Source organism: Bidens hawaiensis, unplaced genomic scaffold (genome assembly GCF_021521415.1).
Source record: "Bidens hawaiensis isolate Kalapana, Puna unplaced genomic scaffold, B.hawaiensis_p1.1 tig00015453_1, whole genome shotgun sequence".
In the NCBI taxonomy this organism is placed as follows: Eukaryota; Viridiplantae; Streptophyta; class Magnoliopsida; order Asterales; family Asteraceae; genus Bidens; species Bidens hawaiensis.
The window spans coordinates 95,649-239,827 of NW_027492383.1; the positions used below are offsets into that span (position 1 = coordinate 95,649).

The 144,179-nt window shown below is 36.4% G+C and overlaps 7 protein-coding genes, 1 non-coding gene and 4 pseudogenes across 9 annotated transcripts; 6 read left to right on the forward strand and 6 right to left on the reverse strand.

Annotated features, from left to right (window-relative positions):
• Positions 1–18, reverse strand: part of LOC143549266 (alpha-soluble NSF attachment protein 2-like) — a 1,079-nt pseudogene extending 1,061 nt beyond the window's left edge.
• Positions 19–3,352: 3,334 nt separating this feature from the next.
• Positions 3,353–5,636, reverse strand: LOC143549257 (aspartate aminotransferase, mitochondrial-like; annotated as a pseudogene).
• A 19,985-nt stretch (positions 5,637–25,621) lies between these two features.
• LOC143549267 (putative F-box/LRR-repeat protein 9 pseudogene) lies at positions 25,622–26,583 on the forward strand (annotated as a pseudogene).
• Positions 26,584–31,785: 5,202 nt separating this feature from the next.
• Positions 31,786–36,092, reverse strand: LOC143549264 (rhamnogalacturonan I rhamnosyltransferase 1-like). The gene is made up of 8 exons (XM_077040201.1): positions 35,300–36,092; positions 34,471–34,538; positions 34,290–34,378; positions 34,033–34,195; positions 33,656–33,945; positions 33,138–33,342; positions 32,888–33,045; positions 31,786–32,089 (listed from the first exon to the last, which is right to left on the reverse strand). The coding sequence occupies exons 1-8, from the start codon at positions 35,577–35,579 to the stop codon at positions 31,837–31,839; spliced, it is 1,506 nt and encodes a 501-aa protein (XP_076896316.1). The 5' UTR covers positions 35,580–36,092; the 3' UTR covers positions 31,786–31,836.
• Positions 36,093–51,984: 15,892 nt separating this feature from the next.
• LOC143549268 (uncharacterized) lies at positions 51,985–52,665 on the reverse strand. The gene has a single exon (XM_077040203.1). It carries the CDS (start codon positions 52,663–52,665, stop codon positions 51,985–51,987), a length of 681 nt encoding a protein of 226 aa, XP_076896318.1.
• A 3,772-nt stretch (positions 52,666–56,437) lies between these two features.
• On the forward strand, positions 56,438–56,597 carry LOC143549286 (U1 spliceosomal RNA). The gene has a single exon (XR_013138114.1). It is a non-coding gene; the product is annotated as a U1 spliceosomal RNA (small nuclear RNA).
• A 3,450-nt stretch (positions 56,598–60,047) lies between these two features.
• LOC143549269 (ethylene-responsive transcription factor ERN1-like) lies at positions 60,048–61,082 on the forward strand. Its single transcript, XM_077040204.1, has one exon. It carries the CDS (start codon positions 60,048–60,050, stop codon positions 61,080–61,082), a length of 1,035 nt encoding a protein of 344 aa, XP_076896319.1.
• A 2,372-nt stretch (positions 61,083–63,454) lies between these two features.
• LOC143549270 (uncharacterized) lies at positions 63,455–63,838 on the forward strand. The gene has a single exon (XM_077040205.1). The coding sequence runs from the start codon at positions 63,455–63,457 to the stop codon at positions 63,836–63,838; it is 384 nt and encodes a 127-aa protein (XP_076896320.1).
• Positions 63,839–70,914: 7,076 nt separating this feature from the next.
• Positions 70,915–75,100, reverse strand: LOC143549271 (putative protein S-acyltransferase 22; annotated as a pseudogene). The gene is made up of 10 exons (XR_013138113.1): positions 74,895–75,100; positions 74,779–74,860; positions 74,579–74,692; positions 74,098–74,448; positions 73,470–73,538; positions 73,318–73,389; positions 73,091–73,219; positions 72,306–72,383; positions 72,050–72,232; positions 70,915–71,700 (listed from the first exon to the last, which is right to left on the reverse strand). The product of XR_013138113.1 is annotated as a putative protein S-acyltransferase 22 (transcript).
• A 16,299-nt stretch (positions 75,101–91,399) lies between these two features.
• LOC143549272 (toll/interleukin-1 receptor-like protein) lies at positions 91,400–94,489 on the forward strand. The gene is made up of 3 exons (XM_077040206.1): positions 91,400–91,457; positions 92,535–93,021; positions 93,494–94,489. The coding sequence occupies exons 1-3, from the start codon at positions 91,400–91,402 to the stop codon at positions 93,750–93,752; spliced, it is 804 nt and encodes a 267-aa protein (XP_076896321.1). The 3' UTR covers positions 93,753–94,489.
• LOC143549273 (disease resistance protein Roq1-like) lies at positions 93,849–102,964 on the forward strand. Its single transcript, XM_077040207.1, has 5 exons — positions 93,849–93,951; positions 94,020–94,424; positions 94,522–94,574; positions 95,541–95,816; positions 102,479–102,964. Exons 1-5 carry the CDS (start codon positions 93,849–93,851, stop codon positions 102,962–102,964), a joined length of 1,323 nt encoding a protein of 440 aa, XP_076896322.1.
• Positions 102,965–115,508: 12,544 nt separating this feature from the next.
• LOC143549274 (uncharacterized) lies at positions 115,509–117,183 on the reverse strand. Its single transcript, XM_077040208.1, has 3 exons — positions 116,947–117,183; positions 116,163–116,476; positions 115,509–115,650 (listed from the first exon to the last, which is right to left on the reverse strand). Exons 1-3 carry the CDS (start codon positions 117,181–117,183, stop codon positions 115,509–115,511), a joined length of 693 nt encoding a protein of 230 aa, XP_076896323.1.
• Positions 117,184–144,179: the final 26,996 nt, after the last annotated feature.

Here is a 144,179-nt window from a genome sequence, read left to right on the forward strand (position 1 = left end):
TGATTGCTGGAGGCGAGCTATGCATTCTCACAACCCTCTACCATCCGTGTGAACAATAGCAATGCCATTGCAAAGTAAGCAAATTTCACATAAACACATTCAAATGCACAATTTACATAAACAAAAGCTACAATTGGAATTCATAAGTATTAGAGTATATTATTAGAGTTTGATTATTATAACGTTGCCATAATTAGGAGATTATATCTGATTATGTTTCATCGTATTTATACTATTGTACTTCTATATATCGTTGATCAATAATACAATACACCTTACGGGGTTTTCATTATTCGATATGGTATCAAAGCTTTAAGGTTCTGGCATGTTCCATTATCTTCTCATTCTCGTCCTGCCCCTTGGATGTTTATACGCACATATACAGTTGACTAAGGAATACCCGCCACCACTTTCTGATCAATATTACGATCTGCACGCCACCTCTCCGGTCTCCCAACGCCCCGCCAACTTTGCATGCTGTTATTTCTGTTCGGCTCCGAGTTACAAAACCAAATTTTCAACATTTGTTTTATTTGATCTTTGTTCTTCGTTTCCTTTTTTATATTTATTTTTCTTTTGTATATATATATATATATTTTTCATTTCACGACATGTCTTTTACTACGTATATTATTACTTTTTTTCCTTTATAATTTTTTTTATCATTCAGGAGCCTTCTTATTTTTCTTACCCTCTGGGGAACCAATTTTTAAACAATTTATTGATCTTTAGTTTTTTATTCTTTTATATATTTAATGTATTATCCATTCACGAAAGTTCTTTTCCTTTGTAATTTTTTAGCTTTTGTGTTTTTATTATCTGTCATTATATAGTTTCGTTCAAGAAAAAAAAAATTATCTATTTATTATTATTATTATTAGGAATATTGGTTTTAAATAATCCTAACTATGCCCTATTAGTAAATATCAGTCCCAACTTTACACTTGCCTGTTGACAGTCCCAACTATTGGTGTATTTGTTTTTAACTGGTTGTGACTAACGGATGACTAACTCCGTTAGTGATTTGCTGATGTGACACGTCTAGTTGTCAAAAAATTGTTTATGTGGCAACTTAGGTGGCAACCCCAACAACATAAGCAGGAGCAGCACCCTAGATTTCAATAAATCCATCTTCTTACCTTCACCATATGCAGTTCCTCTACCTTTTTCACTTCACGGCCACCCACTTCCACCACCAGCCATCGCCACCACACTAGACTTTCCGTCACCACCGCCGCTACAACAGATCTTCCATGCCACCACCGGCTCTCCTCCCAGCTTTCTTCTTCGTCAGCACCTGCAACCTCCGTTAACCACCTCTGCCGCCCGCCACCACCAGCTGCAACCTCCGCCCCACCCTCTGCCACCACCGCCCCACCCTCTGCCACCGCCGCCGCCCCTCGCAAATTCCGTTATGCACCTCTGCAACCCCCGATTTTCTTGAATCAGTAAACCTTTGAAACTTGAATAAGTAAATCTAAGATGCATCCGATGGATATTTGAAACTTGAATTGTTGAATGGTGGGGAGAGATGGTGGTGATACAGTGGTTGCCTGGTTGGATTTATAACTCGTGTTTGAGTTATGTTTTTGAATCAAGAAACATGGAATCGTAACTCTTGACGTTTCGGTGGTGGTGGTGGTGGGTGAATAGCAGGAGAGAGAGAGAGAGAGAGAGAGAGAGAGAGAGAGAGAGAGAGAGAGAGAGAGAGAGAGAGAGAGGAGGGAGGGAGGGAGAGATAAAATTCTTATACCGAGCCACGTAAGTTGCCATATAAGCATTTTTTTGACAACTAGGCGTGCCACATCAGCAAATCACTAACGGAGTTAGACATCCGTCAGTCGCGGCCCATTAAAAATAAATACACCAATAGTTGGGACTGTCAGCAGGCAAGTGTAAAGTTGGGACTGATATTTACCAATAAAGCATAGTTGGGATTATTTAAAACCAATATTCCTTATTATTATTACTACTACTACGCCATTGTTGTGCCGTCAAGCTGTTGCTTCGGCCGACTCAGTCTTAGCTCCTACCCTCGCCGTCGAATCTCTTGTCAAAATGCCTTGTCGCTGCCTGACCACTGTCAAGCCACATCCGATCTTCTTAGATCCTACAACCGATCAAGTTACTACTCTATATGGCAGCCAATCGTATATCTTTCCAAGCTTTGTGCTACAATCAAAGCGTTCGATTTCCTACTGCTCTTACTATGAGAGAATATTATTAAATATATATTCATTAGAGTCTGATTATTGCAATGTTATCATAATTAGGAGATTGTATTTGATTATGTTTTCTTGTATTTATACTATTGTACTCCTATATATAGTTGATCAATAATACAATACACGGGGTTTTTGTTATTCTACAATAAGTCATCAAATTTAAGCGGTGCGATAATTAAAAAAGTAATTAAACTTATTAGTTACCTGCCGTAGAACCAGTTGGAACAAACGAATCATATTCAAGAACTGAATAAGTTATAAATATTTGTTTATTATTTAGTATACAAATTAATATTGATGAACCTTTAACTTAAATATTATCATAACTTTATATATAGTAAAACTAACTGAAACTAATATTACGTGCGCGTCGCGATATAGCACGTCAAATGCATACACTAACTGATAATTTTCCAAATACAAACATACATGAAAGCTATCAAAACTTTCAACCGACGTTATATTGTTGCATTTGAAATACCATAAACACCCTCCAAAAGCTCTTGGATCCCAAGCTTTGAGAATAAGCTTTCTTTTGCACCAAGGGAAGTAAGGTCAACTTGATCGAAAGAATGTAAACTCGGTTCACTTGTGTTCAAAAGTTGGCGCTAAAATGTATATCTGTTCAACTATGTTTCCAAACACGTCAACTCCCGAACCCGAAACAGTAAATTGTTCATGCTTTGCGTCATAACCAATGGGATTCAATGGCAGGATTATCACGGGAACCACTGAAGCATTGAAATCTCTAGTTTCGAACAACTCATTCGCGATAAAACTTCGACTATTTCAAGAAGTCAACCCAGTTGCACCCCCTTCACCATTTACAATTTCTTGAAATACATGTTTAGTTTGATTCACAGATTCTGTCCTCTCACTGGACCAAAATTGTGCCACTCCTTGTGGCTCCAGAGATTACTGCAAAATAGTCTGTGAAGAAAAAAAAATCTTAATAAAACCACTACACAAGTAATGATACATAGATTTCAGGTGCCAGAAGCAGTACTAAGAATTAGGTCCTTGTAGATACATTTTTTTCCTATATGTATATATATAATGTTTCTGTATTTGAATTTTTCGGGCCACCTGCAAGATCAGGCTTCCTAAGCGGCCCAATTTATGAAACTTTAAGCAGCTTTTGTAACTTCATGGATAGCTTTTGCAAAGTATTCAACATTTCCACTTGTGACACCTGCCATACTGTATAACACACATTAGCATTATTAAACTTTAATTACAAAAAGTAAGTGTGATTAATAAATATACTTGGAATTTCTTTCTGGTGTTTTGAGAATTATTATTACCTAATACGGCCATTGCAGGTCATATATAAATATGAAACTCTTTCGTCAAACGATCAACTTGTTCAGGAGTCATCCTACTATAGATAGCAAAACATGCCAATCTGTTGAAGATTATAAATCATTAAACCATGATTATAATTTAAAGTCACCAGAACTTATAATGACTACAGATGGGTAGATTAGTAAAATTACTTGATTTGTTATATGTTCCCATGAGAGAGGAGAGCCCAACTTTTCAATGTTTTCTCTAAGAGAAGTTCTCATCCGATTACGCGGTCGGCCATATCCTGAAAAGTGAAAAACAATAATTTTATTATTTCTAGAGTAACAAAATATTAAATACTTATTTGACTTTCCTCAAATATCAACTTTTAAGTCTTTTGGACTTTTGTTTGATTACTAATAGCAAAAGGATTTAAAAAATAGGGTTAGGTTCAAATAACAAGTTTGATTTTCCTAAGAATGCTAGGAAGGAGGATATTTTTGTCTTAACATTTTTATATCAAAACCCACTTAACTTAATTCCAAAAACCCACTTACATAAAACCCACTTACATCTTCACTCATCTTCTACATCCACCACCACTCTACCGCGCACCGCCACCACACCCGTCACCCACCGCCACCACCTCGCCGGAAAAGTCCTAAAACACACAATGGAAAACACTATGAAAAACAATGTAAAAAACACAATAGAAAAAAACACTATGAAAAAAAACACACGATGATAAAAACACAATTATATGACACAATGAAAAAAACACAATGGAAAAAACACAATTAAAATACTATTGTATAACACAATTTTGTAAAACACAATTTGTAAAAAACCCACTAATTTTTTTTTAATTTTTATATTACAATATGGTACTCATATTAAAGATAAAAAGACACTCGTTATTATGGTGAATTTGTTTTTCAATAAAAACGTAGTAAAAAAAAGTTAAGGACGTTTTAAAATGATTGGGGAATTTGGCATGTGCCTTGCATGTGGAAAGATAAAGACAACAAATGTATTATTCCTTTTATACCCTTCCCCTTATGTTCACACTTGATTTCCCCCTAAACTAATCTCAACCTTCCATATTCAAAATCAATGACCAAGATTACTTCTTATCTTTCCTACAAAACTATACTTCCTATTATAACCTAACTCTTAAAAGATAGTCAAGGATTATGACCCATTGAAAAAAATATAAATACATATTTGACCTTCATAAAATATCAACTATATTATTCTTCTTTTTCCTTGTTTTTTATTGCAAAAAAAATAATAAAAAAATAAAGCCTTTAATAAATTAAAAAGGTAAGAGGAAAGCGGAGAAGAGCCAAAGAGGTGAAAGAATAGGTGGGTTCGTTAATGATCAAAACTGACAGTTTTTGATAAAGATAATTGGTACCGGAACACGTATTTGGCTAAACACCCAAACACCTTTATTGAGAAACTCACTCAAAACTCAATTACAATAATGAAACCCTACACGGTTTATATAGACCAAACCTAGACACGTTCGAGTCTAATTAGGATTCCTAAACAATAGGTAATTTAATAAACAATTAATAAACCTAACAACCTAAACCGACATGTATTAGGAAGTATTATGATCCATATATATTCTATAAATGACTTGTGCCCTGCTCGTCAAGTTACTTGTCTTGCACTTCAAGGAAGATCATTCGAAATTGCCAACATTTTGAATGGGTCGAAATGGGTCAGATTGGTTGGTTTACCTAAAAAAACCTTCTGTACAAATTTTTATGAACTGCTGTCAATTATGATTACGAAAGTTATATTATTTCAACAATAATCTTTTTTTTTTTTGTTAAGTTACGAGGTTCTGTTGGTCAAAAATGGGAACTTTCAACCAGCATAACACATTTCATATTTAGTCAACTCTTTCAATTTAACCCGTACATAACCGAATTGACCCATTCATAAGCAAGCAAGCCAAATTATCCCCTCTAACTTAAAGCCTTTGACTTCCAATTAGATAAACACTGAAATGATGAATACCTTGACTTCCTTGGGCCACAATTGCTATAAATCTGGATCACCGAGAATAGTTGAAATGATAAGTGCCCCATGAACGGGTGGATTATTGTACATATAGACAAAAGGTGATAAATTTTAATTAGAACCAATTAATAAAAATGAATATCTAATCTTTTAGCAAGAAGAGAAACTACTAAAAAGATAAAATCTTGAAAAAATTAACTGCAAACTAATTTGAATAAAGGGTGTGCAAAAAAGTATTAAAAACATTAAATGTATATATCCTTACATGGAATTTGGCTGGCCATAGGTCCAAAAAGCACTATAAGACCATCCATGTAAACAACAAAGATTCTTGATCACATTGTCAACAACCAAATATGTCTTTGTTGTACTGATGTTAAACAAAATAAAAGGTGTTCTTTGTGATGTTTTTAAGGGGTTGTAAACAAGAAGCTAAACTTACCTGCATAAGTGCTTTGGGAAAGTAACTTGTGAAACAAACAGTTACAAAAATGTAGAAGCCAAACTGTTTTTTGCTGTATGTCAAGACATGATATTTCAAAGAACTCATGAAGAATAATAATCAAGATAATAATGTGAAGTAAACGATAACCAAACTCACCTCTTCATATGGAGGAGTAGCAAGTAACCATACAATCATATGGAAGAATGCGGCAATTCATCTAACAGTTGACGTGCAATGTTGTATATAAGAAAAAGGAAGCATATGGTGCAGAAAAAAAAAGAAGCACCATACGAGGCACCATAAGAACACGTGCTTTTGTACTTCCATATGCAATTCTAATGCATCCTTAAGCCCCAATGCCAGAAATAACCATCATGCATATTTCTACCATTATAACAAGAAAACACATCTGTGGCATAAACACACATAAATCGCCGACTGTGTCTTAATTCTGATAAGATCCCGCCTAAACTCATCTCCTAGCTAATCGCAGTAGTGGGCAGCTATTAACAGTTTTTTATCAGTTTTCTAGTAACCGTAGGAAGTGTTAGTATTAATATCTTGTCTTTCATTGTAATTGTTTTTACAAGTTAATATATCAAGCAAAGTACGTGTTTTGTTTTTGGAGATATTGCCTCTCTCGAATCAGGCTAAAAAACCCTAAAACTCCCTTCTTTGATTCCTGGATCCTATCAAATTCATTCAAGACTTTTCATACTAAATAACTACTGAGCCAATATATGATGGGTTAAAGGGGCTTCGGGTTAAATACGGTAATAGATTAAAAACTGAAAATTCTTCAAATAGTTAATAGTAGTCAACACAGATAGAGACACAGAGTCGAGTTGTGGCAACTTGTAAACACGGTTCACCATTTTCATACAGCTAACCGAAAAATCAACACGTAAACCTGAAACTCTAAGAATTTAAAGTAAAGTTCATTTTTTGAAAGCATTACATTCCGAGATAGCTAAAAACACAATTAAAGAAAATCAAATTCAGAACCATTCTTAGAATCTCTAGCACTGTCTAAAGGAAGGACCGACAACAAAATTCAATCATAAAACCAACTAATTACATTACAGGTTCTAAACATAAAATACTCGATTGCAAAATTATCTAATATATATAAAATAGAAGTTTGGTGACGCTACATCCCATTTGGCCAAGTGGCGGTCCGCAATTGGGCCACGTTTTTCTTTTGTTTTTTTTCTTGTTGTTGTTTAGTTATCGTAACGAACGTAATTGAAATTGATTGATTTCGTGTCGACTCACCGCCACAACACCCGAGACTAACAACACTCAGGTTTTACCGACTCACCACCGTAAGGCCCGGATTTTACCGACGTTTTTATTTAGTTCTAGTACCGTAATGAAAGTAACCTCCGACCGAATTAGCGTCGACTTACCACCGCAACGCCTGGGACCGACAATGCTTAACCCTTTTGTTTCAGTTCCCGTACTGTCAAGAGAGTAACCAAGACCCATCAAATTCGTGTCGACTCATTGCCACAACGCTCTGGACCAACAACGCTAGAGTTTTACCAACGCCCAGATTTTACCAATTTGACGTCCGGGAACGACAATGTTCAGATTGTACCGACCCTTTTGTTTTACTTTCGGCACCATAACGAACATGACCAAAACAAACCGAATTCACGTAGACTCACCGCCGCGACGCCCCGAACCGAAAACACTCGGGTTTAAGAACGCCCAGTATTTACCGACTCCCCGCCATCACGCATGGGAATGACACCATTCGGTTTTACTAACAACTAGGTTTTACTGATCGAAAAACATCGTTTTAAATTTATTTTTTATATGTTAATTTTGACGAATTTATTTTATGAGTTTTCACGCTTGGATTTTACTAATGTCGCTAATATCGTACCGAAAGGAACACAAACGAAATTGTCCAAATTTGCACCAACTCACCGCCACAAAGCCCGAGATCTACAACGTTCGGTTTTAACAACGGCCCGAGTTTAACTGATCGAATAATGTTGTTTTGATATTTTATTTTTTCCTATGTTAGTCTTTTTATATGTGAATTTGACTAATTCACTTTAGTTTTTAATGCTCGAGTTTTACCAACGTTGTTTATACCGTAACGAACTACTAACCGAATTCGTGTCGACTCGCCGTCATAACTCTCGGTTTTTACCAACAAGGGTTTTACCAACGTCCGATTTTTAATGCTCGTGTTTTAACAACCGAATAAATGTTGTTTTAAATATTTTATTTTTTTACATGTTAATTTTTTTATTTCGACAAATTTAGTTTTTAGGTTTAGTTATGGTACTAACCATCCCGTATTAATGCACCGCTGCAACACAACGGGTACATGAATAGATTCGACATGCCCGGCGCAACGCGCCGGGTAGAACACTAGTTAATCATAAATCTGGAACTGCAAAATGAAACTCACAAAGACCAGCATCTAAAGATGATAGAAGACGGTTACACTGATGGTGGTGCAATGTGAGATACCGAACGGTTGTGTTGGGCGATTATATAACCGTTCAGTTGAAGTAATATAGACGATGAAGATTGAGAATGGCGACTGGTCTCCAAGCTAATGAATTGATTGAAGATTGAGAATCAAGGCTATCCACAACGATTGTAACGGATTGAAGGGAAATGGAACCGATTGGTGGCTAGTTAAACAGATAGATAATAATAATAATAATAATAATAATAATAATAATAATAATAATAATAAATGAAGAGGTAGGTCCCAGCAGAGCCCAGTTGGACCCGCAAGACTCACCTCAAAGAGGGCCGTCTGCGCAGTTGAACCCGCAAGACTCACCTTCAACAGGGACGTCTGCGCAAAGGCTAAACTCGCAACCCCTTGAAGAGGGACGTCTGCGTAGAAACCAACTGGGCCCGCAGGACGCTCACAGACAACAGTATGACGAGCAGCACGCTCTTGTACTATATGTCACTATTAGCCGCTGCCTACTCACCAACCTGTCGGAGGACGTGCATGGCATGGCTTGCAGTTGGTGGAACAGAAATAGTACACAGCCGGCCTGGTCACTATCAGCCGCTGCCTATCCACCAACCACCAGCATGGCATGTGCGTAGCCCACAGTTGGCAGAACAGGAACACTATTCAGCCGGCTGTACCTGCTTGGAAACCTACCTTCGGCTATAAATACTCCAACACCTTGGAATGGTATCATCTTATCTCATATCTCATATCTTGATATATTACCTGATATCTGCTCTAGTCATTCTCTTAATATACACTTATATTCAAGAGCAATCTAGTCTGATTCTCACGCCGGAGGGTGGTCACAAGGAGGTACCCCCCCTTCTCAGTGACGAGCTCACGTGTCTGTTTTGCAGGTTATCAGAAGAACCATCTTCGCCGGATCTAACCCCTCGTGGGAAACATCTATTTAACCCCCAGATTATCCGTAATCTGCCCGGGGTCGATTAGTGTTTCTTCATTGGCGCCATCCGTGCATAAAAGCTAGAACTTAATCCTTTTCAGTTTTCTCAAAACTTCTGGAAAGATGGTTAAAGTTACTCCGGTCCCAAAACCAACGAGTGACCAAGAAACCCCGGTAACCACAAGCCCAGCTACTGGGGGGAATACCGGCGACTACACAGTTTTTACGAACACTACCCCGGTTACCCAAGCCGGGGCAAGTGCAGTAAATTTTACGAACACTACCCCAGTTACCCGAGCTGGGGCAAGTGCAGTAAATAATCTTTCACTGGGATTCACCGATACCCAGTTAGAGAGACAACGAACGAGGCTCCCCCGCCAAACACTTGATGAAGTTAAAGCGTGGGCGGAAGCACGTCAAAAAGAATTCCAAGCTGAGTTGGATGAACGCTTACGTTCACTCCAACAGGCTGATGAATTCGGAGACTACTTGGACGATGATTCGGAGGAATCCGATAGTGACGCAAACCCTCGTCATAGGGCGAAAGGGAAGCGTAAGGAAACGGACCCCCAACCGAGAAGGCATTTTGGAGAAACCTTCAAACCAAAAAACGCGGGTGAAAACCCACGTGACTTCTCCAAAACATTTAGACCAGCTGCAAATGCGGGAACGTCCAAATTTGCAAGGGACATTGCGGAAGCAATCGCCCCGAAAAGTGCCAAACAGATGTCCAACATCGGCACTTACGATGGTATATCTGATCCAGACGATCATTTGAACAGATTCATAGCGGGGGCAACCGTCAGTAGTTGGACGGAACCTACGTGGTGTTACATGTTCCAAATGACGCTTGTTGGGGCAGCTAGAGCGTGGTTCGATCGTCTACCGGTCCACCACATCTACGATTGGGCAGACTTCCAGCAGAAGTTCAGCCAACACTTCAGCCAACAAAGAAAGTATACCGAAGAGCAATGGACAATCCTCAACTGCATCCGAGAGGAAGATGAGTCTTTACTAGACTTCATCACGCGCTTCAATTCAAAGAAGCTAAGTCTGGGCACTATTAGCGAAGATCTTGTTCGCGCTGCTTTCATCCAGGGCGCGAAAGACCCAGAGCTCATCCGCACCTTAACGGGTAAAGATGGCATGCCGTCCACATGGGATGCCATCATGACATCAGCTAAACGCTTTGCGGAAACGGAGAAGCAACTGGGTAGAGATCTCCCCCAGAGCACAAACCTCTACACCCAGAAAACAAGAGAAGACAACGTCCTTACCGCCCGACTAAACAAAAAGCGGAAGCTAGGCATTTGGCAGTCAAGGGTAAACTTTGACACCTCATCCGGCTTGCAATATCGGTTAGGCGGAAGGGATAACGTACAGTCGAACCAGAACTCCAGATGGACGCCACTCACCAAAAGCGTCACCGAGATATTCGCCATTGAGAAGCTCCCATGGCCAAAGGCTCCAATAATCCGACATCGTCACAATGCTGATCGGAGCAAATACTGTGACTTTCACAGGACAAAAGGCCACAACACTGAAGAATGCACAGACGTGAAGGACATCGTCGAAGCATTTGTCAGAGATGGGACGCTCGCGCACCACGTGGCGTAACGAACGCTGAGCAGGCTGATGCGTGTAGAACCCCAGTTGGGGAAAACACGAATAAAACTGCAGCTTAAATGTTGGAGACTACATACTGCGTAAACAACGAGATTCCGAACCAAGTGCATATCGGCTCGAAAGGCTCGATGTCACTCCCAAGAACATGGAAGGGAGCTCAATTACACAGTCTGCATGTAGATCAATTCCAAACTTGTAAAAGAAAAGGCCCAGAGCCACTTCTAATGGAAATGATTCTCCTTGTCACATTGACGCTGATGGTTTTACATTTATACTTATAAACTTTCCACACTGATGCCGGTCTTCACCACATACATAAGTGGGGAAAGAAGTCGTTGCGCGTGGAAGGCGGCAAAACCCGCATAAACACAAAACGGCAAACCTTCACGCAGGTCAGTCATAGGTAAAGTTCGGTCATCCCACTAAATGAAAGTGCCGGTCTTAGCAGCACAAATCATGATAGAGGAAACCGAACTAACTTATTGATAACCGCGCGTCGAACGGTTAATTTATTCAAAACACTGATGCCGGTTTTCACCGCATAAATGTGTAAAGAAATCGTTGCGTGTGGACGGCGGCAAAACCCGTGTAAGAACAAAAAACAGATGAAGACAACCTTCACGCAGGTCAGTTATAGGTAAAGTTTGGTGATCCCACTAAATGAAAGTGCCGGTCCTAACCGCACAAATCAGGATAGAGGAAACCGAACTAACCTATTGACAACCGCGCGTCGAACGGTTAACTTATAAAACACTTAGAAAATTTCTAACGAAAAGATGAGGAAAACCTCCACGCAGGTGAGATATAGGTAAAGTTTAGCCATCCTACTAAGTGCAAGTGACGGTCTTACTCGCACAATCACGAAGGAGGAAGCAAAACTTCAACCTATTATCTACCACGTTCAAAGGTTAACTTATTCTAAACACTTAGAAAATTTCTAAGATGAGGAAAACCTCCACGCAGGTGAGATATAGATAAAACTTTAGCCATCCTACTAAGTGCAAGTGACGGTCTTACCCGCACAATCACGAAGGAGGAAGCAAAACTTCAACCTATTATCTACCACGTTCAAAGGTTAACTTATTCAGAACACTTGGAAAGTTGCTAAGTTAAACTACAGTATGCACAAGTGAATCATACATTGTTTATGCGGCAAAACAAGTGCCAAATTAAACTATATGCATGAGCAAGTCGTACAACGTTAATAAAGCAAGAGTAGCGGTCCTACCCGCACAAAGATTTATATTCCATAATAATTCAAGTATTACAAGAATGGCCGGGTATCTACCCGCCTACAAGAATATAAATCTATACAATGTAAACCTATCCTAACAGTGGGAAGGGATCTAAAGGTTCAAGCTTCAGGACCACTTCCTCCAAACCCACTTGTACCCGCACCATCACTTGGCTGTGGCGGTTCAAGGAAGGTCTTGAGAATGGTTAACCCATCATCAGCAGCAGCAACTTCGTTCACCTTCTCCACCACCGGATGCGGGAAAGCGGCATACTGGTTCACTGCTTGGTCATATACAGCTTCAGTATCCACATCATATAAAGAGAAGTTGGAAGGCGGGATGCCCTTCTCAACGAACCCTAGACCAAGCAGGAAGCCGGCCTTTTCCCCATCCTCATGAGAAGCGTTGAGGGCTGCGCTCATGGCATCGTCATATGATGTGTCCGTGAAGACTCGATGCACAACCTACAAGAAAAAATACAAGTATCAAAACCTTTTCTATGTACAAAGAAAAGCGTAAAGATATTATGAAATACGCATACCTGAGACAACGCTTCTCGAAGAAGCCATTCCTTGGAAACCAGAGCCTCCTGGAGGGCAGCTTGAGCTTGGTTACGGGCGCGTTCGGCTTCACTTTTGTTAAGGTTGGCGAGCAACACTTCCTTAGCAGCAGCCTCTTCAACGCCCTTTAGCTTCCGCTCAGTGTGGTCAAGCACGCCCCTCTGGTCCAAGATCTCCTGGAGCTTCTTGGCGTCTTCCATAGCCAAGGCATCATGAGCCTGCTGGAGCCTCTCTAGCTTGGCTTTAAGCTCCTCATTCTCAATGCGTAGAGGCTCAGCAACAGCTTCAGCCTTGGTGGCCCTCTCAGTTGCGTTCCGTGCAGTTTCCTTAGCCAGCCGAAGCTGTTCGTTAACAGCTTGGGCAGCCTTGGAACGGGCCTCGAGATGGGCCTGAACTTCAACTTCAAGGGCCTGGAAGGCCTTCTCCTTTTCCGCAGCCACTGCGGCAAGCCTCTTGTTCTCCTCCCGGATGGCCCGCGCCTGAGCCACTTCCAGGCTAAGCGCCGTCTTTAACTTGTCGTTTTCACGACAAAGTAACTCGACGCGCGGCTGCATCCGGGCAAGGAGAATCCGCAGTTCATTCGACAGCCTACCCTCCTGGTAGCTGGACATGGCTTCCCCCAGCGCACCGACGGGGGCGGCGTGGCGCGCCCATTCGACGCATTCTACAGGCGTCCGAAGGGTTGTTCCTCGGCGGATGTTCCATCGTGGAACATACACTTCATTGGAATCCGACACTGCAAAAGCAAAAAGCAGTTAGGAAAAGATGATAAAATATATATATATATATATATATATATATATAAATAAAGGCCAAAATAACCCTACGCACCTGTAGGGTCGACGACAGGCCTGTAGCCGCCAAACCCATCACCAGAACCTAACGGATATCCATCCAAGAGGTCAGGCAGATGGGAAGGAGGCAGAGATTGGCTTGATGCCCCAACCCCGGACATACCTGAAGGACCGGCCGTAGTCGCCGGCGCCGAAGGAGGCATAGCGGAGGCCGCCGCGGTAGAAACCAGCGGAGGTGAACTCACCGGAGGTGAACTCACAACCGCGGCCGCGGCTGCGGAAGAATCCACAGAAACACTCACCGCCGGCTCAGTGAAAGAATCATTGAATATGGCACTGACAGCCGGCGGAGATGTCGTCACAGTTGGAACAGTTGGCTCAACTGGGTGAGCAACTGAACCAACTGAAGCAGGCGCAGTCGCCTGGGTCATCGCCTCAGGTAGGTTGACCAAGCCTACCGTCATGGGTCCGGAGGTGCTCCTCCCCGCTCCACCCTGGAATGCGGTAGCATCCACGCCTGCACAAAGAAGATATAAGTATAATGGTGGAAAGCTATGCAGTAAAAGTAAAGGAATATTATACTTACGGGTTTTCTTGAGCCTAAAGGTGCGAACAGGCGGGGACGAACCCGATGGAGCCGGCCTCTTCATACCGGTCACCGTCATCGTCCTGGGCTGCTCGGAGGTGACAGTCGTCTCAGCCTCCCGAGCAGTGGTCTCAACACCACCTGGGTTCCCCGCCGCCTCCTCGCTCTCGGTCTCCGAGTTTGACCGGTTCCCCTGATCGGCGGTGGAGGCAACCTTCGCCTTGCCCTTTCCGCCAGCAGCCTTCTTCTTCCGCGTGAAGAAAAGACCGTCTGCGGATTCCTCATCAAAAGATGACAGAATTAGAGGAATTCCAGCAGAGGTTTCAGCATTGAGAGGTCGAGGGTTGAATAACTCCTTACCTGGCCGCGTGGCGCTCAGAATTGGGTGGCCTGGCGGGTAGACCTCCACAAACCGATCCCTCGTTTGTTCCAGGATGGGCAGGAGCGAGCGGGACCATCCGAGCGGGACCATCAGCCTCCCGCGGATGCAGGAGCGACTGCAAGTCATTCCCCCCTGAAATAAAAAAAGAAACAGTTAGAAGAAAAACCTATATCAACAAAGAAGGCAGAGCATACCGTAAGGGACAGAGTTCAAACCGTATTCGAGGACGATGGGAATCTGTGACGCCTCCTTCCACACCCGGCTCATCCCGAGCATCACCATCCCGGACTCCGCAAAACGGTACACCGGAGTCTGGATCCGGGAGATCTTGCCGAACCATTCCGCCTCCTGGTAGTTGAGGGCGTGAAGGGCGGGGAGTGCTCTCCCATTCTTAAACGTCATCGCTAGGGGAACGACGCGAGCAGAAATATAGAAAAATTCCCGCTTCCACGACCGAAGACTGCGCTCGGTAGCGCAGATCTTCAAACCCTTGATCCGATTGACCAAGGTGTACCACCCCTGGATGCACCTCCAGGAGTAGAAGGTCATCAACCGATCAACGTGGGGCTCCACGCCCAGAACGAGGCACACCCACTCAAAGTGGCGGATCTTGGCGATCGCCATCGGGTGTACCTCCGTCAGATGCACACCGTGCCTCTCCAAGACACGGTATACAAACTTCGTCAATGGGAACCTGAGATTCCCATAAACGAAGAATGCAGCATACACCCCAATTTTGCCCTTGGGGGCATCGTACACCGTCTGGTGTTGTTCCGGAAACTCAGGCTCGAACGGCTCGAGCATGAACTTCCGGACGATACTGATAGAGGTCGGCCGGAAGAGCACACTGGCACTCGCCAGCAGTACTCTTGTCATCCTTGTCCGACGTGGACGACGGATTCTCGGCTTACACGTCAGACTCCTCGGCAGTAGCCTGAACATCATGGGAAGAAGACATTCTGGAAGGATGAAAGGCAACGATTTCAGAGAATATTCGCCGGAAATCGCTTAGAAGGAGAAGATATAAGTGAAGGTGTGGATTACAAAGGACCCTCTCCCCCTTTATATACTCATCGCAATAAATGCGATGAATTTAATGCGGAAGAGAGAGAAATCACAGGTGCAATGAAACTATGACACGTGGCAAAGACCAAGCTGGCAACAGCTGTCGAAAGGACGTATGCCATAAATTTCGCGGCCACGCGCCCGAAAACTCGCGCCCACGCGCCTGAAAAAGCGTCTGGAATGACCATGTACTGTCACGTCGCCATAACTTCCTGCACGTCCTGACACTGTCAGAAGAAACCGTCGGACGACGTTTCAACAGTTTGGACTGTTCTTATCCTTTCACCAACTCTTCGAATTTCAAAAAGATTCAAAAGTAAGCGGGAATATACCCCTTACCTTGGCAACCAAGTAACTATAAGACAGGTGCGAGTACAGTGTTAAGGCAAAACCCTTCACATACTTAGCACCTGCAGGGAATTGAAGCCAGGAATACCTTGGAAGTAAAGTAACTATAAGACGAGTGCGGGTACAGTGTCAATGCGAAACCCTTCACATACCTAGCACTCCGCAGGGAATTGAAACCAAGAAGGATCTTCCGGGCAATGCTTGCGGAAACGGGAATAACATCCCCGCATAGCGGGAACGTCGAGAACTAGATTGTTTGAAGCTCCAAGATGGAATTGGTTGTTTAAACATAATTGATCACTATGTTCAAAACTACCAAAACCTCATGGAGAATCTACACAAGTGGGACTCAACGCTCCTGACTTGCGAGGAGGTTACAGACCTACCCGCATCACACCCAAAGATCAAGCAGAAAAGTCGGGAATTTCTGCACGTGACATTAGGACTTCCGCGGGAAGAATCCCCATGGAAAACCTTAAAACTAAACCCTTTTCAAAACCCTTTGCCTAAGTCCAAAAGTTCACCTCACTTATTAACAATTCATGAGAAGAACATTGGACTGGGGGGGACTTGAAGAGGTAGGTCCCAGCAGAGCCCAGTTGGACCCGCAAGACTCACCTCAAAGAGGGACGTCTGCGCAGTTGAACCCGCAAGACTCACCTTCAACAGGGACGTCTGTGCAAAGGCTAAATTCGCAACCCCTTGAAGAGGGACGTCTGCGTAGAAACCAACTGGGCCCGCAGGACCCACCATGCTCAGAGACGTGACGTCCTTACGTGCAGTACGCAAGCTGTTCCCGCAGGAAAAGCCTCCCAATGGTGAAGTACTCCGCCTGTTCCCGCAGCTGCGGATACAAGCCATCAGGGAAGGCTACCTGCGCAGCAAAGCTACACGCACAAGGCACTTAACTCTTAAATAATTCAGTAATGTCACCTGAAGAATGAGTGAGCAAGCCGGGAACACTCTCGCACAAAGCCGGGAGAACTCCCGCCCAAATGAGCCAGTCCGTACGATACTGGAGGATCTTTTGTACTGTACCTGACGAGGTATGGACAAAAGATCTGACCAAGGATACGACAGCTCACTGACAACGGTATGACGAGCAGCACGCTCTTGTACTATTTGTCACTATTAGCCGCTGCCTACTCACCAACCTGTCGGAGGACGTGCATGGCATGGCCTGCAGTTGGTGGAACAGGAATAGTACACAGCCGGCCTAGTCACTATCAGCCGCTGCCTATCCACCAACCACCAGCATGGCATGTGCGTAGCCCACAGTTGGCAGAACAGGAACACTATTCAGCCGGCTGTACCTGCTTGGAAACCTACCTTCGGCTATAAATACTCCAACACCTTGGAATGGTATCATCTTATCTCATATCTCATATCTTAATATATTACCTGATATCTGCTCTAGTCATTCTCTTAATATACACTTATATTCAAGAGCAATCTAGTCTGATTCTCACGCCGGAGGGTGGTCACAAGGAGGTACCCCCCCTTCTCAGTGACGAGCTCACGGTGTCTGTTTTGCAGGTTATCAGAAGAACCATCTTCGCCGGATCTAACCCCTCGTGGGAAACATCTATTTAACCCCCAGATTATCCGTAATCTGCCCGGGGTCGATTAGTGTTTCTTCAATAAACCTTTTGTATCTCTAAAGAAATGATTATATTTATATAGTAATTTCTGAAGTGGGTGAAGGCTTCATTAATTTGTACCAAGTGTTTCTAATAATTATCATAATTACTTAAATCTCACTAATCATAATAATAATTACTTAAACCTCACTAAATGGTAAATCTTTGGGCTTCCTCCAAGTTGAATAGGCAAAGGATACAAGAGTAAATACATAAAACATGACGCTTCATAAACTTGTACAATACGCTTAAATGATGATCGTCGTTTGAGTCATGCAAAAACCTAATTAACCTAAGTAGCTAGTGTAAGTCATGTATCGTAACCACCAGGAGTATGTGGTCAGTGTAATGTGCAACTAGTTTCTAGAATTATGAAGTAACTGTCAACAGTGCTAATCACACTAACAATTGATTGGGTTTTAATAACAAGCAAATAATTAATCAAAGATTCAATCAATAAACAAAGCAAATCACACCCAAGAATTCAAGTAAGTAACTAACAGCAATCTCATGCAACCTAATAGATTAATTATCTCATGTCAACTACAGACTGACTAACCGGTTAAACCTTAGGCATCCACGCTCGCTAACACACGGCACTGGTTATCAAACGGTCCCTGCCAGTGTGACTCAACTAAGGGCAAACGTATGCTTAATTGCAATTAACAGGTCAAACAATCCTATGAGCAATTATTATAGCAATCGACAAACTAATCGTTCTGATCGAAATAAACCTAAACCGACTGATTGTACGAGCATACTAAACATCAATACTCATATATTAATATCAAAACAATTACAATTAGTTGTTCTAGTACATGAGAAATAAACTGAAAGATTACAAACTATACATCCTGGGTATGACTCGAAGGATCTAGCCGTGTCTCGGCATCTCTTGGTCTTCGATTCTGATGATTTGGATCATATCTATGGCCTTGAGATGAATGGAAGTGATGGTGGGCAGCTATTCTCCTCCAAAAATGCTATGGAAACTGAATGGAATCGATTAGGTTCGTCAAAACATGTTTTAAACAAAAACCCTAACTTTCCCGTTTTTGGGAACCATCGCGCAGCGCCATGGTCTAGTAAACGCGATGGTCCAAAATAACTTCATATGTGGATTCCTCTCGTCGAGAAACCCAAAATTTATATATTATGGGTCCCGTAACTCATTTTCTAGCCCAGGATATGCTCGTTTTACTTCCTGGTCGCTTTTTGTGAACCCATCTTGTTCAGTTTTAGCATCGGTTTTAGGTTTCTCATCCAAACTCTTCCCGAATCCTTCTAACACTTCCTAAGACTTCAATTTATGCTCTGGTATTCCCGAGATATCATTCCATGCTCGTACAAGTCTCCAATTTAGCATCTTTAACGATCAATGACCTGAAATACAAAAGCACGTATGAAGTACCAAAGTTCTAACAATATACTAAACAAAACTACATAATTAACACACTAATATATATGCAAAATACCCGAACATCATTAAACAACGAAATGAGGTAATGACAAATTACTTTTTCTGTCCAATTATGAATTTACGTTTCTATCCTCGTCCTCTAATTGTGAATTTACTGTTTCGTCCATCACTCTTCCTTAATATATATATATATATATATATATATATATGGGAAGTATAGAATGAAAACCCATTTGAGTTGTGAAAACCCTATGTAACATCGTTTTTTTACACACGTAATATATGTTGTAACATTTAATACAAAATATCGAAAACTAAAAAAAAAGTTTTGCTATTTTTTAACATTTTTTTACTAATTTTTATATATGTTTTCAGAAGAGAGAAAAAGTTATATTTATATTTATATTTTTTATTCACTTTAATTGTGGACCACTAGATTTAAACTTTAATTAAAAACATGTGGTTTAGAATGGGTTTCTAGAGTTTTCACAACTCAAGTGGGTTTTTATTTTAACCTTACCATATATATATATATATATATATATATATATATATGATTGATTTCTTTTTAGAACCATTTTGAGTTTTAAGAACTTGAAATAACTCAACGTAACATTTTTTTTTGAATTTTTTTACATATATGTAAAATATGTAGGTTATACGTACGTAGAAAAATTACAGAAGTTTTTACGCACTGTGTCGACTTTTTATATATGTGTAACGAACGTTTAAATTAGTGTAATCGCTATACATCTTTATTCTCTCTCCTGCTTAATTTTTTAATCAGATTTAATTTCAACCACATAATCTAACAAATTTAATTAAATGTGTGGTTAACAATGAGGTTTTTAAAAGTTTTTAAAACTCAACAAGGTTCTCAAATTATCCCTCCTATATACACACACACACACACACACACTTGTGTGTGTGTGTGTGTTTAAGCTGGTAGTGGAGTAGTAAGGGAGAGACTTGGTATTCTATGTGGCCCAGATTCGATTCTTGCCACCAGCATTTAGTTTCAGAGGCACCAGGGTGATGATGGGAGACTAGGCGAGCAGATGACTTTCACTAGTTAGATCCTTGAACTGAACAGTTTTATTTCACCGCACTGTCGTGCCTTCGAGTGAGTGTTCAAGGCCTTAGGTGAGGGTTTTTCCCATATCAAAAGATGAGTGTATCTCGACGTGGTGAATTTAGCCAGTAGCCCATTCAGGCCTATTCAGAGAAATCGTTTGCCGTTAAAAAAATAGCAATTCGTTGAAAGAGTATTTTATAACTCTAATCATCTTCAAAAAAACACAATCCATGAAACAAAATAAATAATTCCAGTATTTGTTTAAAAAAACTAGCAATCAACAAATAAGTTTAAGAAGAAGAAGAAGAAGATAATTCCTATCATTAATGATCCTTGGCTTACTTGGCAAATTTCGGTTCGATTCCAATAATTGTATTCCATTAATAAGGGAGAACACCAAAAAATCCCAAAGTCCCTCAAGTAGCGTAGGTTGTATGCGTATTTTGGTAGCGTAGGGAGAACACCAAAGTCCCTCAAATTTTGGTTCGATTCCAATAATTGTATTCCATTAATAACGATTGTTTTGTTCATTGTAATGTGAGTTCACTTTTTTTTTATTGTGATCTCTACGTATTTTGGTATCTTTTGCTTCGTTATCAACAAGCCTGTAAGTGAGCTGAACATTCATGAACCGAAGGGAAATCCATTTATTTCAACAAACGGAGGAACATGAACAAAAATTTTGTTTTTTAATAAAACGAACGAGCATGAACACATGTTTTGTTCGCTCATTTATGATCGTTTATTTGCGTTCGTTAAAACTTTAATCAATACCTGAGTGGTTATAAGCATACAAATATATATGTAAACACACACGTGCGCGCTTTGGTCAATTATGTTTGTTTTAAGTTTGTTTTTGTTCTCTTGTGTTCTTTACGTTCGTGAACTATTTGGTTAGGTTTTAACCGAACGAACACGAGCATGCCCGCTTTCTAAATGAACGAAGGTGAATATAAAAGATTTCCGGATTATATGTGCATGATCATGTTTGTGTTTTGTTAAGTTAAATGAACGAACACGAGCATACCCACATTTGTGTCCGTTTGTTTTCTTTACATGCCTATCAATTAGGAAAGTGATTATATATTACAATATGAAATGAGTTGAATTAACATGTCTTGTTTGCTTTGTGAATGTTAAGGGACAATGATATCAAAATTGAAAGAGAAGTTCAAGTTTATTCAGAAACTGAAACAACTATGGCGAGTGAAGAAACCAACAAGGAACTGGTTGGAGCTCCCATCTGATTTAATGTTGAATATACTTCAAAGAGTCGTTTACATTAACAGATTTCCATGTCAAATTAGTGCAGGGGTATTTCGGGAGATATGTAAGCAAGCTGTGGATAGAAGCCAAGGCCAGTTGCTTGATTTAGCCATGTTGTTTTTTTGTGATCATCGGATTCTTCAGTATGTTGCTAATAGGTATCGTAAATTTGTAATTGAGCATTTTGTACATTTTATACAATTTTCATTGTCGTTTACTAAATGAGTTTGTTAATGGTTGTTACAAACTTCTTACACAAAATTAAAAATCGTGACTTTTTGTTTCAGACAGATCAAGTCGGCTTAGACGTCTAGCATTTAGATGTGCTTTTCATGTAACGTGGAGTGACGCTTTGAAGAAACTATCATCATTGGAGGAACTCGACCTTGTTGAATCAAACATTTCGCAAAAAGATATTGAAGTTGCTGGTCACTATTGCCCCTTGCTAAAAACACTCAAACTGAACCTACGAGCAGTTAGATTCCACATGGAAGATAATGCGGTAGCCTTAGCAATTGGGAAAAACCTACCTAGGTTAACTCACCTTGAACTCATTCACAGCGGCATAGAAAACAATGGGTTATTGGCAATACTGGACGGTTGTTGTCACCTTGAATCACTTGACCTGCGTGTGTCACACCCCGCCTTCGGGCCTAGACGTGTGACTCACAGTTAGTACCACTTTTGTCAATTTATCAAAGTTTGCAGCGGAAAATGTTATTTTAAAATATTTACTTTCATAACATAGGGAATTAAATATCCTTGTTTGGTTTACAAAATTACTTGTTTAAAAACAAGTTTAATATATATATGCCTCAATACAAAATTTGCTGAGCCACCAGCTGTAAACTATGCCTAGTGTTCTTCTATCTCCACTGGCATATCCATCACTATTCCTTACTCCTGGTTACCTGAAAACAGTTTGAAAATACGTCAGCTATATGCTGGTGAATACGATGACTCAATAAAACATTTTCACAATTCGTAATGACACAACACCAATAGTGTTCAACGACTCAGTGGGTCTCAATCCCATCTCATCGGAACTAAACATACGCACAAACCACATAATCGGACTTCACTCGCTCTAGAGACAGTCACTTGCCTCATGGTCAGTATGCCTGTAGTGTGCCCACTACAGTACATATATGTAAGGATCCAGACATATGTGTATTTTAGCCTGAGTGTTTAGTACTACCTTGTATCAAAACGTTTTAGAGGATTTGAACCAACCCTCATGCAAAATATTTCCATAACTCTTTTACAAATGGATAACAGTCCATAGTTTTAAAGAGTAAATATCTTTTCAAAATATATGGTACATAGACGTATTCACGCCATATAACATTCCACATTATAAAAAGGTTTGGACGTATTCACCTTTTGTTATACCAATGTATCTTTCTGACAAAGGCATGTTCTTTATCTCGGACCTATAGTACGAGAATAATATTTCATAAATAACTAGATCTACAAATCTAGCTTTAGACTTTTAGTCTATTCGCATAACCTTAACCTTGATATTCATTTCATTTTGTAAAACATTTATATGCTACGTTTCTTCATCATGAAGAAACGTATATATCAAGTTTCTTCTTTCATAAGTAACATCTTTATAAAAATAAAGAGCAACATTTCATCAATAATCTTATCTTATGAAAGCTTATATTTCACTTACTTACTTGATCAAGGTATAAACTATACCCTTGACTAGGGTCTAGGCTATATAAAATAATAATAAAATAATAACTTAAGCAAAATCCCTACCTTACGCGGGTATTTTGATTTGCCTAAGCCTTGTACAAATAACACTTCTAATTAAACCGTCAGAACCTTGTTTCGAACTCGCTTAACCACTCAACGGAGCGTCAGAACTTCAATTCATGCATGTTTTACGAGAAATCGGGACCACGGAACCTCACAATGGTCCTTTATCTTTATAAACGCCACCTTTCTCATAATTATTTTTGGTCCTTTATATTTATAAACTTGTCAAATTTGGACCTAAACTTTGTGGGTGTTACAGCGTGGTTGCATGAACCTTGATCTTAAAGGGACCTTATGGAAACGATGTTCACAACAGATTAAATATCTCAAATTTCCTCATCATTCTCTTGAAGGGCGGCATATATTGTCCTAAACAGGGATCGACGTAATTGTTGCCTGCAAGAACATTCTTTGTTTTGGCCTTTCTCGTACAAGTTAATCATCATTTGCTCTTGGAATTGAAATGCAACTGCTTTGATGGTTGTACAACTTGCTTATAAGATTGGTTATCAAAGTGATTTTTTTCATGTATAGCTTGGTCTTGCTTGTGTTTTATGTTGCCATCTATTTTGGACCAAATATTTGGTGTTACTTTGCATATTGCCGGCCTTCTTTATTTCAGATGTTGATGCTCCAAATATTAAAAGAAGTAACACTTTATATTCATCAAAGTGGATCTAAAAAGTTTGAAAAGACAAATATACTTATATACATATGGTTTTCACTTTGGGTATGTATACATCATTAGTAGGTTTCACTCATGATGAGTAATGTTGTATATAGGACTGGCAAACAGGTCGGGTTGGTTCGAGTGGGTCAGAAAGTGTTATGGTCAGAATAGGTTAGGGCCCAAAATGGTCAATTAAAAAGGGTTGTTTTCTTCAGGTGGGAAAGGGTCGGAACGGGTTGGATTAAACTTACACAAAAGTTATAAAAGACGATAATTAAAAAAAATTACACGTTTGATGCCGTGTTACGTGCGTACTGATGTTGGTTGGATTACGCACACACCGGCACTGGTTACACGTTCGATATCGCGTTATGCGTGTCACGACATTGGTTATGCGTTTGATGTCGCGTTACGCGTGCCATGGCACTAGTTAGGTGTCTAATGATGCGTTACGCACGGACTTGTTATTGGTTAAACGTCTCATGCCGCGTTACGCACGTACCGGCACCACAACATGTTTGATGTCGCATTATGCGCGTATGTGTGTCTATCAGTGCTTGGTTACACGCGTACCCGCACCATGTTGCGCGTCCCATGTTAACCCATTTGACCCGTTTAGAAAATAACATCAACCCATTCTGACCCATTTGAAAAAAAAAATACCAACTTATTATGCCCTTGTTTTGAAGTTCACTTTCATATTAAAGAATTATAATGGTAAAAAATGTATTTGAAAATCCCAAGAAAGATTCTTTTTTTCTTTTTTAACAAATTAATGGGTATATCTGATGTCCGCGGGTATGCTAATATCTGACAATGAGCTAGATATGGGACATGATATTTACAAACATGCATGATGGGAGTGATAGGGCTCGGATTACCAATACCAGGCCCATTATCATACCTATTATAATCACTTATTTCATATTAAAAAGCCTGCAAACTAATCAAAACTCAAAAGGATAAACATGCAAAAAAAATGGTAATAAGAAAGAGAGAAACCAAAATAAATCATAAATGCAAAGATCCTTCTAGTCTTAACTAAAATAAAATCGGGTAAATGAAAACAACTAATGTTTCATGAGCTTATCCAAAATCAATCTGGTAAATAAACAATATATTCTTTTCAGTTGTTGCTAAAATAATATCCTTTAATTTCTACATTCCTTAAAATAGTTTTGACCTTAACTAAAATAAAATGGGGTAAATAAATAAAAACATTATATATATATATATATATATATATATATATATATATATATTCTTTGTTTCTTTTTTCATCTCCTACAGAGTAGCAGTTTGTCACAAGCCACAACTATTGTCTTGTTCATTGTAATGTGAGTTCACTTCATCAATTTATTTTCAAAGTTGAGTAAGTCTAATGATTGTTTTATTGGCTATCTTGTTTTAACTTGTTTTGATCACTGCAAATTGAGGCTCTATTATCAGTAGGCATGTAAACGAACCGAATGTTCATGAACTGTTCGGTGGAAAGTTTGATGGGAAGTTTGTTTATTTAAATAGACGAACGAACATGAACAAAACACACGTTTTGTTTGTTCATTTATGTTCGTTAAATTTTGATAAATTCGTTGTTCTTTAAAATATATGTGTATATATGCATGCGTGTGTATTTGTTTATGCTTGTTCTATTATGATCGTTTAAGTTTGTTTTCTCTTCTTTTGTGTTCGTTTACTATAATGTTCTGTTAAAGTTAAATGAACGAACACAAACATGTCATCATTAGTGTTCGTTTAGTTCAATTAGGAAATTGATTATATACTGCTGTATGAAATGAGTTGGTTTAACATGTTTGGTTTGGTTTGCTTTGTGAATGTTAAAGTGACAATGCCATCAAAACCAAAAATGAAATTCAAGTTAGTTCAAAAACTGAAACAACTATGGCGAGCGAGGAAACCAACAAGGAACTGGTTGGAGCTCCCGTCAGATTTAATGTTGAATATACTTCAAAGAATTGATAAGATAGACATACTCCAAAATGTACAGAAAGTGTGCACCGCTTGGCGTGAAATGTGCAAGGACCCTTCCTTGTGGAGGGTCATTTACATTAAAAGATATCCACGCCAAATTAATGAAGACGAATGTCGGGATATGTGTAAGCAAGCTGTGGATAGAAGCCAAGGCCAATTGCATGATTTAACCATGTTTTTCTTTTGCAATCACTATAATCTTCACTATGTTGCTAATAGGTATGTAAACTTATAATTGGGCATGTTGTGCATTTTTTGAAATTTGTTGATAGTGATTTTGGCGGTTTAACATTCATGACTGGATTTGTTTCCGACAGATCAAGCCAGCTTAGACGTCTAGCAGTTATATGTGCTTTTCGTGTAACCTGGAGTGAAGCTTTGAAGAAATTATCATTATTGGAGGAACTCGACCTAGTTGGAACAAGCAATTCACAAAAGGATATTGAAGCTGCTGGCCGCTATTGCCCCTTGCTAAAAACACTCAAACTGAACCTACGACCATTTAAATTCCTCATGGAGGATAACGAAATAGCGTTAGCAATTGGGAAAAACCTGCCTGAGTTAACTCACCTTGAACTCATTCGTAGCGGCATAAAAAACAATGGGTTGTTGGCAATACTGGACGGTTGTTGTCACCTTGAATCACTTGACCTGCATGGGAGCATGTACCTTGAACTAAATGGGTACACAAGAAAAAGATGTTTACAACAGATTAAACATCTCAAGCTTCCTCATCATTCTCTTGAAGGGCATATGTTGTTCTAAAAGGGGACTTAATCGTTGTCTGCAAGAACATTCTTCTTTTCGGTGTTTCTCAGACAGCTGGTAATCAACGTTTGGCTCGTGATTTCTCCAAATTTATGAAAGAACTTTGGTAAATTCTAAGACGCTTGTTTTTAATCATTATTTGTTCTTGGAATTGAAGTGCAATTGCTTTGATGGTTGTTCAACTTTTTTAAAAGATATGTTATCATAATGATCTTAGTAATTGGTTTATAGAGCATCTGGATTGATTTCACATGTATAACTTGGCCTTGCTTATGTTCTATGTTGCCATCTATTTTCGACCGAATAGTAAAGAAAACGTACGCAATAAATATTACATGAATAGCAGTAGTGTTTTTACAGTATGCTATCTAGGGTCGTCTCAGCTCCCATACAAGGTTCGGCCGATGTCTAGAGCACGGACTCGATGAAGGCATGAATTTTTTTAAAACCTAATAATATGTTTTATTGGGTCATTTAGAAGGAAATTTTTAATCATATCTAGGTAGCATAGATTAAACAAGTAAACTACATTCTAGAAATACCGTTGATTTTATTGGTAGTCAAAATAATCCAAACGTTTCTTGATCTCCAAGTCAAGTTTTTTCATATTAAAAAACATGCAAATAATTCAAAACCTTTGATTTATCTAGGGGTTTACTTTCATGTTGAAAAGGTCAACAAATCCCAATATTCTTCAACACCTTCACCATCAGTCATTAGATAAAAAAGTACTAATAATATTAAAAAAACTTTCATCCCCTTCTTTCCCATCTCCATCAAATTTCTAAAAACCGAAACCCTGACACCATGTTCCTGAGTCTAAATCAACAAGCAAAGTAAGTCTCGTTTCCAAGTTTTCTTTAACGAAAAAATTGGAGAGAAAATAAGGACTATAATATTTATTTTCGTCCTTCCAATTTAAAGAGATTTGAAGAGAAAAAAGTTTTATACTTTTATCATACTCAAATCTTTGAAGATACCCAATTTACCCTCATCAAGTTATTAAAAAAACCCGTAAACTCATTGTTTTCTCTTCTTTCAGCTCGAAAGCAAAATAAGAAAGAAAAACAAGAAAAATAATATTTATATTCGTCCCTAATTTTGCCCTCAACTAGTTATTAAAATTTCTCTTCTTTCAACTCGAAAACAAGAATAAAAATAGAAAAGCAAGGAAAATAATATTTATATCCATCCCTAAATCCCAATTTACCCTCAACCAGTTATTAAAAACACACAGTAAACCCATTCCTTTATTTTTCTTTAACCCGAAAACGCATAAAATCTTTTTTCTTAACTTTTTTTCGAACCCCAACACACAAAATAATATTATATCTTTTTACCCATGGGGCTTTGTTTTCATCCATCTGAACCCATAACCCAAGAACCAGAACCAGCATCAAAGGCTGCAACTTTAGCCTCTAAACCCCAAGAAAACCAAAACCCTAAACCCATGGCTGCCATATCTTCATCCCCAGTTGATAATCCCATAAACCCAGATCAAGATTCCACTAATTCATCCTTTAAACCCCAAGAAATCCAAAACCCAGATCAAGATTCAACTGATTCATCCTCTAAACCCCAAGAAACCCAAAACCCTAATGAAATTCAAGAAACCCAAAACCCTAATGATCAAGAAGAAGAAGGTGAATGTGGGTTTTGTTTATTTATGAAAGGAGGTGAGTGTAAAGAAACATTTATTAATTGGGAAAAATGTGTGGAAGAAGGTGAGAAGAATGGTGAAGATATTGTGAGCAAATGTTATGATGCCACATCAGCTTTGAAGAAGTGTATGGAGGCTCATCCGGATTATTATGGGGTGATATTGCAGGCTGAGAAGGATGCTGAGGAAGAGGTTAATAATCAGTTGGAGAAACAGAAGGAGGGTAATGTTGCGGGTGAGGCGGGTGAGTCGGATCAGAAACCGAAACAAGAACAAGAAGAGAAACAGGAATAGGGAAGTGAAAGATTTGATTTGAAGGAGATTTTGAGGTATTTGAGATGAAAACTGAATATTAGTTACATGATATTGTTGAGTTTAGGAATAAAGGTACTGAATTTGAGTATATTTTGATCATTTAGAGCCAATGATTGATTTCTTGGCTATCTTGTTTTGACTATTTAAATTGATAATGGTATACAGGGAATGTTATAATTGTTAGATTATGATATGAAATGTGATCAATTTTATGATTTTGCTAATAATATGAATTATGATATGTTTTGGAGAGAGTTTATTACTCCGAAAGGACAAAACTTTGTGAATCTTGATTTTAACTCACAAAATCAAGATTCTTACTTGGTGCTTCGTTTGAGTTTCGATTTTGGATTTCATTTAACTAGAAGTTAAACCGAAACAAGAACGAGTAGTGAAACAGGAATAGGGTTATGAAAGACTTGATTTTGATGGAGATTTTGAGGTATTTGAGATGAAAATTGAATATTAGTTGCATGATATTGTTGAGTTTAGGAATAAAGGTACCGAATTTGAGTGTATTTGATCGATTAGAGCCAAATGATTGATTGCTTGGCTATCTTGTTTTGATTACTGCAAATTGATAATGTTATACAGGGAATGCTATAATTGTTAGATTATGATATGAATTGTGATCGGTTTTATGATTTTGATATAATGTGAATTATGATTTGTTTTGGAGAGAGTTTACTACTCCGAAAGGACAAAACTTTGTGAATCTTGATTTTTACTCACAAAATCAAGATTCTTGTGCTTCGTTTGAGTTTTGATTTTGGATATCATTGAACTAGCAGTTAAACCAAAACAAGAACAAGTGAAACAGGAATAGGGATATGAAAGATTTGATTTTGAAGGAGATTTTGAGGTATTTGAGATGAAAGCGGAAATTAGTTACATGATATTGTTCAGTTTAGGGATCAAGGTACTGAATTTTAGTATATTTTGATCGATTAGAGCCAAATGATTGATTGCTTGGCTATGTTTAACTTGATACATGTTATATCTTGAATTACTTTTTTATTATCACAAATCGATAATGTTATACGGGAAATGTTAGAATTGTTGGATTTTAATCGGGTGTGATGAATTTATGCCTTTGGTATAATATAAGTTATGATTTTTGTTCATTATTCCTTCAAAAGGACAAACTTTGTGATTGATTTTTACTCACAAAATCAAGATTCTTTCTGTTAGTCTGAGTTTAGGTGATTATATGGTTTTACATATATATGAATGTGTGTTTTGAAGGTGATTATATGGTTGATAAAAGTTAGATTAATCAATTTCTAGAGTTTTGTAACGTTTTGCTTGTTAGTATCAGTTACTTTAATTCTTCGGATCAGAAACAGGAACAAGAACAAAAACAAGAATAGGGATGAAAGTCTTGATTTTGAAGTATTTTTTGTGGTATTTTGAGAATCAATTACATGATATTGTTTCTTATAGGAATAAAGGTACCGATTTTGACTATATTTTGATCAATTAGAGCCAAATGATTGATTGCTTGGCTATCGTGTTTTAACTTGTTTTGAATACTGCACGTTTTATAATGTTATACAGGCAATGTCATAGTCGTTAGATTATGATATGAATTGTGATCAATTTTATGATTTTGATATAATATGAATCATGATTTGTTTTGGAGAGAGTTTATTACTCCGAAAGGACAAAACTTTGTGAATCTTGATTTTTACTCACAAAATCCAGATTCTTGCCCTATTGTTGCAAAATGATAATGTCATACAGGCAGTGTTAGAATTGATAGTTCATTTGAAATCTGCTTGCATTCTGCAGTTAATTGCCTTCTTTTGTGTCATTGACATGTGTTGTTTATGAATTACTATATGTTTTGGGGAGCGTCTTGGTTCGGGCGAACGCAAGGAGAAATTTAAAACAAATACCAATTGGGAGGATTTTATGGTTGATTGTTACTCTAAAGGGACAAACTTTATGAATCTTGAATTTTACTCACAAAATCAAGAATTTTACCCTGTTGTTCATTTGAGTTTTGATTTTGGATTTGATTCGTATTTTATGTTACAAATTATAATATGTTTCGGAAGAAGCCATTATATATATCTTTGTGTGTGTGTATGTATATAGTATAAGGGGCATCCAATAACCATAGTTATATTAACAATTGTTGTGTTAAGTACTTACACAAGGTGCTTCAAGTTTAGTTGTTAAGTTAATCAATTCATTTAAACCAACAAAAGGATAGAATTGTAAGATTGTTTACTTTCTTCGAATATTTATATTCTTTTTCAATTACAGCAATATGCACATTTGCGTGTGGATAAAGCATTTTAGACCAATTGTTTTTTATTCAGAAAATCTCAAAAGCATAATGAGATGCACATTTACATTATAAAATCATCATGATTCATGTTATAAATATAAATATGTTCATATGCAAATAGGTATAAATCTACAAATACAACAAATTCTAAAAAACAAACATGAATATGTGTTTATGGTTGTTTTACATCTTCATCTCAAGGGGTTGGCAATGATTAAAAGAGAATGACTTATTCAAGGAATAAGGTTTTCGTTCTGTGTAGTTGGCAATGTACAGGCAGCATTAGGTCCGATCTCTTATCGTTCATACTTCATAGTGTTCTCAGCATTGGGCTCGGTCTTCTTATAGTCGTGTCATTGTTCCTTACATTTGTACTTTAGGTTTTTTTCGGATGGCAGTTGCTCTTTGCATCGACAACGTGTCTTGTGTTCGGCAGAATGGATTCAGTCTAGTTATTAGGTAGTCAACAGACGATCGGACTGTGTATTGACCATAATCCTTCTATGATGTTTTTGTGTCTTTGTTTTGGATCATGAGGAGGAATGTGCTTTGTTTGGATGCATTGTGAATATATTATTATGTATTGACCATAACCATTTAGACCTCTTGCCGGTTCAGCACTTACCAAACAGCCCCTAAATGTTGAGCATCAAAACACAATAAGTGGAAGTTGTTAAGGGTCAAAATACATGTTTCTAGTCACTATGAAAATAGTTAATCTACCAAAACAAGAATCAACACATGAAAAATCTTAGTATAATTATCAAAGTAAATATGCATTCTTATATATTTTGTACTAGAAACAATAAGCTCATAAACAAAATAAAAGAACAAATCTTTAGCCCATGAAGACAACTTAACTTGCACGTGGTGCTTCCTTTCTGCGCACCCGTCAACTATAAACAACTCTCGCATTCTCTGATTTACATCCATTTCAAGACCATATTTGCATCTATGAGAGTTAGCTTAAATGTCATGTTTATGAAACTTGTGAGTTGTTACAATTTGACATCTCACAGAAGCATTCTTCAGGGTTGGCATAGAAGTAGTCTTCTTCTTTGGGCTTTTCTGCTATTATCATTCGATGTTTTGGTTGGCCCATTCTTTCTTCATGTGATGATTTAACAGCGTTTGAAAACTCGTCCCATGATATTGTCCCGTTTTGGTGCAGATCTATTAATTCTACGAGTTTTCTTCGGTTTAGTTGGATAGTAGTTTTGAAGCCAAGGTATCTGAACGTCAATGGTCGAAAAATTAATCCTAATATAAAGGTGTATTATCAAACGGGTTGGATAACGGGTCAAAACACTTTTTGTCCATTTTGTTTTAAAACGTAGCATAAACGTTTAATTTGTTAATTATGATGACGAAAACCGATAGATATCCGATTCTGATTAATGGCAATGGAAACTGAAATTGAATGAAGTAACAAAAACTGAAAACCATTTTTTAATCAAGAACTGACCCGTTTGAGATAAAAATACAACTAGGGGTGTCAACGAGCCAAGCCCGCGAGAGCTACTGAAGATCAGCTCACTGAAAGCTTGAATCAAGCCGAGCTTCAACAAACTCGAGCCTAAAAATAAGCTTGTTTAATAAACGATCCGGAGCCCGAGATACACTTATCGAGCTCAAGCTGGACCGCGAGTCTAAACAAGCATATTATTTGTATAAATTTTATTTAATATATATATATGTAATATAATTATGATAAAAATAATAAAATAATATATATTGTGTTATATAAAATTTATAACTAAAATATAAAAAATAATAATAAATGTATATAAACAAACTAATAAATAATAAACGAGAGCTGAGCCAGATCCCAAGCTGAGCATGAGAATAAAGCTACTCACGAGTTGAGCTCGAGCTTTAGCATATAGAGCTCAAAACGAGCCGAGCACAAGCTAAGCACGAGCAAAACCGATCATAGGCTTGAGCTCGGCTCATTTACACCTCTGAAGTCTGAACACAACCAATGTCAAACAATTCATTTACAAATAAGTCAAAGTTTCCCCTTTGCATACCTTCGGTGACCTTCCACAAGCTTCGCCATATTACCATCATAAGACGGAACAAAAATGTTACTAGCAACTGATACCATGAAATCAAGGGCCGCCATTTGAGACGAATGATTCTGGAACTGTCTCAATTCTTCCGGATCTAACAACGTTTCTTTCTTCACCTACCAAGTTACAATCGACAGTCAACAGTCAAAACTTTACGTCAAAAAGACCACTTGGGCAATCATTTACTATCTAATCAAAAGTCACTTACTATTCGAGGAAACACGGCCCTTAACGCTGCAAGTCGTTTTTCACTTCCATAAATTTCACCAGAAGCAATATATATTTGTGTGTTTTGATCAAACCCAAGTGCTTGTAGAATTAACGTTGTCTCTTCGGGTGTCAGAGGACAAAGACCTTGTGATCTCCTTTCTTCCGAGACGATATCTTTTTCTCTCCACCATGGGAACGCATACCTAAAACACCAATCGCCATCAAATTGGATGGGTTAGATAACAAGTGAAAACATGCATTTACTATTTGGTACGGGCCAACCTACTTTTTTCAAAAGTTTCAATTTTTTTATAGATTATTTGCATGTCATATAATATATATATATATATAATACTATTTATATTATTTCATTTATGATACAATCTTTTGAATAAGATGATTTAGAAAGTTCCACGAATAATAAATTCACATGTGAATAAAATGGTTTGAGTTCCATAGATAATAAACTCGCATGTGAATAAACCTTTGCTTTTTCAAAAGTTTTTTATTTTTTACCTTAACCGTTTAAGTTCCTCGGCTTCGTCAATAGTGCAACCATGTGTGCAACCCGAAAACGCCAACATATCCATCTCATATCTTAAATGCAATGCCAAAAACGGTCCTTTTTCTTGAAGAACGCGCACCAATTTATTCCCAAGAGCTTCAATAGAAGGCGTGAACTTTAACGCTTGAAAATTAACACGACACCTTAGCTTTTGAAGATGAGATGGAATCCCATTGTTTGCTAATCGTGAATCCGTCCGATTAAAGTGTATCACCTTATGCTTGTCAAAAAGTGGTAATATCTGCAATTTGGTACGAAATTATAACCATAAAATCATATTATTTGGTAAAAGCAAATTTTCAAAGATCAAATATTTTTAAATACTTGCTTGTTCAAGATAGTATTTTTCACTCGACCAACTGACAGGTGGCATCCGTAACGGTTGGAATCCATATTTTGTAGTAAATCTTTTTGGCAATCTTTTAACAATCCGGACTTCGTCTCTTAGTGAATCAATGAAGTGCCCGACGTTAAATATGTCCTCAAAATCACTGAACCAACACCAAAACTCAAAACATACTAAACTAACATGCCCATAAAGACACGATTGTGGTTAATTGTTATGATTAGAAGATGCAAAATTACCTAGGATCGGCCCAGAAAGATGTCTTATCGAGCTCGGGAACAACCAAAGTAAGATTTAAAAGACGAGCAACTGTCACCATGTCACATATCTGAAATAACAAATTTTAATATGAAAATATGAAATTAAACATAAGTGATGTAAGCATGAATTAGATATAAAAGCAAATAAAGAAGCACGAACCGCAGCTCTCATTTGATTTAAACCACCGTTACAAGAAACTTTAAGGAACCCATTACTTATGTAATTCCCTGCACAACAAAGAAGTATAACTGTTTAGTGAACCGTTCGTGAATTGTTAGGCGGGAGTTCGTTTATTTAATAAATAATAAACATGAACAAAACTTTTTATTCACTTAGTTAAAAGAACGAACATGAACACGGGTCCCGTTCGTTCATTTATGTTTGTTGACGTTCATAAACGCTTGGCTATGTTCGTTCCTTTACGTACACTTATGTCCGTCCGTTAGTTTACGCTTGTTTAAGTTTGTTCGTTTACGCTAGCTTACATATTCATTCAATCTTTTAGGCCCGTTACAACTTAGACTAGTTACACAATAATAAAATATCACCCGTTCCAATTTTGTCTAGTTTTATGAACTTTTTAGGACCAACAGATTGATATTTGCATTTACTTTTAATTGGTGCTCGCTCGGTTATTCCTGTTCATCTATGTCAAGTTACGTTCATTCATTATGTCAAGTTACGTTCATTCATTTACGTTCGTGAACCGTTCATTTATACTATATTTCTATAAACTAACGAATATGTACACACTCGTTTTCTTAATTAACTAACGCGAACAACAAACCCATTTGTATAATTGTATTGTGTTTGATGACTTTGATCGTTTGTTCGGTTAAAGTTAAACCAACAAACACGAACATGTTACAAGCCAACATGTCCATAAACAAGATTAATGTTGCTCACTAAACTAACATTCTAAAAAGGATATCCAAACTAACAAAAACCTAACAACTTGTGATTCTATTTCTAGCAATGCAATACTCACTTGGCGGCGGCATTGGCGGTGGTGGCGGTGGCGCTGGGATGGCGGTTGTGACCTCAGTGGACATAATGGTGGATACATTTACAGGGTTCAAAAACCCCGTAAAAAATTTCGGGTGCCAAAGTTCACCAACAGTCAAAAGCTGAACCAAACAAGTCCAAATCAGAATACTTGAACAAACCCTAATAAACCACACTTGTAATCTGGATCTCTGGATTACTTGACCCGGTAACTTAGCCCACCTCACTACCTGTACACTACTGTTTTCAGATCTAACATCCATTTCTGTTCTTCACACCACATCTCTTCTTTATCCTCAAAACATTACTAAAAAGCATAAAGATCCGAACTTTATAACACCAAATTGGATAATTTGATCAATGCAAACACTAATTCAAATACCCATATCAAATCTTGAGCTGGGTGTTCATAAAACTGCAAAAAGATCCAAACTTTATAACACCAAACTGGATAATTTGATCAATACAAACCCTAATTCAAATACCCAGATCAAATCTTGAGGTGGGTGTTGATAAAATTACAAAAAGATTCAATCTTTTTGAATATTTTGATGAATTAGGGTGACCCAGATGAATATTCAAGATTTGGGTATTACAATGAGATGACATTAAAAGAAAGAAACCCAGTTAAATTGAGCTAATTTGGGGAAATGGGTATGAAAGAAATATGAATTTAGAGTAAGATTTGAGGTGTTGCCGAATGGATCAAATGAATAATATTGATAAGAACCCTAGAAGGGAGTGATAAACAATGATTATTGAAAGTGTGAGAATTAGGTGGTGGGAGATCACGAGAAGATGAATATATATTGATTAATATTATATATTGTGTTATTATAATAATGGAAATGGAATTTAAACTACCAAGATTATTATTAACAAGGGTCAATTAATTTTAAAATATTGAATTTTGAATTTTTTTTCTTTTTTTTTTTCTTGTATGAAATTTATGGCAAAAGGGGGTGTGAAAGGAAGATCTAGTGTGATGAAAGTGACAAGAGGAAGAGTATTGTAAAAATTTAAAATTGCTAGATCATACAAGTCTAGAAGTGGTAGGTCTATTTTCATATATAAGGCTGAGGGGTGTGGGGCTTCAGCGGGGGCGCGAGAGCCCCTCCGCTCGCGCCCCCAGGCGCGAGCACTACACCACCGGGGCGCGAGAGGGGCGCGAGCGCGGAATTCAAAGCAGGCGCAAGGTGGGTCGCAGGAGAAAGGTGGCGTAAAGGAGCATTGGGGTGCGTGACATAGCCGTTGGAGTGTACACAAATGAGCCGTTGGGCTCTTTAATTTAATAAAAAAAAAATTATTCTTCCTATATTAATATCACCTAAAACAATTACCAAACCCAAAATCACATAAAACAATTACCACAACTTCAAAAAAAACCCAAAATCAACCCATCTTCCAAACTTTTTTTTAAAAACATGTCTGGAAATTGGTACCCAAACCTAGATTCAGGTTATAGTTACGACGATTTATGGTCGTCACCAGACCAATCGATGTTTTTTACGGGGTCGCAAGAAACATCCGGCTTTCAACAATCCAACATACAACCGTCTCCTAACTTTGTTGTTCCGGATACACAAGAATCACACGGTGATGCTACGGGAGCAAGAAGACGCGTCCACCGAAAAAAACAACTTGCAACGGACGGGCCGGGACCGGCTTCGACTCCGAGGATGAAACGGAAAACCACTCCGTGGTCATCGGATGAGAAGGAAGCCTTGTGTCGGGCTTGGATAGTCATTTCTGAGGATCGGCGTTGCGGTAATTGTTTTAACGTTTTTAATAATGATTTTAAAAAAAAAGTTAATTAAAAAAGTTAACTGGAAATCTAATTTAATTATTCATTTTGCAGCCGACTACCAAAAAAGCAAGGTTTTTTGGACAAAGGTTAGGGAGACGTTCTATACGCTCGTTGGGAGTACAGAGCGAAACGCCGATATGATTTCGGGTCGGTGGTCCGAAATCAGAAAATTTGTCGGCTTGTTTACTAATCTTTTCAACAGGAACGCCGGTCGTATGAGACCAAGTGGCAGTGATGATTTGGCGGTTTACAATTTCACTGTCGAAGAATGGATGCAGGAGTGTTTGCGGAGGTATGAGACGGTGAAGACGTGGGACGATGTAAAGTTGTGGGAGAGGTTGAAAAGGTGTTCCAAGTGGGTTGAGCTGGTGGCGCCGGACACTGATGCGGAAGTAGGGCCGAAACGGTCTAAAACTAGTTCGTCTGGAGCGTATAGCACTACTGCCGGGTCGGATTGCCGCGTTGGATTCGACCTAAACATTGCGGGGGAGGAAACGTCTTCACCGCCGAGGAGGCGGCCATTGGGACGGGACGCCAAGGGGAAAAAACCGGCTGAGAGGGGAGCCGTAAACATCGTCGATCTTGTTGAATCCCTCAATAAATTCAACAAAACCATGGAGGTGGTCTCTAATGACAAAAAGGAAAAAAGTCGAATGAGAGATTTGGACTTCCTTACAAGAGACTTCAGTAACCTAAATCCGGTCGATCAAATGCTGATGGAAAAGCAAAAGGAACGTATCCGAAAGAGGTTGATCGAAGAAGACCAAGCCGAAGAATAAGAATAATGTTTTTTTAGTACTTTAATTTTTTTTTATTTTTAGATATTAATGTGTTTTTTTTAATGTGTGTTTTTTTTAATAATTTATGAGTTTTTTTAATAATACGTTTTTTGAATATATTTATAAAAAAATATAAAAAAAAATCCGCTGGAGCCCCTCCACACCAGGGCCAGGGGCTCCAGCGGGGGCTCCATCACCCATCTTATCCAGTTTCTCTCTCTGCCACACGTCACAATATTATTGGCTGGAGCCCCCACTCGCGTCTCCGTTAGAGCCCCCCACACCCCTCAGCCTAAATACAAAAGAATGTAAGTTAATAATTTGGTTGGTGTATATTGTAATTGGTGTATATTGTAGTAACAAATTATTTAAATTGTATTGGAAATTAGGGTGTGAATTGTTGAAAATATTCAGATATTTGGTTTGTTGTGTTATTCGTTTGATTAATATACCGTGTGTGTTATGTAGATTGGTTTAACTCATTTAGTGAATGTGTCATGTTTAGATGGTACGGAAATTAAAGAGGGCAATCATTTTTAGGAATGTTTGAAGCGATAAAGTTTATATATTCGGCTCTCTAATCTATTTATGACCGTTTAACTCGTTTACAGCTTTTATCACTCTTTGTTTATAAGTTGTAAACTTTTACTTCCTTTTTACAACCTTATTACAAACTAATTTACAATCCTTAGTTTGAATCCCTCAATTTGCATGACTCGGTTTGAATCTCTTTTACATATATATGCAATTGTTCAAATTAACCAGTTCCAACTCTACAACTAAAAGTCTGGTGAAGGCCGACCTCCACAATAAGGAAGTACGTATCCCCATGACAAATGCTTGTCCTAGCCATATTATATGTATCCCTAAATAGATACATATCTCTAAGAAATCCATTGATCCTCGAGACTATCCCAAATCACTCAATGGGATACGATATCATAAGCCTTGTCAAGGTAAATGAATCTATATAATATGCAATAAAGGGGTCAAACTTGATAGCGTGACAAAATCAAAACTTTTCACTTGAAGTGTTGCAACGGAAACTTTTTACTCACAACCTACTATGTTGATAACAATGTAGGTGCCAATCTATAGGTGCAACACGAAGACATCTTTGTCAAGAACAAAGCCTAACCTATCAATCTTTCTCTTCCACATGTTAGTCTCCTTCTATCTCCTCTTCTTCTCTCCTACGCCCTCTCTCTTTCACGTCAAGAGATTCTCATCCATCTATCTTTCACGTCGCTACATGAGGCCAACGAACCCATATGATACATGCTCTAACAAAACCATGATATGATATGTTAGATATTTCTATTGAACTTTCAAGTGACTTAATGCATTTCACAACTTTACTTAAAATTAAAAGGATATACATTACAATTGTATAACATAAGTTGTTACAAGTTCCAAAAAATCACTGAATTAACTTTATTCATACTTTTTCTCCACATGATTTTCATAAATAAATAAAAACAGGTTATTTATGCATCTTTTAATACATTAAGAGAATTTTAAACATTAAAAAGATTCCCTCTAAAGACGTTAGCACGTTGCTTTAGATGGAAAAAAAATGACATAAGGAGCCTGCGATTATGATTAAACTAAATTATAAAATTAATTAAGGTCACATGTCCACATCTCAAATTTTGACTTGAAGACACTTGTTTTATTTCAAAACTATTATATTAATTTAATCACGACTCCTAAAATAGTAAAATCATAATGTGTCAGGTCTGATTTGGGGCTAAATAAATCAACATTAATAAAAAGTATATCATACATTAACTTCTAGAAGTATTTACGTATAAAATATAGATCAAAACTATTTTAGTTACAATAACAGTTAAATAGACAGAAGCTCTCAAATCATTCAATATTTCAGGCATAAACAATTTTAATAAAATAACAATAATTTGTCAAAATGGACCCTTTTTTGGACATATGGTTAAGGATATTCCATGTTTTCAACAATAGTGTGGAAATAAGTTATCATTACATCAGATTTGGTAGGTAACTTGTCACTATTTTTTTTTATATATATCATCAGCATGCTATTTTTAATATAACGTAATGCTTTTATTTTAATATAGAACTAGTAATCGTACCCGCGTGTTACTGCGAGCCAAGTAAGTGACGTGTTTAGTTTGTGTTAAGATATGTTCATATGGTCATTTGTTTTATGGAGCAGCCACATCATTGGTAAATTAAAAGTTAGCATGTCCAATATAACTATATAAGTAGTAGTCTCTGCATACATATTTATCCATGGTTAGCCTAATAGTATATTTTTCAAAAGCCTTGTGACTTCATTCTATGGTTAAAAGGCTCCTCCTTGCTGACCTTTGTTCAGTAGATGGCCTTTTTCCTTCACATTTTGGAGCCGGGGTTGCGGGGTAAATTGGGAGTGCAGCTTGTGGTATGGGTTTCTTTCGGGTTATGTTTTTCCAACTGCAGTAAAGACGGGTTATGGGTTTCTTTCGGGATTTTCATAAATATTTTAGTATATGTTAAGATTTGGGACAAAACAGATTAAATATATATTAATTGTATAACAGACGGTACTATTTTGATAGCGTAAGGTGCAGACCAAGCCATGAACAACACAGACTAATAAGTACAACTAAACACCAAAACTTAAATAAAAAATTAAAATAAAAACCTATGGTACCAACAAAAAATTATTCACATAATGCAATCCCTAACTAAAGGTAAATTCATTTGGTAGAAATGTAGACTCTAAAGTAAACAAATAATCTATTAATGCCACCGAACGTAACAAAAGATTCGAACGTAAACAAACGAAAATCAATTTACTTCAAGGAAAAGGCAACACATAATAAAACTTACCAAAGAAAACATGAGTTGATACGCAAGAAGGCGTTGAACCGCATAGAAGGTAAAATGCCATCAAACTCTTGCTGCTTGATCCAGGTTTGGCTCCTTCGACTCCTATCACTAAGAGGTACTGATGCAGATGCAACCTTACTTGTTAAAAACATTATTACATAAATATGTTCTTCATTAATTTACTTTACTTGTATCGCATAATATCATCCTACGTAAAATGAATACTTACAACCAACGATATTTTGATCGGTGATGGTAGAAAGCGGAAATGGCCCCGCTGGCATCGTGCTTTGAGATAGGCTGTTTACAAACCACAAATTCACGAAACAATGACTATAAAACTATTAAATTAGGGAAATTTAACTAATGTTAAAACATATACCTAAAATTTCATTGGTGATGATTGAAGAAACTGAATGATCCAAGAGCAAATCTCCAATACTTTGAATCCTAATTCCACCAAATATAATCCGAATCACCATCAGAATTAAACCCTTAAGAATAACGCAGCCGGAAAACAAAACATCACTTAGTGTATACAAAATCCAGGGCAAAACAAAAACGGGAAGGAAATTGAGTGAATCATAGCAGATTAAAACCATACCTCGCCAATGCAATCGGAAAACGAACCCCAATCGAACCCTAACTCCAAGTAAAATTAACAGGAAACATATTTCTGCAAGGGATTATGAAACATCAAAACTATTTAGGGTTTGAATGCGGAAAAGGGATAAATGAAAGTAAGCGAACATTAGAAATTAAACATTACATATATCGAAACAAACCTCAACTGCTAATCGGATGCATAGCAGATAACACATGTTCTAAGAGACAAAAAAACTAAAAATGCTGTTTGAGCAAGATGTAAAGATATATGTGGAGGTGGCTAACATGCAGGTGCACGTGGACAGTTCATCCCACGTAGTGGGCCACCCTATGGGGTTGTACCTTATCCTCAAGTAACAAATATAGCATTAAGAGATTGTATTTCATGCTTGAGTAATTGCACAAAAGTTGAACAATAACATATAGGAGTGAGCCCACATTTGACATTTGCTTTTTAAACATATATATAATAATGAGCTTCTCCAACATTGGGAGTGAATAACTAATATACGTCACCATCTCATGGCCAATTAGATTGTGAATTTATTTATTGACAAATCAATATTAATATGTGGTTCCAAAGAGCTTCTAATGTGGTATTAGAGCGCGTAAAAACTAGAAAGTGATGGACCCCTTAAATGGTTGAGGTTGAGAGTTCCAATCTTACGTAGACATTTTTAAATTCGTAAGTAAATATTAATGTATTTATGAGTTAACCGTTCTAAAATAAGTTTCATGTGTTGTAAATAAACTGATAGAATAGGCTCAATTGCAAACTTTTAGAGCAACAATAATTTAACCTTTTTCTCAAATAGATTATAAAATCTATTTATTCTAATAAAGGAAAATAGTCGGCAGTTAAAGATTCATTCCTAGTCTAAATTTTCCACTCAAACTATTTTTCTACTTTCAATGAAAACTATATATATATATATATATATATTAGGTTCATTTCAGAAGTATTTTTAGTGTGAGAAGTGCGATAAATTATTACAACCAATCATAATTTTTCTTTATTCATATTTTAATATAAGAGGGCATTTTAGTACAAAGTTTTTTCCATGTATGGAAGTAACAAATATTTAGGATAAGTTACATATATTTTTTTAATCTAATTACTTTTATAAATTGTTTGTTTTTTTTTATTTTTAATTTATGATGAATTCGTTCTTCATAATTTTTCTAACTTAAGCAAATCTAGGAAGATTTTTAATTTTATACAAAATTCGTAAAACCACCTACACAGTACACAATAGATTCTACACACGATAAAATTTTCACATACACAATTCGAAATACCACATACATTGTACATATATAAAACTACACAAGATAAAATTTACAAATTCAAAATTTGAAATACCGTATACACAGTACATATATGAACCTACACATAATAAAATTTAATCATACACAATTTGAAATACCGCATACACTGTACATATATGAACCTACACAAGACATAATGTTAACCTACATATATAAAACTAGTCATGTTATAACCTACCCATTTGTATTTAACTACACATATCACAATATTAACCTACACAGACAAAAGTTGTACATACAATTGATAGTATTAAATTAAATTTTTAAATATTCTCAATTAAGGAAAAAAAACCATGTTTTTTAATTTTAATTAATCTTTTTATGTGTTGTCAAATACGAGTTATGCGTAGGTAAATATGAGTTATGTGTATATTATTATGTTACTTGTGTAGATGAATTCATTACATTTACTTACATATACATTCTTGCTCATATGTATATAAAAAATAATTTAAATGAATCTTATGAAATAGTGAATGCAAAAAACTTGATCATGAAGATATTTCATTAAATTTTTTCTTAGAAGATGTGCTTATGTAAAAGTCAAATTATTTTTTTCTAAAAATTTATAACTTTCTAAGATAATTAATGTGAAGAGTAATTTATGAGTGATTAGTAAATTAATGCTTTGAAACAACTAGGAGGGAGATCAAATTACCCTTTTATCATAAATATATATGATATTATTTTTTTCTTAATTACAAGTTTGTCATTATCATTATGTACCATTGATTATGTTTAATCAATGGTTGAGATCGACTTCTCGCACTTCTCATTATGATACAACTTCTCGCAAGATCCATCCCCTATATATATATATATATCCATATGGGAGATTTAAAATAAGAACCCCTTTGAGTTTTAAGAACTCGAAAGAACTCAGTGTAACGATTTTTTTTTTGAATTTTTTTTACACATGCGTAATATATGTAAGTTACATACACGTAAAAAAATTACATAATTTTTTACGCACCGAGTCGACTTTTTACACACGTGTAACGGACGTAAAAGTTAGTGTAACCACTTACATCTTTATTCTCTCTCCTACTTTGACTTTTTTGCCAGATTTAATTTCAACCACATATTCCAATCCATTTAATTAAATGTGTGGCAAACAATTGAGTTCTTAAGTTCTTACAACTCAACATGGTTCTCAAAATATCACTCCCCTATATATATATACATATATATATAGGGAAGATTTCAAATGAGAACCCCTTTGAGTTTTAAACGTTCTTAAAACTCGAAAGAACTCAGTCTAACTCAGTGTAATTTTTTATATATACATAAAAAAATTACAGAATTTTTTACGCACCGAGTCGACTTATTACATATGTGTAACGAACGTTTAAAGTTGTGTAATCACTATATATAGTTATTCTCTCTCCTATTTTGACTTTTTGTCAGATTTAATCTCAACCACATATTTCAATCCATTTAATTAAATGTGTGGTCTATAATCAAGTTCTTAAGTTCTTACAACTCAACAAGGTTCTCAAAATATCCCTCCCCCGAACGTTTAAAGTTGTGTAATCACTGTATATAGTTATTCTCTCTCCTATTTTGACTTTTTGTCAGATTTAATCTCAACCACATATTTCAATCTATTTAATTAAATGTGTGGTCCAGAATCAAGTTCTTAAGTTCTTACAACTCAACAAAGTTCTCAAAATATCCCTCCCCTATATATATATATATATATATATAGGGGAAAGTTAACATGCAAATTAATTAACGTGCTAAACATGAGAATCAAGTAGAGTAATTATGTAATTACATCATAGAGTAATTACGTAATTACTCTACTTGATTATCACGTTTAGCACATTAATTTCATTTTTGATCCAAACTATATATATATATATATATCAATGTAATTAGGGTAGGGGTGCAAACGAGCCGAGCTACTCGGGACTGGCTCGTTAAAAAGCTCGATCGAGCAGAGCTTCATCGAGCCTGAGCTCGAGCTCGAGCCTAAAAGTAAGCTCGTTTAATAATCGAGCCCGAGCTTCACTTAGCGAGCTCAAGCCAGCTCGCGAGCCTAAATGAGCTTGTCATTTATATAATTTTTTTAATAAATATTTAATAATTATTTATTAATATATATATGTTATGAAAAAATAAATAAAAATAACTAAATAATATGTATATTTTTTATGCATAAAATTATAATAGAAAAAAATATATAAAAATAATTATAGTTATATAAAAAATAATTGATAAATAGTAAACGAGCTGAGCCCTAGCCAAGCTCGAGCTTTGAAAGTAGAGCTCGAAATGAGCCGAGCTCGAGATCGAGCTCCGTGTAAGTTAAACAAGCCGAGCTCGAGCCTTGTCGAGCTTGGGCTCAGCTTAGCTCGTTTGCACCCCTAAGTGTAATTAAAACGTATCAACTATTTGTTAATTAAACAACTAACTACCTAAGTTATATGGATTAAAAATATGCGGGTATTTGATAATATAATAAGAATATTTATATCTTAATAAAATCATATCTTTCTTTTTTTATTAAATCAATTTATATACACTTTTGAGTGTATGAGATGAATATGGAAAATTCAATGAACGGTATTTGTAGATTTAAGATGATAAAGACAAGAAAAAATTTTGAATGAATAACAATTTGTTTTCACATATTCATTCAACCTTCACGTGTCCATAGATTTTCATTAATCTCTTTCGAAACTACAATACAAAATTGTGTTTTTTTCATGCTAATTTTATATACATGATGCTTTTTTTTGTCATTCCTAATGAAACATCTTAGAATTCGCTATTATATTAAAAAATATAATTATAACTTATAAAATCATTGGGTAAATTGCGTGAATACACCACATATTCATATAAATATTACATTAGAAAATATAATTTGAACTTATAAAACCATTTAATTTGATAAATATAGTTTTAAAAAATTTAAACATTTCAACAAATGTGCAATCAAAGTTCTAATTTAATAAAATTATTTCAATAAGGTCGTAGTATAGTGGTAAGTATTCCTGTCTGTCACGCGAGTGATCTGGGTTCGATCTCTGGTAACGGCTTAATTATATTTTTTTAAACATCTCGTGCATCGTACGTAGGCATGTTCAAAACGGTTTGGGACTAGGCCGGAACCGGTTCCTAACCGGTTCCTATATTCAAAACCCCCTTTTAAACCGGTTCCAGGCTCGAACCGGTTAGGGAACCGAACCGGTTCTCCCACCCTCGGACCCCTAACCTATCTAACCGGTTCTTACCGGTTCCTAACCCGGTTCCTGTTCGATCCAACGGCTATTTTTGACCCCAACGGTCAAAAAACGGCCAAAAAAACGATTTCCAACGGCTATATTCGATCCAACGGCTAGAACCGGTTAGGAATCGGTTCCGGTTCCTACCTGCCCCCACTCAGAAATGCAAGAACCGGTCACGGATCATCGGGTTGAATCAGATAGGGTCCGGTTCCTACAAAAAACGGGTAGGAACCGGTTCGGGTCCACCGGTTCGGTTCCAGGAACCGGTTTCGTTGAACATCTCTAATCGTACGGGCTTTTAAAGCGATTATAGACTAACCATTAGTGGGCCAATTCTTAACGGACTAAACATGTCTGGACATTGGACACATCTTTTATATGTTCATGGATAATAAACTTAGGCCCAAGTTGAGCTTAATCTTATAGATTACAAATTTATTTCTACCTGTGTAGTGTGTACTAATATACTATTTTACTTTTTTGAAACTTATTTAGTCCATTTACATCTCGTCATTACAATGTATTTACAATAGACCATCAGCCACAGGCCCACAACGATCAAATTTGAACAGATACTTATGCTCCGATTCAAACACAAGAAATTTACTTTGTTCATTTTGATTAATATCGTGAACTAGTAAAGTGTCTCCCACGCATTGCGGCAGTGATGCGGCGGAAATTTGATCAGTCCAGTTCGAAAGTTATAATATTTAGTACGATACTAACACTCGCTAAAGCAATAAAAGAGACTAACTAAAAAATATGAAGTCATAGGGTATATTGGCAAAAATAGTTGGTAGCTGTAGCCTTTTAGCTATATTTAGATGTTTGGCAGGGTAGCTGAAGTTTTTAATAAAATGTATAAAATGACCAAAATGGGCATAACTAAAAAATAATAATATTAAGAGAGAACTTCAGTTTTGATCCCTGTGGTTTCTTAAAATTATCAATTTTGGTCCAATAGTTTATTTTAGGTTTTTATGGTACAATAGTTTCAATTAACCATCAGTTTTAGTCCAACCCACTAACGTCATCCACTAATCGTTAGTTAATACAACTTTGAGGGTCTTTTTTATATTTTTTATAAACTTTTAACAATAAGAATTTTTGGGTCTTTACCCAAATTAAGTTTTATACTTTTTGTTATTTCCTAATTATTATGGTTTATTATATTTGTTTATATATAAATATATACTTTTTTATTTTTTTACAATATTTTTTTTCGAAACCAGAGCTTTTATGCAACTGTGTATTTATTTGTATTTGAATACTTTTATTTTTACTTTTTATAGTTGTAATGATATCCAGGCTTTAAAAAACAGAATGTTTGTCTTTTTAAGTTTCGTTTTAATTCTACACTTCTATTAACTATAACTGATTTAGAAAACTTAGCTTTTTGGCTTTTTTTTTCGATAGTCAAAAAAGCATATGTTTATTTTACATTGGTTTTTTTACTTTTCTAATGACAGAGGGTTTTTGAAAATCTGTTTATTAATTTTAATTTTTGGCTTGTATTTTTTTTTAACAACTAAATTTTTGTACCCTATTGAGTTTGGAACAATTATTTCACATATTAATCACCTTGCCAGCCCATCAAAATGGGAATGACGTCTTGGTTTGTATTTATTAAAAATATACACTTATATAAAAGCGTCAGTTTCGAAAAAAATTATATTTATTAAAATAAAAAGTGTACAGATATTTATATATAAACAAATATAAGAAACCATAATACTAAAAAATAACAAAAAGTATAAAACTTAATTTTGGTAAAAACCCAAAAATTCTTATTATTAAAAGTTTGTAAAAAATACAAAAAAGACCCTTAAAGTTGTATTAACTAACGGTTGGTGGATGACGTTAATGAGTTGGACTAAAACTGATAGTTAATTGAAATTTTTGTACCATAAAAGTCTAAAATAAACTATTGGACAAAAACTGATAATTTTAAGAAACCACAGGTACCAAAATCGAAGTTCTCTCTAATATTAAATGTACTTATTTTGGAAGGTTATTTAAGTAATTAAAATACTAAAAGCTTGTAGTTTTTTCTAAACGCTACTAATAGGAGCTTCAAGCTTTAAGCTTTTTCTCATGACTTAAAAGCTTAAAGCTTCTTCAACCAAACAAAACTTTTAATTGAGTAGGAGCTTTTTCTTAAAAGTTTGAAGCTCTTAAAAGCTTCTAAAAACTCATTACCAAACATGCCCATACTATGTCAAAAATAATATTGAGACACCTTTGGTTTGTTGTTATCTTTGTTGCTTAAAGTAAAGAAATAATGAGTTTTTTCCCTCTTTTTTTTATTACTATTTAGAAAGTAAAATCATTAAAAAAACTAACAAAAAATAATAATAAAAAATAAACTATTATTACACACGATTTTTTTTTTTTTGAACGGCAAATTAGGATCACTCACGGACCACTGGAGTATCATCGTGTCACCAGCAGAACCACGCGATCAAATCCATCTCCACTAGGCAATAATGCCTAACCACCAATTCAGGAGGAAACTCAATAAATCTTGAGAAAACCCCCTTGTGAGATTCGAACCCAGGACCATATGGTCCCTAAGCCTTATCCCACCACCAAGATGCCACTAGGCTATAAAGCCATGGACTATTACACACGATTTTGAAAAAGCTCTTTGACACAAGCATGTTTTAATGATCAAAATTAAGTTAGAGCCCGTATTCTACACATGTGAAAATATAATAAAAATAAAAATTATTATATGTAATATTTATATTCCATTATTTCATATATTAATTTTTATTTATGACTTTGCAATAAATTTTCGATATATTATGAACTATAATTTTAAGTTGAAAACAAAACATTGGTGTTAGATTTATTTTAAAAATAAAATATTCATATCAATAGAGTTTTTTTTCAAACTGGTGTTGGTGGAAAAAGTATTTATCATTTTGGTGTTTTTTAAAAAATATTTACCAAACTAGTGTTGGTGGAAAAAAGTATTCTCCGTTTTGGTGTTTTTCATTTATTTTATTCACCTTTTACTTTTTAATCTAGTTTTTCTATTAGTTAATCTATTATTTATTTTTGTTTCATATTTCTATACATTTTTTATCCAATAAATCCAATAACTTATTTTTTATATTTTTATCAATCAACATTTTCTTATTATTTTACCAACTCCTTCTAAATATTTTCTTTTGTTTTTGTTTCTCAAATATATGCATTTTTTTGTCTCATTGTTTAATTATATTCATTTTACAAATCAACATATTTTTTACTTTCCATTTTGATTTGGTTAATCTATTATCTAATTTTATGTCATATTTCTTATATATTTTTATGTCCAATCAATCCAAAATGTTTTTTTTTATTATTTTTCTTAATAGTCAACATTTATATATTTTTGCTAATTCGTTCTAAATCTTTTTTTGTAATTAAAAAAGAAAACGTGCAATTAAATTTGACCCGCTTAAATGCTCATGTTGAAGAAAAAACACCAACAAAAGTCAGTAAAACCCATACGTTGGTAAAACACATGCGTTGCAGCGATTATTCGATGAGAATTCGGTAATTATCGGCTATGTTCGTTACACTGCTGGAACTAAACCTAAAAATAAATTCGTAGAACTATCATATTTAATATAAAAAAGATCGCTAAAGCCTGGGCGTTGATAACAACCAAGAGTCGTGGCAGCTATTCAACGCGAATTTGGTTAGTATGAGCCAGGTTTGTTAAGGTATCGGATCTAAACCAAAAATAAAAACTTGTAAAACGAGCACATTTAAAACAAAATAAAAAAACAATTTAAATCGGTAAAATTGGGGCATTGGTAAAACGCAGACATTGTGATATTTAACCCAAACTCGATCAATAAAATTCGTAAAATGAATATATTTAAACAGAAAAATAAAAAAAATCTTTGAAGACAAAAAAAAAATCAAATGAGAAAATAAACAAAAAAAAGAATTAGAATGAGTTACTAAAAAAGATAAGAAAATGTTGATTGACAAAAATATATATAGATTTATTAGATTAAAAATTAAAAGAAATATGATAAAAAATAAAAAATAGATTAAAAAATAGAAATATTGAATTTAAAAGTAAAATATGATACAAAATAAGTGGAAAACACCAAAATGGTCAATACTTTTTTTCCACCAACACTAGTTTGGTAAATATTTTTTAAAGAACACTAAAGTGGTAAATACTTTTTCCACCAACACTAGTTTGGGAAGAAATTCCATATCAATATTGTTATATTAAATATTGTGTGTATAAAGATGATATTTATAACAAAATGCTGTCACAGATTTAAAACTAAATTTACAAATACTAAGGTTTGGTTGTAAAAGAAAATAAATAAAAATATATTATATTTTAAAATGAAATGATAAACAATCTTAAATGGTTGTGTACTTGTGTTAAAGAGATATGAAAAGATAATGTGATATTGTGAATTATGAAAATGTTAATATAATTTTGGTTTTATACTTGAAGAGAAATTACATTTATATATGTTAAGTCAAAAATTCTAACAAATTACCACTTTAGTAGGGTTGGTAACCACATTTGGTTTGAAACATAGAGGTTTTGGGTTCGAAACCCGTATCAAACAATAATTTATTTTTTAAAATTTTATAAAGTCTTACTGGTTATGGGCTAATGTGGAGTGCTTAGTTAAATGACATGTGGATAACTTGTTTTTTTTTAATAGTATAGCTAGATTAGATTAGATGCGTGCCAATATATCGGTGTCCAACGCGAAACAATTTGGCAATGGGAATGCAGTCCGTCTCAACCTTAACCCTTTATGGCCAGTTTCATGACCCATCCCAACCGGCATGTTTTGATGGTTCAATCTTGAATCTTTGGTTTTGAAAAGGCATCAGGCCAAGGCATTTAGGTCCCAAAAGCCAAGTCGCAAGGCACACATATGCATGCGAGACAGTCGCTCTCGCAGCCAAAGAAGTTTTTATTCACAAATCTCTTAACATGCTTTACATATAACCTTTTTGGTTGTTTTTACATATCAATCTCCAACATACCCTAATTTTGACCAAATTTGATCCAGAAGTACATGAAAGGCTGCTTCAAGCCCCTGAAGCGTTTTCCTGAGCGCTGCGCCTTTATAACCAAGTCGTTATCTTTCTCAAATGGTAATAGTCGTTATCTAATGTGCAATTTTTTGTTTCCACTTTCAAGAATAAACTTCTGAGGTGTTGAATCTGATTGTAATACTCATCTTCAAGAATCAAAATTATGCCGTTACAGTTACAATTACAAACTTGTAATAAAAAGCATGGTTGCAAAAATCCCGCCTAGGCGCTGAGTACTCAACAAGCAAACCCCGAGTACTCGCAACTCTCCAATCAACTGGGTTGGTGGCGCCTAGCGACTTCTGCAACCATGATGAAAAAGGTGTTTAAATGTGCGTTCTAAGAGCATCCAAATTCAAGACTAGACATCATGTTGTAATACTCAATTTCTAATCTTATACTAAAGGGATGATTAATGTGATCACTGGCTTTATTGGTCTTCCATTTTCTATTATCATAATCAAGCAAACACAAATGTAAAGAATCAATAATTTCTACTACAGATATTATCATACATTACATATTATAAACATGTAACATCATGATACTCAAAAAGCACAAAAATTTACAGTAAACTTACAAAAAATCATCCCCGAAAACCGAATTCGATTCTTTTATCTTCTTTTCGCAACGATCATCGTCATCATCGCATTCCTCGACCGACACATCTCCAATCGCCTATAATTAATTATATATTTTATTTTCTTTGGTTTCATTAATTAACTCCGGAACATTGAAATCATATACAACAAATAACAAATAACATAATAATCCTGACATACAAGTCGTATTGAGTCATACACTATTACCCTTCCATATTATGAACATAACTCCGATCGTCTAGTCTACTTTTAACACATTATGAACATTGAAAATCATATATGACAAATAATATATTTTTCCTGGCATACGAGTCGTATAGAGTCATACCCTTTCATACCCGACACTGTATCAGAGTTGTCAGACATGTCGTTGACCAACCCTATACCCGTTTTAAACTAATCATCATCATCTTCAACCCCATCACCGTCACATTCCTCTTTAACAACATTACCGACCGCCTAAACATCTTTGTAACCTCACCGACACCATCATCCCCACACGCTTCCACACACACCACCACCACACCCCCAACCCGAACCACCCGCTCCATCTCCCTCACATACCGACTTGGAAACACTGCCTGATCCAACCCCGCGCTAAACCCTAAGCCAAACACCCCATCGAAATACGGCAACTTATGCGGATCGGCATGGTCCACAAGCGGCGGCGAGGCGACCACTTCGACACCGACAACTTCACTCACCCCGACGTCCTTCAACGCCATGACCGCCTGGCCGCCGCCGGCGGACATAACAACGGCGTATGTGTGATTAGAAACAAGAGCTAGGGTTTGGAGGTGGTGGAAGATGGTGGAGAATGAATGGACGGATTTGCGCCACGTGGCGGTGGACCAGAGGTGGTGGTTTTTGCGGTGGATGGTGGTGGTTGGACGGCGGCCGGCGGCGCAGGAGGATTTGGGATGGTGGTTAGGGTTAGGATTTGGTGAATTGCAGGTTTGTGGGAATTGGAATTGGAAGAGGAAGATTAATAATATTAATGTGGCAATGGTGATTGATAGGATTGAGATCTTGTGTAAGAAGATTTGAATGTGTTTCTCCATTGATGTTAGGGTTTGATGCTATCAGATGCACTGAAGAAGATGAAGTGATAATCCAAAAGAAATCAACCCCAATTGTGGAAACTTGTTTATTAGGGCGGGCGGGACAGGGGTGTAATATGAAACCGAAAAACTAAACCGCAATATTTAAGAAAATTAAATCAGAACAAAAACGGACGATTTGTTTTAAGTTTTTGTAAGAATTGAACTTACGATTTTGTTTTGAAGGTAAAAATGAAAACAAAACAAAAAAACCGAATCGAATTTCTAAATTTTTATTTTTACTTTTGTATTTTAAGTACTTTATAAGTTTAATGAATATATAACTTGAATTTTTTTACCTCAAATGTGTAATAAACACTTAGTTATTAATTTGTAAATGGTATATTCTTTAATTCAATATTTTGGGCTAACATTTTTTATTGGCCCAAAATTTTCAAACTCCAATGAGAAAAACTTAAACCGGAAAAATGAAATCAAATAGTTTCGAAACTAAAAAAATTCGGAGTTTCGATTTTTGGTTGAGTTTTAGACCAAAACCAACCCAAATCGAAGCATGCACGCCTCTAAGGCGGGCCATTGTGCTCATGCAAGGTGGCCTGATGTAAAGAACTCTATTGGTGTTAATGAGATGGACTTAATTACAACGGACATGAAACTTACGGACGACAAATTTTAAACTTTTTGACTGAATACCACACTTAAGTTTAAACTAAATCATGATATGAGTTACATGTGTAAATAATTATGTTTTTGGTTGGACAGTTTAAATCATAAGTTGTTTAATAAATAGTTTTTGTTCTATCTTACATATTTAATATGTTTTAAGAAAAGTAAAATATTAAATGTTAACCAGTCATTCTATATGTAATCTATATATGCCACAACACCCCACACGTAGATGTATGTATAGTCTTGGGCAGAGTACAAAAGTATAGATATAATATACACACATTTATATATGTTGGATATTTTAATTCGATTGTAGTAAATAACCGGTTTAAAAGATGTAATGTGATAATGAGTATGTTTACAAAAATGTTATCTTATGATTTTCTTGAACAAGGAATTTGAGTAAATATGAACACGAGGAGCTAGATCTACGTAGTACAAATCAACGAAGTAAGGATACATTAATGTAGCTGAAATTACATAAATTTGACCATTCTAATGATTGTAGTTTTGCTTCATTATTCATCCAAAAAAAACCAAAACTTTATGTCATTGCACATGAAATAATGTTGTCTCTCTCATATAATATAAAAGAAGTCGTAAATTGTAATATATAGATATGGTAAAACGAAGAACTAACATGATAACAAAAATATTAAAGTTTATTCTTTCACAACATTTATGAAGCTTTGACTTTAACCTCTCAACTTCACAACAATCATGCCTCAACAATAAAAACTTCTTTATTTGCTCTTTTGTTCCAATGAAACAATCTACTCGTGACACAAATGTTACTAAGTTTATCATTTAATCAAAACAATAATGTGCGCAACCTAGCTAGTATTTTTAACACAGTCATTATTTCTGTGATCGTTAAAACTCTTGCGACTTAATTAGTATTTTTTAACACAATATTGTTGGAAAATATATCATGATCTGAGACATTATAAAGATACACTGTAGACTGTGTAACATTTGATCAAAATTCAAAAAGCTGTGTAGATTCATATGGTGCAAATTTTAACTTCAAGAGTTGATGAATAAAAGATTACGCCGTTGCCAGGGATCGAACCCGGGTCACAGGCAGGAATGCTTACCACTATACTATACTATAACAATCTTGTTGAAATATTTTTATTAAACTAGTTCTTTGATTGCAGATTTGCAGATTTGTTTCATTATTTGCGTGTCATATTCAAAACATGAATTTAGAAAACTTGTATTGCAAATTTACTATAGAGAAATTATAAGTTTCATTTGCCTTACAAAGGAGTTTCATTGACAAAAGGAGTTTTAACAATAAAGACTGATATTTTATGTACATATAATTTTACACTGTTTCAAGTTAATAATATTTTTTTAAGCGATACTAATTATAATTTATATATATATACTAGATTTAATGCCCATGTCACACACGAGATAATTCAAATTATAAAATTATAAGTAAAACAAATAATTACATAGCGTATATGAAAAAAAATATATTACATCTATGCTTGTATCTATACAATGTTTACATAAACTGATTTTATTTATATAACAAAATTATTTTTTAAATAAACTTAATAAAAAAATGCTCGTGCAAAAACGTATCCGAGAATATTTCTTTCTATTGAAAAATTCATTCTCGGTGCCATGTATAATTGAAAGACTTTTGGTTATGAACCAATTTCGAAAATAAAGCTTCTCATACGATAGTAGTTCTAACCATTCAGTCTAAATACAAAAGGAGCGTTACCTTTATTGATATGTTTATCAATTTACCACTTATTAAAGGAAAGTGGAACATTAAATTGTAACAAAGCTATGTTTTTCTGAGCTATACCATGAAATTTTTTTTGAAAAGTTTCAGAGGGCTTCTCGACTTTGTCATAATGACAACATAAAAAATAACATGTTAACTCATCCAATTTTGTGAATATTTTGTTTCATTTGAGCATAGTTTTCCATGACATGCTTCCCATACTACGTTCTGATCACCATTGAAGGAAAAATTAATGTCAATATAAGTATTTCAAAATTGATAAAAGTTAGAAGCATTAATAGGCATGGGGGTGGTATGTCGAAAGTGTTCGCAGTCTTTTCTTACATTTTAATAGTTGAGGGAAAAATAGTTAGTTTGCCAAATCCCGAACCTTTTGATTATTTAAAAAAAAAACCCCCTTAAAATAAACTTTAAACCCAAATCATGTTTAAAATTCTATCTTTCATACTTTTGACATTTCAAAGTAACCCATAACAAATTTGACGATAAATCTATTTTGCATTCTCAAATTTTTAAAAATACTTAAAATTTTCATTTTTGACCCGTAACAAATTTTGACCTAAATGTAATTAATTTGTACCAAATAATCTATTTATCAACTTTTGACCCATAATATCAAATTTAAATTCCATAAAAAACCCGAAACAATTTTCATTTGAGAAACATGATTTTTTGTTGATTTTTGAAATTCTCCCAAGTATTTTGAAATATGTAGTAAAATAATATGTTAATATTTATATTTATAAAAATATATAGATATTATATAAATATAGTGTAAAAGGAAAGTGAATAATTATTGATTTATTACATTTATTAGGGTAAATTAGTTTTGAAGGGAAAAAATTGTAAGAATTAACCAAAACATGACAAGTGACCACATTTATTTTACTTTATTAGAATAGGTAGATATGAGTTTTGTACAATAGCAATTCACTAGACAAACAATTTTACAAACTCTGTACCATAGGTCCATAGGCTATCATATACACATTACCAATCACATATATACCCTTTGGTTATTTATCTATGGCTTCAGTAGAAAGTAAATTGTTAGGTTTAACGATCTACGTTGGAGCGAGTGCGTGGCAGCGTTTTTTTATCAGTTGATTTTGTCAGGTACATTGTGATTAAGGCTTTACTAGAGTTTGAAATTTGCTCCTTTTGATTTCCATAGGAAATTAGTTCATACATTAATTTGAATTTGTGAACTGTGGTGATGGAAAAACAGTAATTTACAAGGAGATTTGTTCGAAGTTGAGAGTCCCACATCGATAATGGAAGAAGAATAAGTAGTGGGGTGTGCTACACAAATAGGGAGAGAAGCAATTGTACTACTCACTTACCTGGACGGGGTCAATGGACGATCAAGAAGGTCCATTGCCTAGGTTGGTGACCTCCATTGCACTTAGGAGGGGTGCTTGCCTAAGGTCGGTCCAAGTGATTGAGCCTACGTCATAATTTGTGGCAGTGGAGGTCTGCGTTCGCGCGGCCTCTGCACAATATTTTAGTTTAATATTTTGATATGGTCAACATAACTTTTCCATTGGTGATTATTAAGCTTGACCTGACCACTCCCAGGCTGCTATTGTTAACTTTATGTATGCCAACATTAATTTCATCAGTTAAAATGACTTAAAATAAACGTTTAGTGAAATATATGATTTTCACATTTATAAACCCGGGTGAAGATAATGGAACACGAATAATCTGTATCAGTTAAATACTTGAGCTAGTAACTTATAAGTCCTTAAATTTTCTTGTACAAGTTTAACCATAAATGTTTATGGTTAAAAATACAAAATGTTTTTGAAAAATTAAACACCGTTGCCAGGGATCGAACCCTGGTCACCCGCGTGACAGACAGGAATACTTACCACTATACTACGACTTTGATAATATGCATAAATTAATATTATAGATGTAATTTCTTTTTGGTTTTAGATTTTTTGATATTTATACCAAAACATTCATACTCAAAACTGGAAGTAAAGAACTGTTTTACATATTATTTAAAAATGTAAGTATTAGATTTCATTGCTTACTATTTGATCATAGTACATATGGAACACTTCTATTTTGAAATGCCAAAGCATGTTTGGGTCATGTCAAAACCTAAACCTGCAAATTTCTTATTAGCTTTGTGTCATGTCAATACATGCTTGGGTCAGTTTTGTAAAACATATTATTACTTCTGCCATCACCACTTTGGTGGGATGGTAAAGGCTTTGGCCTTTGGGTGAGAGGTCCAGGGTTCGATTCCTGGCATTGGCGGTATAATGTAAATAGTAGGAGGAAAGCTTGAACATTCAAAAAAAATATTATTACTTCTGTTGCTTATGGTATTTATCTTTTATTCTTTTCAAACGACTCCTCACGGTTATGCCAAATGACATTGCGTGTGAAAGTGAGCTAGTTAAAACGAACTTCATTATGAGCTTCGCATTTAACAATCTTGAGCGTTAATAATCAAACGAACGCGCTAGAACTAATGCGTGGCTTTATTAATATCAAAAACGTACGGCTGATTGTTTCATCTAAATATCCGAAGATTGGCACTTCTGCTTGGCCTATCTGGTTGTAGAATATATGTAAGCATGTATGTAAACAATGTAATTATTGTAATATCTAAGCATGATGTTTTAGAAGCTTTGGATATACTTTTTATGGGTGTTAATTTCAAAGATAGAACAAAACAACACAAAAAGACAAATGGATTTGCTGCAAATTGGAATCTTGTCTAGTACCCAAATTTAGATGAATGCTTAAAATCGCGAACATAGTTTTTATGTTTTCACTATTGATACGTTATAGCGAAGTATTATTTAAAAATCAGGGATGTCCGATTTTGACACGACACAAAAATAATTAGGCTTTTTATTGTCATATTTGACATGTTTGGCCGTGTTCGGTTAACCTAATTATGCAGTTAGTTAAAAAGGCCAATATTTTAGCATGTTTAACTAAACATGTCGACCCACTAACCTATTTATGACCCGCTTAGCACATTTTTTATGACCCACCAACCCGATTAACATGTTTCAACTTAATTATTAATACCAATAAACCCGTCAACCCATTTGACACGTTTAGATAAATCATAGATTAGGCATTCGGGCAGCACATATTTAAGTGTGTGTAGGTTAGAGATAATATATTAATTTTGACACAAATAAAACTATGGGCCGTGTTGAACAACTCAACTTGTCAAACTGCAACCCGTCATCCTAACATTACGCCACTAGTTAAAAAAATTTTATTGGCACATTATGAATGTAAGGATACACATTATATATACTAATTATAAATCTAATGGGCATATGTAATATGTTACCTCGTGACAAAATATATAACTATTAATTGTTAATGCTTTTGAAGAATTGAAGTCCTTGGCATCGGCCAAATCGTAATTTTTGAACCATACCATCATCAACAATGACAAAAGCAAAACGATTAGAGACTTCACTATCATGGGTTAATCTTCCAATGCCAGCCTTTTTATTAACCTTATTTGTTTAATGTTCATAGATATGTTGGTATCATGTACTTGGACCCTCTTGTGAGATATATTAATAAATACATTAAAATTTGTTACTTTCAAACATTGTAATAGCTAACCATTCACAACTTATTATCCTAACACTTCATTTCAAAATAAGTACAACGTGAATTTTTCTAATTGTAAAAGAAAAAAGAAAGTTGAAACTTTGGCCCATATTTATTTGAGGTTCCTTGATTTTATTTAGGCTTGATTATTTTCAATTCGCATTTGATTCTTCATCTTTATCTTTAGTCATAATAACTCTATCCGTTCTAATCAACTACTCTCTCAAACTTTATGTTGGAATCGCCACCACCAGACAACCAATAACGTTACTCGACTTTTCTGCCGCATAATTGTTGTACAAAAAGTCAAAAACCATCCCACGTGTTGGAATCCTAAGCAAAATCATATAGTAGAAGGCCCTTGATTTCATAATCCATTTAACACCTCAAAAGTATGAGCGACTCTAGCAATTATAGTGCAAATGGAACGAATTTGTGAAACTTCTTTTATTTGATAAATGAACGAATATGCATACCATTTTTTTTTTCTTCATTTTTTCATTTATCACACAAAGAAACACGAAAAATGTATGTTTGTTCATAGTGTCTCTTCATATACCTTTGGTTCATTCGCTTACGGCCGTAGTTCTCATTGTTCATAGTTATAAACATCAAGATATCTACATTAATTTACAACATTGTAAAAACGTACGTAAAAAAATATATAAATTATTACCGTATAAAAAGTGACACTTGGGTACAAATTAATATACCTAGCCTATACTTGTAACACATAATATCCTAACTCATAGTAAGGAAGTTTAATGCAACTATCTGATATCTACACTTAAGTGTAGACAAGTTTTGTAATAGTACTACTTATAAATAAGAACCAACATTCTATGATTGTAAACTCAAAAATTATTGTAATGATTTATTTCTTTCAAGTTTAAAAATGTAATATATAACTACAACTTAAAGCATACACAATGAAAAGCATCGACAACACTGCCACGTCATCCATGTTCAGGTTTTACCTCTCTCACAACCAATAACGGTTTCTCGTCCACATGAGCTCAAAAACATGTCAAAATTGTATTATCGATACGTACTGTAATTTAGTTAACCGCCTTAATCTACATATGACTACGTCAAATTCAAATATATTGTTATGTAGTACCGTACTGATATTGTATTATTATTATTATTATTATTATTATTATTATTATTATTATTATTATTATTATTATTATTATCAGCACTACTACACATTAGACAAATCTACAAATGGCTGACGATCCTTACAACACATCTACTTATATCTTATACCTTAATTACTTCTACTCAACACACACACATATATATATATATACATATTACACTTAACTTTATTATTACAACAATGAAAATGATTAGGAAGAGGAAGGATATTGTGGAGGGAGAAGATAGTGAAAACACAAGTAATAATGAAGCCATATGGGATCCATTAAACAACGGTGGTGGCCTGCTAGTCGGAGGCCCCATACGTGCACGAAAACGGTTCGTTGGGGTCCGCCAACGCCCCTCGGGAAGATGGGTGGCCGAGATTAAAGATACCATACAACAAATAAGAGTATGGTTGGGGACATTTGATACTGCTGAAGAGGCTGCTAGAGCTTATGATGAAGCCGCATGTTTGCTTCGTGGATCGAACACACGAACCAACTTTTGGCCGTGTAATCCGTCTAACAAATCGCCCGCGCTTTCTTCCAAAATCACCAATCTTCTTCTTCAAAGACTTAAAGCAAAGAATGGTGGTAGTCTTGAAACTAATGGTGATTATACTCCACCAATGGAGTCTTCACATTCTTTTCAAAGTAATCAAATTCAAGAGTCAACCCATGTTCAAGATTTTGACTTTGACCAAATATTTGATCATATCCCAGATGCTAATAATTATAGTAATGATAGTTTTAGTGCAAGTTCTGAATATTGTTCAAGAGATGATACTAACCAAGGAAGCCAAGAGGTTGACTTGGGGTTGACTGATTTATTATTTGTGGACAATGTTGAATCATCTATCAACTATTCTTTATTTGAGATAGCAGAAGAGATAACCAAGGAAACCTACATTGAGGAACCATCCATGATTAGTGAAGCCATGAAGAGAATGAAGTTCGAACGGAAGGTGTCTGCTTCCCTTTATGCGTTTAACGGGATATCTGAATGTTTGACGATGACGGAGAACCGAAAGAATGAGAAGTTATCAAGCCTTGGTCCAAATGATAACCGCGGAAATGATTTAGGTAATGTGGTAGAAGAGAGATTAGAGAAGGGACATAGTTTGACGAGTATGGAGTCGTTTTCGTCTTTGAGTAGTAAGGAAGGAGATGAAGCTTATCTTTGGAGTTCTTTTGATGTTGATTCACTAGACATGTTCTTTAGAGGATCAAACTAATTAAGGGTCTAGGTGTGCTCTTTAATATAGGTTATACTGATATAATCTCATATAATTCAGCATTGTATTCTTTCTTGAATTATAGCCCTGCTTGCGGTGCGCACATATGATGTATATATGTGTGAACCCTCGGGTGGGCAAAAGTGAAATTGCACTAATTTTGACGTTATTTTACTAATCTCGTGAAAATAACGTTAAAAGTGACGGACGGTTAATCAGGCATCATGTAGTGGCGTTGATAGCCGAAAGACAAGGGTACATGCACCGATCAGCCGGTGTCCCGATGATTGAGTGCTATGTGCCTTATGTCCAAGGCTTGATGCAAAACTACTATCGAGCCGGGGGTCTCACCGGAAGCAGCCTCTCTATCCTTATGGGGTAGAGGTAAAGCTGTCTACATCTTACCCTCCTCAGACCCTACTATAGCTTTGCTATTGGTGGGATATACTGAGTATGATGATGATGATGATGATGATGATGATGATTCTTTCTTGAATTAATAATTTAATTTATTGATTTTTGTATTCTAATTATATGTTTTTAATATCTTTAATAGCCATCTTGTAGCCTTTTTATTGCATATTTGATAGGAAACTACCTATCTTTTTGATTAGTAAGTTCACCTTGCTAATGAAACCATAAAGAGGTGGTCTGATGCAACCATCTTTCATTTAGTCATTAACCACACTTTTAAATAAATATACTACGTGTCTAACGTAAATGATTTGAAAAAGTTATCCAAATCTGACACATGAATGAACTGTGCGATTATAATGATGCGTACAAACTATTACAATAAAGCATCTAAAAACCACCATTCACTTAATTGACAAATCACTTAGTATAGGAATGAACCTCCATAAAATTATAACAATCTAATATTGTTGACAAATGTGTAAATGTTTAAAGTAATTGAAACAAATTTTATTTGCTTCTTTAAATGTGATTATAATAAAGCTTCAAAATCAAAGCTAATTTCCATCCTGTATTTATGACACAATATATACTATATTATTCTAGTTATTTACTTTGTAATTAAAAACTTCAACCACGTCGTTGTAGTATAGTGGTAAGTATTCCCCTGTCACGCGGGTGACCCGGGTCCAATCCCAGACAACGGCGTACTTTTTAAAAACCTTGTTTTTGTATTTTTAGCCCACAAGAGAAAATTAAAAGTCAGCCCAATACTTGCAAATTAAGCCCACGTTACACTTAATATTCTCATGAATTTTTATTTTATCAAACTGCCAAATATGATGCAATAAAGATTGATACGAGTGTTGACGATCGATCAATTCCATTTCATCCCACTTTAGCTTAATTTTGTCGCTTTAACGCACCTTCATCTTGCATCATAATAAATCACATCAAAGTAATATAATAATAATAATAATAATAATAATAATAATAATAATAATAATAATAATAATAATAATAATGATGGAATACACTCGCTTAAGAAGCAATAAGAGTTGAGACATGAATCATTTTTCTAGTATGAGAAATAAATAATTTCTCTTGGATAACCTGTAATCAGTTTTAAAATATCCATATTGAACACAAATTCTCAGCTACCTTCCATTCTTTTTCATCTCGTTCTTGCACTTTCGTGTATTCAAATCATATTAATTTATTGCTTTATTTTCTTTAATGCTTGGTGATGATATTGTTGATGCAAAAAATTAAAAAAAAAAAAAATCATTTACGCCATTGAATATTCAAACTCATACTTTTCTCAGTTGACTTCTCCTACCATTTTTGGACCAATTCCTTAACTTAGTCAACATTCCACATGATATATAAACATTAAGTAATACACCTACAATATAACACAATCACAAGAACACAAATACATAACTATATTACCAATAGATCCCACCACCACCATGGAATCAACACAAGTGCACACCTTAAACTTAACCAGCGTCCTCTCGGTGTCGAAGAGGATCATCTTAGACCGATACTGGCACTTCGTTTCGTTATCCCTCCTTCTCGTCTTCCCTCTATCGTTTTCTCTCATTAATATTAGCGTCATCATCCGCCTCTTCACCGACGATCATTCAAATAATCACAAACTATTAATTACTTATCTCCTCATCGTCTACATCCTCGCGCTATGTGCTATAGGTGCAATCAGCTATAGCACACACCATGCTTTCTTTGGTGAACCTGTCAAATTCTTCGATTCCCTCAAGTCCTTAACCTTCTACTTCTTCCCACTCACTTCCACCGCGATCATAGCTCATGTTATTATATGTTTAATCTCCCTAACCTTCATTCTACTTGTCGGAACAATTCTTATGTTGGTACGTAATTTAGGGTTTGTTGTTATTGACTACAACTCGGTTTCCTTCATGTGGTTTTCGGTAATCATGGGTCTGATTTTAATTGCGATTGTTTTATATCTCTATGTGGAATGGTCGTTGGCTTTTGTGGTGGTTGTGGTGGAATCGAAATGGGGGTTTGCCGCTTTGATGCGAAGCTCGTATTTAGTTAAGGGGATGAGATCGGTTTCGTTGTTAGTGATGTTGTATTTTGGGGTTTGTGGTGTGTTGATAGTGTGGATATGTTCTACAAATATGCATACTATTGTTATTACGATGCTTGGTTCGTTCTTTTTAATGATGTTCTTGCTCCGGATCACTGCGGCAAACACTGTGTTGTATAATTACTGCAAGGCTTTGCATGGTGAATTGGAACTTGAGGTTGGTGAGGGGTTTGTTCATGAGTACATGAATATACCTTACGAAAATTAATGTTTTATATGGTTTTGTTTTATGTAATGCACGCAACTCAATTTCTTGTCATTAGTTTTTGTGTTTATAACCAAATGTCCATGCGTTCTAGTCTCACTTGAGACATGGGGTGAAATGTGAAAAAAAAAATTAGTTATTAAAAAAACGAAACGATCACTGATGGGATACTTAATTGACAATCAATCACCAGTAACTTTTGTATGATCGTCCAAAATGATTGTTTTCAAGCGTTACCAACCGAATTATTAGACAAGGCATACCAACAAACCTTTTATCGATGGATTCTTTATTATACTACCAATGAAAATAACGTCAATAACTTGCTGGTGATAATAATTACCTTTCAATAAGAACTAAACAGTTCTAACATGTTCTAGTTTTCCAAGCTAGACACCATTTCCAAACCGAAGCCGTTTTTAGTTTTTACTTACTTTTGTTGACCATACTTGAAGCCTGTTCTCCAAAATTCAATTTTTTTACACCTATATACCAAGGCACAACCTCTTTTGTACCGAAGTTTCAAAAATATACCTTTTGAAATAGAAGTTTTACAAATTTACCTACATCTAAAAAAATTCTGTTTGTGATGACATGTTCAAAACAACATTGTTTATGCAAGAAAAGATTGATGCACACCATTCATTTTGGGTAATGTACTTCATCTTTTGCTCAAATGCATACCACCAATAATGATACTGAGAAGAGTAAACTCCGGTTTTTGTCCCGGTGGTTTGTTAAATATGCGGTTTTAGTCCAATAATTTTAAATTTGCGATTTTTGTCCTTATGGTTTCATTTCACTTGCAATTAACCCCGATCTCACTAATCCCGTTAAGTCTGGTCGTTAAACCCATCATCGTTCACCTCACGTGAGGGGCAGTTTTGTACTCTTTATCCCCAAGTAAACCCTAGCCCTAATTCGCAAGCCCTCTCACGTAAGGGGCTGTGGTTTATTTGGGGAGAAAAATGACAAAACTACCCCTCACATGAGATGCACGCTAATGGAATTAACGATAAGACTTAACGGGGTTAGCGGGTTAGGTTTATTTGCAAGTGAAATGAAACTATAGGAACAAAAACCGCAAATTTGAAACTATTAAACTAAAACGGCAGATTTAAACAAATCACGAGGACGAAAACCACGCTTTACTTAACGAGAAATTGTGATCTAATTTGACTATAAAACTATAAAAAGTATGAACACATAATTTTCTCAAGTTGACTTATCCCATTTTTAAAATTTTCTTCATCAATCAAAACATTGGAAAAAATCCACTAAACTTTTAATACACACCAAAATTTCAAATAAACTTGACCTCATGTTCAATATTGGATAAACCTGTAACAAAAAACCAACACATGAACACAACTAAACAAACACAACTACATAACTAATTTACCATTAGATCCGGCTGCCGCAGCCACCAGAACCACCATGATCTGTCGCGCCTCCATGGAATCCACACGGGTGCACACCCTTAACTTAACCGGCGTCCTCTCCGAGTCAAAGAAGATCATCTGGTCCAGATACTGGCACTTTGTTTCCTTATCAATATTCTTCATCCCTCTTTGTGTCACTCTCATTATCTTAAGCCCGAGCCTCGACCACCACCAACTGCTACCGGACGTATCTCTAATTACTTATCTCATCTATAGCCTTATAGTCTACATCCTTACGATATGTTCCATATGCACAATCACCTACAGCACACATTATTCTTTCTTTGGTGAGACGGTCAAGTTCTTCAACATCCTCAAGTCGTTAACCTTCTCCTTCTTACCTATCGTCTCAACAGCGATCATAGCTCATGCTCTTATAATATGAATCTCCCTAAGCTTTATTCTACTCGTTGGAATAGTACTTATGCTGGTGCATAAGTTAGGATTTGTTATTATTTACAACTCGGTTTACTTCATGTGGTTTTCGGCAATCATGGGTGTCGTTTTACTCGCGATTGTTATATATTTCTACGTGGAGTGGTCATTGGCTTGTGTGGTGGCTGTCGTTGAATCAAAATGGGGATTTGCGGCTTTGATCAGGAGCTCGTATTTAATTAATGGGATGAGATCGGTTTCGTTGTTAATAATGTTGTGGTTTGCGGTTTGGGGTGCGATTTATGTGTGGATTTGTTCAGGAATTTTATATGTTCAAACTAGTTGGTTGTTTAGTATTAACACGATGTTTTTTTCGGTCTCTTTGATGTTCGTTTTACTTCGGATTACTGTTGGCAACACTGTGTTGTATAATTACTGCAAGGCTTTGCACGATGAATTGGCGATTGAGGTTTCTGAGGGGTTTGTTGATTACTACATGAATTTGCCTTCCGATGGTGAGAATGTCCCTCACGTTGTTACTGTTGTGCCTAATGTTTTTACGGATGTATCAGGTGCGTTTATTCCTTGTTTTGTATAGGGTTTGGATCAAATACAAATTAAATTAGCGTGTTAACTGTGCGAATCAAGTAATGTAATTATATATACAACATAATGTAATTATATATAAACTACGATATAATTACATAATCACACTACTTGATTTTACACAGTTAATATGTTTTTTTAGTTTGTACGCTAACTTTCCCTATGTTGTATAAACTAATGTTTTTATGGGTTTGCTTTATGCATTGCTATTCAGTTTTTTTTCATTTATGTTTACAAAATCTTGTAATTTGTGTAAGCGATGTGTATAATTATTTGAAAAAATATATTGAATGTCTTGAATTCGTGATAACTTTGTTGGCAAGTCAAGTCGTTAAAAGCGTCTGCCGATGGAAATCCGTCGTTAAATGAATTATTGACGGTTGAAAAATTCTAATTTTATGACGTATTACCGATAGAATTTACAGTCAGATCATCGACACTTTTTTTAAGTCATACAAAGTGATTAATTCTAAGTGTTTACCAGCGAAATCTAAAAAAATTTACAAGGTAAATCAAAATTTAAAACTCTGAAAATCAAAATTTACAAAACATAGCGTTAACCAAATAAAATGTTAATCACAACAAAGTTAAATACATTAATAATTTTTTTTTTCACAAATAGTTAAAAAGAAAATCTAGCTAAGTAAAAGAGGGATACGAGAAGAGCTGTCTTGATCCTGAATCCCTGATTGTTATCTACAAATGGCCCACCATCTTTTTCTGGATCCATGCTAGTTGCATTTTTGGTACATTTTATAGCACTTTAACATTACTAATCACATCCTTATCCCATTATTTTGTATCACATGTTATGGTGAAACAAGTCTACTTTAGATGATTTTTATTGTTTTTTAAAGCTAGATCAATAAAAATTTGAAGTCACAAATCATTCAAAGCAAATGAAATATGGTGACTCTGTCGAATTAACATATAAAAAGATTAATATATAAAAAAGATTAAAATATTTAAACTTAAAATATAGTGTTTATAACATCAAGACCAGAAGTCAAACGGACAAGAATTCGTGTCACAAACCCCTTTTTAAATTGTAGCATCCGGAAAAAAAAATATGGGAAATTTATTGGAATTCAATTTACTAGTGGACTAAATTTATTGGGCCAACGATTGACGTAAAAAAAATAAAAATAAAGTCGATGGAGATTAGAGGCCATTGAATTTTGAAAGGTCTATGTTAAACATAGAATCACATTAAAAATTGTGTTCAGTCCCTTGTAAAAATCAATATTTTCGTTGCGTATATGTATCAAGGATCAAGTAACAGTTGATCATGCAACAACTTGATTGAAGGTACCATTCAAGTACTCCAATCTTTTCCAGTACTGCAAATTGTTTCGGCTATTGCATCCGAGGAAATAGACATGCTTCTTAAGAGATCCACATTCTATTTTAAGATAAACGAGTTGAACAAGAATTCTTAGTCACAACACATCCTTTCACCTTCTTATTCTTGCACTTTTGTTTTTATTTAAGTTGTTTATGCTAGAATGCCTTGTTGAGTTGTTTCAAAAGCATAATTTTCTAAGTAGATTTTTTTTATTTTTCTTGACTTTTCCTCCTCAATAAGTCTAAGTGCATTCTCATCCCACTCCCTATCTTCAAACAAAAAATTACACTAAAATTCACTTTATTTTCTCTCTCTATTTCAATTAAATAATAATTTTTATACGTTTTATCATTACCTTTTCTCTTTCCTTCACTCACAACCACTTTCAAAATATATTAAAAAATTATAGGGGATGGAGAGTAACTTTTCAAATATACAGAAAAACCACTACTTTTTCTAAAATATAAAAACACTTCACTCACAACACTCTGAATCACTCTTTAAATTATAAAAACACCCTCACATGAGAATACTCTAATAAACTAATCAAGACAAGAGATTCAAATTCTAGAAAACCTGACCCACATGACCCTCGAGTCATAGACACCAATTAACTCCACCTACTCAAGCTTCCACATGGCCAATATTCATTAGATAAACCTGGAATATAAAACAACCACATGAACACAAGTACACAACTAGTTTAACAACTTTACATTCATCATTAGATCTGCCACCACCACCACCACCACCACCACACACCACCGTGATCTACAACCACCACCATGGACCTAACATCAGTACACACCTTCAACTTAACCGGTGTCCTGTCCGAATCAAAACGGATCATCTTATCAAACTACACACACTTCTTAACCTTATCTTTGTTCTTCATACCTCTATCTTATTCCCTCATCAACCAACCCTTCTCAAACCACCATCCAAATCCTCAAAAACATGACATAATATTATATTATATCCTCTGCACCTTAATCATCCACACACTCTCACTATGCGCTATAGCCACCATCACTTACACCACACACCATGCATTCTTTGGTCAACCCATCAAGATCTCACACACCCTCAAGTCTTTAATTTTCTCCATCTTCCCACTGGCTTACACCGTGGTTGTCGAATATGTTCTTGTTAGTTTGATCTCCATAAGCTTCGTGTTCATCGTTGGATCAGTTATTATGTTGGTACAAAGTTTAGGGTTTGTAATAGATTACAACTCGGTTTACTTCATGTGGTTTTCGGTAATCATGGGTGTGGTTTTAATCATGATTGTTATATATTTTCACGTGGAATGGTCGTTGGCTTCGGTCGTGGTTGTGGTCGAGTCAAAATGGGGGTTTTCAGCTTTGATGAGAAGCTCGTATTTAGTTAAGGGGATGAGATCGGTTTCGTTGTTGGTGAGGTTGTATTTTTGGGTTTTTGGTGGGTTGATGGTGTGGATGTGTTCGGTTAATATGCGTTTTATTGTTGTCATGATGCTTGGTGTGTTCTTTATAATGATGTTCTTGCTTCGGATTGCGGCTGCGAATACTGTGTTGTATAATTATTGTAAGGCTTTGCATGGTGAATTGGCTATTGAGGTTGTATAATTATTGTAAGGCTTTGCCTGCCGACCATCCCAACTATTGATGTATTTGTTTTTAACGGGCCGCGACTAACGGATGTTAACTCCGTTAGTGATTTGCTGACGTGGACCTTCTTCTCCGGCCGGAAACTTGCCGGAAACCTTCAACTTGCCTCCATTCTCCCTAATATCGTCACTCCGTTTCCCTCCCTCTTCAAAAGACATCGGAAATTAGAAAATGAAGTAGATTTCATCTTATTTCATGGCCAATCCCTATATACCAAACCCGATTTTATTTTCAAAAATTTGAAATCAATGTTACACGATTTACAAAATAAGCATAGGGCTTTTGTTAAGAGGATAAAAACGAGTCGAATGATGTGTCAATTACCTCGAATGGTGCACGATTGACGAGGGTGGACTTCGCCGGAGACAACAACGGCGGCACGTCGGTTAGGTTTCGAATGAGGGGAAAGATAGAGAGAGATGGTGTAACGATATTAGGGAGAATGGAGGCGAGTTGCAGGTTTCCAGCCGGAAAAGAAGGTCCACGTCAGCAAATCACTAACGGAGTTAACATCTGTTAGTCGCGGCCCGTTAAAAACAAATACATCAATAGTTGGGACGATCGGCAGGCAAGTGTAAAGTTGGGACTGATATTTACCAATAGGCCATAGTTGGGATTATTTAAAACTAATATTCCTTCTTATAATTATTAGTAAATTTATGATATTATATATATATATATATATATATATATATATATTATATCCAAAAATTAATTTTAGATTTACTATGTTAGATCACTCTCCGAGTACTCCGAGTATACCCAACTTCTCAGTCGTCTGCCTAGAGTCCGTCTAACGACTTTTACAACCTTGGTTGAGACTAATTAGTAATTACCCGGATGGTCAATCTTATTTAATATTTCCATTCCAAATGATTTTACTTCTACAAATGCAATTTTATTCTAGGGAAAGTGATGAAAATGTTTATTTGATAGGTTAACGTTAACAAAATATTTGATTGACCAACCAATTACTTTGGTGTTCAGTTCTAAATCTGTTGACCCACTTATTTTTTAATCATTACTCAACGGAATTATTAACCAACTAGATTCTGTCCTTTATCCAAAAAGCCTCGTCAAAAAACCAAATGAATTCATCGTACGTCTAAATTAATAATCCCATCGGCTCTGATGGTTTAAGGAAAAAAACTAGAGAGACTCGACGGTTTTTATGATATTGTTCTTTTTTTATTTTCAATAAAGAGAGAATAATTTAAAGAGAATTGTGTAATGAAGTTTGGTAGGTTGTTGAGGAGTAAATTGCATTAAACACTGAAACTGCACACCTGTTTGTTCATCAACTGCAACACATACATTTTCTTTATTTTTATTTATAAATCTACTATTTATATACAATGTATTGTATAACAGTTTATTTATTGTTATAAACTTTTACATACTTGTATATTTAATAGATAGAAAATACCATTTTCATCATTTTAACATAAGTTGTTTATTTTCAGTTATTTGGGCTATGCTTTGCATTCTTAATATTCACTTCTTTTTGCATGTTAAAACATTAGTGAAAACACACGCCTCGCGTATGCGTCTTTTGCTTCGCAAACACAATGTGAGTCTTCATCTCGGCTCTAGGACCCTATCGCGCTTTATAAAGCACAGGCTACAATATCCGAGTGGCACAAAGGTGTCTGGTTTTAAAAACTAGAAGTGTTCAAGCTTAAAGGTTTCAGCAACATTTTGGTTGCTCTTTACAATGATTCCAAATCTAACAAATGAAATAATTGCAAAACAGTCGCATATCTTTCTTTCGTTCGGTTAAGTAGATGTTTAAGAAGACGGAGTCTTGAATCTTGCAACCGTTTCTCTTTAGTTCCTCGATCTTTGAACCAACCGAGCCGGGACCTGGTCACTATCTTCCCAACCTGATGCATCATAACCGCCACTCGTGGACCTAGACAGTGGCATGACTCCAGGCTTCTCGTGAGCCCCGGAAGATGATGAGATTCTAACCGGATGAATATCAGGAGAGTCTAAGCTACTGTCCGGTGAGGATCCTACAAAACCGGTCTGGCCCATGGGCCGAAACACACTACGGGCCTTGAGCTGCAATGGGACCAAGCTCGAGAATGATCCTGACTGTGGACCTGCTTTGGGCTGTAAATGTTCCTGAAGTCGGGCCCGCATGCTTCCTACTCTCTGGTTGTTATCAAGTCTAGAGAACATCCGACGTTCACTGCTTCCGATACTGCTGTCCCTTCCGAGCCCGTACGGGCCTGTTTGTTGGGTTTCTTTTCTTGAAACAGGTTGGATGATTTTGGACTTCTTTCGGGCTTCTGCTGCAGCTTTTGATACCTCGTCTGCATTCAAACGAGCCAATGTCCACGGGCTGATCTTTACTGCTGTCGGGTTCTTTTTCTTGATCGGCTCGTCTACTGTATTCTTCCCAAGTGAGCTAACTGAACCAGTGTCGGGTGGGACCACATCATACTGCAAAAAGATTCATAATGTAAAAGGGATTAATATTTAACAAAATGCTTAGAGAAGTGGGGAATGGGTTGGTTTGGTTTGGGTTCGGTTCGGTTCGGTTTCATTTTTCTGGTTTTATCATTTGGGCCGAGATTTTTTTTAACTTTGTGCCTAAATCTTTTTATTAATTAAAAAATGAAAATCCCAAACTTCGGATTTTGTTCGGGTTCGGTTATTTGGATTATAGATCCGTTTTTCGGTTTTATACACACCCCTAAGTGCCACATCAGCAATTTATGTTTTTATCTCTAACGGGTCAATTGTAAAACTAGTTTTTTAAAGTAATTTTGACAAAAAAAAATGGAAATACCTGATCTTCAACAAACAAACGTGGGGGCGTGCACCAAGCACCTTGACGGATATTATTAAATGAGCTGACACTGCTTAAACCGGTTATAGAGCTTGCAGGTGACATGTGAGGACTTTGTTGACCACCAACTCCTATTTGTTCTTGTTCTCACAATGCTATGATGTAATCATATGTGCTAATCCCCTGTCAAGGGCAGAGTTGTAATTTAACATATTATTACATTTCAAGAATCTTAAAAGGAAAATATGAAACTCACCTTCTTTATTAGAAGAATGTGAAAGAAGAGTTGAACAAGGGGCAATGTTGCGATCATAGCCAAAATCGTGCACACCGCCTGAAAATTTCAAAAAATTTTATATTTTTATAGGTGTCTACGATGAAGGGTACTTTAGACATTTGACAGACTAGAAAGAGTTCTAAGATTATGTCGTTGCAGTTTGACTTTTTAAGGGTCAAATGGGATCATTTTTTATTTGGAATTTAATATGAATTCATTTGTTTTCAAGAAAATGCTGATGACTACGTAAAAGGTAATATTAAAAGACAAACAGCCAGAAAACAATGAAAGTATACGAGTGTATATACGCATGTTAATTTGATTTCATGAAGTGATACTGTTGACTTATAATTATAAAGCAAGCAACCATGGCGACTATAACAAAGCCAAAATTGTGCAAAATGCCAGTCACACGAAAAGTTCAACAATTTTTTTTGTTGTCGATGACAAAGAGTAGTTTAGGCATTTGACAGTCTAGACAGGTTTCTAAGATTAATGTGAATTAACTAGTTTTCAAGATTTCTCATGCCTTGAAAACACGGCAGACATTGCAGTTTGACTTTTATGGGTCAAACAGGGTCGTTTAGAAATCGGAACTTAATGTGAATTCATTAATTTTCAAGAAAATACTAATGCCTACATGAAAACTATTATAGAAACAAAACAATAAGAAACAGAATGATGGTATACGAGCATATATGTGAGCGTTAATTTAATTTTAAAAAGTAGTTATGCTGACTTATAAGAATAAAGCAAGTACTCACCACAACTATAACATAAGGTGCCAATGAGAAACTGCTTCCAAGCTTATTAGCAATGTCTATATTAAATCTTTTGTGATCAAGAAAACAACATATCAACACCAGAATTCCAGTTGACCATTGAAGTATGAGCTGCGTTTTTCAATCATAGAACGAATAACACAAGTCAATGATTGACTATAAGAAAAATGTCAACTGAAAAGTCATCACAAAAGTAAACTTTTTTTTACCAGAAGAAGAGCAGAGATCATAAGAGTAAAGAACTTTTTGTAGTTCTTCTTGCCTACACAGTTATTCAACCACTGCACAATAGTAATCATAATAATTTTGAATCAAGATGTCTTCAAAGAATCTTAATTGATAATGTTTAATGCTAACATACCCTGCAATGATGATCGAACCGGTCAACACATTTGTCACAAACTCTACAATGCTTACTGTACTTGAAAACCTGCAAAGAAAAAATTCATTTAACATTATTTTCGATGCTCGATTACTAATTTCTGATACGAAGTTGATACAAGAGTTATTAGACTCCTTAAGAAAGTGCATATCTTAGGCTACGAGTGGACTTTCGGGCCCTAAGTAGTGGATGAAAAGGTCTCGACGAGCTGGAACATGTGATAAACGCCATAGGCGATTTGGTCCATTTGTCGGACCCGAATTCCATCAATTAGAGCTCCAGTTTCGTCACCGAATACTCAACCTTTTCTTTTTCTAGTGTAAAATGCGTAAATCACTTATTACCTTAATTTACGCATTTACTTATGTAATTATATTCAGTTTTGAAGATTTGGCGATGCCTGGAAAATTTAAAATTCCTTTTAAAATATTATTTATTCAATAATATATCACTCTCTTTGAGAATTCACTGTGTTTATCTTTGTGATTTCGTTTGGCGTCCGTTTCTTAAAAAGAACAGGCATTTTTGCCTCAAAATTTAAGAGCTTTGAAGTTATAAACTTGTTAATTACTCAAGGTGTTAATTCTTTGTGCACCAAGAAATTTACCTCAACTTCACACAAACTACAATAAAACATGCCATCTTCACTCATTTGAAGTTCAGAAGATTCATCATTCGAGCTCGAGCAACGACACATCAACACACAAGGAACCAAAGCCAATAAGCCACACGAATTCGATGTGTTCTCAACCGTTCCAGACGCATTATCATCTGTTCTTGAATCTTGCTTCTTACTGTTCTTAATTGAATGTTTATCCCCAACACTTGCATCTTGTTTTTCTCCAAGTTTAGATTCCTTGTTATTTCGGGTCTTAACATACTTTTTCGACTTGAAAACACCCGAATCAGCTGGATCAGCACCAGCACACCATATATACAATCCAAATGCAGATATAATCTAGCAAAATTATTCACAAAAAAGTAGTTGAATTTCACAGTCAAATCAGTTTATAAGCACAAAAAAAATAAAATTAAATTAAAATAATAATAATAATAATAATAATAAAGATTGACAATTTGGAGCTTACAAGTGGAGTGTAGATCCCCATAACAACATATTGGTACATCTTTTTACCAACGAAAGGAGCAAAGAACACATAGAAACCAAAACCCAATGCCAAAAACACAGAAACAGCTACCACCTGCAAATATTAATAAGCATTAAACCGCAAATTAGTTCAATTTTAAAAACCCTAACAAGCATAAAAATATGAACTTTTTCACATACTTGGAGTGGATGATATGGAAGTTGCCATCCATGTTTCCTCATCTTTGATTCTTTGCAATAATGTAAAAAAATTAACAATAAACTGTTTTTGGGTATGTGAGAAATTGCAAAAAGACTTCAACTTTTGTGTTTTTTATGCAATTTTCTCACTTGGGTTTGAATCTTTTTGCTCCAATTCACCTCATTTCATCAATGGTTTATCAAGAACTAAATAATGCTGGAATTTAACAAGAAATTGTTTCTGGGTGTGTGAGAAAATTGCAAAAAGACTTCAACTTTTGTGTTTTTATGCAATTTTCTTACTTGGGTTGAATCTTTTTGTTTCAATGGCTCACCTCATTTCACCAATGGGATCTTCAAGATCATCACCATTATCATATAGTGAAAGAAAATGAAAAACCCATGTGAAAATTTAGTAACTTTCTGATGATAGAAGGTATAATTTGCTACAAAATCTTTGTTGAAAGATGAAATTTGAAGCAAAAGAGGGATGGGTTTTTGAGGAGAGAGAGTAGGGAGAGTGTGTTTTCTTTTTCAAGATAACGAAATGACAAGACTGCCCTTAAATTAAAGCTTCTTTCTTTATAAGGTTTGTTGGCATTGTTGGAATGGGATGATCTTCTTTTTCCATGGGCAGATCAGATCATATGTTACAACTTACATCAGGTCCAGTTGCAAACAGTTGTACATTTATGCTTTTGGACTCACTTTTAAAGTCTAAACTAAACTACCTCATATATTTAAAATTCATAAAGCCTTTTTATCAACTCCTTTTAGAGATCCATAAGTTCCAAGTAATTTTTGAGCCACGTCGGTTTGAAGGAAATTTATGTCGGCACGTATATCTAAACAAGCAAGACACAGATGCATTTTTAGAATTTTAATAAATATTATATTTTGAAAGATATAAGAGAAAACAAAATATGAGGAACATTAGTCATAATAATATAATATCCAAACAATAATTTACAAGAATTTTGTAGACGGGCAACCTTGTTTTGAGGTTGGACGACCGTGTTTTTGAGTGTGGGTGTCGGCATCGGTATTTTGAGATCACCCGCCCTTGTATAAGGGACATTTTGTTGAATGTATGAAAGCCGAAGAGACATTTTGAGGTAAACTCTGAATATTTTGGAGCTCTCTCTAATGTGAGATAGCATGTTGAAGCCAGAAGACACTATAAACTTGAAAATTGTTAAAACAAATATGAAATATATAGAATTGCTAGAAGTCTATGATCAAATTTCGCATAATGGGCACTTTAACTGGTAACTTTTAACTGTAAAAGATCATAAACTATCGTACCCGCAAGCCTAATAGGTATTGTGTAGCTGATACCAGACGGATTCGTAATTGGGTAAATACACGATTTTATAATAATGTATAAAGCTAAGATTATCAAAAGTTATCTATACCTTGCCCGTGACATCCTACCTCTTTTTATTCCTTTCATTTTGTTTTCTTTCTATTTGTCCTTCTTAAAACTTTAAAAAATAAATTATGAGAATGCCTCAAATAATTTCTAGTTGTCACTTTCAGCCATGTATAGTTTTTGCTAGTACTAAGGATGTTTGATTCTTAATAGTCCTATAATTCCTATAAGAAAAGTTCTAACCATTTTAATGATGCTTGGTTCTAAAGTAGGGATGACATTGAAATCTGAACATGATAGAAACCCGAAAATGGGCAGGTGGTGGTTGATTATTGGTTGATAAAAAGGTCGGTTGACCATGAAATAAGTTAGGAACCGAAGGTATTAGCATAGACATTTCTTATCAAGTGTGATAATAGACATTCATGAGATTTTCCCTTCATTTAATAAATCTATTACAAAATGGGAATGTATGTATTCTTTACATGATGTAAACGATTGTACGCGTGTTTAGTTGGAGCTACAAACATTGACAGATGCGTAGGTTTGACAATCAACCACACTTAGCTATAAATATAATAATTGTATAATTGTTTTTGTAAAATAAGTAATGATCACTTATCATATTAATTATAACTCACCTAATTATATATAGATACATTATTATGTAACAATACTATATATTCATTCAATTACAATGATCGAATATGTGAGGTTTTATAATACTTAGATTAGCTGATATTTTGTAGTTGGGTTCGTAAGATTTGCAATCCGATATAGCATTTTCAACTTATTAAAATATCAGAACACAAATAGTGTCGTGTTGAGACTTGTAGCTACAAGTTTTCATGAAACCTTGTAGAAAAAGGTGGGATATTGCCTAGTTCGGTGATGTTTTTAGGAAGGTTTAGTTTTCTTAGCCTTTCGTATTGTGGTGCTCAAACTTCTTCGTACAGTTTATAGGCCTTTGATGTCTCTTAACCGACAACCAAACATTGTGTTTGCATGTTGTCATGCTGATCACAAATTGACAACACGTCATTTCAGGCACCGTATATTTCTTGCTGTTTTAATTTTATAAAAAAATGATGTTAAATATTACGGTTTTAATTTTCTCATAAACCAATAGTAAGAAGATTAATAAAAAGAGCATACCTTTTTAAGATGAATCATAATATAAAACACGTTATGGAAATATAATATGGATATACATTAGATTCGAAGCCTTTTTTAAAATTATGGAGTAGTATATTTATCTTTAGTTTTGTTGGTATGCCATTTGGTGTTTTCTTGCATGCATGTGATTGATGAAGCCAATGACCCACTTCTATTACTTATGAAGGGCATCCAAGAATCTAGGGGGTAAAGAAGGGGATATGATGCACATGTTTGATTAATGATCATAAAAATAAAAATAAATTAATTAATTAAAGTGTTCTAAAGGTGATTAAAACAAAACTAAGCAGAAAACTAATGAACTTAATTTTATTTTTCACATGACTTCCTCTAATTTTATCTTAAATCTTTACTATTTGATTGATAAACTTAAGTGTACGTACTCTCTTTTCGTTTTCTTTTTCAACTAATAAAAAATAAGTGACATTTTCAAATAATTACATTTCTGTCTAGGTCTTTTTTTTTTTCTAGTGGATCTTTTATATAACGAACTAGGATAAGCTAGAAAAGGAAAAACGTACAATTACTTGCATTCAAAAGAGGATTTTTAATGCACTAGATCCGACTGACGTTATATTTTCTATCTCTATTTTTATCAATGAAAACAAATAGGTAACAATAGAAGAAAAAATGAGTTCTTTTCTTCTAGCTTTACCAGAGAAGTAAAACCGTTTCATTCCGAGTACACCAAATGGCCTACCATGCGGAAAGAATAATGACACGAATAAAATTCTTCTTGTTTCTCGTAACCAAAAGTGTATCAATCCAAATCAATATACTCAAGGGAAAAAATAAACAAGGCATAAAGAAGAAATGCTATAATTTCCCTTAACTTTAGAAAATAAAAAGAACTCATAAAATAAATAACTAATAACAAAAGAAAATTTTATAGATAAATAATCAAATTTACTTGTGATAAAAACGACAAAAAAGCCCATATCATATCTGAAGAGGTAGGTCCCAGCAGAGCTCAGGTGGACCCGCAAGACTCACCTCAAAAACGGACGTCTGCGCAGTTGAACCCGCAAGACTCACCTTCAACAGGGACGTCTGCGCAAAGGCTAAACTCGCAAGACTCACCTTGATGAGACGTCTGCGCAGAAACCAACTGGATCCGAAGGACCCACCATGCTCAGAGACGTGACGTCCTTACGCGCAGTACGCAAGCTGTTCCCGCAGGAAAAACCTCCCAATGGTCGACGTACTCCGCCTGTTCCCGCAGCAACGGATACTAGCCATCAGGGAAGGCTACCCGCGCAGCAAGGCTACACGCACAAGGCACTTAACTCTTAAATAATTCAGTAATGTCACCTGAAGAAGGAGTGAGCAAGCCGGGAACACTCCCGCACAAATGAGCCAGTCCGTACGATACTGGAGGATCTTTTGTACTGTACCTGACGAGGTATGGACAAGAGATCTGACCAAAGATACGACAGCTCACTGACAACAGTATGACGAGCAGCACGCTCTTGTACTGTATGTCACTATCAGCCGCTGCCTACTCACCAACCTGTCGGAGGACGTGCATAGCCTGCAGTTGGTGGAACAGAAATAGTACACAGCCGGCCTGGTCACTATCAGCCGCTGCCTACCCACCAACCACCAGCATGGCACGTGCGTAGCCCAAAGTTGGCAGAACAGGAATACTATTCAGCCGGCTGTACCTGCTTGGAAACCTACCTTCGGCTATAAATACTCCAACACCTTGGAATGGTATGGACACATTACATTACCTTATCACATCTTATCTTTTCTAGCAATCTCTTAATATACACTTATATTCAAGAGCAATCTAGTCTGATTCTCACGCCGGAGGGTGGTCACAAGAGGTACCCCCCCTTCTAAGTGACGAGCTCACGGTGTCTGTTTTGCAGGTCACCAGAAGAACCATCTTTGCCGGACATAACCCCTCGTGGGAAACATCTATTTAACCCCCAGATTATCCGTAATCTGCCCGGGGTCAATTAGTGTTTCTTCATTAGCGCCATCCGTGCATAAAAGCTAGAACGAATTCTCTCAGTTTTTTCAAAACCTCCGAAAAGATGGTTAACGTTACTCCGGTCCCCAGGCCAGGGAGTAACCAAGAAACCCCGGTAACCACAACCCCAGCTACTGGGGGGAACATCGGCGAATACACACATTTTACGAACACTACCCCGGTTACCCAAGCCGGGGCAAGTGCAGTAAATTTACGAACACTACCCCGGTTACCCGAGCCGGGGCAAGTGCAGTAAACAATCATCCCCTGGGATTCATTGATACCCAGGTGGAAAGACAACAGACGAGGCACCCCCGCCAAACACTTGAACAAGTTAAAGCGTGGGCGGAAAAACGTCAAAGGGAATTCCAAGCTGAGTTGGATGAACGCTTACGTTCACTCCAACAGGCTGACGAATTCGGAAGCACTCAACAGCTCAACATGAGCAATGATTGCGAGTACTTGGACGATGATTCGGAGGAATCCGACACCGACGTAAACCCTCGCCATAAGGCGAAAGGGAAGCGTAAGGACACGGACTTCCAACCGAGAAGGAATTTGGGAGAAACTTTCAAACCAAAAAACGCGGGTAGAAACCCACGTGACTTCTCCAAAGCTTTTAGACCAACTGTTGCAAATGCGGGAATGTCCAAGTTTGCAAGGGACATTGCGGAAGCAATCGCCCCGAAGAGTGCCAAGCAGATGCCCAACATCGGCACTTATGATGGTATATCCGACCCAGACGATCATTTGAACAGATTCATAGCGGGGGCAACCGTCAGCAATTGGACGGAACCCACGTGGTGTTATATGTTCCAGATGACGCTAGTTGGAGCGGCTAGAGCGTAGTTTGACCGTCTACCGGTCCACCACATCTATGATTGGGCAGACTTCCAACAGAAGTTTAGCCAACACTTCAGCCAACAAAGAAAGTATACCGAAGAGCAATGGACAATCCTCAATTGCATTCGAGAGGAAGATGAATCTTTGCTAGACTTCATCACTCGCTTCAACTCAAAGAAGCTAAGTCTGGGTAGTATTAGCGAAGATCTTGCTCGCGCTGCTTTCATCCAGGGCACAAAAGACCCAGAGCTCATCCGCACCTTAACGGGTAAAGATGGCATGCCATCCACATGGGATGCCATCATGACAGCAGCTAAACGCTTCGCGGAAACGAAAAAGCAACTGGGTAGAGATCTTCCCCTGAGCACAAACCTCTACACCCAGAAAATAAGAGAAAACAATGTCCTTACCGCCCGACTAAACAAAAAGAGGAAGCTAGGCATTTGGCAGTCAAGGGTAAACTTTGACACCTCATCCGGCTCGCACCCTCGGTTAGGCGGAAAGGATAACATGCCGTCGCCAAACCGGAACTCCAGATGGACGTCACTCACCAAAAGCGTCACCGAGATATTCGACACCGAGAGACTCCCATGGCCAAAGGCTCCAATAATCCGAGAGCGTCACAACGCTGATCAGAGCAAATTCTGTGACTTCCACAGGACAAGAGGCCACAACACCGAGGAATGCATAGACTTGAAGGACATCGTCGAAGCATTTGTCAGAGATGGGACGCTCACGCACCTCGTGGCGTAATGAACACTGAGCAGGCTAATGCGTGTAGAACCCCAGTTGGGGAAAACACGAATAAAACTGCAGCTTCAATGTCGGAGACTACATACTGCGTAAACAACGAGATTCCGAACCAAGTGCATATCGGCTCGAAAGGCTCGATGACACTCCCAAGAACATGGAAGGGAGCTCAATTACACAGTCTGTATGTAGATCAATTCCAAACTTTTAAAAGAAAAGGCCCAGAGCCACTTCTAATGGAAATGATTCTCCTTATCACATTGACGCTGGTCTTACATTTATACTTAATGAACTTTCCACACTGATATGCCGGTCTTCACCGCATACATAAGTAGGAAAACAAGTCGTTGCATGTGGAAGGCGGCAAAACCCGCATAAACACAAAACGACAAATTTTTAAAGAAAATATAAGGAAAGCCTTCATGCAGGTCAGTCATAGGTAAAGTTTGATCATCCTACTAAATGAAAGTGCCGGTCCTAACCGCACAAATCATGATAGAGGACACCGAACTAACCTATTGACAACCGCGCGTCGAACGGTTAGTTTATTCAAAACACTGATATGCCGGTTTTCACCGCATAAATAAGTGTGAAGAAATCGTTGCGTGTGGAAGGCGGCAAAACCCGCATAAACACAAAAAACGGCAAACCTTCACGCAGGTCAATCATAGGTAAAGTTTGATCATCCTACTAAATGAAAGTGCCGGTCCTAACCGCACAAATCATGATAGAGGACACCGAACTAACCTATTGACAACCGCGCGTCGAACGGTTAGTTTATTCAAAACACTGATATACCGGTTTTCACCGCATAAATAAGTGTGAAGAAATCATTGCGTGTGGAAGGCGGCAAAACCCGCATTAACACAAAAAACGGCAAACCTTCACGCAGGTCAGTCATAGGTAAAGTTTGATCATCCTACTAAATGAAAGTGCCGGTCCTAACCGCACAAATCATGATAGAGGACACCGAACTAACTTATTGACAACCGCGCGTCGAACGGTTAGTTTATTCAAAACACTGATATGCCGGTTTTCACCGCATAAATAAGTGTGAAGAAATCGTTGCGTGTGGAAGGCGGCAAAACCCGCATAAACACAAAAAACTGCAAACCTTCACGCAGGTCAGTCATAGGTGAAGTTCGGTCATCCCACTAAATGAAAGTGCCGGGCCTAACCGCACAAATCATGATAGAGGAAACTAAACTTTAACCTATTGACAACCGCGCGTCGAACGGTTAACTTATTCAGAACACTTAGAAAATATCTTCAAGGAAAAAATGAGGAAAACCTCCACGCAGGTCAGATATAGGTAAAGTTTAGCCATCCTACTAAGTGCAAGTGACGGTCTTACCCGCACAATCACGAAAGAGGAAGCAAAACTTTAACCTATTATCTGCCGCGTTGATAGGTTAACTTATTCAAAGTACTTAAGAAATTGCTAAGTTAAACTAAAGTATGCACAAGCGAATCATATATTGTTTATGCGGCAAAACAAGTGCCAAATTAAACTATAATATGCATGATCAAGTCGTATAACGTTTATAAAGTAAGAGTGACGGTCCTACCCGCACAAAAGATTTACATTCCATAAAAATTCAAGTATTACAAGAATGGCCGGGTATCTACCCGCCTACAAGAGTGTAAATCTATACAAAAACATAAACCCATCCTAACAGTGGGAAGGGATCTAAAGGTTCAAGCTTCAGGACCACTCCCTCCAAACCCACTTGTACCCGTACCATCACTTGGCTGTGGCGGTTCAAGGAAGGTCTTGAGAATGGTTAACCCATCATCAGCAGCAGCAACTTCGTTCACCTTCTCCACCACTGGATGCGGGAAGGCAGAATACTGGTTCACTGCTTGGTCATAAGCAGCTTCAGTATCCACATCATATAAAGGGAAGTTGGAAGGCGGGATGCCCTTCTCAACGAACCCTAGACCAAGCAGGAAGCCAGCCTTTTCCCCATCCTCATGAGAGCGTTGAGGGCTGCGCTCATGGCATCGTCATATGATGTGTCCGTGAAGACCCGATGCACAACCTACAAAACAAAAATACAAGTATCAAAACCTTTTCTAAGTATAAAGAAAAGCGTGAAGACATTATGAAGCTAAGCTTACCTGCGACAACGCTTCTCGTAGAAGCCATTCCTTGGTGACCAGAGCCTCCTGGAGGGCAGCTTGAGCTTGGTTACGGGCGCGTTCGGCTTCACTTTTGTTAAGGTTGGCAAGCAACACTTCCTTAGCAGCAGCCTCTTCAACGCTCTTTAGCTTACGCTCAGTATGGTCAAGCATACCCCTCTGGTCCAAGATTTCTTGAAGCTTCTTGGCGTCTTCCATGGCCAAGGCGTCATGAGCCTGCTGGAGCCTCTCTAATTTGGCTTTGAGCTCCTCATTCTCGGTGCGTAGAGGCTCAGCAACAGCTTCAGCCCTGGTGGCCCTCTCAGTTGCGTTCCGAGCGGTTTCCTTAGCCAACCGAAGCTGTTCGTTAACAGCTTGGGCAGCCTTGGAACGGGCCTCGAGACGGGCCTGAACTTCAACCTCAAGGGCCTTGAAGGCCTTCTCCTTCTCCGCAGCAACGGCGGAGAGCCTCCTGTTCTCCTCCCGGACAGCCCGAGCCTGAGCTACTTCTTGGATACGAGCTGCTTTTAACTTGTCGTTTTCACGACAAAGTAGCTCGACGCGCGGCTGCATCCGGGCAAGGAGAATTCGAAGCTCGTTTGTCAGCCTACCCTCCTGGTAGCTTGACATAGCTTCTCCCAGTGCACCACTGGGGGCGGCGTGGCGCGCCCACTCGACGCAGTCCACAGCCGTCCGAAGGGTGGTTCCCCGGCGGATGTTCCACCGCGGAACAAACACCTCATTCGAATCCGACACTGCAAAAACAAAAAGCAGTTAGGAAAAGATGATAAAAAAACAAAAAAAACATAACAGGCCAAAATAACCCTACGCACCTGTAGGGTCGACGACAGGCCTGTAGCCGCCAAACCCATCACCCGAACCTAGCGGATATCCATCCAAGAGGTCAGGCAGATGGGAAGGAGGCAGAGATTGGCTAGACGCCCCAACCCCAAACATACCTGCTGAACCGGCCGGGGGCGAGGTGGTCGCCGGTGCCGGATGCGCGGTTGAAGCCGCCGTCGTAGGAACCAATGGAGGTGAAATCACCGGAGGTGAACTCACAACCGTGGTCGCCGCTGCGGAAGAGCCCGCAGAAAAACTCACCGCCGGCTCAGTGAAGGAATCAGTGAATATGGCACTGACAGCCGGCGGAGACGACGTCACAGTTGGAACAGTTGCCTCAACCGAGTGAGCAACTGAACCAACACGTGAAGCAGGCGCAGCCGCCTGGGTCATCGCCTCGGGTAGGTTGACCAAACCTACCGTCATGGGTCCAGAAGTGCTCCTCCCCGCTCCACCCTGGAATGCGGTTGCATCCACGCCTGCATGAAGACAACATATTTAAATATAATGGCGGAAAGATATGAAGTTAAAAGTAAAGGAAGTTTGTACTTACGAGTCCTCTTGAGCTTGAAGGTACGAACAGGCGGGGACGAACCCGATGGAACCGGCCTTTTTACGCCAGTCACTGTCGCTGTACTGGGCTGCCCGGAGGTGACAGCCGTCTCAACCTCCGGAGCAGTGATCTCAACACCACCAGGGTTCCCCGCCACCTCCTCGCTTTCGGTCTCTGAGTCAGACCGATTCACCGGATCGGCAGTGGAGGCAACCTTCGCCTTCCATTTCCCGCCAGCAGCCTTCTTCCTCACGAAGAATGGACCATTTGCGGATTCCTCATCAGAAGATGACAAGATTAGAGGAATTCCAGCAGAGGTTTGAGCATTGACAGGTCGAGGGTTAAATAACTCCTTACCTGGCCGCGTGGCGCTTAGAATCGGGTGGCCCGGCGGGTAGACCTCCACGAACCGATCCGCCGTTTGCTCAAGGATGGGCAACTCGTTCTCATCTAGAGCACGAGTACCCATCCGAGCGGGACCATCACTCTCCCGCGGCTGCAGGAGAGACTGCAAGTCGTTTCCCTCTGAAAACAAAAAAAAAAAAACGGTTAGAACAAAAACCCTAAATTAACGGATAATATGAAGCATACCGTAAGGGACAGAGTTCAAACCGTATTCGAGGACGATGGGAATCTGTGACGCCTCCTTCCACACCCGGCTCATCCCGAGCAACACCATCCCGGACTTCGCAAAGCGGTAAACCGGAGACTGGATCCGAGAAACCTTGGAGAACCATTCCGCCTCCTGGTAGTTGGAGGCGTGAAGGTTCGGGAGAGCTCTCCCGTTCTTGAACGTCATCGCTATGGGGACGACGCGAGCGGAGATATAGAAGAACTCCCGCTTCCAAGATCGAAGACTGCAGTCGGTAGCGCAGATCTTCAAACCCTTGATCCGATTGACCAAGGTATACCACCCCTGGATGCACCTCCAGGAATAGAAGGTCATCAGGCGGTCAACATGGGGCTCCACACCCAGAATGAGACACACCCACTCGAAATGGCGGATCTTGGCGATCGCCATTGGGTGTACCTCAGTCAGATGCACACCGTGTCTCTCCAGAACACGGTATACAAACTTCGTCAATGGGAACCTGAGATTCCCATAGACGAAGAATGCAGCGTACACCCTGATCTTGCTCTTGGGGGCATCGTACACCGTCTGATGAGATGCAGGAAACTCAGGCTCGAAAGGCTCGAGCATGAACTTCCTGACGACGTACTGATAGAGGTCGACCGGAAGAGCACACTGGCACTCGCCAGCAGTACTCTTGTCATCCTTGTCCGACGTGGACAACGGATTCTCGAGGTATACATCGGACTCCTCGACAGTAACCTCAGGATCATGAGAAGACATGTTTGGGATGTAAAGAACGATTTCAGGAGAATGCTTGACGGAAACGTTAAGAGTATTCGCCGGAAATCGTTTAGAAGAAGAAGAGAGAAGTGAAAGTGTGGATTAAGCTGCACCCTCTCCCCCTTTATATACTCATCGCAATGAATGCGATGAATTATATGCGGAGGAGAGAGGAAAACGCAGGTCCAATGAAACTATGACACGTGGAAAAAGCAAGCTGGCAACAGCTGTTGACAGGACGCGTGCCGTAAACTTCGCGGCCACGCGCCCGAAAACTCGCGCCCACGCGCCTGAAAAAGCGTCTGGAATGACCATGTACTGTCACGTCGCCATAACTTCCTGCACGTCCTGACACTGTCAGAAGAAACCGTCGGACGACGTTTCAACAGTTTGGACTGTTCTTATCCTTTCACCAACTCTTCGAATTTCAAAAAGATTCAAAAGTAAGCGGGACTATACCCCTTACCTTGGCAACCAAGTAACTATAAGACAGGTGCGAGTACAGTGTTAAGGCAAAACCCTTCACATACTTAGCACCTGCAGAGAATTGAAGCCAAGAATACCTCGGCGACCAAGTAACTATAAGACGGGTGCGGGTACAGTGTCAAGGCAAAACCCTTCACATACTTAGCACCCGCAGGGAATTGAAGCCAGGAATACCTTGGAAGTAAAGTAACTATAAGACGAGTGCGGGTACAGTGTCAAGGCGAAACCCTTCACATACCTAGCACTCCGCATGGAATTGAAACCAAGAATGATCTTCTGGGCCATGCTTGCGGAAACGGGAATAACATCCCCGCATAGCGGGAACGTCGAGAACTAGATTGTTTGAAGCTCCAAGATGGAATTGGTTGTTTTAACATAATTGATCACTATGTTCAAAACTACCAAAACCTCATGGAGAATCTACACAAGTGGAACTCAACGCTCCTGACTTGCGAGGAGGTTACAGACCTACCCGCATCATACCCAAAGATCAAGCAGAAAAGTCGGGAATTTCTGCACGTGACATTAGGACTTCCGCGGGAAGAATCCCCAAGGAAAACCTTAAAACTAAACCCTTTTCAAAACCCTTTGCTTAAGTCCAAAAGTTCACCTCACTTATTAACAATTCATGAGAAGAACATTGGACTAGGGGGACTTGAAGAGGTAGGTCCCAGCAGAGCCCAGGTGGACCCGCAAGACTCACCTCAAAAATGGACGTCTGCGCAGTTGAACCCGCAAGACTCACCTTCAACAGGGACGTCTGCGCAAAGGCTAAACTCGCAAGACTCACCTTGAAGAGACGTCTGCGCAGAAACCAACTGGATCCGAAGGACCCACCATGCTCAGAGACGTGACGTCCTTACGCGCAGTACGCAAGCTGTTCCCGCAGGAAAAGCCTCCCAATGGTCGACGTACTCCGCCTGTTCTCGCAGCAACGGATACTAGCCATCAGGGAAGGCTACCCGCGCAGCAAGGCTACACGCACAAGGCACTTAACTCTTAAATAATTCAGTAATGTCACCTGAAGAAGGAGTGAGCAAGCCGGGAACACTCCCGCACAAATGAGCCAGTCCGTACGATACTGGAGGATCTTTTGTACTGTACCTGACGAGGTATGGACAAGAGATCTGACCAAAGATACGACAGCTCACTGACAACAGTATGACGAGCAGCACGCTCTTGTACTTTATGTCACTATCAGCCGCTGCCTACTCACCAACCTGTCGGAGGACGTGCATAGCCTGCAGTTGGTGGAACAGGAATAGTACACAGCCGGCCTGGTCACTATCAGCCGCTGCCTACCCACCAACCACCAGCATGGCACGTGCGTAGCCCACAGTTGGCAGAACAGGAATACTATTCAGCCGGCTGTACCTGCTTGGAAACCTACCTTCGGCTATAAATACTCCAACACCTTGGAATGGTATGGACACATTACATTACCTTATCACATCTTATCTTTTCTAGCAATCTCTTAATATACACTTATATTCAAGAGCAATCTAGTCTGATTCTCACACCGGAGGGTGGTCACAAGGAGGTACCCCCCCTTCTAAGTGACGAGCTCACGGTGTCTGTTTTGCAGGTCACCAGAAGAACCATCTTTGCCGGACATAACCCCTCGTGGGAAACATCTATTTAACCCCCAGATTATCCGTAATCTGCCCGGGGTCAATTAGTGTTTCTTCAATATCATATCAAATTCGAATATACATGCATGTTCATTAGACCAATAGACCATACAGAAATGAGTTGTGGCTATGGGTCCATTATATTGGTAAAGTGGGGGATCGAGTGCAAGTAATTAAAGAAATATAAAAGAGATAGGAGGTTGGTGTGTTTCATAATTATGTGACTTTTAGATAACCACATGACTCGTTTAATTATGACCAAAACCACGTTATTACCCTCACCATCATGCTTTCTGTCTTCATATATGGATGTCTACTTATGAAACTATCATGAATATTTAATAGTTTTATATCTTGATATAATTGTAAATGTTTGATAAAAAGTTCCTAATGTTTTAAAGGAATGGAAATAGTTTTGATAAGAGTAATAAAAGTGGTAAGATGTCTGGTTGGTAAATTTATGGAAGAAATTGAAATGTCAAAAATGTTTGACCCTAATAAATGGAAGCGGGTTTAGAAAGCAGCCATCCCTAGGGAGTCGTGATGTAGTTGAACAAAGAGGGCTAAACACGGGCTATGAGAAGATTGATGGTTCATGTGTTTCGACTTTCTTAGATTGTCCATCCTGTTTTAGATGGTTCTAACGAAGATCAATGGTGCCAGTGTTTGTTGGTTATTGGGATTGATGGATGGCCGTATAGTTTCGTTTGTCTTTGACTTTATTAGGTTTCATCTTCAACGAATGGTGTGTGATTCTTGACCTTTGTCGATCGATTCATGGTTCACGGTCTTCTTGTTCTCCAGTTGATTGGTTTATGGGTTTAGGGGTTTAGGGGGTGTTTGGGATTCCTTATTTTACCGTATAACGTATTTTTAGGATAAGTTTTTAGTTGCAATATTGTAACTTAGCAACGTATCCTCTCACATATAAAGCACCTTATTAACTTTTGGACTATTGGTTTTTATTGGTCTCAAGTATTTCATTTTTGCCGGCGCTGGTCCCAACTATCACTTTAACTGCCAACGGTCCCAACTTTCACACATGTGTCTGCCACCAGTCCACGACTAACCGAGTACTAACTCCGTTATGTTTTAGATGACGTGTCCATCCTACGTGTTAAAAAACCTTGACGTGGCTGCCTGCGTGTATATTAATAACAAAAAACCCTTCTCCTCCTGTATATTAATAACAAAAAATGCATCGGGCAGGAGAGTTAATTGGCTGGGCTTGAGGGTGACTGGTATCGGTTGTGGTTTTCCTTAACTTATCAGTTTGAACATATAAAACCAAACCTTGTGCAGACCTGGAACTAGAACTAATCAAAGACAACATCTCAAATACTTCTTTATCACTAACTAATAGCTTTAAACGACCATCACCAGGAATCTTGCAATACAACCAAAGACCATCTTTCGATTTGTATGAACCAAAATCCTTTGCATAATCCAATAACTCAAAGTATGAAAGTTTGTCAACATCTAACATTAATGAAGTTTTTTTTCCACCAACATACCTTAAAATCGGTGGTGCAACTTCAAATGCCCCATTAGTGTGGAAGGAAATACGTACTTGATTATCCATTGTTAAAATTAGGGCTTCTAACCTGTTCGATCGATTGAAGATGATGATTCAAATGCCCCACAACAGATTTTGTAACCTGTTCGATCGATTCAATGATTGAATTAGGGTTTTAATTTGGGGTTGTTCTTGATCGATTGGGTTCTCGATCGATTGGAGATATCGATTTGGGTTTAGGGTTTTTTGTTATTAATATACAGGAGGAGAAGAGTTTTTTGTTATTAATATACACGCAGGCAGCCACGTCAAGGTTTTTTAACACGTAGGATGGACACGTCATCTAAAACATAACGGAGTTAGTACTCGGTTAGTCGTGGACTGGTGGCAGACACATGTGTGAAAGTTGGGACCGTTGGCAGTTAAAGTGATAGTTGGGACCAGCGCCGACAAAAATGAAATACTTGGGACCAATAAAAACCAATAGTCCTTAACTTTTTAATAAGTTATAAGTTGGCTAAAATAAGCAATCCCAAACACCCCCTTTGATTGGAGTTAGAATCGAGGTTATACAAAGGTTCTTCTTCAATCGAATGGCGATCGAACACAATAGTCATTGTAATGTTCAAACACGTAGGTTGTGGGAGGGTTGATGGTACTTTGTAATGTTCAAACGTTCCAACACTAACATGATGGAAAGTTTAACACATTTTGATTAATCACTAATCAGTGATTTAATGGAAAGTTAAAACTTTTTGGATAGGTCTTTGTGTAAGGGGTTGTTAATGAACAATGCGAGGGGTTAAATAACTAAATTAACTTGAATTAAGAGGTACGTTTGAAAAGCATGATGCAAGTAACTCTAATGGGCAATTATGTCAAGTAATTTACCGAAAAGCAATGCAAAATGAGCTTAATTGGTTGGTTAAAGCAAATTAAAGTAAGAAATGGTGATTTACCTATATAGATTTGTTAAGAGTTTTTTTAACGACAGATAATTTCACGTGTAAACCTACCCTTTCGAGGCCATGTCTAATGTCGACTTCTTGACCGCCGTGAAACCGTATCCCCTGATGCACGGATACCGGATGAAATTCGTAAACCCTCTCCCCTACCGGGTTCAAACCCGGGATTAAAGTCATGATTCATCCTTGCATCAAGATGTCCTTCGAATCGGCCTAAGTAGGAATCGACCCCGTGTCTCTACTTAAGAGTGGACAAGCCTAGTAGATCAAATTCTCAGCACATATTTTTTAGATAGCTGTAGTGAAATCACAAACACTTGTACCTTGTTGTTGTTGTTGTTGTATAGTTCTAGTGAAATCACAAACATTTGTACCTTGTTGTTGTTGTTGTTGGACAGAGAATTGCCTAGGTACTTCGTGCGGGGTGACCCGATAACAAAGGGACACCGCCAACTGGTCCAACCTAGTCGTACAGAGCCATTAAGCGCCTCCAAGTTATCTTGAGTTACGAGGAAAACTCACTCATCCGAAGACCCACTGGTGGTAAAACCCTAGCGCTCTCATAATCGAACTGGAGATCACAAAAATCCCAGTATTCCAATTATACACGACATTGGAAAGGATGCTTGTTTTATTATTAATGGAAAAGAGTTCTAATTTTATTTGTTTTTATTTAACTAATTTTAAACAAAAAAAGGTTTGGGAGTGGTTGATCGTTGTTGAAATAAGTTGAACCCTTCTTATAGGGCAGACAATTTATATAAGAGACACGAATACATGACACGCATCCACACGACCTTAACAGATAACATACAAGACTTTAACATATTTAGTGTATTAAACAGGTAAACTTTAACTTGTAGGGCCCTACCTTCTTGTTTGTGCCACTTTGTGGCAGATCTATCCTTAGAAAAAGGTGACTTGAAAAACAAAAGCTACTATATTCTTGTTTGTGGTAGATGATCTTTAAGTAAAGTAAAGCCTTCACGACCGGTGGCCAACTCCAGATCTATCAGACAAAGAAACAACCAAAATGCGACGGAACAAGAGGCCATACGACGGTGCCACCACCACTAGCAGTCCCCCATCAGGTACCTCCATGGTCAAACAAGTATTATAATTACCTTCTCTGCTCCATTTTAATTGTACACTGTTTTTAGTCAAACAAGTATTATTAGTTACCGTAAAAGGATATAATTAAAATAACAATAATTATTATAATAATAATAAAATTACACGCAATGATTACACGTTCGATATCGCGCGTACCAACACTGACACTGGTGACTGGTTGCTAGTAAACTAACATGAATAAGGCCTTACCGAACGAGATTTTATGTTCGTGTTGGTTAGTTAAGGGAATGAATGTGTTAGCGAACACAAACTAAATCGGCACAGCCTAGAGACCGAGACCAATGCATTCATCAATATGAATAATGAAAGCCTGTAAACGAATCGAACGAACACGAACTAGAGAATGTTCGTGTTCGTTCACTTAATCGAACAAATATTTATGCTCATGTTCGTTTATTTAAAAAACGAACAATATTGGTGTTTGTTTGTTTAAAATCTAAACGAACATAACTAAACAAAGATAAACGAAAATATACGAATAAATGTGATGGACACAAACAAACATAAACATTACATAAATGCAAACTGTTAAAGAAACATAAATTAACAAATATAAAACCTTTAAATAGATGACTCATCCAGATAATATTTAATTATTTTATATTAATCCATAAACGAACGTTCATGAACACAAATGAACGAACAGAACATGTGCTCATGTTCGTTCGTTTAATTAAACGAACACAAATTTTTTGTTCATGTTCGTTCATTTATTTAATAAACAAACATAAACGTACTTCCCGCCGAACGTTTCACGAACAATTCACCGAAAGGTGGGTTGTGCGTGCTGTTATTGGGTAAACGACTGGTGTGGCGTTACATACATACCAGCACCGTTACGCGTTTGATGCCGCATTATGCACGTACGAAAGCCGGGTTGTGCGTCTAACGGTGCATGGTTATGCATGCGCGTATGTGCAACGTGCTGTGTGCACCTTATTAACCCACTCTGATCCGTTTGAAAATAACTGCAACCCAGTCTGGCCCATTTTGTTAGAAGAGTTGTCTCAATCAACCCATTTTATCGTCTGCAGGGGGTTCTAGTTCCACTGTGTTCCCTTCTTTTCGGTCGTTGGATTACGACGTGTTCTTAAGTTTTCGTGGCAAAGATACCCGCAAGATTATTGTGGACCCTCTCTACACGTATCTTGTACAGCTCGGAATTCACACTTACAGGGATGATACAACACTTCACAAGGGAAAACGCATTCATCCGTCTCTCATGATGGCCGTTGCAGAATCTCAAATCGCCGTCATTGTTTTCTCGGAAAACTATGGTGATTCTTCGTCGTGCTTGCAAGAACTTGAATATATTATGGAATGCAACAAAGAGGGAAAGCTAATTGTTATTCCCATATTCTATGGCGTGGTTCCTTCCGACGTTAGAGAGCAGACTGGGAAGTTTGGTGAGGGATTCGCCAAACAAGCGTTGGAAAATTCTGTTAATGACGAGTCATGTAGAAAGGCATTGAAGGCTGCGGGCATGATTTCGGGGTGGGAACTCAAGCACATGGCCAGCGGGTATATTCTTGTTCATAGTTTACTCTATTATGCACTAATGTTTGATGGATAAATTGTTGGCCCAAATTTAAGATCTTTGCAATTGATTTGATAAGAACAATAGATGAACAAATATTAAACAAACAAACTATATTATTGAAACTTCTTGAATCTGATACAAAGTATGAATATATATCTCTTTCCATGGATACAAAGTATGAAACTTGAATCTGATACAAAATGGACACAAAATGTAGCACTTATTCTTTTGTCCATGGGTTTTAGTTCCAAATCTCTGTCCTTTTGACAGTACTTTGATACTTGCAACAAAACGATCACCTTCTTAGAGTGTCTATAACTATAGTTTCTCTCTTCGCGTTTTCTCTTCTAGAGCGTTGAGTGGTAATCAAGGTTATCATGTGCTTTATGGGATATATTACCATTTCTTTATACGCAACATGATGCTAATGATCCTTATATGTTCAATGTGCAGGCATGAATCGGCTATTACCAGCGAAATAGCCAAAACAATTTTTCATGGTTTGCGGCTCACTTCGAATGCTAATGAAGATCCTGTTGGAATTGATACTCGCATGCAAGAGTTTGAACCATATTTAAAACTTGGGTCAAGTGATGTACACATGATCGGAATATGGGGGCTTAGGGGTGGTGGTAAGACTACTGTTGCATCTTATGTTTATAAGGAAATATCTGATAAATTTGACGGTTGTTGCTTTCTTGAAAATATTTGAGAGGCATCTAGTAGGCATGGATTGGAGAAATTACAAGAAGAAGTTCTTTTTGATATATTGAAAATAAAAGTGAAAGCATGGTGTGTTCAAGATGGAATGTTAAAGATAAGAAGTAGGCTATGCCACAAAAAGGTTGTAATTGTTCTTGATGATGTGACTTGCCATAAACACCTAGAAGCGTTAGCGGATCTCGTGATTGGTTTGGCGAGGGAAGCCTAATAATAATCACAACTACAGATTTACATTGGCTAAATGCTCATCGAGTAGATGCAACGTACAATATCACCTTGTTAAACGACGAAGAGGCTATCCAGCTGTTTTCTAGGCATGCACAACACGAAGATCATGGCAAACTGATCCTTTCACAAAATGTTATTTCGTATGCTGGTCGTCTTCCATCAGCACTTAAAGCGTTGGGTCAGTTTCTATGCGACAAAGATGTGTGTGAGTGGTTGAATGCCTTGACTAGGTTACAAGATATCCCGGATGATGATTTTATCAAAAGGCTCAAAATTACCTACAATAGCCTTATATCGGTGCAGCAAGAGTTGTTCCTTGACATCGCATGCGTCTTCCGTCATTGGCCGAAAGATGAGGCAATGATGATACTTGATGCGTGTGGTTTTCACCCAGTTATAGGGGTAAAGGTGTTATTACAAAAGGCTCTCATAAGTATTATAGATGGAATGTTTGACATACATGATGTCATACAAGAAACGGGATACCGCGTTGTAAGAGGGAAATACATTAACAATCCTGAAAAATACAGCAGAGTTTCCATATGAGGATATTGTAAACATGTGTACTTCAAGTGCAACACTGGTAAAGGTTTAGTTAGTTTTACCCCATATGTGTGTGTGTGTGTGGGGGGGGGGGGGGGGGGTAATTACGTATGTACGCTAGCAGTAAAGTAATTATTATGCACTATAGTTTTAAAGTAGAGCAATAATAATTATTTTAGTTTATTTTGTTGTAGCGTAATAATAATTACTCAAATGCTTCTTACACTTTTCACCTTGAAAGCTATTTTTGTTAGATCCCATCACTATACAGTAGAAACTCTATAAAATAATACACTTGGGATTACCAAAATTTATTAATTAAAAGAGTTATTAATTAATCGATAAATTAATAATTATTAATTTATATATTAATTAATATTTTATTAATTTATAGTAGAATGTTCTGACTCATCCAGAAGAAAATGTAGTTGCACAGTTGTTAACTGATGAAGAAATTATTGAAAGCGTTATTGGAATTAATAAAGATGATATCGATGAAGAAGATGATGAAAGTTCTACAATGGAGCCCCCTTCGCGAAATGAAGCTATTAAAGCGTTAATCACATTGAACAATTTCTTGTTGAGCTATGAGAAAACAACAACAGAAATTCTTACCATGCTAAGGAAAATTAAAGACGAGATTCAAGGGGAAATTGATTTCAACAAAAAACAAAAGACAATTGAGTCATTTTTCAAGAAACCTTCATAAATCATTCATGTAATATGCTATATATAAGGAATTATTAATTTATATTTTATATGAGGTCTAAAGAAATTATCAAAAATGTATTATCTTATAATTTTAGCGAATTATTAATTTAGCACCCTATCCCCGAGTCGGGACCCGGCAAAAAATATTATCTTATAGAGTTTATTAAATAATCGAGTATTAATTTATCGAGTTTCTACTGTATATATATACACAGATGCACACATATTGAATTATATGTATATTGATAAAGAAACACCGGCTTAATCATGCCACCATTTTCCTGCTTTGTTGTAGGAAAATAACAAGATTCAAGTATTACATTCCCCCAATGGTGTTGCACCATCAAATATATTCGAAGTTGTTGCAAAAATGAAGAAACTTAGGTCGATAAATGTGCGTCAAGATGTCAAAACAATTGTTGAGGAGCCTCCATTTCTTTCGAATTGGTTGTGTTGGATATCGTGGGAAGGTTATCCTGCACGTTTGTTACCAACAGATTTTCAAGCAATGGAGCTTGTTGGTCTGAAATTTAAAAACGGCTTACAAGAGAAACTCTGGGCGGAGTTTAAGGTAAAAAAATTTTGTACTTAATTTGGATTCTAAGTTATATATCATATAGATTTATGAAATATGGTTAAGAACTATTGGCACACCTGCTATAGTTGTTTATATACAAACTAATTATATATGTTTACTGAATCCAAAACACAAAAGCAGTTTTTAGACATTTAGTTTGTAACATACGAATTTCAAATACCTAAAACATTAAATATTGAATCAATATGTTAGATATTAACGAGTAGATAATTAGTAAAACTGATCGAACAATAGTATCGGCTAACATGATTTGTCTCTATAATAATACTAATAATAAGTTTTAGTTTTCTTTTCAGTACAGTTTAATAAGCTAAAACTAAACTCGAGGGTTAAACGTGTAAAATCATAGAATAGATTAGGATGATAGTTGGAGGACCATGTTTGCCATATCTTGGAAGTTAATTTGAAGACATGTATGATATGAACTTCCTTTCCGTCAAATATGCATGACATGATCTGATTAAGCAAACTCTCATCTCTAAACGATATAAGCAAACCTTGGTAATCTTTCATATATATATATATATATATATATAATCGCTTCATGAAAACCCTAAATATCTCTGTCGTTTTCACACCACCACCGCCCCTATAAATCGCATGCCGCGACCATTGCCGCTGCTCGCCGCCATTCTCTGCCCTCCACGTTAAGCCATCGCCGCTGCAAACCAGACGTCACCAGCACCACTGAGTTTCTAGTTATCAATTAGCCCCGTTGCGTATTCATTTGCTTGCCTGCAACTCCGCCCTAAGTTCCGGCGTTTCAGTTCCTTCACCATCGATCACCCCTGCCGCTCGTCTCTTTTCTGAGTTAAACCGCCGCCACCGCCGCTAACGGTTGCTGCCGGAGACGACTATCACCAACCCGCACGCGTTCTTGAGTTACGTAGCTGTCGCCTCAGACCTCCGATTTGTTTCGCTAACCCATTGAAGTAAGAGTTTTAAAAATCTGTTTTGTGTGTGTTTGTGTTATACACACCACTTTGTTTGGTTCCGGCGACGAATACTCCATAGTCTAAAACTTTGTTTTGCAAATGAAATAATCACGTAAATAGTTTAAATACTAAGTGTCGGTTTGTTTGGCTTGTTTTGGTGCATGTCCATACATTTTTTTATAATCAGTTGTTATAATTATATAGGTCATTTGGGCTTTTAAGATGTAATTTTAGCTTAATTAATATCTAACATGTAAATATGGTGCATGCAACCTGTGCATAAATCCATAAATTAAGTTTACAAAACTAACCATTAAACCAAGTTAGAAGTTGATGTTAATATGGATCTGATTCGTCAAGTACTTATAAGTATACATGCACACATAAACTTGTGATAATGATGCTATAAATTACTTGTCATGCACCACGACTAAATCATATAAACTAAAGTCTAAAATGTCTTTAAATTCTTTTAATTAGCTTAAATATGGTAAACAAAGTTAGCCTCATTTAAATAAACTTAAACTGTACATTGCAGTTACATATTTTTATAGGTTGTATGTATGTTATGAGTATATCATAAAGGTGAATGTAATCCACCACATGATAATTTAATAATAAATTATTTAATTCACAAGCACATCAATAAACGAATGGTTCATATTCCTATTTTATACACAACATAATAAGAGACCATCAAATGAAAGTTTTAGTCGACAGGAAACCAAAAATCATGAATATGACTAAGTGACTTAAGTCTCATGAAGTTGATCCGAAATAACATAAAATGTAGGTGTCAGTATGCAATAAGGCGAGTCGAGTTTAATTGTTTGACCTAAGGTACGGTTTCTGTTTTTGTTTCCTCTTAGTATTATTTATTTTCCGTTACTTTGTGGTACGGATTCTGTTTTCATTTACTCGTAGTATAGATACTATTCCATTTTATACTCGGTGTCCGTCACTTCGTAGTGCGGACTTTTCGTTAGCCTTTATTACAGTTTGAGTTCGGCTTATTTGTTTTATTTTATATTTATTTCTGTAACATGTAATAGATTATATATTTTGTACTTATTGTTGCATGTTCCGTTAGTAGCATTTTTGTTGCATATTTATATGAAATTAGCTTTTGTACTCTGTCACCCGAGCATGTCTGAAATGTCGTATGGGCGTCAACGGCATGCACTTATCGTGACAGTGCGTAAATAAAGTTCACGGCGTCTCTAGCTCGGCCACTAGAGGCGTATAGATCGATCTTAGCTCTGAGTTTGCGTTTGTTGTGTGGAGATGGAATAATGGGTGTGCGCCACGCTCACCGTCTCATAGGTGCATGGACTAGCTAGCTGTGTACCAGTCTGTTCTGTTTAGGCTCGTGGGTGCTTCTGTTTCACGTGACTTGAGTTCTTGATATGTGTAGTCACGTGGTTTGATGTGTGTATATATTCTGATATGTTTCTGTATGCGTTTGATTTTGTTCCGACCAAGTGTCGGATTATGCGTCAGGTTATGTTTAGTATTTCTGTCTGTAAAAAAGTTGGTTTCGAGTTTGAATCAAAGTTCTTAGACTTGCTTTTCCTTCGTCTGTCCTTACATATACCATTGTTCTTTCCGTTACTGGGCAATTTTTAGCTTAGCCGTATTTTCTTATTTGTGTTTGTCTTATTTGTTAGCAGGTAACTCGGGAAAATCAGGGGAATCAGGGATGAGAGTAAAATGAAGCTCAAGAATAAAGACTTTTATTTATTTTTGAAATTAATAAATTGGACTTAGGATTTTCTTTCGATTTGGTTTTAACTCGTTGGTTGCACTTTGATTACTTTTATTTCTTTTAAATGGATTGTGTTTGGTTTATGATATCTGTAATAGTGACACGTCAGCCTGTTCAGGGTTGGGGTGTTACATAGTTAGTCATGCACTATTTATTTTTCAGTAGACATATACTAAATAAACTTCCAACAGTATAAGGATTATGTTTTGGAATAAATGCAGTACGGGTACCGATCTTACAGGAGTGTTTCCTATTGTCGGGCTCAAGGACCGTGGATTTGTTGTGGGTCAGGCTGCGTTGAAGGCCGAATCGGGCAAAGTTGCCAAACACGAGAAAGCCTGTTTAGAAAATCAACACGTGTTTCTCCCTTTTGTTTTGATACATTTAGGTTTCTGGCCCCGGAGGCCGTGAATTTTCTAAACAGGGTTTAGCGTGTCGTTCTTGGTACTTTGTCGTCTCCTACGTCCAACGCTTTGTTTTTAGTAGAATTAGTTTTGCTATTCAAAAGGGGGTTGCGGAGCAGCTTGTTGCCTGTTTGCCTGCCACTTTATTGTAATTGTTTTGATTTTAATGATAAATTAATGACCATTCTAATGAAAAAAAAATTTCAGATTACATATCGTGCATGTTGAAATATAAACTAAATATTAGGGGTCTTTTAGTTATTTTAGAAAGTATAGTTTATGTCTAGTATGTATATTTGTAAAGTCTAGGGTCTAGTATGTAATTATTATGGTTATAAAAACCCAAGTAGGGCTGTAATTTGATCGATAATGTTATACGAACAAGTTTATCAATTCAAGTGCAAGTTTTATCAATTGTTGTGTTATTCTTCAATTCCTATTTGAAATTGCCAACAGTGGCATCAGAGCAAGGTTAATCGATCAGGGGAAGAATAAATTCGCTGTGTGGAATTTTTTCTTATATCGAACTAAAGCAATCATTCATCATATGATCAAGAACACGATTGTTCTTTGAATCGATCTTAGATTTGGTTTGTTATAATTCAGAAATTGAAAATCAAATTGGAGTTTGTTTCAATTTATTGCGTTTGGTTTTTTTGGAATCTGTTTCTAAAAAAAAACTTACACCCTAACGCTGTGTTCCAAAGTTTAATTTAACGAGAGGAGAGAAAAGATTTGGAGAGAAATAAACAAAATTAGTGTTCCAAAGTTTTTTAATGAAAAGAAGAGAAGATAAATGAGGAGAAGAGGTTTTTAGTGTATTTATATTTCTTTCCAAATTGGAAAGATATGGAGAGGAGAGAAGAGATAACCCACAAAATTGGTAAAACTGTAACTTTCTTTTCTATTCCTCTCTACTCGGGAACACATAAAATGATTAATATTCTTTTCTTTTCTCTTCTTTTCATTAAACTCGGGAACACGATATCATTTTCTTTTCTTTCCTTTCTTTTCTATCTTAATTTCCCTTCTTTTCTCTTCTCTCATTAATTTAAACTTGGGAACACAGCGTAAAAACAAGTGGCTTTTGAATTGATTTATGATATCAGGAAACTGTGAACATTGGGTTTGTAACTATTGATCACGATTATTAGTTGGAAACCCAAATTGATCACAGAAGGTTGATTGTGTTCAATCTTTGCAAGTTCTAGACATTCAGGGATGAAAGTTGTGTTGGGTGAATTGCAAATAAAAATCAGGAACCAATTTCATTTTGTTTACTGTTGAATTGATTAGTAACAAAGGGCCAAATTGATTGTTCAAGTATCGATTATCATTTGACCCTCAATTGATTTAAAAAGAAGAATTGGCAAGTGGTCAATTCATTTTGTATGATTGTTATTTGAAACAAATCATAAAAGCCTATTTTCTGATTTAAAAAATTCGATCAAGAAAGCATTGTGTTTCTTGGGTTTGTGAAATAAATCAGAAAGGAGTAATAGGGTCATTTGGAATTTGTGGAGAAATTCATTTTTCATGTAAGTTCGAATCCTTCGTGGTTCAAATCCTACGTGGTATATAAAAATCCTTCGTGGTACATAAAACCTTCGTGGTATATAAAACCTTCGTGGTAAAAATCCTTCGTGGTACATATAAATCCTTCGTGGTACACAAATCCTTTGTGGTAAAAATCTTTTGTGGTACATATAAAATCCTTCGTGGTACATAAATCTTTCGTGGTACAAAAAAATCCTTTGTGATACATAAAACCTTCGTGGCTTATAAAATCCTTCGTGGTACATAAAAATCCTTCGTGGTATGTAAAAAATCCTTCGTGGTAAAACATAAAAAATATGGCAGGCGATAGAAAGAAAGAAAGTGTTTCAACATCAACTCGGGAACAAAGAAATATTTCACTTTAGTGTCCCAAACTGAATGAAACAAATTACACGACTTGGGCATTGTTGATGGAAACAATGTTGAAAGCATATGACCTTTGGGAAATAATTGATGCAAAGATTGAAACGGAAATTGTGGATGAAAAGAAGATGAATACCACAAAAGCCATGATCTTCCAAACATTATCGGAAGATGTTTTAATGCAAGTCGCACAATATACGACTGCAAAAGAAGTTTGGGAAGCGGTCAAAGTCAAATATCTTGAAGCCGATCTAGTTCAAAAGGCACGTTTACAAACATTGAGAAGTGAACTAGAGGCTCTAAAGATGAAGTCAAATGAAACCGTAAGCGACTTTGCGGGAAAGTTAAGCAGTTTGCAAACCAAGTTTATAACTCTTGGTGGTACTTTGAAAGATAAGGCACTCGTGAGGAAACTGCTTATCTCGGTTCCAAAGAAATTTCTACCAATTGTGGCATCCATCGAACAATATCAAGAGATAGACACGATGCCATTTGTAGAAGCGATAGGAAGAGTAAAGGCATTTGAAGAACGTCTTAAAAGTCAAGACGAGCCGGAAGATCATGATCAAGGAAAACTCTTAATGGCAAGTTCAAATAATTATGGAAAAGGGTGGTGATCAAAATCGTGGTAGAGGACGAGGCTCTTTCAGAGGAAGAAGAGGACGTGGAAGAAGTACGAGTCAAAGAAGCAACAACAAAAACGACAAAAGCGAGCTAACATGCTATGAATGTGGCGAATACGGTCACTTCGCATACGAATGCGTAAGAGGTAAAGATAAGGAGAAAGTAAAGGACCAAGAAGCACATCTCATGTTAGAAGATGAAGAGCCGATCCTGTTGTAAACGCAAGTCAAGAAAGTTGAAGACTCTCGTTGAACTATATTTAGTTAAAGGGGGAGTTTTGAAATATAAACTAAATATTACGGGTCTTTTAGTTATTTTAGAAAGTATAGTTTATGTCTAGTATGTATATTTGTAAAGTCTAGGGTCTAGTATGTAATTATTATGGTTATAAAAACCCAAGTAGGGCTGTAATTTGATCGATAATGTTATACGAACAAGTTTATCAATTCAAGTGCAAGTTTTATAAATTGTTGTGTTATTCTTCAATTCCTATTCTGAAATTGCCAACAGTGCACAACACATGATCGAAAAACTCTTGAGAGTAGAATAAATGACCAAGGAAGAAACTGTTGATATATATTTGCTTGTTATATAAAGGACTGAAAAGTATTTGAGGGTTCTTTCTGATAATTGGTACATGTCTGATTCAGATTAAGCTCTAGTTTGTTAAGTCATAGAGTCTGATAATTGCCTAACAAACCCTTTCATAGTCACTAACAACATGTCGATTAGAATTCCCTACGAAGATTTGAGGCCAGAATTGAGCAGGTTGAAGGCTTACGTTGTAACAACCGAACAAGCCGGCTTATACTAGTCCACTGTCTATTTTGTGATCATATTAAATGAGTAAACTATCTAAAATTCCATTATTGTTTACTTTATTGCTTATTACTTTACCTCTACCTATGTTCTTGATTCCAAAATAATATTATTGCTAATGAGTATATATATTCATGAAGCTGACTTGTGATTGCTCGTATACTACAGTATATACCAAGCTTGAAAGTGCTCGACCTCCACGGTTCAGATAACCTAATTACAACACCTGATTTCAGTGGACTCCCGAATCTTGAAACATTGGTGTTATCTAGTTGTAAAAGTTTACGAGAGATACACTCATCAATAGGAAGTCATGAGAAGCTTGTTTACTTGGATTTAGATGATTGCAAAAAGCTTGAAATGTTTCCACCCATAATCACAATGCAAAAATTGGAGACGCTTGTGCTCTCTGGTTGCTCCCGACTTGTAAACTTCCCAGATATCCGACAAACCATGGATAGCCCCAAACATCTTAATATGGATTGTACTGGGATTGATGTTGTACCCTCGTCAGTAAGACAATATTGCACAGATCTTGAGTCTTTAAGTGTGATTGGCTGCACCAAGCTTGATGCAGTTCATTTGGACTTGTGTAGTAGTCCGAAGAGTCAATCAAACCGTAAACTGTCAGTCTTTGTTGGTGGAGGTAAATAAATACAATATGTAATTTATATTGAAGAGTTCAACACCTGGATGGGTTTATCTCTTAGGTTGTTCTGTTTGGTTTCCAGCCAAATTTGTTTTGAGGTTGTAACTTAGGTATCAAGTAAATGTTCTTATATAGTTATCTAACTTGTGTCATATCATGTTTTCGTTTCATTCATTCGGTGTCGTTATTTTTTTCGATAATAAACTATTCATGCAATCATATGACCGTGGTATGTTAAGTTGGCTCGTTGTTGGAAACCTACTTCGATCTGCTGTTTAACACGTGGGTAATCCTTGTGACATCGTATCTACAATGTTAAGATTTGTGGGAGAATGTTAACGAGTTAGAGGTCATGCTACTAGGGAACAATCTAAATGGGGCACATGCTAAATTGAAACAATGGTAATCAAAGCAAAACACAACAAAAAAGGATAGTGAATGCAATACAAGTTGAAGTTTGGTGACCAGAATCGATGGACAAAAAAATAGAATTTAGATCATAAACTCGATCTCGTAATTCTCATTAGCGGGTGGACTAACCAAGTGTGCACAACACTTTGGCCTAAAGAAAAGGAATAAAAATAGGAACCCACTAACCCACTACCATGTGACTTATTCATCCTACTTTATTGGAAATTAAAATACATAAAAATAAATAGGAAATCAGCTTTATGCCCAAGCAAACATGCACTTCAACTTGGTCACGTGGAAATGTCTATTTCAACACCCCCTCTCATTTTCAGCTTGCATTAACCCCATGACTTTACTAAACTCATATAACCTTGGACTAGACAACCCTTTTGTGAACACGTGTGCAATCTGCTTAGTTGTGTTAACCTGCTGCATCTTGATCTCACCCCTTCAGCACCTTCTCTCGAATATAGTGGTAATGAATCTCTATGTGTTTAGTTTGAGCATGAAAGACCAGGTTTTCAGCAAGCCTAATGGCTGACACGTTGTCACACCCTAACTGTACGGCATAATCCGTTGTTTGATTTAGTTCTTTCAACAACCGAACTAACCAGGTACACTCTTGAGCCACCATCGCCGCCGCCCTATATTTAGCCTCTGTGGTAGACAACGACATGGAGGGTTGGCATTTGCTACACCATGCCCATTGTGGTTTTTTAGTTTTCCAATTTTCTTAAGATACATTTGTAATTCCAATTCGATCACTTTCAAGATTTTTAATAATTTTCAAAAATAAAATATTAATATTACTCATTTACTCTACCAACCCATCTAAGTTATATCAATTTTGTTATTATTATTTTTTTTAATCAAAAAATGGGTTAAGCAGGTCGTGCTTGTGTCGACCCGTATTTATTTATGTGTGTGCAGGTTAGGGTTGAAGTTTTGACACGGATAATAATATGGGTCAGGTTCGAGTTGCAGATTTCAACCTGTCAACCCGCCAAAACGTAACCCGTCAACCCGATGATTGAGACCCTGTTAAATATTAAGTTAAAGATTTTTATTTTAATTTTATTTAAGTAATTGGTCTATTTTGACCCGATCAGTTTATTTATAATAAACAATGTAGTGATTACATCGAAACAGAAGACAAACAAACAAGTTACGTCGCTACCCATTTTTAAATTGCATGACCTAGTATTTTAAAATAGAATGAGAAGAAAGAGAAAACTAAAACATATGAGAGATTGTCCGTATCCATGTGTGTGTTCTTTTAATGTGGTCCAGTAAGCGACCATTTCACATTTTTACTCATAGCTGGCCACTTCGGTATTCTCATTTTGTCGGTAAAATAATCCTTTTATCTATCGGATCACATTCTAAGTCTATCATTGATTTATTTATTTTTTTCACGTTCTAAGTCTATCACTATAATTTAAAAGTTGCTCATTTCAAATATATAAAAAAAAAAGTCTTGGTCCCTATATTTTTTCTTTATAAATATTCTTTCTTTTACTGCTCATTATTTTATTTGATCAACTCTTGGGGTACTCAATGTCACTATGTCAAATACTGGTGGGTTTAAAAATATAACCAATGCTCCTCACCATACCATAAGAAACTAAATTCTTTAATTTTTCAAATATGAATATATACTTTACAAATCTTTTATTAAAAAAAAAACTAGTGTGTGATGCAATGTATTAAGGCAGCTTGAGTTTAATAAAACGGATTTTCTATAGACACCACCCAATTGCTAAAACACCGGCCTATACGCCGCGTATAGGTCTATACGCGGCGTATAGGCCGGTGTTCCTAGAAAATTTAACCAATTTTGTCTTATTATGTTTTTTTTTTAATTTTTTTTCTTTGTTATTTTGTTATTATTATTATTATTATTATCATTATATATTAATTAATTATTTATTTATTATTTAATATCCTTCGGTGAAAAACAGTTAACACATATATATACCAAAAATCATTGTTAAATATGTACAAATAAAAGAAAATACGACAACTAAAACATAAAACCTACGTGAAGTCCCCCATGTCCATGTCCATGCCCATGTCGTCGTGGCCCACGAGCCCTCCGAACGCGTCGGCGTCGTCCTCTCCCCCGCGCCTCGGCCCCGAACCGTCTGGGGCATCCACGTCGTCGCCCCGTCCGCGTCTCACGCCAGACGTGCTCGCCTCGTGGTCAAAACTAGGGGGTGGTGGCGGTGGCAGTGGCACGGTGTACTGCTGTCCAGACAGCTCCGCTACCCGACTGGCAACAAGCCAGTCGATCTGGCGCGGCATCTGGCTCATCCGCCAGTCCGTCTTGCGCGACATCCGCCTCATCTCCAACTCTAGGGCCTCCAACCTAGCGTCGGCGGCGGGACCCAGACGCACCGCGCGATATGTGCGTGGAACGTGCTGCGTCGGCCCCTAACAAAAAAACCACAGAAATACGTTTAATACGAAGTCGAATTAAAAGAAACGATAATAAAACGTACCTGAGATGCGCCCGGATCCTCACGTCCGGCACCACCGTCGTCAGGATCCCCGCCGGCTCCTTCCCCCGAATCGACAAGCTCATGTACAAGCTCCACCTCCGGTGCCGCGATCGGGGGAGGCTCGACTAAAGGCACCGGGACGTAAGGCGCACGTGCCCCCGCCCCCGCCACCAGTCGGTCCCGCGGGCCGTGGGGCCCGGGGAACGAACGCACAATGTGCATGCCGCCGCAACGCTGGCGGTCCAGCGGGCAGGGAGGGGTCGGAGTGATACGCGGGCCGTCCACCAGGTCTCCATGGCCCAAAGATATCGCAAGCTGGGTGACGTACCCGCCACCCATCAAGGACCCTCGTCCCTGCCTGAACTGGTAGGTGACAAAATAGTCTGCAAACCCTCTAGCGAGGTTGCAGTGCCTGTGAGTCAGCATACACCTAAAAAAAATAGGTTTCGTAGGCTGCAGTGATCCGCGCCCTGATTGCGACCCGCAATGGACATCGCAATCAGCTTGTGAAGGTACCTGTGTAATATAAGTTAATATAATTTATTAACAATAATAATAATATAATGTTATATTATATTATATTATTGCATATTATATTATATTATAATATAATATAATATTATTAATATATATTACGTTATACTAAACAATAGAATACATTTTAAGAACGTACCTGTGCAGCGGGTCCCTTATAGACGAGACCTTGGAATTGGTGCCCAAGGTCCTATCCCCGAAGTCATGATCGCTGATGGCCCGCCACCATACCCGCAGCTCGTCCTCCAACATCTGGGGGATGCTCTCCGTGTATATCCGGCTGCGTACCTCATGCGCGGTGTATAAGCCCAGAGCAACCGCGAACTCCTCCATCGAGAGATAGACGTCATGCCCGAACATGCGGAAGTAAACCTCCGACTTTGTCGTATCGGCGCCTGGCACCCTAATATAATATAATATAATATAATATAATATAATATAATATAATATAATATAATATAATATAATATAATATAATATAATATAATATAATATAAACATAACAATGTGGAGTAAACTTACGTAACGCGTATCGTGGAGTAAACCTCCAATGTCAGCTCCCGGTGAGCTGATAGTGGCATATTGAATCATCGGCTCCAGGGCGTATCCTGTCCAATGTACTCAGCTGCCCGCTGGTGCGCGTCACAGGACTCCAAAAACGACCAGGAAATAATCGTGTTAGGAAACGGGTGCATCTGACGTAGGCGAATGTATCGTGTGTGGGCGTCCGAACCCTCAGCGAACTAATAATAAATATTATTAATAATATTTATAACAAATAATAATAATAATTATAATAAAAATATTAATAATAACAATAAATACTAATAATAAATATTATTAATAATATTTATAACAAATAATAATAATTATAATAATAATAATTATTATTATAATAAAAATATTAATAATCATAATAAATACTAGTAATAAATATTGATAATAAAATTTATAATAATATTATTATTATTAAAAATAAACAGAAAAAAAAATTATATCAGACGCGACATATAGAGCTATACGCCACGTATGATAGTCCAGGTAAACCTACGGCCGGACTCCGGCCGACAGTTTTATTCATCCAAACAACATAATCAACATCATCACATCATCAACAACACATATTAATTATCATGTTAACCTAATCATCATCATTAATAGAATATTAAAAAATTACCTCCATATTGTGTCGGTGTCGGGTGAAATCTCGTCGGCTCGTTTGGTATTCCGGTCGCCGTCCGATATAGGCTCGTGTGTGGATGCTCGGTCGTTCGCGCAGATGTCTGCTGATAATATGGGGTCCTAGACGCCACGTATAAGCCTATACGTGGCGTCTTAGGCCTAAGTCTGGTAGCTGAGCAGACGTCTGCTGATATAAGGGGTCCTAGACGCCACGTATAGTCCTATACGTGGCGTCCTAGGCCTATTATTTTTATTTAATTATCATTATTTATTAGTATTTATTATTTATTAGTTATTAATTTTAATATTAATTTGTTATTTAGTTATTATTTATTATTATTATTATTTTTATTATTATTTTTATATTATTTAGATATTAATGTTAATATTAGTTTGTTATTTAATTATTGTTATTTATTATTTATTATTTAATATTTATTATTATTATTATAGACTTTTTTGTCCATTGATACTATACGTGGCGTCTTAACCCTATAGTTTTTATTTAATTATCATTATTTATTAGTATTTATTATTTATTAGTTATTAATATTAATATTAATTTGTTATTTAGTTATTATTATTTATTATTTATTATTATTATTGTTATTTTTTTTATTATTTTTATTATTTTATTTAGTTATTAATATTAATATTAGTTTGTTATTTAATTATTGTTATTTATTATTATTAAAATTATTTTTATTTATTATTTAATATTTATTATTATTATTATAGACATTTTTGTCCATTGATACTATGTCTTTTATAAGCTGTCTAGATCTACATTAGAGGATTCCCTTTGCCAACCCTGGCGTATGTCTTCGTACTCCTTCAAACGTTGTCCGAACCGTGTTTTCCATTCGAGCGCCGCCGGTACGGCGCTTCTTTCTTAATTAGGGTTTGGCCTAGGCATTGGGAAATCCCCTACCAGGTTTATATATATCCAGTGATCACCTCCCCAGTTAGTGATGCCTATAACCTGTGGATCCGGAACCAAGTCAGGACCGATTCTCAATGGGAAGTAAGATTCGGTCTGATTGCCAACTATGTTGACTAACACACACGCGTATGTCTGAGCAGCCACGTGCCCGTGACCGGGTAAGCTGAACCAACGACTCGGCGGCGCCGGTTTGACCGTGTTGTAGTACGGAATGCTGGAATGAACCTAGCCGTACAATCCATCATCCTCTTTGTTGAACATCGCCCTCCACCACCCTTCGTTCGTTTCCAGCTCGTTCTGCATCGCCCGCCTAATATCCGGCCAAACTTTCTCATTATCCCCAAAACCACTGCAATTGATCGAAAACCGCAGTTACCGTCTGGGCGTACGTTTTTTATGTCTGCGACGAACTGCTGGGCCCAGCTAGGAATGACGCTCCTAAACGTTTCTATCGCCGGTACTTGCGCAGGCGAAACCATCAAAGGAAACCCGAGGTGAGCTCCCGTAGGTCGTCCACGAGGAGTTTTAAACCGCGACGCTGACTGGGACAACTAACGATTCAGCGAGGATGGGGTGGGGTTTTCTTGGCTGGGCCCCTATGACGAGGATGGGTTGTAGGAGCTGTGTCTGGGGAGATCTATAGCGGGGGTGTATGCGCTGTGCCTCGGGGGATCTGGTTTTTTGGGACGCCCCCGAGGATCCTCTCTTTTTTCTGGCTCCTTCTTTTTAGATCTCCCTGGAATAGCAGACAAGAGCCTGGCGAAAAAACTTTTCTTTTGATTAGGGTCATCTATGGACGATAGCGTATCTGTGATGTCCCGTAGACCTGCTGCGTAGTCTGGCTCTTCGTTCGGCGGACAGGCTGGATCAAAATTAAGCCTCCTCCAGAACGGGTCAACATCCTCTATTGGGATACACGTGTCGTTAACTATGTATCCCTCAATCCGATAGGCACATGGCAGACCCGAAGACGCATACAAATGGTGGTCGCATGAAGAGCCACCGTCACGCATCTTGTGTATCAACCCATACTCGTTCACAAGTAGACCCAGAGCATGAATTGACACCCTGTTTATTAGCTTCTTCAACCAGACGTGCTGTCGATGTCCTTCCATGACCTTTGAGCTAGAGGCTTCAAAAGATTTACCGATTTCTTTCATCTGCGAGTTGACCATTTTAAGGATTTGCTTGGCAATTGTGTCGAGCGAGTTGTTGCTTCCATTGAGGTACCTTTTCATATTTGCGTGCTGGCTCTCAACTCGGTTCGTCGTAGTTTCGCCGTAGTTTCGGCGTTCGTCGATCCAGCAGGCTACAAACTTGTGTTTGTATGGATCCAGCCAGCTCTTGCGAATGTATTGCCAGACCTCTGAAAAATAATAGGAAACGTTATTAACACGTATGTTTAGGCTATTAAAAATTGTCACGTGATACGAAGGACTCACCGGCTCTATCGTCCCGTATCAAATGACGCTCCATGTTGAGGCGACGGTGGTCGTACTCCTGAATCGTCGGCGACTGATACAGAACCTTCCACCAGTACGCAAAGTCCGTCCCCATTTCCGTGCTATATAGGCCCTTAAATTTTCTCCTTATATTCTCGGATATGTGCCACCTGCATAAATTTTTGGTGCCATTAGGGAAGACCGCGTCGCATGCGTTCATGAGGACCTGGTCCGCATCAGTCAGGATCACGCGTGGCTCCATGCATTCGTAGAGCATTTGTTTAAGTTTCTCCAGAGCCCAGCCGAAGTTCCTCGGCAGTTCCCTGATCACAAACGCAGCGGCGATACAAAATGACTGTGATGTCGAGGTCACATCGATAAACTGAACCAACGGCCAGTCGTACATGTTGGTGTTGTACGTCGTGTCAACCATCAGCACCTCGGGAACGCACGCCACATCTTATGCGACTTACTATGACAGAAGAAAATTTCATCCGTCCTGTCGTCGGTATCACTCTCCCGGGTATAGAACGTGAAACAGTTGCCTGCGAGAAAGTTTTCCAGCGCCTGCATTGGATGAAATACAACTTTGCTAAATATTACAAGCACGACAAGTACACAATAAAACTACAAGTGTTTTGAACTACCTTCATAGGGGTGTCGCATAGTAGCCCATCCCTCCTAATCTTGGCGGTGTGGTTGTATATATCTTTTAATACAGGTTGCACACCGGGAAACTTTTCGCAGAGGGCTGCTTCGATTTCTTGCGGCTTCACGCCGGCCCTGTGTAAACTCTCAACCATATCCAGTTGGTCGGTGTTCATTTTTCTAAAAGACGCACACCCCTCCTCGAATTCAACGAGATCGTGGTTGTGAGTCTCGTTTACCACTTGAACCCTCCAACATGCACCCCTCGAGTCGTACCTGCCCAGGATCTTAAACGGACAGCATTTTTTGATGCTGCCGGTACGTCTCACCGTCGCCTTTATTTTGGGTTCGCCTCCACGATTGCATGCAAGGTCCACAACGTTTTTCCTTGACCGCTGGACCACAACAAACCCATGCTCTCGTCCTCTAACTTTTACCCATTTCTCCAGCTCCTCACGGCTCTCAAAAATCTGAAACAGTTTTACGCTAATTCTTAAGCCGTTTATTAAATAACATACAAACAAATAATATTAACTTAAACAAAACACACGGTGTCTTACAGCATCTGTTTTATACGAAACCTTCACCTCGCGTATGTAGTCGTCATCGTACCCATCTTCGTTATTTGTGTTTGGCCCGGCATAATCATTTCGCCCGTGGTGCGATGAAGACTCGGTTACATAAAACGGATCATTTGCTACTGGTGGCTGGTACGATGACATAGCCTGACCTCCGTAATCCGACCAGGCGACAGATGACGGGTACGAAAGCTGTCTACCGTAATCCGACACGAAGTACTCCTACCATACATAAATTAGAAATTCAAACAACAGTGCCAGTGGTAATAATTAATAATAATACCAATAATAATATAAAATATAATATTTTAATAATAAATAAGAATATTAAAATAATAATAAGATAACCGTATATTTACAAAAAGACTGTATAACAAAACCTGGTTCAAGTTTGGAAAGCCCGGCGAGCCAGTGTTACCATAAAACTGTTCGGCTGGGTATCATACCCGACACACTCCTAACAAAACGTAATGCAGCATGTTTTAGTAAAAAAAAACTACCAAATTCATACTAAATAAATATATAACGAAACCTGGTTCAAGTCGGGTAACCACGACGTGCCAGGCTGATCGTTAGCGGCGTAACCCGGGTCCTCCTCTGGACATAAATGGTTAAACCAAGACATTCTGGGTATATATAGTACAAATGTTGTGTTGTTTTTTGTTGAACGATGAAATAGATTGTCCAACAACAACATTTATAATAAAGAAAGGAAAGGAGGGAAGCCGGCCTCCAATAATTCAGCAACATCAAGATGCCACGTATAGACCTATACGTGGCGTCTAAGGTACGAGTTGACAACCTAGCCCAGATTTTGAAGGGCAGTTTGTAATCCAACTAAGACGCCACGTATAGGCCTATACGCGGCGTCTTAGTCATAAAACGACACCACGGAAAGGTCTATACGCGGCCAATAGGGGAGCTTTTCTAGAAAAACCCACCCGCTTGTCTTGTTATGTTTTTTTCTTTTCTTTTTTTTTTTGTTATTTATAATAATTATTATTAATATTATTTTAATTATGAATAATATATTATTATTCACAATTCGGAAAAGCGTGTTCGGTAGCAAGCCTTATTTGGGAAAATTGACATTGCAAAACGACCCTTCAATTTATTGGTTGCTATCGTTATGGACATCTTGAATCAGTTACGGTGATTACCTTGGGAAAAACTGACGGTGCCAAACGAACCCTTTCTTGGATGCTCTCGGTATCGGCACCTCAAATCCGCCTCTTTGATATCTTCAAACTCCAACGATCTTGACCTTCGGCCACCACCGGCAACCGTAGTTGTGTTCACTCAAACACATATCAGTCGTCACTAAGCTTAAACTTAGGCTTGTTATTAGTTTTATTTTTAGTTATGGGTATTCTAAGTTGGTCATGTTGCGTATATTAAAGAATTATCGGCTTTTATATATACGTATACATATATAGTAGATGTGTGTTATAAGAATTCATTGCGTCGAGATAACCAGCACCAGATCGAGACGCTAGTTTGATGAGTTTCAATCTCTCGGATCCGCAGCATACGTTAACGGCAGCGAGAACGTGAGCCCATACTTTGGACAGATAAGTGGAAATTCGGTCATTGCTCCAGCTCAACGAGCACCAGACTGAGATATTGGCCGGGACCTACCTGAACCGGTTGACACGTATGCTGACGTGGATTTAGGCTCCGTGCTGGCGCTGATATTAACACGTTTGCATAATACACAATGAAAGCATAAACTCAAACAACAATCCATACAATAGCAATTCTCTTCAACGACCGGTTAAACAAGAAGAAGAGAAAAATAACGAAGACAATTGCTATTGTATGGATTGTTGTTTGAGTTTGTGCTTTCATTGTGTATTATGCAAACGTGTCAACGAATGCTGTAAACATACGTGTTAATATCTAGGTCAGCACTGAACCTAAACCCACGTCTGCATACGTGTCAACCGGTTCAGCTAAGTGCGAACTAATATCTCAATCTGGTGCTCGTTATGTTGGAGCAATGACCGAATTTCCACGTATCTGTCCAAAGTAGGGGCTCTCGTTCTCGCTGCCGTTAGCGGATACCGCGGATCCGAGAGATTCAAACTCATCAAAATAGCATCTCGATCTGGTGTTGGTTATCTCGACGCAATGAATTCTTATACCGCACATCTACTACATATATATACGTATATATAAAAGCCGATAATTCTTTAATATACGTAACATGAACAACTTAGAATAGCCCCGACTAAAAATAAAACTAATAACAAGCCTAAGCTTAAGCTTAGTGATGACTGATATGTGTTCTAGTGAACACAACTACGGTTGTCAGTGGTGATCGGCGGTTAAGACCGTTGGAGTTCGAAGAAATCGAAGAGCCAGATTTGAGATGTCGATAACGAAAGCAGCCAAGAAATTGAAAGTTCGTTTGGAAATGCCAGTTTTCCCAAGTAAGCCACTGTAACTGATTGAAGATGCCCATAACGAAAGCAGCCAATAATTTAAAAGTTTGTTTCGCACTGTCAATTTTCCCAAATAAGTCCTGCTACTAAACGTCCTTTATCGAATTTCCAATAATAATGTGATTGATAATTAAATATTATTAATATTAATAATAATCATAAATAACATTAATAATAACAAAAGAAAAGAAATAAAAAAAAGGAAAAAAAATCATAATAAGACAACACTGGTTGGTTTTTCTAGAAAAACTCACTAACATAAATATAACATAATATAATATAATAATATTATTATATTATATTATATTATATTATACAACACGCTATACAAACGTACCTCTGAAAGTCTTGCGTCACCGCCTAACCCAGACATCTGACTCTCTGGCGTACATCAGGTACCTAATAATAATAATATTTTAGTACTAATAATAATCCGAAACTAAATGCTTTAATACTAATAATTATATGTTTAGAATAAAAATAATAATAATTAATATTTTAATAATTTTACTATAATTATTTTAATAATATTTTAATAATAATAAAAATATAATAATTTATATTTAAATAGTATTTAAATATTATTATCTTAATAATAATAATACTATTTTAATAGATACAATAATAGTATTTTATTTTACTAACAATAATATTTTCATAACAATATCTTAATAATAATATTAATATTTTAATAGTAATAATATAATAAAAATTTTAGCGCTAACGGTAACAATACGGGAAATCTATTTTAAGTTTACGAGGCACGGCGAACTAGGGTTACCATCAAACGGTCGGTGCATAGAAAAATTTCTAAAATAAACCATTCACCAAATCTCTGTCCTAACATCTACAACTATGTCCTAACATGTAAAAAATAAAGATAAAACGAAACCTGGTTTAACTCCGACTGACCGTTAGCGCCGTCCGGCATCTCCTCGTCCGACTCCGGAAACATACATGGTTGTTGGTGTTGGTTGAATGAAGAGGGTGAGGGTTAAGAAAAAAAAATAAAGGAAAAAAGAAATGGTAGAGAGGGAGGGGAGGGAGCCAAGCTTCAAAAATATACAAAAGCCACGGCGTATAGCCCGTACGATCCGACAACCCTATGACAGGCCAGGCTAGGACGTCAAATCGTACCCTAAAACACCACGTATAGGCCTATACGCGGCGCTTAGGGTGGTGGTGGGGCGGTGTCCCTAGCAAGACCCTAATAAAAAGGACAAATATAGACTATAGGTCAGTTTCAATGCTCTATAATCGTATATGTCGTGCCGTGTATGTCATAAATCTCCAAATTATTTCAGTTTTAATCTTAACATATCAGCAATCACTGTCTCAAGCTGCAAAAAAAAAAAGTAAATCAATATGTCAGTTATTTAACCCATTTTCTTTGGAAATAAAACCAAAATCAACCAAACATAATATAACGTATTTGACTCCCTGACCAATATATAAAAAAGCTCACAAAACCAACACTAATGCCAATTCATTATATTTGAGCAAAAGGTTCGTACCTGGTTGTGATTTACAAGTGGCTTGACATCGCTTGAAGCTAAGGGTCCGAAAAACATGGAATATGCAATTGCAAGCTCATCCTCATCATACAATTCCTGAGCAATATACAAAAAAATAAAAATAAAAACTCGCAAAACCAACAGTATTGCCAATTCATTTGCGCAAAAGATTCGCACCAGGTCAAGAATATATTCACGTGGGTCACCAGAGTTTGGTGCAAAGGGTGTGCTAAATGCGGGCCATGCATATGACAAAAGCTCCCGATTAAGGGTAGCATCATCACATCTTTGCATTTTATCACCATATTTTCCCATTAGTTGAGAGTAGACATTTTCATCAATAAGTTGGAGTTCATGAGGATTTAGTAGGAGGCAGATTGCTAGCAGAGCATACAATCTGTTCAATCTTGTTTAGTATTTGTGGTGATTCCGGTTGAGGCTGCTTGAAAATGTAGACAAATATGTTGTTGACTTCGCATATGGCGTCTACATACCTGCATACGCATTGATTATGCTCTCAGTTTAAATACATAAATCATAGTTATTAAAAACCCCCGTTTCTTTCGCCTAGGCCTATTTTTCAGGCGATGCTCAATAAATGCGCTTCTAGTTCCTAGGTGAGCGCTTCGGCAATGTCTATAACAAGAACATGTGAAGATAAAAGCCTAGCAAAAGAAACGCAACGAGTGCTATTGAAACTTGGATCTAGGAGAGGTCAAAGGCATTATATTGATACATTTTGTTATTCCAGTTTGGAATTACATTTGAATGTCGACTATTTTATAACTTTTGGTACTAATTAGATTATATTAAATGTCATATAATAGCTTTGTTTATTTTATTTGAAGAATAACATTATCTTTCATATGCATTATATGTATTTTTATTTTAGTGCGCTTTTTATTCTTCAGGCCCTCGCTTTTTTTGCGCCTAGGCCCCAAGCGAGGCATATGTGCCTTGAGTGCGCTTAGCGTATTTGATAACTATGCAATAAATAAAAGTGTACCTCCCCAACATAAGATTAGCAAAACCATAATGAAAGATGGTTGTGATGTGAGTGGCAATAAGACTGGTGTAAAAGCCTTGCTGACTTATGTCGATAGGACGTAGGCAGTTGAGTCTGATTTCATAACTTCCCAACAAACAATGGACTCTTAACAAGCCAACCATGCTGAAGTAGCCCATGACCTTCAACGCGCTACCACTCCCTTCTTCTGCTGCTGTCAATAGTTGCAGCCCCCCATCTTTTGCCTGCTCTAGAATCTTAGAGTTTTCCATCAATCCTTCCAAAAGGTTGACTACATCATACACATTCCAAGCCTGCAAAAAAAACAAAAAAAAAACAGTATCGTCATATACTGGAATGCAGCTCCTGTAACATGACATCTATCCAACTTTCTTTGATCATTGTATTCTTGATCTTGGATATTTCATTCCATTAGTAACATACATTAATTCGTTTTGAATGACAATGACTTCAAATTGCATTTATTCTCTTATACATTGGCTTTGACAGTTAGCTCTTCACTTGTTAAAACTTAAAACTGAGCTCATGAGTAATCTTTTATCTATATTTTGGGACTAATGTGTATAACCTAATTGCTTATAATGTTCGTGGTTTTGATTATAAGTAAAACTTTTAAGAAAGATCAACAAAAATTAGTATGCGTTAAAAGTTTGGGTTTAGAGGTTCATTAACCGATCATCGACCATTAATAACCGATTAATTCAAACATAAAAGGCACAATCGAACACTTGTAGTCACTAAAACTAAATACCAACAAACAAACCTGAAAGAGATTGCAGTAGTTACACCACGAACCAATCCTGTGCTTAAGAGTTGGAGATGAGAGTTGGCGATACCACATCTCTCGGTACAGCAAGCAGAAGATATAGTCATCGTTGTCCACGTACTCAGCAACGTCCTCCCAAGGCAGGCTTATCACCGTCGACTCATACATCTTGCCGATCTCATCCACGTTGTTCTCACGGATATGGCGGTGCAGCTTCACCACCACGCTCTTCATCATTAGACTAGATTAGGGTTCCGTCCACAAAACAAAGTTTAGTAATATACAAGAAAGAGGTGGGAATCATTAAAAATACACTTTGCTACCCCCATTTCAAATTTAACCCACCAAAGCCCATAACTTATTTTTGTTCCTTTTATATAAATATAATAAGTCAACTCTTGATGGTGTTGTGTCCCTGGCTTTTTGTTAGGGGTGCAAACGAGCCAAGCTCAAATTCGACTAGGCTCGAGATCGAATCATTTAACTTGTACAGAGTTTGAGTTTGAGTTTGAGTTTGAGCTCGGCTCGTTTCGAACTTTATTTTCAAAGCTCGAGCTCGGCTTGTGAGTAGATTTTCAAGCTCGGTTCGGGCTCGTCTCGTTTACTATATATCAATTATTTTTTATATAATTATAATTATTTTTATATATTTTTTCTATTTAATTTTATGTACAAAATAATATATATTATTTAATCATTTTTATTTATTTTTTAATAACATTATATATATATTAACTAATAACTGTTAAATATATATTTTAAAAAATTATGTAAATGACATGCTCGTTTAGGCTCGCGAGCCGGCTCGAGCTCGATGAGTGAAGTTCGGGTTTTGGCTCATATATTAAACGAGCTTACTTTTAGGCTCTAGCTTGATTAAGCTCGGCTCAATCGAGCTTTTTAATGAGCAGATATCGAGTAGCTCGCGAGCAGCTCGACTCGTTTGCAACCCTACTTGTTGTTAATAGGCATTGCAACGGGAAATCTGTAGGTCCCATGACGGATCTAACAATAAAGTTCTTGAGACAATCTGGACCACTAGCTAGCGGAAATCACTAGTGGTTAACCTATATATCGGATCTTGGAGTGTTTGGTTTATTTGCTATATAGGAAGAAGAAGGTGAAGAAGATAGAGATAAAACTTTATTTATTGGAGTTGTGTGAGAATGAGTTCTTGGAGTTGTTTGGAGAAATGGGTAAAGTGATCCTTTTATAGGGTCCCCATTTCTCAAAAGTTTACATAATAAATGTACTGACTACGTACTACACCGACAAAAAGCAAACTAGAACGACATACACAATCCTAATAACAATATAGAATATTGGCCTAAAAAATCATATTCTCTTAAACTTAAAAAGAAGTTTCTTGTCTAAAGACATTGCACAAACCGAATATTAGTACCAAAAATTATTTTTCCTTCGATGATACACTTACCTAAACTAATTATTTGAAGTCTAGTTCCATTACACAAACCGTTTTTTGGTCAATATAGTAGCATTCTCGGTACACCGACTTTAACGACCTATTGATGGTTGATAAATGACAAAATAAAAAAATAAATAAGATTGTTTCATAAATGACAAAATGTGAAAGAAAAAAATGTTCAACAAGTTAGGTAGTGTTTGGTATGCAGGAATGACAGTAGGAATGGAATAATTCATTACGTGGGAATGAAAAAGTGGTGTTTGGTTGCTCAATGAAATGGAATCATCCATTACACATGGAATCCTATTCCATCAAAACCATTCCTTTCCACCCCCTTCTTTTTTTTCATTTCATTCCTCCTTCACCATACTTTCTCAACAACGCTACCACCTAACAACAACCACCACCACTACCATTGGCACCACCACCAACTGCCGACACCAACGCCGCCGCCACCATCGCCACCGCCGCCATCAATTTCGTCGCCGGAGCTACCACCGTCGCCATTGTAGTTTTTTTTTTGTTAAAAAGTATTTTGAGATATGAGTGTTTTTATTATTTTTATTTCATTTCTACAATTTTTTTTGGATAACAAACAATAAAAATTAATAATTGATTTCATTCCTATATGTTAACCAAACAAGACAAAGGAATGATAATGATCCATTTCATTCCCTTGTCCATTCCATTTATTCTCCCATTCAATTCCCCCTTCATTCCATTACCTCCAACCAAACATACCCTTAGTATATGAGGTAAGTGCAAAAATCACCCCTATGGTTAACATCATTTTTCAGAAATCGACCCTATGATGGACGTTTTGCAAGTATCACCCCTGTGGTGTGCATTATTTTGTAATTAGAATCTTGTTGTGAACCCAAAGTTAGTTTTCATGTGAAAAGACAATAAGACTCTTGCATTTTGCTACCTTGTGATCGTTTAATACATGTAATTTTAACCCTCGCTGAACGTTTTCCCTCAAAAATTAAAGATAACAGATTTTTGACTTTCTTAGTCTGGCTTTCTATTATCCGTTTGACTTTCATTCTAATTTGCTTATTACACTCAAGTTAGCATTAAAAATCATAACATTGACTATGTAAATAATCTAATTCTTAACCAGATTAACCAAAAACTGTTGATTATCCTAAGTCAAACTGTTTTTTTGTACAAGACCTCTTCCATTTATAACATGATCTTTTCCTTTATTTTTCTACACAGTCATCGGCCCAAGTCTAGCTTATTTCTTTGCGTTCTTATTTGAAGTCCAATAAGAGATGACATGATAAATTTTATTAAACCACTGGGTTACGTATTTCTGATTTGAAAACTTGAGGCCACCATTTTAAATATTCTTCATTCAGACTTTCCATAATTTATTTTATGCTTCAAATTGGGATTGTGGCATTAAGATTTCTTTCACTGGAAGTCCACCATTTTAAATATTTGAGCAAAACACTGTTTGATCAAAATGTTTAAGACGCTTTAGCTCATTCTCCTAAAACCTATAAAATTCAAATATAAATCATTTACGAGTCAACTAAGAATAATATTTCAAAAGAATCAAGCCCAAAAGTATTTAAAAGTGTAAGAAATATTTATATATTAATATATATATTTTAGAACACATCACATGTATATTGTACAGATCATTTATAGTTTTTAGACCGATTTCTTTGTAGAAATTTGTATAATTTTAGATCGATTTAATGAGAATTTGATTAGTGGTTTTTGTTTCAATTTCAAGTTCAAACTCTCGTTCAAATTGTTAGGAACAAAGCGGCGCAGCGGAACAACACACAAACAAGCACACACGATTATACACGCGGTAAACAGAAAATAAACGATAAATGACACAAGAATTTTACGTGGTTCAATCCCAGCGAGGGACCTACATCCACAGGCTGCAACTAGGTTATATCATTGATTGAGGTGTAAAGATTACAATTACATCATATTGGTTTATATAGAGAATAGATTAGGGTTTTAAGCTTGGGCCCAAGAAACCTAACATGGGCCAAAACCGAGCACAAGATCTCTAAGCCTTTACATATCCTAATAATCTCCCACTTGAAGGCTTTGCACAACCGCAACAACCTTCCAAACAAACCATGTATCCAGTAACTTCAATAATCTTTAATAACAGAAATCCACCAACCCTCAAGTTCCAAGAACAAGCTAAAACTTCGACAACAGAAGTTCTTCAAGTCTTTAGTTCCCCATGAATAGACTAATATTTCAACAATCCAATCTACCTAGTTGCAGCGACCGGCCTTTGCATCACCTGAAAGGCCCATTGAAGCGCCCCAGCTCCAATACGGCCATCACAGACCTAGTTAGGCAAAATCTGTCAATGACTCATCTTTAATCTCAACCGGCACCTACTTACTCACACAACCGGCTCCAGAGACTTCCAGAAGAAAGAAACTCTCCTAATAGAGCAAGCACCAAGGAGAGAATTTCCATTCAGAATTCTAGTCTCAAACCCCCAACGTCACTGTGTAACTGTACTTGAACACTCTCGTGCTCCCGTTGTTATCAAATCCCCGTCAAAGTTTAAACCTCTGAATACGCTCAAGCTGACATCCTTGTGGCTCTGGGATTCATGCTTGCAATATGAACTCGCTTAGCTCTACCTGATGTAGCGAGCCAAAACTTTTACAACTCCAGAAAAGTCTTAAATAACAGATTCACCGATGCTTCATTGAAGTAGGTAATAAGAAAATGAAGCAAAACAGAATCTCGAACCCAAGAGTCTTCAATGCCTTCCACTGAGCCCCAATGCATCACCACCGACACATTCTTAGAAGCAGAATTTACCATTTATGGACATCGACTCTGAAGAATGTCCCACACCTTCATGCAGCACAACGAAGTCAAACTATGCCCAGCTCCCACTGTCTCTGTTATCCCAACCAATACCAAAACAACATTCATGAGTCGAATCTCCACTCGTACTTCCCTAGCGAAAACTTCACCTAGTACCAGTACAAAAGATCCCCCTCAAATGTCAAACCATTGATCACCACCGAACAAGAGTAGCTTCACAGTTCCAAACCAGTTAATAGGCAAACGGTTATAACAGCAGTCGAGCTTTCAACGGAAAGCAAGTGGTACCAAGGGTTCTATGACCGTACACACGACCAGTTAACGCAAACCCTAACTGAAAGATCATCCAACCGAGCAATAAATCACATGACTTGCCACTATTTTTTTTTCACTTATGTCGTCACCAGCGCACCCACTAGTTCCATTTTCTCCAGGTTTATCCATCACTAGTACCACATCCAAGTTACCATGACAAACCAATCAACCAAAATCCAAAACCATCTAACATTCCGATCATAACCATCCCGTCTTCAGTTATAACAATGACAAACGAGAACAAAATCGGAACCAGTGAACAGACACAGCAATGGCACGAGCCTGAACTTGACGGCTGTTGTACCGAACACTGTCAAATTACACTGATGTGTTCCTACAATAACCGATAAATCAAGTAACTATAAATAAACTGAAAATAGTTACCTCGGAATATCTCTTGTAGACAAATCCAAACCCGAACTAAACCGATCTTCACAAAACACAGTTTAAAAAAAATCATGGTTGATAATAAATAGTCAAACCGCGAACTTGAAACACAAACTCTAACCTCACCCAACGAATCCAAAGAGTTTTAACCAAGCTCTGATCGACAGCCTCGTAAAGTTTAACCCGGTACTATTCTTATCTTGATCAAACAAAAAAGCCTTTCATATATTGTCAAATAAAACAAAAGGACATAAAGACCACCTTTTTTTTTTGTTTATCATGAAACTATGAAAGCCCACAAGATTCACAGAAGTCGTTATCTTTTTGGAAGCACGTTCCCCAAGACAATAATATGGCTACAATTTCCTTTACAGATTTTTAATAATACCGGCCACGAAGAAACGCCGGTCAACCTTGACCAAGCAACCAAAACCTCACCGGCCACCAACCTTAATTACGCACCCGGCAACAAACGTCAATGACCGATCCTCATTCTGTCGGCTTAAACCCAAAGACTAATCACGAACACAACACCCGCAAAACAAACCGCCAACAACAGGTCTCGATTTCCGGCGAAGTATACGAAGAGTTTCACTACCACAGTCGATTAACGAGCACGACATCCGGCAAAAACCCCAAACGTGATCATCACAGGGCCTTCTTCTTCGGACCTAATTTCACGGCTCCAAGGTTTCTTTTGTCGACAAAGCCGCCGACAAATCTAAACCTAACCGATTTGCAATTCTGTAAACAAGATAAGGCGATTCAGTTGGCTGTCGCAGCTGGAAACACCCAAATCCAATATAGCAAACTTCGATCTTTGAAGGGTAATACAAACCACATGTGAAATCGTAACCCGTGCAAAGTGTGTTAAACGAGCCTATGCTCTGATACCACTTGTTAGGAACAAAGCGGCGCAGCCGAACAACACACAAACAAGCACACATGATTATACACGCAGTAAACAGAAAATAAACGATAAACGACACAAGAATTTTAAGTGGTTCGGTCCCAGGGGGGGACCTACATCACGGGCTGCAACTAGGTTATATCATTGATTGAGATGCAAGTATTACAATTACATCATATTGGTTTATATAAAGGATTGATTAGGGTTTTAAGCTTGGGCCCAAGTAACCTAACATGGGCCAAAACCGAGCCCAAGATCTCTAAGCCTTCACATATCCTAACACAAATTGGTTAATCGTGATTATGTTTTTAAGAAAATCTGGAAATCCTCATCTAAAAAAATTTCCGGTGAAAATTCCGGCATAGGTACTAGCTGTGACGATTTGCATAGTAGCGGCGGCAGTTTGGACAGTATCGACAAGGTACTAGCCACAAAGTAATAGAAAGACATCTCGCCGCTAATACCATTAGCTACGACAACGGGGATAGCGGCGAAAATTGTTGCTGCTAAAGCTTTGAATTTTTGTAGTGCTAGTACTAAAAAAATGTTCGGAAATATATGGGCAAAATAATATTTATTGATATTTTTTTACTTATAAATTAATTATTAACGTGTTCAAAGAGTAAACATTAATGCAACATTCATACTCAAAATATGTTTGAGAACTGGAACAATGATGAAATAGGCAAATGAGTTTGTCTCACATTGGTCAAATGATAAATCTGTGAGTGTCTTATAAGGAGAAGGGCTCACTAGATTATATTTAGGTATGATAAGACACATTCAATTGTGTTAGATTGGGTGTAGAGCATCTGATGCGCCCCAGCGCCAGACTAGGGATGATGTGGTGCACGCTCGCATCCTCGCATGCCGCCTTAATATTTTTGTCAGATGTGAGCCAAGTGTCGATAAGTTGTCATAATATGCATGCATGAAGAGTGTCGCCAACATGCTTCACCAATAAGTAAATGCATTATGCATGCATGACAAGTATCAACCATGCAGGTGTGTGAGACAAGTGTTACCACCGTCATGCATGTGGCATTTGTCGGAGTGATGAGTCCTCCATGCATAGAGGATGACGGTGAACCAAAGAACTCACAAACCAATGGGTCACAAGATTATTAAAATATATTAATAACATTAATAAAGATATTTTTTTGTAGTTTAGGGAAATTGTAATTCATATATGGTATACATATCCAAACGAAAGATAACACGAAATACAACATATGTATGTAACTTGATTCATACCGTGGTGTTTGACCAATGCTCAAATCATGAATTCTTCAACAATTTTCGACAAAAATCGGACCGAATCCGTGTTTGGCCATCCTGTTGCAACCGGTCAAATGCAATGTTTTTATTTTTAATGCCACTTGTAACTGTCATGTTTAGCGCATCAAGCAAACCCAACAACTTGCATATTTGTCTAGAAAGGATTGATCATAGTTTTATCCAAGCCATAGTTGACCTCGTGTGTTAGGTGCGTATGATGTAAAATGTCAGTGGTTTAATCTGACGCAAACTAATTAATTTATACAAAACAGACAAATAAGATCAATTTGGCACTGTTTTACTAATTTTTATTTTTTTTATGTTTAAAAAACTGAATTTGACATTGTTATATCAGAACTCCATCAACGTTACTTTTAGGGTTGTTTAAGAGGATTTAAATACCTCAACAAGCTGAAAGAAAAAAAAGGCTCGTAGGGCCTTACGAGTAATGAATTATACAAGCTATTTTTTTTATTAAACAACAATTAATATTATAACAATAAACATGGAAAAAATATAATACTAAAATTAAATACAATATCACATTTTGTGAGACAGTGGTATATGTGGGATGGATTATGATTATTCTTGTGTTTTGTCTTGTTTTCGTGATATGATTCCAATCATCGATCTTAATAGTTTCGCTAACAAAGAGACCGCCCCCACTAAAGTCTAACATGCATTGGTGAGTACTCTTTTTAGTATAATTGTTCACGACATGGAGTCACACATTGACATGACAAAGTAGACAAAAAGCCATTTTTGAGTGTCTATGAGCACCGCATGCTCAAGATTTTCTTCTTGCTATCCCTATAGATGAGTTAGGCCAGCATATATCTCCAGTGGAGTATCGTACTATCTTTAAGTATCGCCTCATGATTCCTCTATTCCCGGTTGATGAGATATGTCTTGTTTGTCATAAGGCGTGTTTAGACTCATATGGGGAGCACGCGGTACATTGTAAAGAGCTACCCGGGCTCAAATACCGAGACGATCTGGTGAGGGATGTGCTCTTTGACATATTTAGGCGGGCCAGAATTTCTGTTAAGAAAGAAGCACCTGTGAATTTATTGACTGACCCGTTGGAGGGAAGATCATCTCTTCGACCGACTGACATTTTGGTGTTTGGATGGATATGAGAAAAACATGTGTTTGTGGATTTAACAGGGGTTTCCTCTCTGGTGAGCTTAGGGAGCAATGGTTTCACAGTCGGTCAAGCTGATTTAAAAGTTGCTTCAGGCAAGGTGACTAAACATGAGAATGCATGTCTTGAAAACCAACATGTATTTATTCATTTTGCTTTTGACACTTTTGGTTTCCTCGCGTCTGAAGCTGTCGAGTTACTTACCCGAGTTCAACGGGTCATGCATAGTAAGAGCATTCTCAACCCATCCCCTATAATTTTGTGAGGGGAATTTGTAAATTATAGGGTGGGGTTGTGAGTGGTTGTGAGTGTAAATTATAGGGTAGAGAGAGAAAAGATAGTGATTTTTTGTAAATTTTGGGGAATGTAGTAATTTTTTGTAAATTATAGGCTGGAGAGAGAAAATTGTAAGACAAAACATCAAAACTAGTCCTTTATGTTTGCACGTTTTTTCAGTAGACGTCATTTCACAAACTTAATGGCATAAAACATCATTTACGCTAAAAAACTCTATCACGTTATGTCCTTTGGTCATAACCCAGTTAACTTTTCTCGTTAAATTCGGTCATATGCCTGGCACATGAGGGTAGTATTGTAAATTTACTTATCCCTTTATAAAATAATTAGAAATTTAAATTAAAAAAAATAAATACATTTAAAAGGAATAAATCTCTCTCTCTCTCTCTCTCCATATCCCTCCTCTCTCTCTCTCTCTCACTCACTCACTTTCATGAGTTCATCCACCACCACCACCACCACCATTCTCTCTCTCTCTCTCTCAACCTCTACACCACCTGCCGCCTGTCTCTCCCCTCTCTATCATCTGTCGTCACCACCCCTTTCCTTCCATCGGAAACCCAACCCCAAGTGCAGTCCCTGCCGGAACCCTAACCCCAAGTTCTGGGCAGAGTCTCCAGTGAGGCGGTGGCCTACGAACCCTCTGTGTTTCCAGCAAGTGTCGGGGTTTGTTACCCAAGAAGAATTAGAATTGATTAACCCTATTGTGTTTTCGTTCAGATCTGGTTCGAAGCCCTAATAATATGAGACCCACCATCACATCTGTCATCTTCTCCACACCTATTCATCCCCAACCCTATTCAAGTGAACCTCCAACCACCACCGGCCACTGCTAACAGTTAAGTTAGGACCGCCGCGGTGATTTCCGGCAGCCATCATTGTCACCGACACCAACCACTATCGAACCCACAGCCGCCGCCGCCGATTGGGATGTAAAAAGAGTAGTGAGGCGATGAGTCTGTGTAGCCGGAGATGTTGATGACGGCGGTGGTGGTGATGGTCGGGTGGTGTTGTGGTGGGTGGGGACTTGTGGTTGTTTGGTCAGGGTGGGTGGTGATGGTGGCTAGATTGTTAGAGAGATAGAGAGAGAGAGAAAGAAGGGGAGGGAGAGTTTAAGAGAGACTGAGAGAGGGATTGCAAAAAATACCCTCATAGGTATTGCACATAACAAAATTATAAAATACCCTCGTATTTCCTCATGTGAGATGCACGTGACAAGATTTAACGAGAAAACTTAACTGAGTTAGGGTCAAAGGACAAAGCGTGATAGAGTTTTTGAATACAAAGGATGTTTTTTGCCATTAAGTTTGCGAAAGGACAACCATTGAAAAAACGTGTAAACATAAAGGACTAGTTTTGATGTTTTGTCAAACTGTAATGATAAAAATATAAAAAAATATTATTTAATAAACTGTAGAGAGAGATGTGGTATTATATAGTGTAATTATGGAGATGAGGATGGGGGACGGGCCAGGAATGCTCTAATGCTATGACTCGGATATCAACAAATGTGGTTTTTAAAAGATTGAGTTTTGCAATTCAAAAGAAGGTAGCGGCGCAGCTTGTAGCCCGCTTGTCTTATGTTTGACGTAACATTACATTGCTTATTACAATTTATATCAAAATTATCTAATTATAATAATACAATAATAACATTGTTGACAGTTTTGGCAGTTATATTATCTAAAATTAGGGCTAAATTGAATGCATCCCGAAATTTAAAAAAAAAAGTAAAAATAAAAGGATAAAATATACGTTGGTGATCAAACGTGGGCTATTGGTGGACTGGTGGTCAACGGTGACACCTAATGGTCGTCAACAGTGGCGTCTTAATGGACTGACGGTGGTGGAATGGTTGATCGTGTGATCGCGATTGTTCCAGCCGCAGCTCGCAAGGATGAATTGACCACCCGTTTTTTAAATTTTTTATATTTGTTGTTTTTAGTTTTTATTTTTAATATGGGTCCAATAATTTATACTTGACTAGCGGGATTGGGATAAAAGTTTTTGTGCTCAATAATGACAGTACATTGTGTCTAAGAAATGTAGGAAAAGACCTTGACCATTGGATAGGGTGTTTTAATGGTCAAAATGGAGAGTTGATATAATATGTGGTGTGTTATATTTTTATATTAGGATAGAGCCCGTGTGATACACGGGTTGTTAAAAAATAAAATAAAAAATTTTAATTTAATAATATACATATTAATATATCTTATAAATTCATAAGATATAAATAATTTACTAAAATACGTAGATTAGTAAAAATAATTTGTATTTGTATTTTAAAAGTAATAAAATGAAAAGTTGTGAATTTATACCAATTAAGAAAAAGAGAATACTAACATCAACTAATCCTAATTGAGTTGGTAAGCCATAAATATTTTAAAAGTAAGGTGTTGAGTTCAATTCCCACCAACAACATATTTTTCATATTATCATTCATGAAGAAAAAATTATAAAAATGAAAACTTGTATACTTGAAGTCTATGTGGAGGGTCTAATTAAATGACAAACGAAAAAATTATGTTGCTTTAATATATGGATAGATTTGGTTTATAACACTCATGAGCATAACCGTCTAATGTGTTATATTATATATGAAAACTATCAATCTATAATTTATAATTGCGACTTTTTAGGACATAAAATCTAAAATTCCAAAAGCTCAACAATTTTGCAAATTCATTGTGTTATTTTGTTCAAGTTCTTTTCAAATATCAACAATTTTTTGTTGATTCGTTCATGTGGATCACTGTGGCATATTTTATTTTTTGTTGATTCATTCAAGCTAGTTCATTGAGTTATAAAGAACAAAATAATTCGTCTATCCATTGTTATAAAGAACAAAACACTATGAATAAATATGATTTCAATGAATTACAAAAAAAGAACTAATAATTAACAAATTAAAATCACCATCCTTGTGGTTTCCCTTCGTCAGACTTTAATCACCTTCAATGGCGGCATTACCAAAACACACCCTCTAGCATTAAAGTTGTCAAATAAGTTGCTTTTCATGACAATAATTGAGTTTTCATTTGAAAACAAGTTGATCGAAGGTGTTGTTTATTAATTGATAACAGTTTCGAGATAAGTTTTACATCGGTTAAATCATATCGTTCTTCCGATTAAAGCCCTAAAACATTGGTTTGAAACTTGGGAAAAAACATAACGACGTTAAATGTTTTTTAACGAAGGACCATTGAGACAAAAATAGTTGAAAGTTGGGATCGCTGGTAATGATTTTTAAAGTTGAGATTATTATCGGCCAATACACAAAAGTTGGGATTATTTATTTCCAATTTGTCTTTTACTTTTTTATCTAGTGAAGAATAACAAGTTAGAAATATGAAAGAATAAAAATTGAAAATATATTTAAAAATAATAATAAAAATATTTCTTTAGTAGTTTTATAGTTCTCTAAGAAGAAGTTCTCATGTCCTTTTATATATATATATATATATATATATATATATATATGAAAAGAATATTATAAAAACTCACTTTAGATAAAGAACTCTATTACATCCGCTGATTACTTTTATGGATGGCTTAGATTGAAACAACAAAAGCATCTTTAGTTATATTAAAATAAATGTACAAAGTACATAAAAGAGGTAAAATTAGAAGCCAAAGTATATTATCTCTCCTCTCTTCTGTTTCCCCTACCACACCAATTCACTTCCCTTTAACCTTTCAAAATCCCACTTTGAAAGCTCATATCCACTTTTCAATTGCCCATATATTTTATGCTTCAAATTGCAACCTCGAAGCATCACCCTTGAAAATATATCAGTATACCAGAAGATGCTAAAGGTATTAGGTAGTGTTAGGGGTGGTAAATTTGAGTTCTAAAGTGAGATCCGATGGCAAAACATTTTCCCAGCCACCACAAAACGAAGATTTTACCATGGAGATGCGTTCTACAGTAAGATTTGAGGTTGAGATGAATTCTCCGATGTCGATCCACCGTCTAGGATTTTATAAAACAGCAATTTTAATTTTTTGTTTTGGATTCTTCTAACTTGGGCCTTTCTTTTATTTTGATTTCGGATTGTATAATTGGTTTTAGTTGGATTCTTTTAATTGTACGTTTATTCCTTCATGTGACCATTCTTGAAATGAGTTTTGTTTTATTTTAATACTATGAGAGGGGTTTTGTTTTATTATCATTTAGAATTGAAATTGTAAAACAATATAGAACATAAGGTGAAAAAAATAAATCTGTATTTTCAAAAACCTATTGTGATATAGTTAAATATTATGACTTTATGTTACAAGTTAAATTATCATTTGATATTATGTGTGCCTATATATATATAGGCTAAGTATAAAATGAAAACCCACTTGAGTTATGAAAACTCTAGAAACTCATTCTCAATCACATGTTTTTAATTAATGTTTAAATCTTGTGGTCTACAATTAAAGTGAATAAAAAATGTAAATATAAATATATAACTTTTTCCCTCTCCTGAAAATATATATAAAAATTAGTAAAAAAAGGATAAAAAATAGCAAAACATTTTTTTTTCGATGTTTCGATGTTTTGTATTAAATGTTACAACATATATTATATGTAACAAAATAAAAAAAAACGATGTTACATAGGGTTTTCGCGGGTTTTCACAAGTCAAGTGGGTTTTCATTTTAACCTTACCCTATATATATAATACATGAGATAAGGGTAAATTAAGACACTTGATTTTAAGAATTTTATAAATCCTAATGCATAAAGTATATGTGAAATAAGGGGTAAACTTGTCTTTTAAACACAATTCACCTAACTTACAAGTTTGTCCCCTCATCTTTAACCATATTATGTTTTTAATTTTAATCTTAAACTAACTTCCCACCACGATTTTTAAACGACCATAAGTTTTTCGTACGCTAATATTTTTGTAAAAAAAGTGCACCATAAAATTGAATATTTTATTCTTTTTAATTTGAGTATGATATTGTTAGAATTCTTTCAATTTTAAAAAATTAATAAGTTACGTAGGGGTGCCCGATGTCGGTTTTTTATGGGTTGTAAGTTAAACTTGTGTGCCCAACCATTAGTATCGATTTTTCATCGTCCAAACCAAAATTGAATCATTGAAAATTGAAACCGAATCGTTACCAACTCTCTCATATATAACAAAATAGGAAAAATGATAATATTAGCTACATAAATGGTAAAGATTAATGTAACACCTAGAATGCGAAATTATAACAAGAACGAAGATTATAATCATACTGGAATTAGGTTAATTTAAAGTTGCAATAGTCATGTTTACTTGTATTAAAAAAGACTTTGTTTATTTATATCTTAACTATATCTAATATATATAACAAAACTTGTCAAATACTAAATAATAAAGGAGATTAAAATGCATACAAATTTAAGTTTGGTCTGATTTCATATGGCCAGTTTTCAGCATAATCCGTATACCAAACCTTTAGCTACCGTTTTAAAATTTTGAAACCAACCAACTGAGTGAAAAAAAAAACCGACCGTGAAACCAAACTGATGACTGGTTTAAAAGGTTTAAAGGCTTTAAACCGAACTATGAACCCTCTTAATTGTTATGTGATTCGCAGGGTTTGCCTTCGGACACCCGCCTAGTGTGTGTGTGTGTGTGTGTGTGTGTATGGGATGGATCTTGCGAGAAGTCAAGTTACGATGAGAAGTGCGAGAAGTCAATCTGGGTCACTCATCTAATTTTCAATCTTCCATCATTAAAAATATATGAAAAATGTATTAAAGTAATATAAATGTATTCTCTCTCTAATTAATATATATAATTAAACCACATGAATTACTTTTCTAACTAATATATTAATCTAATCATCATAACTAAAAGATTTAAAAAGTCAATAAATCTATAATACAATAAATTTATCTTTTTTACCCTATCTCTTGAGTTCACCCTACACAACTATAATTTTTTCCTACACCTCTTCAAAATTTTCATACATATCTTTAATTTTTTAATGCACGTCTTAATTTTTTTTCTTACACGTTTTCAATTTCTTCGTACCTATGCTTTTCGTCCTACACATCTTCAATTGTTTACTACGCATATTCAATTTCTTCCTACACATCATTAATTTTCTAATACACATCTTAATTTTTTCTCCTACACACATTTTATTTTCTCATACATAACATATTTTTTTCCTACACAACTACATTATCTTCAGTTGTTTCCTACGCATATTCAATTTCTTTCTACACAACATTAATTTTCTCATATACATCTTAATTTTTTTCCTACACATCTACATTCGTCGTACACTTTTTTTTCGTCCTACACATCTTCATTTTTTTTCCTACGCATATTTAATTTCTTCCTACACATCTTCAAATTTTTCCTACACATCTTTAATTTTCTCATACACATCTTATTTGTTTTCCTACACATTTTCAATTTCTTCGTACACATTTTTTTTCCGTCTCATAAATATTCAATTTATTAATTTTTTTTCAAAAGAGTAATCAATGATGAAGATACTATTTTGCTTAAATCTTATAAATTAAAAGTTGTTTATTGGTGAAAAAAGAACAAAATTAGATCTTACATTAACATATAATGAAATAGATAAATTGTAACTTACAAATCGAACCTTTGGATATTTATGTTTTGAGCTTTTATTTAGGAATAGATGAGATAAATTATATAATCAATTATTTTATTCTACCTAAACTAACATTTTCATATTTATTTTATTGACTTTCAAATTTTATTAATTACAATAAATACAATAATGTTTCAACCATTGATTAATAATCTAATGATTGAGATCACTTCTTACACTTCTCGCTATAAGAATCACTTCTGAAATAAACCTAATCCTATATATATATATATAACATAAATTACAAATAAAGTATCTATAATAAAGAATAAAATATTGGGTTAATATACATTTTAAAATATGTTAATTTACATATTTTAAGTAATTACATTTTAAAATATGCCAATTTACATATTTTTAAGTAATTTACATTTTTTAAGTAATTTATATTTTAAAATACGTTAATTTACATATTTTTAAGTAATATACATTTTAAAATATGTTAACTTACATATTTGAAAATTTTGCATATTCTAAATTATATTCCAAAATACGTTAAGTTACATATTTTACAAAATTTATGATTTTAAATTTATATATTTTAAAATATGTTAATTTACATATTTTTAAGTAATTTACATTTTAAAATATGTTAGCTTACATATTTGAAAAATTTTGTATATTCTAAAATTATATTCCAAAATGCGTTAAAGCTACATATTTGACATAATTTATGATTTTAAATTTATATATTTTAAAATATAATAATTTACATATTTTTAAGTAATTTACATTTTAAAATATGTTAATTGATATATTTATAAGTAATTTACATTTTTTAAGTAATTTGAAATTTAAAATATATTAATTTACATATTATTAAGTAATTTACTTATTTATAAGTAAAATAGAAAAACTATATTAATATGAGCTAGATAAATCACAATATTAATATTATTTTTCAGCAAATCAGAACCTATATATATAAAACAATTACAAATAAAGTATCTATAATTGAGATGAAAAGATGATGAGTTAAAAGTGTAGCGGAGGTTGTGGAAAATGTCAGAACATTAGGATTACGAAATTATCCTTACAACTTTAAATAAAAGAATATGGAAAAAGTTAACGTGGCAAAACATGGACCTCATGATGAGTTTCCAAGGTTTTCTTAACTTAATTGAGTTTTCATTTTAAACATCACCTATGTGCGTTAATTTTTGTGTGTGTGTGTATAGGGTTAATTTGTATATGTGTAGTAGTGTTGTATTATATGGAAAAATAATAATAATAAAACAAAAATCAATGTAGTGCACATGTGCGTTAATGTTGTATTACACATACGTACTAATGTGTGTTCGATGTGCGTATTAGTCTTATATTGCATATATACAATAGTGTGTATCAAATATGTGCAATACTGTTGTATTCTATGCAATACAACACTTTTGCATATATGAATGCACACTATTACACGTGTGCACTACATCAACGAGGTTACCAACAAGTTAGGTTTTTCTTTTCTTTTTTTTTGTGAACCAATAACAACATATAAGAATAATGGAAAAAAAAGAAACTTCAAAAAAAATTTTTTTAAAAAGTTAAAAATAGTTTTTTAGGAGTTTTTAAGTTTTCTCTTTAAAAGGAGTTTTCACTTGAACCTACCCATATATATATGGGAAGGTTAACGTACAATAATCGCTTAACGTACATTACGTACGCGACATACGTTCAAGCCAAAATTCTCCAACTTTAAACGTTCAAGCAAACTTAAACGTTCAGCTAAAACATTCAAACCTTAAATGTTCAGGAAAAAACTTTATACGTTCAAGCCAAATCTTAAACGTTTAATGTCAAAACCCATCATTCAGAACTCAAAACTGATCGATTGAAGCTTCAAATGATGATTAATTGAATCGATTCAAAGATTAACCGATCAATTGGCTTCAATTTCAATTCAACTAAACAAACCTGTGACGAGTTTTGCGTTTTTCCGATGAGTACGTTGTCGACGACGATGATGGTGACAAAGAGTGTTGATGGCGCCGGCAAGCGGTGGAGATGGAGATGGATTGAGCAGAGACCGTTTTTCCGGTGACGGCTCACATTAGGAGATCGTTGGGCAGTGAAGGTAATTTAGGGTTTCTTAAAATCAAGGGTAAAGGAAGTCGCGGACCTATTGTACGATAAGGAATTAATGTATTGGATCCTTTATATATATATATATATATATATATATATATATATATATATATATGGTAAGGTTAAAATAAAAACCCACTTGAGTTGTGAAAACTCTAGAAACCCATTCTGAACCACATGTTTTTAATTAAAGTTTGAAACTTGTAGTGCACAATTAAAGTTAATAAAAAATGTAAAAGTAAATATAATTTTTTCTCTCTCCTGAAAACATATATAAAAATTAGTAAAAAATTTTTAAAAAATAGCAAAATATTTTTTTTGATGTTTTGTATTAAATGTAACAACATATATTGCGTGTGCAAAATTAAAAAAAAATAATAATGTTACATAGGGTTTTCACAACTCAAATGGATTTTCATTCTATACTTCCCCATATATACATATATATATATATACATACATACTAGTTTAAGACCCGTGTATTACACGGGTAATTGATGAAAATTTTAAACTTTAATCATTAGGTGAAATACAGCCAACAAAAACAAAATGATCATATATTGTTAATACAATTACAATTTACATTAAAATTACAGAAATTACATAACTAAGATTACTCAAATATGTTATAATAAAATTACTGTCTGCTTGTATTGATACACTACATTTGTGATTGTATTGATCGGCATACATTGTTTATCAAAAATCAAAATCTTTAATCCATGTCTGCTTGTAACTCTTGATAATGTAAAATATAAGTTATGCCTATAACTCTTCCGTGTGAGAAGTAAGGTTCTTCAAGTACGTACATACCAACCTTAGATAAATGATAATGTATCCATGAAACTAACAAAAAAAATATTCATATACATAAAATATCATACATTTTAATCAATTAATATGATGTCATTTGAAGTCATTTGCTTATGTTTATCCAAAAAACATGATTATCCCGAAAACCAGATTACCTGAACTTTGATGATATAATCACCCTTTATAATTTGAAATTGATTGATAATGATAAATTTGTTGTCATCAATATTCTATGTATAACAAATTTTTAATTGATTTTATATTTTACAATTAACAATTGTATAATCAAGTAACACATATAAATCCAAAATTAAAATATAACAAAATAATTAATTTCATTTTGTATGAATGTTATAGTCAGAAAAATGACAAAGACATACTAACCTTAAAGCCATGTTCAAATAACAGTGATTAATCTGAGTTAACAGAATATTAGAATATTTAAAGTTACATAAAGTGAATGTAGTAGTTCTTATTTATAATAGTTGAAAGTATTGGATTAGGAATGTTTAAATGTTGAATACTAATCCCGTGTTATTAATTAATATGATGGGAAGTTGTGGGAATATTTAATTAATCGATATATATATTTTAACAACTTATAGAAAAAAAAGAAGAAGCAAAGATTTAGAATTTTATGGGAGCATGGTAAATGACTTTTAACCGAATTAACTAATTTTTATATAAAAAAAATAATGTGAAAATGGAATATTCTTGAAATGTAATGAGGAGCATGATTAAGTTAAAAATAATAAAATTTAAAATTAGAATAAAAATAATAAATATTTCTATTAAGTTACATTATAATTAAGATATGAATCTTAATGAATTTTTATAACATATTTTAATAATAAATGTTATAAATGTAATTTTTTTAATGTTTTGTGTATAGCTTTATTATTTTGAATATAAACCATAATAAACACTTTAATAATGCACTAACCAACATGTAAACTAACATAACCTTAGTTCGTTGTATTTGAATACAAAATAAAATTAATAAGTTAATATAATATTGAATTTATGTAAATAGTTTATGAAAAATAATATTTTAGGTTTCAATATCCTGAATGATTTTTTAAAAGAGAAAATAGTTGAACGGGATTGAAACAAATTTTTTTTGTTTCACATTTTGAATGCTTTTAATTAAGTAATTTGTCTTATAAGGCATATTAAATTGTATATGATTTGAATGTATAAAAAAAGTATAAATCAATCCATAAATTATATATTTTTGAAGCATTTTAGTCTGATATATGGAAGAAAATATTAAAAACTAAATATTGATTTTCTTATTGCTTCAATCCTTTATACTACACAAAAAAGTTATATAAATAAATGAAAAAGAGTTCATAGAGTAAACAACTATACATATGAATTATAATGATAATGTTCAATATACATACATATAGAGGTGCACAAATCGGTTTTTTTAAAAAAACCGGTTCGGTTATTAACCGGACCGGTTTTTTTCGTCCTGGAAAAAAACCGGTTCGGTTTATAACCGGACCGGTTAATAACCGGTTTTTGTGCATGAAAACCATAACCGGTCAAACCGGTTACGACCGGTTTGGGAACCGGTTAGAACCGGTTAATAAACCGGTTTTTTTATTAACCGGTTTTTTAATAACCGGTCTAACCGGTTAACCGGTTTTTTTTTTTTTTTTTTAAATAACCATTATTTTTTCACAGTATAAACAAACCGGTAACTACAAGGCAAACCGGTAACTACAAGCATTAAATCGTTATCGCATATTCGTAACTCAAAAATACATAACTTTCATTTATAGCTTTTACATTAAAAATACAAACATTAAATCGTTATCGCATATTCGTAACTCAAAAATACAAACATTAAAGAATGCTTAGACACGATTACATTAACAACTTGCTGTTTCTTACTCATTATTTTCATCGCTACCCGATCCCGAGCTATTCCTTAGGTAATCGTCGTACGCGGCTTCTTCATCGGTCATTGGTTGAGTGTGTCCTTGATTGACCTCGTCTTCATACAAGCCCGCCTCATAGTCCATTTCCCCCTCGAGTGAGCGTTGATGTTGTGCCCTATCTAAAGCGTCCAAGTAATCCTTGTAGCAAATAGACATCTCTACAGCTGGTGGAGTGAGTCGAGTCCTCCTAATCGATATAACCCTGCCAGAAACAGAAAAAGCAGACTCCGAAGCTACCGTGGAAGCTTGGACCGTTAGTAAATCTTTGGCCATGGCGGCGAGGATCGGAAACTCATCCTCCTTACCTCTCCACCAAGCCAGCAAATCAAGACTTCTAAATTCATCTGGAGTCATGTGTTTCACAAAGTTGGTACCACCATACCTTCCAAGTTCACTGCTTGGGGTGTTTACCTTTTGACGTTTACCGGCGTCTTCCCAAATCATGTAGTACATCCCCATTTCAAGGTCGGTTTGGGATTGGATTGGGCAACAGCTCTTAACGAGTCATGAATTTGGGAAGACGACCCGTATTTTGTAAGGTAAACATCATACATGTTAGACAAGGTGGTGTTGAAAGCATTCTTTAAAGTTTGGTTATAATAGGGGTTTTGATCGTCGTTTAACTCTAGCTCATCACAAATTTTTTCTATTAAAGCTTCAACACCACCAACATTTATGCAAGGGTTTAACGCAGCAGCACATGTCAAAACAGCGGGTAGTTGTTGAAAATATTTTCTAAATTTTTCTTTCATTTTTACACCCATATCAAAATAAGGTGCACCCCTACAATGAAGTTCACTCAACTTTGTGCACATGACAGCAATTTTTGGAAAAGCAATGGGGCTTGTTGGATAGTAAACCCCGGATAAACTTGTTGTGCAAGATTTAAAAATTTGAAGTACCTCCGTAACGATCTCAATCAATAACCAGTTTCTAGGATCGTACGGTGCACATTTACCCCTACTTGACATTATTTGATGAAACGCAACTAGTGATTCTTTTTGTTGGATGGCTTTCTCAAACATATCACAAGTCGAGTTCCATCTTGTTGGACAATCCCAATTGGGCCCCAACCATTGACAATTAGATTCATCACAAAATTTTTTGTATCTTGAAAATGTTTTATTGTTGCTAAAAACATCTCGTAACATTCTTTTAAAATTGTTTCTTTGCGTTTCGATCACGTTTAACCCATCTTGCACGGCCAAGTTGATAATATGTGCAATGCATCGGCTATGAAAAAACGCTCCATCACAAATAGGTTTATACTTTAATTTTAAATGGCCAACCGCGGCCGTATTGTTGGACGCGTTATCAAACGAAATTGAAAAGATTTTATCTTCAATCTTGTATTGTCGAATGACTTTATCCAAGAGTTTAAAAATATTTCTGCCCGTGTGCGGGTAATCAAACAATTGAAACGTAACGGTTCGTTTCATCATTTGCCACGACCCGGGGTCAACCCAATGAGCCGTCACACAAATGTATGAGTCGGGCGAACCATTAGGTACCGACCACACATCCGTTGTTAAGTTTACACCAGTTTGTAAGTTTGAAAAGTATGAAATTAGTTCGGATTTAGCGTTTTTCCAAGCTTTAAGACAATCTCTTCTAAGGGTCGAACGACTTACGTGTTGGTAGCGTGGTTGAACATACTTTTGCATCATCGACGTGAATTGAGGGTTGTCGAAGTGGTTGAAAGGAAGTATATTTTGAATCACAAAGTTTGAAAACTGTTGACGTACCTCTTCAAGGTCGTACGTAAACACCGTTCCTTGATTCGTCATCTCCGGCTGCGAACTACTTCCTGATTCGTCCTTCAAGGCCTTGCAAAAGGGCCTTTGTACATGCGCTCTTAAAGTGGAGTTTGCATCTTTGCCATAAAACTTCAAACAATGTTTGCATCGAGCTTTTTGGGTACCGTTAGACATTTCGCATAGGTCGAAATGTTGCCAAACATCTTGGTTTCGTTTCGTGGGGATGACCCGAACGACCGTTTCTCCCGTGTTCGAGGCACCCATGTTGACGGATGAAGCAGCACTTTGGGAGGCCATGATAATCGACTACGAAATAAGAGCGTATGGAGTGGTAATGTGGTATAATTGAGCGTGAGATAACAAAATAATCGCGTATGTAATAAACGTTTAGAGCGTTTGGAGTTGTATAATCGAGTGTGATCTAACCAATACCCAACCTAAGCTATATATAGATGTTTGTGGGGGTAAAATGGGAAAAAAAAAACGGTCAAAAATAAGAAAAAACGGCTATATGGCCGTTACTCAACGGGAAAAAAACCGGTTTTTAACCGGTTAACCGGTTTTTTTATAACGGTCAAAAACCGGTTTATAAAAAAACCGGTTAACCGGTTTTTCTAATAACCGGTTATTAAAAAAACCGGTTTTTTAAAAACCGGTTATTAAAAAAAACCGGTTTTTTTTAAAACCGGTTATAAAACCGGTTTAGGCTCCAAATTGTGTAACCGATATACAAACCGCCGGTTTGTAAACCGGTCAAACCGGTTTACAAAAAACCGGTTTTCTTAAAAACCGGTTTCCGGTTTAAACCGGCAAACCGGTTCGAGGACCGGTTTTTTTGACCACCTCTACATACATACATACATATATATATATATTAGGTATTATCCATGTTTGTAATATTAATACAAAATATTTGAAGAAAATTAAAAAAATAAACATTTTCCAGATGCATATGAGAAAACTTTAAATTCAAATTTGAAATCAATCTTATATAAAAATAATTATGTACTGCTGCTCGAATCCCAGTTTAAAACAATTTATAGTTTACCATATAAATATAAATTCTTCGACAATGATGCACCTTTATTTTCTTTATTTTTTAATTACCTGTGACTTTAAAATTTTATTCTAACAGGCCTGCAACGTTAATATTTGTATTTCATAATTTTCTTATTTCACCATTAATGTTAATGAATGAATTGGTTATGATTTACATTTAATAAAAATATTGAATTCATATATTGAAATTAAAAATGATTTAAAAGATGAGGATCATATATTGAAAATGGTTGAAAAAAGGTGAGAATGGCTAAGAGATTGACAAGTGGCAATAATAGGTATTCTTTTATTAGTATATATATATATGTGTGTGTGTATGTGCGCGCGCGCGTGTGTGTTCATTTCTTTTATGTCTTTTTAGCTGTATTGTCGTCATAAACTTATGTTAATATCACGGCTATTAATTTTATGAATATTATTATTGTTATTATGTATCTTAATCTTAAATATATATAAACGAAACATTTAAAAGCTCTCAGGTTACTCCCTACTTTCTCTCAAGCCACCATATTGCTTTATTTGTAAATAGAGGTTTCTCATGCATTTGACCTGAATTCACGGGTATGGGTCTCACCAAACTCAGATATCCCTTAAACGAGTAATAACATCTCGTTGCATTAAAAATTAATCTCACCAAATATTTGATATGAAAATCCTATAAAATAGATATATACTAAAAATTAATATTTATTTTAAAAAAATATATATTATTTATAATTAAAAAACAAGTTTATAGTAAAAAAAATAAACGACCCATGGGTCTCACCAAACTCAGATAGTTTATAATCTGGGTTATAATATATCATTTATTTATGAAACATTTTTATCATAAAACCTTAACTATATTATTTTTCCTTACAATAAATAAATTTAAAATCCAAAAAAATATACAAATATTATAAACGAATAATATAAAACAATCCTTTAATATAGGAGATAAAAACTAGTTCATTGATAAAGCGTTCAATCGCTAGCTTTTAATTTGTGAACATTTCACCTTCTAGTTATCGAGTCATTTTCGAAAGGTAATGCGATTTCAAACATGATATATAATACTTTTAAGATGGACTTTAAAATACACTTTCTATTATTTTAGTTAAAAAGTCATCCTTTTTACAATTGGCTTGTCGAGGTGGCCAACGTTAATTTAAAAACCAAACCGTAGTTTTTGTTGTTCTTGTTGTTATTATCAAATACAAGTATTTCTTAACATGAACACAGTAAGAGTCTATTAGATGTTATTATTATGTTTGTTTTTATAAGTGTTTGCTGTTATGTTTTGTTAGTATTTACTGATTTACAATTATAAGACGTCATAAATATTTGTTGATTTATATTTATTGTTATTATTAGGTATCTTATTTTGCTGTTATAACTATAAATATTTGTTATTATTATTTTATTGCTAATTTTGATTCGTTTGTAATTTGATTGCATGGTATCCTAATAGGTCCAAATGAATAGCATCATTTTGAGGTGAATGCATGTTTGTGGATGATTATAAAGACAAGTGCTTGGTATTGAAGGTTCTAAGATCGAGATTTTCGTTAAAGAATTTGCGGGAAGGGCTCCGCCTGTACGCAATGCAGCCGAATCAGATGGGGTTTATGATTCAGTCTACGTGTTTGGAAGTGGGACGGAAGATGATATCATAAGTAGACCATTGGAATGATGGGGGGGGGGGGGTCGATTTCCACTAATGGTAGTGGGTCTGTTTTGGGGTTGGGAACGGGTGAATTGAATCTATCTGTAGTGAAAGATTAGGTAGATGAAGAAAATGTGGATTTAGAGGAATTGGAAAAGGAATACAATAAGCTGAACGCCCATTCGATCTGTTGAAACGAATTATGAGGAATTATAATTAAAAATGCAGTAACTAGTTGTTACTACAAGATTGTTGATCTAACCCGATGACATGCCGTCTAGAAAACCTTTACGGACGACATGTAACCGGGATAGTTGTCGCTAGAATCCCGTCGCAATAGGTTATATATGTCGTCATTACAAAGTTCATTGTTATAGATTTTTCTTTAGTGGCGACTCTAAAAAGTTTGTTTACTAATTCTTTTCCAATAAAAAATAAGTGAAAATATAATATTAAAAACTTTTCTCGACATGTGGTCGGTATAGGGTCGTCGGGCCAGATAAGTTTTCTTGTAATGCCTGGAGGGGACAAGAGAAATGGTGAGGCGGAGGTAAAAGTTGTTTTCCCTGCTACACCTTTGACAATAGTAGTCGTTCTAAGTATAATTTATTTTGGCTCGATTATTTAGGTCCAACGTACGTCAAATAGAGTTCAAGAACCGGGATCTACTTGGCTTTGCAAAGATCCGCGTGGGATATTCAATGCCCATTCTCTTTTCTAAGTTGTACAAACAGAATGAACTTTACCGTGTTAACTCGGAATTTTTTTAATGGGGGGCTAAGTTACATGGATTAATCACTTGGGGGCTGGAAAAATATTTTTTTCGAAAGGGGGGTTGTCTCCATTTGTAATGGCGAGGAGTTTTAATAATATAAGGGTGTCGGAGTTAGTAAGAGAATGTAAGAACTTTTACAGGTACGAGGTATCTCCCCTCCATGGAGGGGAACCTGAAAGGGTTATCTCCGCTGCGTTTATAACGACGAGGACTTTGCAAAAGGTGGAGGAGAGTTTTGTAATACCAATTTAAAATTAATTTTAAAAAGTTGTGGTTCGAGATTTTAAAAGTTGAAAATTTAAAAACAATATTACAAAACAACTTTTTGTAAACTTCGCGTGTATTTCTTTAATCGTCATATGTGATTTTCTTAACTAACTTTTTTCTTTTGAGTAATTTATTTTACGTGAGTACTTTGCAACGCATGAAAAGAGGTCTAAAATGAGGTTCATACACGAGAGATATCTGCCTTCAAAGCAGGTAGTTGAAGATTTTGATGGCTGAAAATTAAAAACAGTATTACAAAATAGTTTTATAGAACTTCAAATTTCAAAATAGCATCAGCTCCCAAAACTTTTACATAAAAAAATACAGACTCCCTGCTGTTACAAACGAAGGTGATATAACTTTTTCAGACTTCCCTCCATTCAAAAGGGAGAGGAGATACTTTCACAGCCTCTGCCATTAAGAATGGGCGGGAGATACCTCATGCCTGTCAAAGTTCTTATACTCTCTGACTAACTCCGACACCCGTATCCCCGCCCCTCTTTTCAAAATAAAAAAATAAATAATATAAAATAAAAATATTCATTAACTCCAGGACATGGAAAGTTTCAAATAATGAAAAGGATGGTATTTTGTTATCTGATATAATAAAAAGGCAGATTAAAAGTACAAGCAACAGTAAATCTTCTCACAGATAAAGTTGAACATGAAATTAGCATATGTCGATGTCTCTTCGTATTTCTGGTATTGTGTAACGGGCTGTAGAGTTGGTTCATGGGATCGATGAGGCCTTCGTATTTATCTTCTTTCCTATTGTGCAGTTCATTTAGTCTGTCTTTGTGGTTCTTCATTTTGCTATAGTTATATTTACCCATTCTCTTGGATATGAAGCCGATCCGAATTAACATGAGGTCATGTGTTGAATAACTAGGTGTATTTCTGTAATGCCTTGTTTTGTTTGAAGTCATAATATGTTTATTCCGTTGATTTCTTCTCTCTTTGTATAGCTCATATGTTAGTTGGTTTTTATATACTATAATACATCTTGCAGTTATAAAAAAGAAAATAGATACATTTATACCTTAAAATAAAACAAAAATATAACACCCTGACTAGATATGAGAACAGCCACTACTACCTTCTCTAAAGAGATCCTCGCCTTCACCCTTTCTGGCCTTCTCCTTTCATCTTTCGATCCCCACAGCAGCCATAGGCTGAAGTCCGGGTCTTCGATCTTGGAGGTCTTGTAATCATCCCCTGACCACGATCGATCGCTGATCCTTTGTCACCACAGCCACCAAAAGCTGTTCCAGTCTTTGATTGTGGTTCCATGGTTCAAGAAACCGAGCGACACATCTCTCTATTAATCCAAAAAAACTCAACAAATCAATGGCGTCAACGTCGGCAGCATCAAGCTCCACTCCCGCTGATTCTACTCAAAAGTGGAATTACGATGTTTATATATGCTTTGAAAGAGAAGAGACCAGAAAGAACTTCGTAGATCATCTGTATGCAGCACTTCACAAACGAGGAATCCACACTTACCTTGAAACGGAAACACTTCCTTATGGCGTACCGATTGTTGAAACACTCCACGCAGCTATCCATGAATCACGGATTGCCGTCATCGTGATCTCACCAGCCTTTGCCTGGTCTACAAGGGCCTTGGTGGAACTTCAATATATCCTATATTGTCACGATAAGATGGGGCAAACCAT

Excerpts from the sequence above, each read along its gene's own strand:
- LOC143549272 (XM_077040206.1), top strand. The coding sequence starts at position 91,400 with ATGCGACGGAACAAGAGGCCATACGACGGTGCCACCACCACTAGCAGT. Across the intron at positions 91,458-92,534 it reads CACTAGCAGTCCCCCATCAG|GGGGTTCTAGTTCCACTGTG; the intron begins GTACCTCCATGG and ends TATCGTCTGCAG. Across the intron at positions 93,022-93,493 it reads CTCAAGCACATGGCCAGCGG|GCATGAATCGGCTATTACCA; the intron begins GTATATTCTTGT and ends TTCAATGTGCAG.
- LOC143549270 (XM_077040205.1), top strand. The coding sequence starts at position 63,455 with ATGGGTCTGATTTTAATTGCGATTGTTTTATATCTCTATGTGGAATGG.
- LOC143549274 (XM_077040208.1), bottom strand. The coding sequence starts at position 117,183 with ATGAAGAGCGTGGTGGTGAAGCTGCACCGCCATATCCGTGAGAACAAC. Across the intron at positions 116,477-116,946 it reads ACTACTGCAATCTCTTTCAG|GCTTGGAATGTGTATGATGT; the intron begins GTTTGTTTGTTG and ends TTTTTTTTGCAG. Across the intron at positions 115,651-116,162 it reads GCTAATCTTATGTTGGGGAG|GTATGTAGACGCCATATGCG; the intron begins GTACACTTTTAT and ends ATGCGTATGCAG.
- LOC143549264 (XM_077040201.1), bottom strand. The coding sequence starts at position 35,579 with ATGGATGTTAGATCTGAAAACAGTAGTGTACAGGTAGTGAGGTGGGCT. Across the intron at positions 33,343-33,655 it reads GAGGAACTTAAACGGTTAAG|GTATGCGTTCCCATGGTGGA; the intron begins GTAAAAAATAAA and ends TTGGTGTTTTAG. Across the intron at positions 33,046-33,137 it reads GGGCCGTGTTTCCTCGAATA|GTGAAGAAAGAAACGTTGTT; the intron begins GTAAGTGACTTT and ends GTAACTTGGTAG.
- LOC143549273 (XM_077040207.1), top strand. The coding sequence starts at position 93,849 with ATGTTAAAGATAAGAAGTAGGCTATGCCACAAAAAGGTTGTAATTGTT. Across the intron at positions 93,952-94,019 it reads GTTAGCGGATCTCGTGATTG|ATGCAACGTACAATATCACC; the intron begins GTTTGGCGAGGG and ends CTCATCGAGTAG. Across the intron at positions 94,575-95,540 it reads GTACTTCAAGTGCAACACTG|GAAAATAACAAGATTCAAGT; the intron begins GTAAAGGTTTAG and ends GCTTTGTTGTAG.
- LOC143549269 (XM_077040204.1), top strand. The coding sequence starts at position 60,048 with ATGAAAATGATTAGGAAGAGGAAGGATATTGTGGAGGGAGAAGATAGT.
- LOC143549268 (XM_077040203.1), bottom strand. The coding sequence starts at position 52,665 with ATGGAGAAACACATTCAAATCTTCTTACACAAGATCTCAATCCTATCA.